We start from the raw sequence: 144,179 nt of genomic DNA on the forward strand, positions 1-144,179 counted from the left end.
TAGAAAACATTTCCATGACATAGACTGACCAGGTGAATCCAGGTGAAAACTATAATCCCTTATTGATGTCACGTGTTAAATCCACTTCACTCAGTGTAGATGAAGGGCAGGAGACAGGTTAAAGAAGGATTTTTAAGAGATATGGATTGTGTATGTGTGCGGGGTGAATGGGCAAGACAAAAGATGCATGTGCCTTTGATCGGGATATGGTAGTAGGTGCCAGGTGCACCGGTTTGAGTGTGTCAAGAACTTCAGCGCTGCTGGGTTTTTCACTCTCAACAGTTTTCCGTCTGTATCAAGAATGGTTCACCACCCAAAGGACATCTAGCCAACTTGACACAACTGTGGGAAGCATTGGAGTCAACATTGGCCAGCATCCCTGTGGAACGCTTTCAACACCTTGTAGAGTCCATGCCACGACGAATGATTCTGAGGGCAAATGTGGGTGCATCAATATTAGGAAGGTGTTCCTAATGTTTTGTACACTCAGTGTAGAATAACCAATATTTTAAACTGGCATAAAATGGTCATCACACTGGATTAATGATCTACTAGTGTCACACATAAAAAATATTAAAAAGTATACCAGCCATTTGTACAGCTATTTTATATATATATTTTACATCAAAAAATGATAAAGATAAAGAATGTGGGACAGATCAACTAAATGTAGTTATTTAACACTAAACATAATTATATAATTTATCTTTAATGAAATACAAAGAAAACATATTAAGCTCAATTAGATATTGCTCTGTGTGTGTGTGTGTGAGTGTGTGTGTGTGTATATTATGTCATGACTGTAAACACGTCTTGCTTTCACAATTGAACATTTGCTAAACAGCACCCTTGTTAGGCTACTACAGCCTCTCGCTACCCGTGATATCAAAGTACATTTTCAAAAGGAGCAAAAATGAAATAAACGATTTGGTATAATTTTGATTATGGAAGATTGAATACCTGTGCTTCAAACTGTTTGATTGGAATGATTTGTAGCTATTGTCTATTGTCTATCTCCTTACAAGAAAATACCTGATGCCGTAAAGTGTTGTGTATTCGCGCACAACAATTCAGGAGGAAGCTAAGCGCAGATAGCTTGACTGCTGCCGCGTTCAAAAAAACTTGGAGCTCGGATTTCAAAACGTGGAAATCTCCGAATTCCATGCGTTCAAGATAACTGGAAACGCGAAAAAAAAACGAGCCCCGAATGGGGAAATTCGGTTTGAATAGTCATCCAACTCGAAATTCCAAGTCGGGAACTCGGGCCTTTCTAGAGCGCAGACTTTCCGACGTTAAGATCACTGACGTCATGACTTGACGTCGGTTTTCTTTCGAGTTCCCACTTGTGTTGAACGCACCATGCGTTTTTCGCGTGTCGGCTCACTTGACCGCAGTGAAATACCCAGTGACGTAGCAGTATATTCAACTTCTTCTTTGCAATGTAATCATCAATCCAAAACAGTTGCAACGAGAGTTTCCCTCCCGTTTCGTTCTGTTTAAGAAAGTTTTTGCCAAATAATCGGCATAATGAATTTAAAAGGTGAGATAAGGATGCTCCTAACTGTTATAGGCCTATTTCTATTTTGCCCTGTTTATCAAAAGTGTTGGAAAAACTTGTCAATAATCAACTGACTGGCTTTCTTGATGTCTATAGTATTCTCTCGGGTATGCAATCTGGTTTCTGCTCAGGTTATGGATGTGTCACTGCAACCAATGATGTCACCATTGCCCTTGATTCTAAGCAATGTCGTGCTGTTATTTTTATTGACTTGGCCAAAGCTTTTGATACGATAGACCATTCCATTCTTGTGGGCCGGCTAAGGAGTATTGGTGTCTCTGAAAGGTCTTTGGCTTGGTTTGCTAACTACCTCTCTTAAATAGTGCAGTGTATAAAGTCAGAAAATCTGCTGTCTCAGCCACTGCCTGTCACTAAGGGAGTACCCCAAGGCTCAATCCTAGGCCCCACGCTCTTCTAAATTTACATCAACAACATTGACTGCTCAGGCAGTAGGCAGCTCTCTCATCCATTTATATGCAGATGATAATCTTAAACTCAGCTGGCACCTCCCTGGATGTTGTGTTAAATGCTCTACAACAAAGCTTTCTTAGTGTCCAACAAGCTCTCTACCCTTAACCTTGATCTGAACACCTCCAAAACAAAGGTCATGTGGTTCGGTAAGAAGAATGCCCCTCTCCCCACAGGTGTTTTTACTACCTCTGAGAGTTTAGAGTTTGAGGTAGTCACCTCATACAAGTACTTGGGTGTATGGCTAGACGGTACACTGTCCTTCTCTCAGCACATATCAAAGCTGCAGGCTAAAGTTAAATCTAGACTTGGTTTCCTCTATCATAATCACTCCTCTTTCACCCCAGCTGCCAAACTAACCCTGATTCAGATGACCATCCTTCCCATGCTAGATTACGGAGACATAATTTATAGATCGGCAGGTAAGGGTGCTCTCGAGCGGCTAGATGTTCTTTACCTTTTGGCCATCAGATTTGCTAACAATGCTCCTTATAGGACACATCCCTGCACTCTATACTCCTCTGTAAAATGGTCATCTCTGTATACCCGTCACAAGACCCACTGGTTGATGCTTATTTATAAAACACCTCTTAGGTCTCACTCCCCCCTATCTGAGATATCTACTGCAGCCCTCATCCTCCACATACAACACTCGTTCTGCCAGTCACATTCTGTTAAAGGTCCCCAAAGCACACACATCCCTGGGTTGCTCCTCTTTTCAGTTCGCTGCAGCTAGCGACTGGAATGAGCTGCAACAAACACTCAAACTGGACAGTTTTATCTCAATCTTTTCATTCAAAGACTCAATCATGGACACTCTTACTGACAGTTGTGACTGCTTTGTGTGATGTATTATTGTCTCTACCTTCATGCCCTTTGTGCTGTTGTCTGTGCCCAATAATGTTTGTACCATGTTTTGTGCTACTACCATGTTGTTGCTACCATGTTGTTATGTTGTGTTTCTACCATGCTGTGTTGTCATGTGTTGCTGCCTTGCTATGTTGTTGTCTTAGGTCTCTCTTTATGTAGTGTTGTGTTGTTTCTTGTCGTGATTGTAACGGTTGTTCTCCTCCTCTTCGTCTGAAGAGGAGGAGTAGGGATTGGACCAAAGCGCAGCGTGATAGTTTGACATAATGATTTATTTAAATGAAAGAACGAAACACAAAAACACTTTAACAAACTACAAAACAAATAAACGATGTAGACAGACCTGACTTGAGAACTTAGAAACTACGAAGAACGCACGAACAGGAACAGACTACATACACRAACGACAAACGGAACAGTCCCGTGTGGTAGACATACAGACACGGAAGACAACCACCCACAAACAAATAGTGAGAACACCCTACCTTAATATGGTTCTCAATCAGAGGAAACGTCAAACACCTGCCTCTAATTGAGAACCACATCAGGCAACACATTAACCCCAACATAGAAACACAAAACATAGACTACCCACCCAGCTCACGTCCTGACCAACTAAACAAAGTTAAACAAAGGAAAAATAAGGTCAGGAACGTGACAGTGATGTGTGTTTTGTCCTATATTTATATTTTATTTATTTAATCCCAGCCCCGTCCCCGCAGGAGGCCTTTTGCCTTTTGGTACGCCGTCATTGTAAATAAGAATTTGTTCTTAACTGACTTGCGCAGTTAAATAAAGCTTGAATAAAAATTAAATACATATATCTATGGTAGCACCTGCCGCCTGGTGACCATTACGTAGTATGGTAAAGCTGGGATGTTAACTAACAACATTTTACATTACATTTTAGTAATTTAGCAGACTCTCTTATCTAGAACGACTTCCAGTAAGTAGTAAGTGCATACATTAGTGACAGAAGAGAGAAAAAATTAATTTTATAATTCATTTCCTGCAATTCTACACATTTTGCCATGGGGCTTAGAGAACTTCTTTTGCAATTTTGGAAACAAATTTCATGCAATTCTACTTATTTTGCAATGGGATGGAGAGAAATGTTTGCCATTTTTTATATACGAGTGAGAGTGACTAACAAAATCAATGGGGGCCCCCGGTTGGTAATTGAAACATGATTACTACACATGTAAATAGATTGATAAAGTGGTCTAGACAGCTAAACATTTTTAGCTGGCCTGGCTAATTGAGAGACTGTCAGTGACTGACATAACAAGAAACTAACTGGTGATGCGCAACCACATTTTGAAATTGCACCTTGTGTACTGTTCTAACTCTCAAAGTTGAGACCCCGACTGAGTTTGAGTTTTTTGGAGGCTAATAGATCTGCGCGCCTACAAAAGGGGGGCCTCGCCAGGCAGCCAGTTGCCCAACAAAGCCTGAGCCACATGACAAAGAAATGTCATTCACTTTCTAGCACTTATATGTTTGCTACTATCTGGTACCAAATTATTTTCTACTTGATGCAATGTAAAATACCTGGTGATTTCAGTACCGTAAAAGAGTGCAACCCGTTTCTCCCTTGTAGTATTCGACCCGGGCATGACTTCCCAAATACAATAAAAACTCAGGTACAATAATACATGAGATGTCCCGTTTCTTGATTTTATTTTAACTGGACACAATTGTTACACAGTATCTTTTCATACATCTTTCGTTATTTTCACATATATCTTTAGATTTAGTTTTTTAAACATCAGAGTAACCAAACTTAACACCTAAAAGCATCTGTAAAACAATACATTTAGTGCAATTTACAGTTCAAACTAAAAACAGCTTTTGTCTGCAAAAATATACATATTTATTCATTTAGCTTTTAACTCCCATTGAAACTTGGTAAAAACGTAAAATACCTTCTATTACAGCAAATCAAATAAAAACACAGAATTGACAAAATAAGTAATCTATAGGCACATTAGCTCAAAATGGTCTAAAAATGCCTAGATGAAGATATTCAATCACTGCACCAGCAGGAGTGGATCACACATCATGTTAAACACGTTGACGCACAGGTAATACCACCAAGGTTCTAGAAGCACTTGAATGAGGCACCACGTGGAGTTTAGGTCTAATGACACCACAGAACGACACTTTGGCCTGAAGGTTCATCGCACAGCAACAGGCACAAATGATGCAGAAGCTGTAAACTTACTACGGTATACACATAAGCGACATTCAACACAAAACAGTACCTTGGGCATTGACGCAATGCTGTTATGGAGTTTTCAGTGCGGCAACATTGAGGAGAAATACAATTTTTATTAAAATAATGGCACTTTTTAGGGCAAACACAAAAATGTTATGATTGATAGCCATCAAACTGTGTGCCGATGCATTTGCCAGCAATCAGTCATCACTTCTTCCATGTCTTTTCAAATCATCCGTTAGTGTGGACATTCTTCAGTCTTATGAGAAGGGTTAAAGGGGCATTCCTATTGGAGCATTATCTTTGGAGTGGATTACTTTTGGTGATGGAGTTATGGTGTGACTAAAGCATTACAGCAATGGTTGTAAAAGACTGTCTATCCCAATGAGCACTGCAGAACAGAGCTGACCATTGACACCAGACAGATACCAAAGATACTTATTGATCTAAAACCAATCCTTGTCTTCACATACTGTATACACAGAAACACTTTATGCCTCTAAATGGAATAAACAATCTCATATTAGAGCTAAACAGCTAAAAACATCACCATGTTTACTCCCGTTTTTCTTTTACACAGGCTGTTGACTATTCATGCATTTCACAACACAATAGCTGTGTCCCCTCAGTCTAAAATGGGTTCATGTCCTTGTCATAAGTCTCTATGGTATATGGTGAGTACCTATTCAATCCTTTCATTTACTAGTGGTCAGGAAGGAGAGGAGACAAGGAAAGGAAGCCATTACGATGATTGGAACATGGCCAATGAGGAACCACAGGTGAAATCACCACAGTGGGTGTGTCTACTGGGCCATGAGGACCGAACTGTCTAGGACCCTATTCATTCAAGCCCAGTTAGCTGTCAATGCACCTTGGAAATACTGTGCTTTCACAAATACTTTCACACTGCATAAAAGGACTGCAGATTCTGACTCAACCACAACACCAGCTTTGATTGAATAGGGCCCGAAGCTGCTAGTGGAGTGAAAGATTCAAACGTTTTGCTACACACTAGCACCAAGTCACAAAAGTGAGTCAACTTAGAATCAATCAAATACTGTTCCGACGACATCACATGTGCTGGAGTGTAAAAAATGAGATCCTCCTTCAAATGAAGGAGTCATTTCATGACTGCATTTCTTGTAAATTCTACATCACCAGGAATGCGGACGAAGTGCTGACAACAAGAGAACAGGTACTCAGGCGTACCATCTCTACTATGAATGAAACATGACCTCCAGGCAAATGACTRGAGAAATCCAACACAAGTCTCTCTMGTTTATAATGCAGATTTAGGATTGGCTGGTGGTCTCCTCCCTGCATTCATTCCATCAGCTACAAAAAATGAGCAGCAACAAAGATATGTAAAACAACGAATGGAGTGTAACATTCATGATTCCATTCAAATCCAATGATACTTATGTTTGGAATACATTTGTGAGGCATTAAGTGAAGGTGAGTACTTATTCTGCAGCGAGGGTGACTGCTACAGAGACAGGTTATAAACAATAGGAGGAACTTGGCTACAGACTTGAGTCTGAATATTAAGATGGGAGTGTGTTTGTCTGTGCGGATGTGCATATTTCTGAGGCTGCTGTCGTAAGTCTCCACTTGGAATATCGATTTTCCTCAAAGTATTACAACTGAATGAAACATGTATGTATTAAATAACATGCAATGTCTCACATGCACTTCCTAGAATTGTTATTGAATGGCCAGTGGGGTTTTAAGCAAATAGTGCGTTTTTTTTCTCACTCTAATATACTACACGTAAGCATTTTGACTTTGGTAAGTTGTTTTACATTAATACTAGTACTTTGTAAAATCAAATACTAAACTATTTGTCAAGTACTAGACTATTTGTCAAGTAGTAAGTGACTATTTGTCAAGTAGTAGAATATTTGCGAAGTACTAGCCTATTTGTCAAGTAGTAGCCTATTTGTCAAGTAGTAACCTATGTCAAGTAGTAACCTATTTGTCAAGTAGTAGATCATTTGTCAAGTAGTAGMCTATTTGACGTTAATCCAGCAAGCAGCTTGATGTCTGAACTTTAAAAAAAGCAACAATTACACTTTATTTTACCGTCTGGTATTTACTTTGATATTACACGGTAACACAATAATTACATGTTGTTTATAAACCCCTCTTGGTTTCTTGGGGACTCATTGTAACCACCTGGTACCAAATGCTATAGTACCAGATAATACCATGGCCAATTGTTACAATGTATTTGTCTCTGATAAATACCAGGCCATACCAACTCTGAAGGACTGCAAAAATAAAACAAACTAACAAATCAGACGAAGCTAATCTGAATGATCTTAACTGGGGCAACTGAACCCAACAGCTGTGAAATTGATAAGCAGTAAGATGAGAATGAGAGGGACTGCTAAATGCTTGTGATATCTCCTCCTTTATCAATGTAACACTCCAGTAGCTGACAGTGCTAGCTACGCAAACCATCTGAGAGCCTATGGGGCACATAGGCCACTGCCACAGCTGTTTAGAGCAGCCAACAGGCCACCATGCTCACATGGTGACACCAAGGAGCAGGTGTTGGGGGGGGGGGGGGGCGTCAGTGTCCCCCATCGCTGGACGAAGGGCTTTCGGATCGCCTCTCTTTCAGGCTGGCAGGCTGCTTCTTCTGTTTGTGTTTGGACTTCCTCAGCATCCGTACCTGAACACAGCATCAAGGACATGATAGCTTAACAGCGCTTGACTTTATAGATAGGTATGGGAGATTTGCATCCCTGGTGAAGGACACCACAGTAAAGTTGTAACTATTTGCCCCATTATAGTAGCAAAAAGCGGTTACCTTTGGGCCTGCTGCAGATATGATGATATTTCCAGGGGCCTGGATCCAGGGCTCTCCATCCACCTGCACAGGGATGGGCTTGGTCACTGTGATACGCACGTAGTTGCCCTGGGCGAGACGGATCCCAGAACGCATGCCGCCCTGCACCTGGCCCTGGACCACACAACACAGATATATCTGTATACAAAACTCATTCGTGGTATCCTGATTTTAACGCTGTACACTGGAGAAAAGGTTCTGAAACACTGGGATCATTTTTAGTGCTGATCTCTCTCTTCTCTGTGGTATCAGGACATACGTGGTACTAAACAGAGTAAGGGCAGTAGGTGATGAACTCACCATGTGCACTACCCCGGTCACCCCCACCACCTCCAGCATGCCATCGTCAATGCGGGGTTTCCCGTAGCGCGAGTCACCCTCTGATCCCCACAGGTCTGCCCCAGAGCCCCAGCTGAACACACACACACACACACGCAGTTGTAAGTACTGACTGTGTTTCAGATCATTATGTACTTTTAGGTTTGAGTGGGTAAGGGGACCGTGTGTGAGGCCATTCCTCTTCATGAGCATGCATCTTGAAGTGAATGTCATGCGTCATGAGTGTCTGACTGTCAGTCGCGTCTAGAGTTTAACCCTGTGTGTTTTTGTGTGTATTTCCTACCTGGGGATGTTTAGGAAGATGAGGCCTTCTATGCTGGGCAGTTCTACTTCTTGTTTGTCCACCTGCAGTTTAAGGTCCTTGTGAAGGTTCCGTGTGTGGCTCAGCTTCTGCAGACCCGCCTTCAGGTACACACCTTTGTTATGGAACCTACATACCACAGGAGGTTGGTGGCACCTTAATTGGGGAGGATGGGCTAGTGGTAATGGCTGGGGCGGAATTAGTGGAACGGTATCAAATACATCAAACATGTTTTCCATGTGTTTGATGCCATTCCATTAGCTCCGTTACAGCCATTATTATGAGCCGTCCTCCCCTCAGCAGCCTCCACTGCTACACACACACAACAAGGATAAGTCGTTTTGGGGATGTTCTCTTTATTGAGACATTTTAAAGCAACTTCTTACTGGAGGTGGTCTCCTACCTGCTGTTGAACTTTCCTGGTTCTTCTTCACGGGCATGGTGGAAGTCCAAACTGAGCTCAGCATCGATGCCCAGCCCAAAATAATTGTTCATCTGCACTATCTGCAACAAGGGAGACCACCAGTAAATTAATGACCACGACGACCAGCGCGCCCATGCATCAACTGAATAGATCTCTTGGCATTATAGTTATGATTCAAATTATAGCTATTGCCATTGTTATATCTGCATTCATCTGATTGTACCTTTGGTGGTTCCAGGAAGGCGTTCTCCTTGCCGTCCTCTGTGACTTCCTGTGCATCCAGCAGGATGGTCCAGCGGTCCATCTGCACCTCCTCCGCCTCGTCTACAGACACAAGGATGTGGTGGGGGTCCTCTCCGCTGTAGCCCGCCCCCCAGCGCAGGATCCGCGCCAGGTCATTACCTGATGGAAGGCATTGGGGGGAATAGTTCAACTACTGATGTCCGCTGATTAAAGCTAACCTACGCACACTACAGTGATCAGAAGAGAAGGGTGTGTCCTCTCACCTGTGCCCAGTGGGACAATACCAATGGGAGGCTCGGGACAGACCAGTTTGTGTCGGATGGCCTCCAGGACCCCCAGGACCCAGCCCACCGTCCCATCTCCCCCACACACCAAAACCCGGAAGCGGGGTACCTCTCTAAACGTGTGCAGTCTGTGGAGGATAGAAAAAAAGAACATAATAAAAGAGATAAGATGTTTATTTCATTGGTTAGAATTATAGCCTAGTAAGCTAGTTAGATATATCTATCTCTTTCATTGGTTTAGAATTATAGCCTAGTAAGCAAGTTAGATATATCTATCTCTTTCATTGGTTAGAATTATAGCCTAGTAAGCTAGTTAGATATATATATACATATCTCTTATATAAATAATAATGTTTCTATTATTTTCTACAACATATATATTTAAAGTCAATCATGTATTCGCTGGTTGGCAAAAAAGAATTGTGTCCGTGTCATGGCTAACAAACATATAGTCGAAAAACTCCTTCCAAAGACCTTGTGGAAAAAACATTGCACAACACAGACCCCCCTTCTACAAACACAACAGCTCTGACATCACACTGCTGAATGAGGCTAACCACCATTTGTCTCACCCAGGCAACGGTCCCCCGTTGGTCATGTCAAACACTTGGTGGGGGTTGAGAAGCTTCCGGAAGCCATAGAGAAGCTCTTGGCCCTTCAGCCCGCCRCTCTTGGGGTTGACAAACACCAGTAGGGGCGAGCCACCTTTGGGCAACGTGTTGTGCTGCAGGGGAGTTACAACAACAGCAATGTCAATGGAGTAAAGCAAGCCGGCTTCTTTAAAAGGTTCAGTTCACGTAAATTACACATTCAACTGGGATCTGGGTTTGTTTACGTCACATTGACGTAGCATTACCATGATCTCTGGTAGGACAAGAGAGGTGAGCTGCTGGTTGCTGACAGACGTGTCTTTGGCTAACATGTAGATCCTCTCAGCCTCAGAGAAGCACGATATCTGCACCACTACTGCACCTACAACTCAGACAGACAAGCAAACCTCAGGATGTGATTTTGCATAACAAGCACTGTAAATAGGACCTCTCATATAGCCCAGACTGGCACACATTCAATGTTGTGATGACATTTAGTGCTTTGGATGTATTGCATCAAACATTCTCCACAAATAAATGGTTTATCATAATGAAGACATCACAAGATAAATGGCTGTGGGCCATACATCAGGCTTGATATAAATGGCCCATTTAGCTCTAGGGAAGTGGCAGCTGCAGTGGGACACTCACAGTCAGTAAGAAAGAGGCTTATGTAACACTGAATGGGGCAGGATCCTGCTGCAGTGGCCTGCGGCAACAGAGGAGCGACTTGAGCAGTGTCAAGCAGGGACACACAGCTCAGAACAGACCGTCTGTTTCAGAGCCAACTAAAGCCTGTGTGTCCTGAATGGGGATGATGTGGAATGAGGGCACAGGGAGGGGGACAGGGAGGGGATTGTGGGGAGAAAAGAGTGGGATGAGATGGAGGGGGTTGGAAAAGGGAAGGTGGTGCTCCACTGGCTGTTTCCATGGCAACATACCCACCTTGGCTCCCGTAAACATGTGTGATGGTGACCAAGTGACCTAAGGAGCAGATTCACATTAGTTAGTTAACAACAGTCCTAATCACACTTCAATCAACTATAGTCCATTTCAAGGGAAATGTTCGGGAGGATTTCTGGGGTAAAGCGGAACAACACTGAATACTGTGGGATTCCTTCCCTTTTAATTCTAGAAAAGGAGCAGCATGGTGATGTGATGTGTGTAGACTCACTCTTGATAGCTAAGTGCTCCTGTAGCAGGTCTGTATATTCCTCCTTGCTCAGTTGTACAGGCAGTCCCTCTAGCAGCAGGTTGACCTGCACAACCTGCTTCCTGCTCTCCACTATGTAGAAACGGGTCTGGTTCATCTGCCTTAGGGAGATCTGTCAGAAACAAAAAGACACAGATAAACACACACGCCTGTTCATAAACACCTACACACACATACAGTGCATTCGGAAAGTAATCAGACCCCTTGACCTTTTCCACATTTTGTTACATTATGCACACCCAATCACCCATAAACAGGTCAGGTTAAAGTTCCTCATACCTTCCTTATCTCCTGCAGTTTGTACAGCAGCAGCTCCTGGCCTGTCAGCCCTTGTCTCTGAACTGAATGTGGAGAGAAAGAACACACCCCGTCAGTGAACTTTGATAAGATACAGTAATGAAGGCATATAAACAGAGTGTGACACTTGCTATGTAAAAACCCATCCTTGATGTATAGGTCTGCCACCTCCCTGTTTCCTGACCTTGCTTACTGCCCATGTAAACCTCCACAAGGCTGAAGCTGGATGGGTCTTCGTCCTGGAGAAAAGAGCATCACCAAACAAGAGTATTGTTGAACGAGGGTTGTCATTAACAGATACGTTTATACAGTCAGAGGAATGGAGTCTCTAGTACAACCATTAATTGCAATTTCCGTGAACAATACTCGTGCCAAGGTATGTGCCAAGCTGCAGTTAAGGTGGACTGTGTGTGTTATGTTGGAGACCTGCTGGTAAGCTGTACCTGTCTTCCCAGTTGAGTGAGGACCTCCTTAATGACAGAATCCACTGTGCTGTTCTTGGAGATGGAGATGGATATGTACGCCACACCAACCCTGTAAACAGAGCCAGGCAGTAGAGATGGGAGATAGAGGTATGGTATAAGGGCAACTTTTACCATGGGAACAACTCATTAGGCATCAGCAAAGGATTTGTTCAAAAAGTAATGCACTTTTAGGGAATAGTCATTTGAGATTTGCCCAATGACTAAGTATTGTCCCCCTGCAGTACTCACTTGAGCCAGCCAGCATAAACCTTGAGGACCTCTGTGTCCTGGGGTTTGGCCCTTAGAAGCCACGTCTCCGGCACATTCTCCTTAAAGATGGCCTTTTCGTCAGGGGTGCCGTTACGGTTGAGGATGTCATTGCTGTGTAGAGCCTGCTGGCCGTTGTCTTGGAGCTCGTAGTCCAGCGAGTCATCTGAGATGTAGAAGGTCCTCAACGCTGACTCCTGCAGACAGGGATTAGATCAGTGATCATCCTCCTGGAGAGACCTACTGGGAGTGCAGGCTTTGAAACACCTGACCTGATTCTAATGACCAGTAGTACTTAAACACTTCGCAGAGACAGTGGTGGAAAAAGTACCCAATTCTCAGTAAAGTAAAGATACCTTAATAGAAAACAACTCAAGTAAAAGTCACCCATTAAAATACTACTTGAGTAAAAGTATAAAAGTATTTGGTATATACTTAAGTATCGAAAGCAAATGTAATTGCTAAAATATACTTAAGTATCAAAAGTAAAAGTATAAATCATTTCAAATTAAGCAAACCAGACAACATAATTTTCCTGTTTTTTAAATTTACGGATAGCCAGGTGCACATTCCAACACTCAGACCTCATTTACAAACGAAGATTTAGTGAGTCCGCCAGTTAAGAGGCCGTGGGGATGACCAGGGATGTTCTCTTGATACAGGCGTGAAAAGTACATTATTTTCATTTGGATTGTAGTGAAGTGGGGGGGCTGGCAGCACTAGCACACTATTTGGGAGACAGAGATACTAATGAATATCCACCAACAAACTTCATTCTAGAGTTGTCTGAATATGTTTTGACGTACAACTATTTCAGGTTTGATGATGAATACTATCTCCAAACGAATGGAACATCGATGGGTTCTACATTTGCTCCGAGCTATGCCAACCTCTATATGGGTCTTTTTGAAGAACGTTTTGTTAATAATGAAAACGAGAATCCATTTTTGAATAAAGTCCTTAAGTGGTATCGATATATTGATGACATTTTTTGTATATGGGTAGGAACTGAAGAAGAACTGTCAGATTTTATGGCACTACTCAATGACATTGACCCCAATCTCAAATTCACTATTGAACGTGACACTAAACGTGTTCATTATCTCGATATGTGGATTGAGAAATCAAATGGAACCTTGTTTACAAGTCTATATAGAAAAGAAACGGACAGAAATACTCTATTACAGGGTGACAGCTTCCACCCTGAGCCATTAAAAAGAGGACTTCCAAGAAGCCAATTTTTTAGACTGCGCCGTATATGCCACTCCACAGATGATTATCTAGAAAAAGCAGCGGAGATGCGCATGAGGTTTCTAAAAAGAGGCTATTCGTCACAATGTGTGGATGAAGCTCATAACTTGGCATTGGAAAAAACACGAGATGAACTGCTACAAAAAAGACCCGCTAAAGCTACAGAACACTCCGTAATGTTCACAACTACATATACTTTGAATTCGCGAAAAGTGGGAGAGGTGGTCAAGAAACACTGGCATATTTTATCATCGGACCCAGCTTTGCCGGCTGAATTTAAATATCCACCACGTATTGTGTATAGGAGAGGTCGCAATTTACGCGATAAATTGGTTCATGCCAACTGCCAGCCACTTAAGAAAATTAGCCAAGCACTTTTACGCCCTCTACCAAATGGTAGCTATAAATGCAGAGGATGCGCACAGTGCAACAATATGATGAAGTGTCAATATTTCTGTCACCCACACACAGGAAAAAGGTTCCAAATAAATGACATTATTACGTGTTCCACCACCCATGTTATTTACATTATTAAATGTCCATGTGGGCTCTGTTATGTCGGTAAAACCACCCGCTCTCTCAAACAGAGAATTAGTGAACATAAAAGTTCAATCAGGAGAAACGACAGGGATTATCCAGTCGCTGTACATTTCAATGACATGAAGCATGACATTTCCAACTTTAGATTTTGTGGCATAGAGAAAGTTAAGATATCAGACAGGGGAGGTGATATTAATAATACTCTGAGTAAAAGAGAATGTTTTTGGATTTTCACCCTCCAGACATTGTTTCCAAAAGGACTTAATGATGAAATGCCTTTGTATGTTATGCTGTGAATTGGAACATGAAATGTGTGTCTCTTGTAGATTATTCTGACGTTTTTCATATGATGTACCCAATGACTAATGAACTTGCTATGTCCTCATTGAGATTATACAGAAGTGTTCAATACGCCTTATTTATACACTTTTGTAATATTTATGAAATGCACATTGTTATATTTGGTAGCACTTATTTATTTTCCTTTGCCTCCAACCCCCTTCGATGTGTAGAACGGATGTGGGTGGAGCCAGGTCTACATAAGGGTGCAACTTTCAAAAAATCCCAAAAGCTCTGACGAAGGCCGTGTGGCCGATACGTAAGCTTATTAAATATCGGTGATACTATCAAGAGCAGTGTGCGGTTTCCTTTTCCTTCATCGGATTGTAGTGAAGTAAAAGTAAATGTTGTCAAAATTATAAATAGTAAAGTACAGATATGAAGAAAAAAAAAGACTTAAGTAAAAATACTTTAAAGTATTACTTAAGTACTTAACACCACTGCTGACCAGCTGAACATCAGGACCTTGAATTAGGTGTGAGCGGAACAGGGCTAAAGGCTGCATACACAGCAGATATCCAGGAAGGAGTGATGGGAGAAAAATAAATGCACTCTAAAAACAATTAATCACTTGATGCCAGAAAAAAAGCGGAAATAATCCAGTGTTAATCCAGTTTTAGGGAATGGGGAGAATCTCACCACCACTTCCTCATTCTTGGTTATCCGAGGAATGGAGACCAAACGGAAGTGGCTGCGCTTGACTGCATCGTCCCCATCAAACACCTTGAGAACCTGCTTCCCTGAAATTTGAAAAAAAAAAACTCTTTAGACAAACGTGGGAAATTCTACATGTATGGACCTGTATAATTAGGATTAGAATAGATTACTAAACATTAGCAAATGCTGAACATTGGGATCGTTAGGACCCGTTAGCTCAGTGTCATGCTCCAAATAGCACACACAGTTAAAGCAACACAAAATACAGTACCAGTCAAACGTTTGGACACACCTACACATTCAATGGTTTTTCTTTATTTGTACTATTTTCTACATTGTAGAATAATAGAGAAGACATTAAATACTATGAAATAATACATATGGAATCATGTAGTAAGCAAAAAAGTGTTATGTTAAACAAATCAGAATAGATTTTAAATTCTTCAAAGTAGCCACCCTTTGCCTTGATGACAGCTTTGCACACTCTTGGCATTCTCTCAACCAGCTTCACCTGGAATGCTTTTACAACAGTTTTGAAGGAGTTCCCACATATGCTGAGCACTTGTTGGCTACTTTTCCTTCGCTCTGCGGTCCAACTCATCCCAAACCATCTCAATTGGGTTGAGGTCGGGTGAATGTGGAGACCAGGTCATCTGATGCAGCACTCCATCACTCTCCTTCTTGGTCAAATTGCCCTTACACAGCGGTTGGAACCAAAAATCTCAAATATGGACTCATCAGACCAAAGGACAGATTTTTACTGGTCTAATGTTCATTGCTCGTGTTTCTTGGCCCAAGCAAGTCTCTTCTTATTATTGGTGTCCTTTAGTAGTGGTTTCTTTGCAGCAATTCAACCATGAAGGTCTGATTCACGCAGTCTCCTCTGAACAGTTGATGTTTAGATGTGTCTGCTATTTGAACTGTGTGAAGCATTTATTTGGGCTGCAATCTGAGGTGCAGTTAACTCTAATGACCTTCTCCTCTGCAGCATAGGTAACTCTGGGTCTTCCTTTCCTGTGGTGGTCCTCATGAGAGTCAGTTTCATCATAGTGCTTGATGGTTTTTGCAACTGCACTTGAAGAAACGTTCAAAGTTCTTGAAATTTTCCAGATTGACTGAATTTCATGTCTTAAAGTAATGATGGAATGTCGTTTCTCTTTGCTTATTTGAGCTGAGCTGTTCTTGCCATAAAATAGACTTGGTCTTTTACCAAATATAGCTATCTTCTGTATACCATCCCTGCCTTGTCATAACACAACTGATTGGCTCAAACGCATTAAGAAATAAAGAAATTCCACAAATTAACTTCTAACAAGGCACACCTGTTAATTGAAATACATTCTAGGTGTATAACCTCATGAAGCTGGTTGAGAGAATGCGAAGAGTGTGCAAAGATGTTATCAAGGCAAAGGGTGGCAACTTCCAAGAATCTAAAATCTATTTAGATTTCTTTAACACTTTTTTGCTTACTATATGTTTCCATATGTGTTATTTCAYAGTTTTGATGTCTTCACTATTATTCTGCAATGTAGAAAATAGTAAAAATATAGAAAAACCATGGAATGAGTACAGTTGAAGTCGGAAGTTTACATACACTTAGGTTGGAGTCATTGAATCTCGTTTTTCAACCACTCCACATATTTCTTGTTAACAAACTATAGTTTTGGCAAGTCGGTTAGGACATCTACTTTGTGCATGACACAAGTCATTTTTCCAACAATTGTTTACAGACAGATTATATGACTGTATCACAATTCCAGTGGGTCAGAAGTACACTAAGTTTACTGTGCCTTTAAACAGCTTGGAAAATTCCAGAAAATTATGTCATGGCTTTAGAAGCTTCTGATAGGCTAATTGACATCATTTGAGTCAATTGGAGGTCTAACTGTGGATGCATTTCAAGGCCTACCTTCAAACTCAGTGCCTCTTTGCTTGACACCATGGGTAAATCAAAAGAAATCAACCAAGACCTCAGAAAACAAATTGGAGACCTCCACAAGTCTGGTTCATCCATAAAAAAGCCAGACTATGGTTTGCAACTGCACATGGGGACAAAGATCGTACTTTTTTGAGAAATGTCCTCTGGTCCGATGAAACAAAAATAGAACAGTTTGGCCATAATGACCATCGTTATGTTTGGAGGAAAAAGGGGGAGGCTTGCAAGCCGAAGAACACCTTCCCAATCGTGAAGCACAGGGGTGGCAGAATCATGTTGTGGGGGTGCTTTGCTGCAGGAGGGACTGGTGCACTTCACAAAATAGATGGCATCATGAGGGAGGAAAATGATGTGTCTATATTGAAGCAACATCTCAAGACAACAGTCAGGAAGTTAAAGCTTGGTCGCAAATGGGTCTTCCAAATGGACAATGACCCCAAGCATACTTCCAAAGTTGTGGCAAAACGGCTTAAGGACAACAAAGTCAAGGTATTGGAGTGGCCATCACAAAGCCCTGACCTCAATCCTATAGAAAATTAGTGGGCAGAACTGAAAAAGCATGTGCGAGCAAGGGGGCCTACAAACCTGACTCAGTTACACCAGCTCTGTTAGGAGGAATGGGCCAAAATTCACCCAACTTATTGTGGGAAGCTTGTGGAAGGCTACCCGAAACATTTGACCCAAGCTAAACAATTTAAAGGCAATGCTACCAAATACTAATTGAGTGTATGTAAACTTCTGACCCACTGGGAATGTGATGAAAGAAATAAAAGCTGAAAGAAATAATTCTCTACACTATTATTCTGACATTTCACATTCTTAAAATAAAGTGGTGATCCTAACTGACCTAAGACAGGGAATTTTTACTAGGATTAAATGTCAGAAATTGTGAAAAACTGAGTTTAAATGTATTTGGCTAAGGTGTATGTAAACTTCCGACTTCAACTGTAGGTGTGTCCAAACTTTTGACTGGTACTGTAACTTCTTACAGAAACGTTAGGGACTCTCTTATATAGTTGAAACATGGGAATAATCGTATAGGTTTTGATGTGACTTCAATGATCACAGGGAAACATCACTGGCCAAATACACGTGACAACTTATCCTGTATCTACCTGAATCCGCTGTGGTTGCCGGCTGGCTCTCCTTTGTAGTTGCTGGAATCTGGGTGTCAACTTCGTCCAAGTTATCTGATGAAGCAAAAGTCGAAGTACAGGTACGTGAAGTCAAACAATGAGGAAATAGAATGAACGTTGCATTTGTTTTCCCACAGTTTACACACGTGTGAAACATGGAATGCCTTTTWAATTTCAAAGTCAAGCACAGTTTATCGTTGCTCATCTTGCTTGACAAATGACTAGTGACATCTTGTCTGACCTAGAACAAGGGACCAACGACAAGTTGACACTTCCTCAAAGGCAGACGTCATTCCTAACAGCCTAGATGCCCAAGTAAGAATGTTTACAAAGGGACTGAAAAGTTGACTGTGTGGTATTGTCAGAGAATGAATTAGGCCTAGGTCTCACATTTTCAGAACGGAAACTCGGCCATTCAGTTACAGTGCCTTTGGAAAGTATTCAGACCCCTTGACTTTTTCCACATTGTTACATTACAGCCTATTCTAAAATGGATTAAATTGTTTTTTTCTCCCCTCATCAATCTACACACACTACCCCATAATGACAAAGCAAACAAAGAAATGTTTGCAAATTTACCTTTTTTTTTTTTAACTGAAATATCACATTTACATAAGTGATCAGACCCTTTACTCAGTAATTTATTGAAGCACTTTTGGCAGAGATTACAGCCTCGATCGAGTCTTGTTGGGTATGACGCTACAAGCTTGGCACACCTGTATTTGGAGATTCTTCTCTGCAGATCCTCTGAAGCTCTGTCAGGTTGGATGGGGATCGTTGCTGCACAGCTATTTTCAGGTCTCTCCAGAAATCGGGTTCAAGTCCGGGCTCTGGCTGGGCCTCTCAAACACATTCAGAGACTTGTTCCAAAGCCACTCCTACGTCATCTTGGCTGTGTTCTTAGGGTCGCTGTCCTGTTGGAAGGTGAACCTTAACCTGCTCAGACTGGGGCTTTCATCAAGGATCTCTCTGCGCTTTGCTACGTTCATCTTTCCCTCGATCCTGACCAGTCTCCCAGTCCCTGCCGCTAAAAAACATCCCCACAGCATGATGCTGCCACCACCATGCTTCACTGTAGGGATGGTGCCAGGTTTCCTCCAGACGTGATGCTTGGCATTCAGGCCAAAGAGTTGAAGCTTGGTTTTATCAGACCAGAGAATCTTGTTTCGCATGGTCTGAGAGTCTTTAGGTGCCAACCGAAAGGTTGCTGGATCGAATCCCCGAGCTGACAAGGTAAGAATCTGTCGTTCTGCCCCTGAGCAAGGCAGTTAACCCACTCTTCCCCGGGCTCCGAAGATGTGGATGTCGATTATGGCAGCCCCCCGCACCTCTCTGATTCAGAGGGGTTGGGTTAAATGCGGAAGAAGCATTCAGTTATACAACTGACTAGGTATCCCTTTTCACATTTATTGATGAGTGGCTTCCGTCTGGCCACTCTACCATAAAGGCCTGATTGGTGGAGTGCTGCAGAGTTGGTTGTCCTTCTGGAAGGTTTTCCCATCTCCACAGAGGAACTCTGGAGCTCAGTCAGAGTGACCATCGGTTTCTTGGTGACCTCCCTGACCAAGGCCCTTCTCCCTCGATTGCTCAGTTCTCCCTCGATTTCTCAGTTTGGCCGGGCAGCAAGGTCTTGGAAGAGTCTTGGTGATTACAAACTTCTTCCATTTAAGAATGATGGAGGCCTATTTGTTCTTGGGGACCTTCAATGCTGCAGAAATGTTTTGGTACCCTTCCCCAGATCTGTACCTCAACACAATCCTGTCTCGGAGTTCTACAGATAACTCCGTCGACCTCATGGCTTGGTTTTTGCTCTGACATGCACTGTCAACTGTGGGACCTTATATAGACAGGTGTGTGCCTTTCCAAATCATGTCCAATCAATTGAATTTACCACAGGTGGACTCCAAGTTGTAGAAACATCTCAAGGATGATCAATGGAAACAGGATTCAATTTCGAGTCTCATAGCAAAGKGTCTGAATACTGATGTAAATAAGGTATCTGTTTTTATTTTTAATGAATTTTCATAACTTTCGAAATACCCGTTTTTGCTTTGTTGTTATTGGGTATTGTGTGTAGATTGATGAGGATTTTTTAATTTATTTAAGCCATTTTAGAACAAGGCTGTAACGTAACAAAATGTGGAAAAAGTCAAGGGGTCTTAATACTTTCCAAATGCACTGTTTATCTTATTACTTTCTTAATTTACTGTGTATATTTACAATGTGTATATTGGTGTGCACACTGTCTATATTCGTTTGAATGGTAATGTCTGAGTGTGAAACAGTTGCTTAGAGGATGTAGCTTTAGGTATGGGGGTGGGGAGGGTTAATGGATGGTGGAGACCAATGTTCCCTCCAAAAAAAAATCAGCACTGAKCAAATTTCAGGTCTGCTGAGCGCAAAGTTGAACATTGTGAAAATTCTGTGCAACTTCCAGCGCGCGTTTACTGTTAACACTGAGGCTGTACCCGCTTTAAGTTACAGTTTTAACAGTGGTCCAGTAGGCTACTGTGGCTATTTGGTCATAATGTAGGCCTACCAGAGTGGCCTACCATCAAAACAGTAGAGAAAATATATTCCACAACATTTTAACATTGAAATAGCTGTTTTATCGTTCAGCCTACAGTAGCAGCCAATGTGTGGTGTTCAATGTAGGCCTACATTCCATGAGACTTTGGCAAAATACATGCAGGGCTTGACAATAACCTGTTTATACACTTGTCCTTCAGATAAGGAGGTGACTGAACATTTTGTTGTGTTGTGTGATGCAAGAAACCACTTTACAAAATAAAATGCATCATTATTCCCATACCATTATTAATCCGACAAATTATGCTACCCTCTACCCATTAGCTCCTTTGCTTATTCAAGCCTGTCTGTCTTAAAAATACAACACTAGCCCTTTAAGACAAACAAAAATCTCTTTACCTGACTCGCTTTCAAAGATGTCTAGAAATGTACACATTTTGTGCTCTTGTAGAACTATGAAATGTCTTGCATAGTTTGTTTTGTTTCGGTATGTTGCATTGAAAGCCGCTAATATTGCGTTGATTCGATCATAATTGCCACAGTAAAGGGAAACGTTGATAGTGTTAGCAGGGAAAACTCTAGAACAGTGGCCACCAAMCTTTTATGAGTCAAAACGCAAGCCGAGAATGACCGCTCAGATTATTATTATTATTATTTTTAAACATGACTTAAAAAACGTAAGCCTATGCAACATTAACCAATTAAAAACAGTACTGTAGCAATGAGGTTTGTGCAGTAAGCCTTAGGCCCAATACATTATCACCACATATCGGCTTTGCCAATGCATTGTTTAAAAATAATTATATGAAACAATTTGAGGTCGGGTGTATGATCACACCGGTAATAGATCAGTTCTTGCATTACTTGTGAAGCACAGCTGAGTGAGCATACATTTAAGTGATCAACTAGGAAGGCCTTGGAGATCGACCGGTCGATTGCGACGACCGGTTGGTGACCACTGCTCTACAAAGTTGAGTGAAGTTCACAGCTTAGAGGGAACATTGGTGGAGACCACCAGCTTACCCAGGTCATTCTGGCAGCTCTCAGAGATGCGGTAGCAGTGCATCTTGCTGAAGTTCCGCGAGCATATTCGGACGCAAGCGGGGTGAAGGAGCATGCTACGTAGACGTCCTAGGCCACACTCTGGAGGCACAATGACATAACAGGCAGCGTGTGTCTGCAAAGGATGAAACAAACGCATTATTAACTATAGTTCTTCTTTAGTGTCGGTACTTTTGTTGTCGTTTTGAGGCTTACCGTCATACCACACCACTCACACCGCATCCCYGCCAGGACGTCCGAGGAGCCACAGGTGCGTCGGCAGACCTCACAGCGTGCACCTGAGGGGATGTTTCCCTCCCGCCAGTGGTGGTGAAGCGTATCCTAGGACAAGAAGAGAGAAAAGGAGAYGGAGAGAGAGGTGGTTCAAAAAGCAATAAGTGAGTTAGTCACCACATCGGAATACACTCATTATCCTGCTGGATTTGCTTTAATGTAGATCTGGCTGGACCAAACATATTTGATATTGCTCAGCACAGCAGTAATTTCTCTCACATCGTTTCAGTGTRCTTGCTCATGGAACTCTTTGGCTCAAGATGATTCCTCCCCTGACAGAGGCAGATTATCAGTGTTAATAACTTCTTATGGCTGCATCCCGCTACCGGGATCGATATGACAACAGCCAGTGAAAGTGCAGGGCGCCAAATTCAAAACAGAAATCTCATAATTAAAATTCCTCAAACATACATGTCTTATATCATTTTAAAAGGTAATCTTGTTGTTAATCCCACCAAAGTGTCCGGTTTCAAATATGCTTTTCAGCGAAAGCACTACAAACGATTATGTTAGGTCACCACCAAACCACAATAAGCACAGCCATTTTTCCAGCGAAATATAGCAGTCACAAAAAGCAGAAATAGAGATAAAATGAATCACTAACCTTTGAGTATCTTAATCAGATAACACTCATAGGACTTCATGTTACACAATACATRCATGTTTTGTTTGATAAAGTTCATATTTATATCAAAATATCTGAGTTTACATTGGCGCGTTACATTCACTAGTTCCAAAAACATCAAGTGATTTTGCATAGCCACATCGTTTCAACGGAAATACTCATCATAAATGTAGATGATAATACAAGTTATACACATGGAATTATAGATATAGCTCTCCTTAATGCAACCGCTTTGTCAGATTTCAAAAAGACTTTACAGAAAAAGCAACCCATGCAATAATCTGAGACGGCGCTCAGAAATATAATAACATTAGCTGCCATTTTGGAGTCAACAGAAACCAGAAAATACATGATAAATGTTTCCTTACCTTTGATGAACTTCATCAGAATGCAGTCCTAGGAATCCCAGGTCCACAATAAATGCTTGATTTGTTCGATAATGTCCGTTATTTATGTCCAATTAGCTACTTTGGTTAGCGCGTTTGGTAAACAATTCCAAAGTCACAAAGCGCGTCCACTATAACGTGACGAAAGTCCAAAAGTTCCGTAACAGTCAGTAGAAACATGTCAAACGATGTACTGAATCAATCTTTAGAATGTTGTTAACATACATCTTGAATAACGTTCCAACCGGAGAATTAGATTGACTTCAGTGAGCGATGGAACGAGCTGCCTTCACGTGAACGCGCATGGTCAAAGCATGGTCAGCTCGTGGCAGTGGTGACTAATTCCTGTCTCCTTCGGCCCGCCTTCACATTAGAGTCATCAGATATAGTTTCTAGACTGTTGACATCTAGTGGAAGCCGTAGGAAGTGAAAACTCATCAATATCTCGCTGTAATTTYAATGAGAGCTTGGTTGAAAATCTGCCACCTCAGAAAAAATCCAAATAGGAAGTGGAACTTCAGGTTTTTGCCTGCCATATGAGTTATGTTATACTCACAGACATAATTCAAATAGTTTTAGAAACTTCAGAGTGTTTTCTATCCAATATTAATAATAATATGCATATATTAGCAACTGGGACTGAGGAGCAGGCAGTTTACTATGGGCACCTCTGTGCACCTTTYATCCAAGCTACTCAATACTGCCSCTGCAGCCATAAGAAGTTAAAGCTACAATCTGTAACTTAAATTTCGCCTCAAAAGTGCTACCCTTGCACTAGTCTTCTGTTTTGCCTCTTTACCTACTGAGAATATTGTACCTTTCCAGCAAACTGTGAACATTCCCAGAACATTCCCTAAGTTTCCCATTAAGTTTTTTCGAACATTAGAATGATAACATTCCCAAATATTTTTGCGAAGAAATGAAATATCCTTGGAATGTTCTTCTAACATTCATTAAAATGTGTATTAACTACCATATAACATTCACCGAAGGTTGTCGTTAGGTTGCCAGGGATTGTATTAACACAATGTTCCGGTGAAAGCAATAGAAAAGGTTCTAAGAAAACATTACAGGAATGTTCTGCTAATGTTGATGGAGATGTTATTAAATACAAGCAAGGAATGTTTTMTAAACATTCTTCAGCAATCATGCCTGGATTCAATTAAATTGGTTCTGAGAAAACATTACTGGGATGTACTGCTAACATTAATGGAGATGTCATCCGATACACCTACCAAACTTTAAAAGCATTTTTAAGCCTCGAATACACTACAAGTTGTCATTTCCTGCAACAGGGTGGTCAAATTAAGATCCTGTATAGGCCTAACAATTAATGATGCGTATTGATAACAAACCGCCCAGCAAACCGGAAACATTCCCAGAACATTAGCTAACATTCCCATTAAGTTGTAGTTAGAGTTTGAGCTAACATACCAGGTTTCCTCCAGACGTGACGCTTTCAGGCCAAAGAGTTCAATCTTGGTTTCATCAGACCAGAGAATATTGTTTCTCATGGTCTGAGAGTCCTTTTGGCCATCTCCAAGTGGGCTGTCTWGTGCCTTTTATAGATGAGTGGCTTCCGTCTGGCCACTACCATAAAAGCTTGATGGGTGGAGTGCTGCAGAGATGGTGGTCCTTCTGAAATGTTCTCCCATCTCCACAGAGGAACTCTGGAGCTCTGTCAGAATGACCATCGGGTTCTTGGTCACCTCCCTGACCAAGGCCCTTCTCCCCCGATTGCTCAGTTTGGCTGGGCGGCCAGCTCTAAGAAGAGTCTTGGTGGTTCCAAACTTCTTCCATTTAAGAATGATGGAGGCCACTGTGTTCTCTGGGAACCTTTAAAGAACTCAGAACGGCTGTTCTGTTAACATTCTTGCAACATCAAAGGATGTTTTGTGCACCCTGATACAAACATTATATGAATGTCAGCACAACTGATCAGTTTTAGTGTTTTGGGAACCTCTCTCTTGTCATATCCCCACAATGTTCCCACAACCTAAAGACAATTTTAAACATACAAATGTATTTTTGGGAACATTCTTGCAACATCAAGCAAATGTTTTTTTAACCTATTAGACACATTGTAATCATCAGCACAACTGGATAGTTGTTTGTGTTTTTGGAACATATATTTTGTGATGGCCCCACAATGTTCCCACCAGACTGCTCCTACAACCTAATAAAACATTCTGGGAACATTTAAAGAATAGACTAAATGTGTTCTGGGAATGTTCTTGCAACGTCAGGCAAATGTTTTATACAAACATTGTATAATCATCAGCACAACTGGACCGTTTTTGCGTTATGAGAACATTTGCCGCAACTTAATAAATGTTCTGGGAACTTTCAAAAGAACCACTTTTGGTTTGCTGGATTAACTTTAAATGAAAAAGGTGTGAACACAATGCACCTTTAAGACAGAAGGTGTGGAATACTTACAAAGTCCTGACTCCCATCCTGATGGCAGAGACGACAGTCACCACAGCTGAATGCAGCACATTCCGAGTGGGCATGCAGCTCACAAACTGAAACCGAAAACAGAGGATATATTACTTTTGTCAAAGTCACTACTATGACTGATGGACCAGCTCCCAGTTAGATTTCCCCCAAGGAAGTTTACAGTGTGAATCTCATTATTCAAAAATGTATGCACTCACTACTGTAAGTTGCTCTGGATAAGAGCGTCTGCTAAATGACTAAAATGTAAAAGTACATTCCCCTACTACTGCAGTTTCGATTTGAGATAACATGTTTCATATGAGGTGACAGTACAGAATGTTACCTTTTATTTTAGGGTCTTTTCATACATATCTGATTTACTGTTTAGAAATGAAAACACTTTATATATCTTTATAGACAAATTCACTTATAGTGTATTAAAGTAATCAAAAGTTGAGTATTTAGTCCCATATTTCTAGCATGCAATGACTACATCAAGCTTGTGACTTTACAAACTCGTTGGATGCATTTGCAGTTTGTTTTGGATGTATTTTGGGTTATGTTTTTCCCCATAGGAACTGAATGGTGAATGATGGCTTGAGTCATTTTCTTTCTAAGTGAGTAGATAAGATGTTTCTGAACACTTCTAAATCAATCCTGATATTGCCATGATTAAGAAAAATCATGAATAATGACGAGTGAGAAAGTTACAGAGGCTACAACAAAGCATGCTAACCTCTCACCATTACCTATGATGGGGGAGATAAMACATTTTTGGGAGGTATATGATCTTCAACTCTCTAACTTTCTCACTCAGGCCTTCCGAGTGGCGCAGTGGTCTGAGGCACTGATTCGTAGTGCTTGAGGTGTCACTACAGCCCCGGGTTTGATCCCAGGCTGTGTTACAGYCGGCCGTGACCGGGAGACCCATGCTGCGGCGCACAATTGGCCCAGCGTCGCTCGGGTTAGGGGAGGGTTTGGCCGGCCGGGATTTCCTCGTCTCATCACGCTCTAGCGACTCCTTGTGGCGGGCCGGGCACCTGCAAGCTGACTCGATCGCCAGGTGGACGGTGTTTCCTCCAACACATTGGTGCGGCTGGCTAAGCAAGCAGTGTGTCAAGAAGCAGTGCGGCTTGGCAGGGTCGTGTTTCGGAGGACGCATGGCTCTCRACCCGTCGCCTGTTGTGGAGTTGCAGYAATGGGACAAGACTGTAACTACCAATTTGATATCACGAGAATGGGTTTTGAGCCCAACCGGTTCAGTTTAGTATTTTTTGTTGCCTGTTTTGCATTTTATTTTTTGCATTCATTGATGACACATATCAGCTTGCAAATAATGTAAAAAATTATTAGAATAGACTTAATAAAGCCGCATACAAACATGGTCTCTTTCTTGAGTAAGGCAGCTCCAAAATGTAGGTGTTTCAGCCCAGCTCAGTGCTTTCTGTGGTGGTGGGGCAGCCAGCGAAAATACAGAGCGTAGGGGTTGGTAATCTTCTCTAGTTGGGGCGTGATTGGCTCAGTGTTCTGTCACTCATGGGGACACTACTTCACCGGAGAACCTACAGGCAGTTCAAGCCCCCTTGGGTGCTGCCATAGATTTACATTAGAAGTCCCTGTCCAAGAARGCTTAAGGCCATTGGCCACAGATTAAATTACGTCAAATCACATTATATCTACCATAGCTTTGATTGATTGATCATGTCAACATCATACTTTCACAATCTTATCTAGCTAGCTAGACAAGCAGTCATCATCATGAATAACGTTGACAATTTATAGGCAAATCCTTTTCAATCCTTGTCATATGAAGAGAAATTATAGATAAATCGTATCGGTGCTCATTGGCCATAAACATTACACAACAAGTCGGAAATCGGAAATTCAACAATGAGTGGTTTGGAAGAAATCAAAGGCTAACTGCAAGCGTTGCAAAACAATCACTATTTTGCTTCCCCTGCCGGCTATTTGGTGGAGAGGATGTGTGGTCCAAGTCTGGGTTTGAGGAGTTAAAACATCTCTCTGAAAGGGTCTCTTTTCCCAGCWTAAAATGATAAACATTCACATTGGTCATGCTGTCAGTCCAGCATGACTTATGTCGCGTTCAAAACAACTGGAAACTTGGAACTGGGAAATCTCATACTTCATTGCTTCACTCTGGGAAAAAAAACAAGCTCTGACTGGGAAAACACATTTTGAACGGTCATCCAACTCTGAATTCCATGTAGGGAACTCGGGCCTCTTTGTAGAGCTCCGACCTGAAAAATCACTGATGTCATGATTCAACCTTGTTTTTTTCCCAGAGTTCTCAGTTGTCTTGAAAGCACCATAAATCCAGAAAATGCCAGACTGTGACAAAGTTTGATGACAAAGTTTGCCCACCAGAAGGACCGCCGCACCACGTTCAAGTGAGCACAGCACAACAACGGTGAGTCCAAAAATGTCTTGTATGCTGCTGCATAAATGATGTAAAATGCCAGGGAGATATGTATACTGTAGATAAGAAAGTAATACTCATGACCAATGATGTTACATGCTGACCAGACCGGACACGTCGCATGCGCGAGCGTCGCAAAATACATTTAGAAATCCATGTTATTCAATTATTGCACCCACACTGCTCACGCGCGTCAGCGATGCCAAGGGCTAAAATAGAACTTTCTATTTCTGACGCAGATCCCATCTCCTCATTGGTTTATAGAAGCAGGTACCCACGTGCCATTTCCTCATTGGTTATACCCACATGGGTGATTGAAAGACGAAATGTCAKCCGGTTTGGGTTGCGTGTAAGTGTATGTTGTGTGGTAAACTGTTAGTAGCCCATGTGCCTAACCCTAATCATTTGGTCCCTTTTCCCCTCATAATTTAGCCTAATGTTGTGATTTGGTGGTGCACCTGTAGCCTATAGCCTGTTTTAGAGAAAAGTCACCATTGAATATTGTAAGAGCTTTCATTGTCTGCTTATATGCCCCCATTATTTATCCTATGTTCTTAGGGTACACAGGGAGCATGCTGTAAGACCGGCCCATGTTCTGAATTCTGTCGCGAAATGTGCTGAACAAATAGTTATATCGACTACTCGCTCATTAATGTCTTAATCGAAATTATGGCTTGACTCTTATCCGGTCATCGTGCCCTTATGCCATAGTTTGTACATCTCAGTTGTTTCATTGCTTATTGTCACACCCTGACCTTAGAGAACCTTTTTATTTCTCTCTTTGGTTAGGTCAGGGTGTGATGTGGGTGGGCATTCTAGTTCTTTGTTGGCCAGGTATGGTTCCCAATCAGAGGCAGCTGTCTATCTTTGTCTCTGATTGGGAATCATACTTAGGCAGCCTTTTTCCCACCTGTGTTTTTGGGTAATTATTTATTTTCTTTGAGTGTTTGTGTGCTCCACGTTTGCGTCATGTTCGGTTTCTGTTTACCTGTTTTTTTGTGAAGGTTTCACTACGATTAAAAAATATGTGGAATTACATGCACACTGCGCTCTTGGAATTACATGCACACTTGGCTCATTTATGACAGGGAGTTTGAAGATAGTGAACGTGACACTTATATAGGTCTATCTCATTCATCATTTTAGGCAATGTTGGAATAATTTCATTGTTTTGCTTACTTTGTGTATTATAATTAGCTCATGTGCTTTTCTTAAGGAGGAGGGGATACTATATAATGTTGTTGGGTCTGTAACCATGTTTGCCAGTGACAGTCTCTTCCCATTCAAATATTGTTTTTTCAACAAAGAGTTCTGTAATATACCCATGTAATTCCAGTTGATTTTGCGAGGGTTGTTTTGTTTGCACAATGTGCTTTGCTGGCATGCATCTAAAAAAAGAAAAGTTGAATTTGCCCCACCAAGATTTACATGCTAGAATCACCACTGGGTAGCATCCACATTCAGGTAAATGTGTTCACAAACATCTATTCTTACTAGCAATAAAAATGACACAATACATTATTCTCCATTCACTTCCTATTGGACCAAACCATGCGAAACACAACCAAACAAGCTGTAAATGCATTCAACCAGTTTATAGCGTTACAAGCTTGATGCAGACATTGTGTGCAAGGTACATGTGACCAAATACTAAACTTTTGACTACCTTAAATACACTACAAGTGAAATGTGTTCAAATACTTATGACATCTTCAAATAGTGGACTAAATATATTAAGTGCTTTAAATTCTAAACTGTAAATCAGATATGTATGAAGGTGACATCCTGTACTGTCGCCTCGTATGAAACATTTKATTTMAAATCCAAAATGCTGGAGTATAGAGCCATATGTAATATTTTAGCATCACTCTCTAAATACATATGGAGGGGAGTGTATATAAAATCTACTTTGGGTGTGTACACTTGTGTTTAATGTCCAATGTAGCCTATGTACACATACGTTGAGGTTTAGCTTCCATATGCAACATCATGACCTGCASACTTCTACTAAGTAAACATGCAACACTTTGGTCATACGTTGCAAGTACATTGTGCCATTAGTCGCATATACACTGGCTGTTGTGAAAGCTCTTGAAAACCAACCTTCACAGCGAATGGCTGTGTTTCCCTCCAGATGTTTTCGACACACACAGCAGAATCTCTTTTTCTGCCCTGCTGGACCAAAGCAATGGGCGACAGGGACCTGGAGTTCACAAATGGACAAAAAAGGAATATGCACACTTCTACGAAGTAAACATGCAACACTTTGGTCATACGTTGCAAGTACATTGTGCCATTGGTCGCATATACACTGTCTGTTGTGAAAGCTCTTGAAACCATGCCAAAGGATTGTCGGACTAGCATGTACTAACCACAATCACAAGCAGCGATAGAGCAGTTTAACTTTGTGCTGTCACTCACCCGCACCAGCGTCGGGGCCATACATGAACACGCAGTCCTCACAGTCTTCAGGCACTTCTCATGGCACATAAAGTTACATACTAGGGGTGGGAGGAGACACCAGAGTCAGTCAACTAGTCAATTCATCCTTGGAGCATCAGTAACAAGGCTATCCAAAGTCCCATTCATTTCTTGTAATGAGATTTTGGTTGAGCAATACATTAGTGTTMCACTGTCTATAAACTACCTTTGTATTGGCTAATGTCTTGTAAATGCATTAGTAATGCCTTCACCCAGTAATGCATTATAATATTTGCTAAGCATTCGTAATAGTCTTTATAGATTGGAAATTCTACGGTAACCAAGTGACACTGAGACTCAGATTTTTTACTTTAAATTGTATGCCAAACAAAAACAAATAATGAATTACTCAATTAAAAAAAACAAAAAAACATTGTGTTTTTGTATAGTGTCATATGAAAATTGTTAAAAGTGTTCCTTGTGTATAGAGTTGTATTCTTTGTTTAACTTTGMAATCATCGTTGTTGTTTTTAAGTGAAAATCTGATTCTCGGTGTCAACCAGATGCACACAGTTGTGGCAGTCATGATGCATTACAATAGACCTACTCTAGAAAGTGCTACTGGAACTGGTTCCTGACAAGGTTACGGCTCGGGTATATATGTTGAAAGGAGCAGTGGTTCGTCACAACCCACTGGGAACACACTGCTTGAGCCAGGCCATAAGCAGCCCCATAGACCTACTGAGATATTATGGGCTTCGGCTAGATGGCACAGTAACAACTGTTCTAATAAGACAAGCTGTCTAACAACAAGAGTGCATGGTCGCATCCACCTTCACGGGGGCGACATACAGTTTATGCTTCACATTTGACACATTAGCAAATAGGCTGTTACAGCATTTAAGAAGGCACATAAGTCTAATCTAGCACCACTGTAGCATTATAAACATTTCTTATGCCATGTCTAGGGTGTTTAGCTTTTTTTGCTCTCGAGCATCCAGTCCCCTGTTGCCATGCCGACCAGTTAAAGTGTATCACGATTTGACTGCAGCTAATTGCGCAACAGAGACTTTGCATTTCCCCTCGTTCGCTCTGCCTGGTAACACTGGGTGCTGTCCATCAGTCTTATGCTATTATGCAGTGCTGCTGTGTTGTCCCCATGCTTCAGTGTAAGGCTAGGCATTGCTTCGTATATGTTTTTACACATGTTCATGGGAGGTACATTTTCAGATGTCAACCATGATGGACATCATGGAGTAAAGGAGAGGGACTTTACTGGATTGACATTCATCGATAGCATCCTAATGCCAGTCTGTGCATGATAATGGCATTAGTCTACTAGCTGCAGTTTAACATTTTTACACACACAAATGTATTGGACACAGCGACAAGGCCTCTTTCACACACACACACACACACACACATACACAATGTTACTACACACATACATACAGCTCTTCCTCTCGCATACGACACGCACATGCCATAATGTACATGGCGACAATATCTAGACAAGTTTAGAACCTATAAGCATTACGTCAACCAAAATGCTTCAGTTTGTGAATTCCCCAACGTCAAGCACATTTTACATTTCAGTTGAACCGTTTCAACTCAACTGCTCTGGTCAAGCGAAGAAACAAAAACAAATGTCACGTCTCGTGTAAACCAACCTACCTTCACAAATGAATCCGATAAGACCCCATATGAAATCACTGCAGTTGTGGCAGAACGTTGGTTTGGTGAGAGTCACTTTCCTAAAACAATGTCCGGGTGCACTGACATGGTACCTTGAGCGAGACCCAGGGGATTGTTGTGCCTTTTTCCTCCCGGACATGGGGCTTGCGCTTGGGCTTTCCATGATAGAATTCTCATTCTTCGTTCGAGTGCTGTTTGCCATCGTATCTGTGCACCACAAGGGTCGTGTATAATGAAAACGTAGCTAGGGTGTTTGAGCGAAAATATGTTTCCGCTGCCAAGCGGCAAAACCAGCGAGCTCCAGCTACGTTATGCCCAACCGCCGTGTCATTACACTTTGGAGCCAGTGGTGCCAGCTGCTGCTGGAGCTATAGCGGTCATGAAGTTAGCTAACAACAATAGACATGGCAGTTAGCTACCAGCATTGCAAAAAATTTAAAACATACGTCTTGAATGATCCAGAAAGATGGTTAATTGACAAAACACTCAGTCTTGTGGCTCGTCACCAGGAAACATGAAAAAGAAGCTTACTAGCTAACTTAACGTTAGCAAAACGGTACATTTGCTCGCAAAAAAAATTAAAGGCAAGCAAGTTTAGAGAAAATCCATCAAAGCAACAAGTGACAATCTAACTAATTAGCGATTTAAATTGCTAACTAAATTGGTTGTTTTTATCCTGCTCCGTTTTTCTTATGCAGCTTTTACACATCAGCTGCTAGCTACTTCCGCCCGCAGTTTTCATAGTTGTGCAGCGGTTTTCATCCGCCCTCACAAGGTTGGCCCTCACAGCGCCCAGACATGATGAGTGAGTGACCAGCATCAGAGAATATTCAACGCAAATGAAGCACAGCACAAACAGAAAAGTCCTTGCTGGGCTCCTGCAGCCATCTCGACCATAACGCGCCAGCGACCCTATTGCTCTAATAACTCATTGTGCAGTTCTCTAGATTATAAAAATGACAATTTTTACAATGCAATAAACTCTTGGCTGTTATTCACTAGCCTACTTGTATTGCCCATAATCTTTTGGCATGCGGCATTTCACCTACCACCGGTCACCAGTATTGTAATGACCTGACTAGATTAAAAAGGAACAATTGTCCAGACAGAGAATTGAGTTTTACGAATTTACGGTTTATTAACCCAACTTTACGGTTTATTAACCCCAATTAACCCTAATGTTTGGCCGTAGCCTACGCCAAATAAATGAAGGATACCCTATAAAACAACCGTGACCTTCTCTTGTGAAGGCCAGCCATAAGAGAGAGAACAATAGCTAAACCTGGTCTTAACGTCCAATGCTCCAACCCCCCACGCCAACCACCAGGATGCCCGGCATCAGAACATTCCAAGCCGTGATTGGCAGATAGCAGGTTGATTGGCATGGCGGACCCCGCAAACACTGGGTAATGGTAAGTACAAAACAACCAACTAATAACATAACACACAGCTGTCAGTGCGGGTTGCTACAGTATTATACTTATCCGTGGTCAAACGAATTGGTGGAAACCTGACAGCTTTAAACCTATCAACTCAAAAGTAAAGTGCTTCATGATAAACCCCAATGGTCCTCTTTCTGCCTTTCTTATTGTCCCTGGCATTCAATTCATCAGTCAACCAACTCTTGGACATAGGCTGGTTATTTGTATTTTGTACCTTAATTTAACTAGGCAGTTTAACAGTTAAGAACAAATTCTTATTTTCAATGACGGCCTAGGAACAGTGGATTAACTGCCTTGTTCAGGGGCAGAACGACAGATTTTACCTTGTCAGCTCGGGGATTCGATCGGAGATTCGACCTTTTGGWKACAAGTCCAACGCTATAACCACTAGGCTACCTGCTGCCACCTAGTGGTATTTAGGTGAAAATACATGTGACAACTCACATTACATGAACACAGTGAAATTTGTCAACCTTGGCCTGAAATTGATGTCACTGGGGATAGCTAAGAGCATGCAGATCAAGAAGTGGAAATCCAGGGCCCAGGTTTAAAACATCTAATGCGGATCAAAATCATCATGTGGTGTTAGATTCTGCTCCTTTAGATGTAGTCCCTMATTTTTGGATGTAGTTTTTAGAGAACTGAATCAAATYTGTTAATGTATAACATATGCTACAACAAATACACTTTTATATGATCCCATGACATTTGGGATAAAAAAAAACATATATTTCTAAAGTGAAGGGGAACACAATTGAATGGGGGCTCAGGATTAAGACTAAGCCGTTCTGCCAGTCACATTCTGTTAAAGGTCKCTCCTCTTTTCAGTTCGTTGCAGCTAGCGACTGGAACGAGCTGCAACAAACACTCAAACTGGACAGTTTTATCTCAATCTATTCATTCAAAGACTCAATCATGGACACTCTTACTGACAGTTGTGGCTGCTTTCTATGATGTATTGTTTGTTGTCTCTACCTTCTTGACCTTTGTGCTGTTGACTTTGCCCAATAATGTTTGTACCATGTCTTTGTGCTGCTACTATATTTATATTGTATTTTTTAAATCCCAGGCCCCCGTCCCCACAGGCATTTTGGTAGGCCGTCATCGTAAATAAGAATTTGTTCTTARCTGACTTGCCCAGCTAAATAAAAAATACAATTTTAATCTGGATTAAATGTTTTGAAAAACTGGGCCCTGGTGACCAGTTTTGAGGAATAAGAACACATTTGTATTCTATTGTAGGCCTACCTGTATTAAACAAAAATAAACACATGTAAAGTGTTGGTCCCATGTTTCATGAGCTGAAATAAAACATCCCAGAAATGTTCTATATWWGCACAAAAAGCTTTTGTGCACAAATGTATTTACATCCCTGTTAGTGAGCATTTCTCCTTTGCAAAGGTAATCCATCCACCTGACAGGTGTGGCATTTCAAGAACCTGATTAAACAGCATGATCATTACACAGGTGCACCTTGTGCTGGGGACAATAAAAGGCCACTCTGAAATGTGCAGTTGTCACACAACACATTGCCACAGATGTCTCATGTTTTGAGGGAGCATGCAATTGGCATGCTGACTGCAGKAATGTCCACCAAAGCTGTTGCCAGAGAATTTGTTTATTTCTCTACCATAAACTGCCTACGTTRTTTTAGAGAATTTGGCAGTACATCCAACTGGCCTCACAACTGCAGACCACGTGTAACCACRCCAGTCCAAGACCTCCACATCTGGCTTCTTCACCTGCGGAATTGTCTGAGACMTGCCACCCGGACAGCTGACGAAACTGAGGTGTATTTCTGTAATAAAGCCATTCTGTGGGGAAAAACACATGGGTGGATCAGGCCCACGCATGACTGCACCCCTGCCCAGTCGTGAAATCCATAGATTAGGGCCTAATTTATTTATTTCCTTATATGAACTGTAATTCAGTAAAATCATTGAAATTGTTGCAGGTTTTTGTCCAGTATACATACAGTTATACCAAACTGAGAAAATAGGTGAGGCATGGACCCAACAGGTCTCGACCAATGATTTATAATGTAAATATAGTGCATTTGGGAAGTATTCAGACCCCTTCCTCCACATAAATGTTACATTACAGCCTTATTCTAAAATGTATTCAAATATTTCCCCCCCTCATCTACACAAAACTCCACAATGACAGAGCAAAACCAGGTTGACATTTTTGCAAATTTTAAAATTAAACATAAATACCTTATTTACGCAAGTATTCAGACCCTTTGCTATAAAACTCAAAATTGATCTCAGGTGCATCCTGTTTCCATTGATCATCCTTGATGTTTCTACAACTTGGGATTCCACCTGTGGTAAATTTGATTGGAAAGGCGCACACACGTCTATATACAGTCCCAGTTGACAGTGCATGTCAGAGCAGAAACCAAGCCATGAGGTCGAAGGAATTKTCCGTAGAGCTCCGAGACAGGATTTTGTCGAGGCACAGATCTGGGGAAGGATACCAAACAATTTCTGTAGCATTTAAGGTGCCCAACACAGTGGCCTCCATCGTTCTTAAATGGAAGAAGTTTGGAGCCACCAAAACTCCACGTAGAGCTGTCTGCCAGGAACAATTTTGCAATCAGGGGAGAAGGGCCTTGGTCAGGGRGGTGACCAAGAACCTGGTGGTCACCAACAGACCTCCAGAGTTMCTCTGTGGAGATGGGAAAACCATCAAGAAGGACAACCATCTCTGCAGCACTCCACCAATCAGGCCTTTATGGTATAGTGGCCAGACMGAACCCACRACAGCCTGTTTGAAGTTTGCCAAAAGGCACCTAAAGGACTCTCAGAACATGAAACAAGATTCTCTGGTCTGACAAAAYCAAGATTGAACTCCTTGGCCTGAATGCCAAGTGTCACATCTGGAGGAAACCTGGCACCCTACAGTGAAGCATGGTGGCAGGATCATGCTGTGGGGATTTTTTTCAGCAGCAGGAACTGGGAGACTASWGTCAAGATCAAGATGAATAGAGCAAAGTACAGAGATATCCTTGAWAACCTGTTTGAGCRCTCAAGACCTCAGATTGGGGACAAAAGGTCACCTTCCAACAGAACCCTAACCACACAAACACAGGAGTGGCTTTGGGACAAGTATCAACGTCCTTGAGTGGCCCAACCAGAGCCCAAGCTCCCCATCCAATCTGACAGAGTATGGGAGAAACTCCACAAACACAGCTGTGCCAAGCATGTAGCGTCATAACCAAGACTCAAGGCAGTAATCATTGCCAAAGGTGCTTCAAAGTACTCAGTCAAGGGTCTGAATACTTACATGTTTCTGAAAGACATCAACATCTCTAAACCTGGTTTTGCTTTGGGGTATTGTGCATTTTTTAAATTCAATTTTAGAACAAGACTGTAAAGCAAGAAGTGAATATAGCCAAGGGGTCTGAATACTTGAGTGCACATACCATTTGACCTCTAATCACCATTTTAAGTGATCAAAGCATGGACTTTTGCTTAACGATATTAATTGAACACTCCTTTTATTTGGAACCATTGYGCCATATTTTGCATTTAACTTATTGCAGTTACATTGAAACAATTATTCTCCATTGAACAAGCTTATTTCACCATCACCTCCCTCACAAAACTAAAATGTTAATGACAGTAAACATTTCCATTAAAATACTACATTTCTTCACTTATATTGTATATATTTGTTTTCTTCTACTACCCAGGTCAGTCAAAAACAAATTCTTAATTACAATGACGGTCTACCTGGGAACAGTGGGTTAACTGCCTTGTTCAGGGGCATAAGGACAGATTTTTACCGTGTCAGCTTGGGGGTTCGATCCAGCAACCTTTTGGTTACTAGCCCAATGYTCTAACCACTAGGCTACCTGCCACCCCCTTTACATTACCCAGGTCTTACTGAATGACAAACAAAATGTAAAAATAGGTTTATCTACTTTTATTGCAAGTGAACAAACAATAAAAAAGGTACAGCTGAAGGTTGCCAGACAGGAAATATGAAGAAACTACTCAGATGTTTYAAAAGGAAAAAACTATTTAAGCCAAATCCTCTTCGCCCTCCTCCTCTTCAAACTCTCCCTCCTCCTCTGCAGTGGCATCTTGGTACTGCTGGTACTCAGACACCAGATCATTCATGTTGCTCTCTGCCTCGGTGAACTCCATCTCATCCATGCCCTCTCCGGTGTACCAATGGAGGAAAGCTTTACGGCGGAACATAGCTGTGAACTGCTCAGAGATGCGCTTGAACAGCTCCTGGATGGCAGTGCTGTTGCCGATGAAGGTGGCGGCCATCTTGAGGCCACGGGGAGGAATGTCACAGACTGCAGTCTTGACGTTGTTTGGGATCCATTCAACGAAGTAGCTGCTGTTCTTGTTCTGTACGTTCAGCATCTGCTCATCCACCTCTTTCATGGACATGCGCCCGCGGAAGACTGCGGCCACGGTGAGATAGCGTCCGTGGCGGGGATCACAGGCTGCCATCATGTTCTTAGAGTCAAACATTTGCTGMGTGAGCTCTGGAACTGTCAGGGCTCTGTACTGCTGGCTTCCYCTGCTAGTGAGAGGTGCAAAGCCGGGCATGAAGAAGTGGAGACGGGGGAAAGGCACCATGTTGACTGCCAGTTTGCGCAGGTCAGCGTTGAGCTGGCCGGGGAAGCGGAGACAGGTGGTGACCCCACTCATGGTGGCAGACACCAGGTGGTTGAGGTCTCCGTAGGTGGGTGTGGTGAGTTTAAGGGTACGGAAGCAGATGTCGTAGAGCGCCTCGTTGTCGATGCAGTAGGTCTCGTCTGTGTTCTCTACCAGCTGGTGGACTGAGAGGGTGGCGTTATAGGGCTCCACCACAGTGTCTGACACTTTAGGGGAGGGCACCACACTGAAAGTGTTCATGATGCGGTCGGGATATTCTTCACGGATCTTGCTGATAAGCAGGGTGCCCATGCCAGAGCCAGTTCCACCTCCCAGGGAGTGGGTGAGCTGGAAGCCCTGGAGGCAGTCACAGCTCTCAGCTTCCTTCCTCACAACATCCAAGACGGAGTCAACTAGCTCTGCACCCTCGGTGTAGTGACCCTTGGCCCAGTTGTTACCAGCACCACTCTGACCTGGAATGGACAAAAGTAGSACGTCAATGCAAAGATAATGAGATGTTATGGAAAAACTGGGCCCTGGTGATTGTGCAAACACTAAAGTCAGGGATGACAAAGCAAATTAAGCAACATGGAAACCCTTTGTTTTACGTAACCAATGCCAACAGTTTGTCTCTAGKGACTGTAGTCAGGTAATTAAGGTGTACTGTAGTAACATGCAACAAATCCAGGCACAGACAACTTCCAAGTTAATTTAGTAAAACTGCCAAGACAGTTTCTTACCGAAGACAAAGTTGTCAGGCCTGAAGATCTGACCAAATGGTCCAGATCTCACAGAGTCCATGGTCCCAGGCTCCAAGTCCACAAGTACTGCACGTGGCACATACTTTCCACCTGAAATGACAACACAAGAGCACTTAAAATAAATTACCATCCTACCATACTTATAATAGTAACTAGGATATCAATTTTGTGTAGCCAGAGTTGGACAAAAGCCAGCTTAAAACACCAAATGTGGATCATGACATCACACAACCTAACTCACCTGAAGCTTCATTGTAGTACACATTAATCCTTTCCAGCTGAAGATCACTGTCCCCATTGTAACTTCCAGTGGGGTCAATGCCATGCTCGTCACTGATCACCTCCCAGAACTAAAGACAAATCATGCATTTTGATGTCTGAAAATGTATTATGTATTGACAATTCAGTTAAGATGTTTACAATCGAATTAAATAAAGCAAACAAGACATTTTTTTATTAAAAAAACAAGAGTAATGGGCTTTGTAGCTTCCTTCAAGTGCTACATCTAAAAACAAAATGGTTTCCAAAGTTGGCACCATTTTACAATCGTCGAATTTTTGCGTTGTCCTTTGTTAAATGGACAAATAAAAAGGGGAAATAGTGCTCGATGTATTAGAACAGACAAATATGCATATGTAAACTAAAACATAAGACTATAAAAGTTGCAGTGAGCGCGAGCAGGTTTTGGCGCACCCGCTGAACAAGACAACCAGCCATATTACAACTGCGCGCGCTGATTCAACGCGGGGCGGCCAACACCCTTGAACTAGACTCATTGCGTCGATCATCTGAAGGTTTGCCCGGTTAAGTTGATGCCTCTTCAAAATTATTGAACTTGTTGGAACAAACGGGAAGGAAAATAATAAATCAAGGGGATGTGATATTTTCCGCCAAACAATAATTGATCCAACCAAGCACAACGGGGCCACATCGTTTTCAATTCAAGACATAACATTTTAAAATAGCCCAAAAGTAATTTTCTCGGCACAATTTGAAATATAATTAAATACAATATAACGTGGTCGTAGATTTTATTTTTAAACTCCTAAACCTAATCAAAAATCATGGATTTAAAAGCCTAAAGTGTACAAACCTTAGCGCCAATTTGATTACCGCACTGCCCAGCTTGTAAATGAACAATCTCCCTCATTTTGTTAGTAGAGTAAACTTAGTCTRGTTTCAAGGAGTTCTTTCTTTGAGCGGCTACAATCGTCAAACTGTTGCTCCAGAGTACATTTGTTTGGTCATGCTCCAAAATCGAGTCAATTTATAGCAATCCTATTGGTCCATTTGGTCSCAGTACCCGCGTTGTAAGCGACGTGATTGGTGGAATTCTGATCAGAAACGCTACGATATCACGTGTTGTAATAGGATGAATATTATAGCACCATAAAGAATGAAGTGGGAATGAAAATACTGGCTACAGTAGCCTACATCTCGGCCTCCAGATTGTAAATCGCATTAGGTTTAGCATATTATTAAAAGTCTAGCATGTCATCTCGACATAAGTTTGTAGCATTCAATTCCTTCAATCTGAATTTTTGCATCACGAAACATATCTCCACTAATAAGGGAGAAATAAGGGAGAAATAATCAATAGCCATATTTATATAATTTCACCTTTGATTTGGTCAATTTTCGTGGAGGCATAACGCAGGGAACGAGTTAAGGTTATTTTACATTTTTGGACTCTTGCTGAAGTCTTTACATGCAATCTTCAAGACAGTCTTCTAATTTATAAAAGTTATAAATCACTTGTCATTGTTCACGTTAAAAGGTTCCACATCATATCAGTTATTTTTTAAAGTCTGCAACATTAACCAAACCATTGTCAGGCTGAAATCTCAGATAGACCTACTTGAATAACACTTTTATTTGTATCATGAAATCCTCCCTTCCCTCTACCTTGATGAGATACAGTACCAGTGAAAAAATTGGACACCTACTCATTCAAGGGTTTTTCTTTATTTTGACTATTGTCTACATAGAACAATAGTGAAGACATCAAAACTATGAAATAACACATAAAAAAATGTTAAACAAAATATATTTTATATTCATGAAATTTGCCACTCTTTGCCTTGACAGCTTTGCACACTCCTGGCATTCTCTCAACCAGCTTCGCCTGGAATGCTTTTCCAACCGTCTTGAAGAGTTCCAACATATGCTGAGCACTTGTTGGCTGCTTTTCCTTCACTTTGCSGTCCAACTCATCGCAAACCATCTCAATTGGGTTGAGGTCAGGTGATCGTGGAGGCCAGGTCATCTGATGCAGCACTCCATCACTCTCCTTCTTGGTCAAATAGCCTTTACACAGCCTGGAGGTGTGTTGGGTCATTGTCCTGTTGAAAAACAAATTATAGTCCCACTAAGTGCAAACCAGATGGGATGGTGTATCTCTGCAGAATGCTGTGGTAGCCATGCTGGTTAAGTGTGCTGAGTGTCACCAGCAAAGCACCCCCACCTCCATTCTTCACGGTGGGAACTACACATGTGGAGATCCTCCGTTCACCTACTCCGAGTCTCACAAAGACACGGCAGTTTGAATTAAAATCTCAAATTTGGACTCATCAGACCAAAGGACAGATTTCCACCGGTCTAATGTCCATTGCTCGTGTTTCTTGGCTCAAACAAATCTTTTCTTCTTATTGGTGTACTTTAGTAGTGGTTTCTTTGCAGCAATTCGACCATGAAAGCCTGATTCACGCAGTCTCCTCTGAACAGTTGATTTTGAGATGTGTCTGTTACTTGAACTGTGTGAAGCATTAATTTGGGCTGCAATTTCTGAGGCTGGTAACTCTAATGACCTTCTCCTCTGCAGCAGAGGTAACTCTGGGTCTTCCTTTCCTGTGGCGGTCCTCATGAGAGGCAGTTTCATCATAGCGCTTGATGGTTTTTGCAACTACACTTYCAAAGTTACTGACATTATCCGCATTGACTGACCTTCATGTCTTAAAGTAATGATGGACTGTCGTTTCTCTTTGCTTATTTGAGCTGTTCTTGCCATAATATAGACTTGGTCTTTTACCAAATAGGGCTATCTTCTGTTTCCCACCCCTACCTTGTCACAACACAATTGATTGGCTCAAATGCATTAAGGAAAGAAATTCCACACATGAACAAGGAACACCTGTTAATTGAAATGCATTCCAGGTGACTACCTCAAGAAGCTGGTTGAGTAGAATGCCAAGAGTGTGCAAAGCTGTTATCAAGGCAAAGGGTGACTACTTTAAATCTCAAATATATTTGGATTTGTTTAACACTTTTTTTGGTTACTACATGGGTCCATATGTGTTATTTCATAGTTTTGACATCTTCACAATTATTCTACAACACAGAAAAAATAAAGAAAATCCCTTGAATGAGTAGGTGTGTCCAAACTACACGACATGATACTGCCGCGGTGCCAGACCCATAACAGAGCAGATGTCTGTCGGTGACGTATTGTGTTAGTGGCCTACTTCCCAAAGAACTGTAGGAGAGCGAATCAGAACAGCTGAAGGGGGTCTCGGGCCTATGATCCTGCTGTATAGACGCTAATGATACACTCCCTGCACCACAAAACCCTGGGCCTCAGGGCAGGAGCAGTAGGACACTCATAGGCCACGCCTACACAAGTATAACTCCTCATTATCTCATATTGTTTCATCTGACTATTAAACATTTGTAAGCAACCCTTTATTTGTAGATGCTCTACAGACTATGAGTAACATTTCAACTATTCACTTTACTCTAATCTTAACCCTTATTCTAAACCTTACCCTAAGCTTTGCAAGCAGCTGCTTAACAGATAGTTTGTTMAAGTTGGGTTTCTGACTTGACAATCCCCAACAGTTATACACATGTATTTACTCTCTCGTAGAATTTGATTTTATGACTTAATCCTGCTTAGCACTAATTGAGTCATGCCAGGGTAAATCCAAAGAGGAGTAGTGTAATTGTGATTCTAGCCAAGACAATCTCTTGCATTTATAAATTATGAACTTTATTAACTTTAGAAGGTTCATACTGCAGAAACAAGTACTGTCGAATTATAATGAACCTAAGAGCTGATGTGGCTTCTCTGAAAGCAGAGCAAGATGGACTTTGTTTCATCATAACCTCTGCCATTATAAAAAATAATGAGATGTTTTATGGTCACTGGGTCTTAATACAAATTGTTATCAAAATAATATTTTTTGCTGGGAGAAAGAATTAAAAATACACATGCATGATTTCCATGCAAGCAAATATAAAATMAAAAAATCCATTGAAGTCTTCAGAAGGTTTTCCTCCGGTATGTGTGGCTCAACARAAACCCTCTGTTCAACTCTCCATACACTCCTGTACAATTATTGTCTGTACAATTATTTGATTTTAACAACCATCATTCCTAACACATTTCCCAGCGATCAGATCTTGTTCAGAGGTTGTCGTCCTGCTCCAGTCCATGCTTCTCTATGTAGCGTCTAGAGGAAAGGAAGGCGGAACAACTAACAGAGTTGACAGGTGGACAACAACGACGAGTGTAAAATGTAGGGCCAAATGTGTCAATTCTATGGGTGGGTGAAATTAAAATCAATCCAAGACTGAATTGCAGCTTTGATCTCACCTTCTTGCAAACTCATACAAGGCCTCCTTCCTCTCTTGTAGGGACATGTGTCGGTCTACTGGCGATTTCCCAAAAGACTTGGCAGCAGGCTATGGGTCAAAAATCAACAAAATCTGACTATACAGCAAGCTCCTGATGAATAGAATAGTGTAGCAAGATGGTACCTCAATTACTTTGCTGGCAAGGTAATATACACTGAATGTACAAAAACATTAGGAACACCTTCCCAATATTGAGTTGCAACCCCTTTTGTCCTCAGAACAGCCTCAATTCATCAGGGCATGGACTCTACTTGGTGTTGAATGCGTTCCACAGGGATGCTGGCCCATGTTGACTCCAATGCTTCCTACAGTTGTGTCAAGTTGGCTGGATGTCCTTTGGGTGGTGGACCATTCTTGATACACACAGGAAACTGTTGAGCGTGAAAAACCCAGGAGTGCTGCAGTTCTTGACACACTCAAACCGGTGCGCCTGGCACCTACTACCATACCCCATTTAAATGCACTTAAACATTTTGTCTTGCCCATTCACCCTCTAAATGGCACACATACACAATCCACATCTCAATTGTCTCAAGGCTTAAAAATCCTTCTTAATCTGTCTCCTCCCTTTCATCTACACCTGTTCAGTCTATGTCATGGAAAGAGCAGGTGTTCCTAATGTTTTGTACACTCAGTGTAGASTACCAGTAGACTTAAGACATCATTTAGATRATTGGCAGACCTTAATGGTGGGAGCAGGTGCAGCTGAAAAGGAGAGGGACCTCCAGGATGGGCCTGGTGCAGATGTGGCTCCGCCTGTGGCCTCCAATGGAAACTCCTCAGTGCTCTCCAGCAGGTTAGTGATAGTGGTGTCCACGCAGTTGGTTTGCACTGTAAAAAGGGTAAGGGAAAAKGTTTGGGAAACGCTGCATGCTACTGTGCCTTTTTCTCCCATTGATCCTAATGCAAACTCCATTGGTAACACTTTACTTGAAACCCAGTGTCATAACATATTACGACAGTAATAACCATGTCATAACAGCTGACAACCTGTCAATATGGTCATAACACTGTCATAAACCATATATTTATACCGGCTGTGACATATATTGCACTATTTTATGGCKTGTTATGACACCTAAATCAGAGTGTAAATACCCACAAAACCAACCAMTAGTTATTTCATATTTTAAACAGGTTGACCTTGTCATAACGTGTTATAGCACTGGTTTCCATTTCAATGAAATGCACATGCGACTTGAATTGGTGCACTGCTCGTCACCATTTCAAATTCTCTGTCACTGCACTGGAAATGCAAAGCGGAAATGAAGGATTGGCGTACCCAGGTCTCTGGTGATGACGCCGAGGGGGATGTCAGGCAGAACCTCCTTCACCTGCTGGGCCATCCTGCTGATCCTGAGCTCCTCCACCCCAGAGCTGCGGACCATGAAGCCCAGAGGACGTGGTCTGGCACCCAAATCTGGACACAGACAGCAGCAAATACACACCATCACTGACGGTCCCAACCACCTCCAAGTGAGCATAACTTGCACCAAGACCATGCTGTAAGAGGGGCTTTGTCAGGGAATGTTTCTCCAGGGCTCTCTTACTTGAGGTTGTGGTGTGCGGTGCAACGTGCCGTTTCCTTTTCACGTGCTCGGCTTTGTCTGCTTTGGTAATCTGTGTTGAGACCACGCCGAGCTCGGTGGCTAGGAGCTGAAAATGGACGGCGCAAAGACCAATCAGAGGACAATCGAATAACCACTCGCTTAAGTGTTCCATATCATTGAGAATTTTGTAATATCACAAGCTCAGAGCCTGGAATTGAGTGCTTTACGGCAGTCAATGTGATAACTTGCAATATGCACCATCCTTCAATAAGATACATACTGGTTTTGTTTGAGACAATGTGGGCATTAGGGAACAGAAGGCGTTGCAGAACAAGTGTGTAAGGTTTTATACCCCTTGGATTTTGTTGGCAAACTCTTGAAGGGATTCTTCATCTTGCCTCGACACAGGGGGGAGCCATCTGTGAAAGTAAACGAAACAGGATCTCTACAAGCTTTGTGAGCAGTGATAAACTTAACTTGCCTCTTGATGTAAACTTGCTTCTACCTCTAATCAAGCTGGTTGAAAAGTTATGACAACAGTCGCTAGTGAAAGTCTACATACCGCTTGCAGTCTTCACATTTTGCTGACTTAAAATTAAATAAGAGAGTTAATTGGATTTCTTTCCTACCGATCTACACAACCTACTCCACATTTTCAAAGTMMAAAAAAAATTATAGAAAATGTTCCTAATTAATAAAAWAWAAWAAWAAWTATTGATTGCGTTCATCTTCACCCGCTCCAGAGTTAATACTTGGTGGAAGCACCTTTGGCAGCCATTACAGCTGTGAATAATTTTKAATCAGATTCTACCAACCTTGCACCACCTTTGGGCAACGTAAAGCCATTGTTTTTGTCAAAATTACTCAAGCTAAGTAAATAAGGTTGGGAATCATTGATGGACAGTAATATTCTAACCTTGTCTCTGACTTTCAAGCAGATTTCAGTCAGGACTGAGAATGGACCATTCAGGATCACTGAACACATATTGGTCTATACCAGGGTTACGTTTTCAGAAGACTACGACAGGGTTTCCTTTAACTTTTTATTTGGCCTTTGTCACTTTCATATTTATTTTGATCCTGACAAACTCCCCAGTCCCTGCCGGTGACAAGCGTACCCATAACATGATGCTGCCAATACTTTAAAATACAGAAGATTGCATTCACCCCACATTAGTGGCCTTTTAAAAAATCCACTCCAAATCATCCATTCTGTTTGCAACACGGCCATTAAGTAATACTGCAATACAACACGGCAAATAAATTGGCCATTTAGGGACTGGGGAGTTTGTCAGGATCAAAATAAATATGAAAAGGAGCATACCCAGGAGCAAAGCAGTTTTGTTTTTCAGTGGGACAATTACACGTTAATGCCAAAGACGCACCAGAATGGCTTCAAGAGATGTTGAGTGTTCCTGAGTCGTCAAGTCTCAGTCCTGACTTAAAATGTGCATGCAAATCAGAGACAAGGTTTGAAAATTGCTTTCTATCAATGACTCCCAACCAAACTGAGCTCGAGACATTTTGACCAAATTTTTCATACCTCTTGACTTATTCCACATTTTGTTGTGTTACAGCCTGAATTCAAAATGGATATATTAATTTTTTTCTCTCAACCATCTACACACAATACCCCATGACAGTGAAAACATATGTTTTTAGAAATGTTAGCACATTTATTGAAAATTAAATACAGGAATTCACACACCTGAGTCAATACATGTTAGAGTCACCTTTGGCAGTGATTACAGCTGTGAGTCTTTCTGGGTAAGTCTCTAAGATCTTTGCACACCTAGATTGTACAATATTGGCACATTATTATTATTTCTGTCAAATTGGTTATTGATCATTGCTGGACAACCATTTTCAGGTCTTGCCATAGCTTTTCAAGGTGATTTAAGTCAAAACTAACCCGGCCACTCAGGAACAGTCACCGTCTTCTTGGTAAGCAACTCCAGTGTAGATTTGGAGTTGTGTTTTAGGTTATTGTCCTGCGGAAAGGTAAATTAATATCCCAGTGTCTGGTGGAAAGCAGACTGAAGTAGGTTTTCATCTAGGATTTAGCCTGTGCTTAGCTCCATTCCGTTTCTTTTTTTAACCTGAAAAACTACCTAGTCCATTACGATTACAAGCATACCCATAACATGATGCATCTACTGTACCATTATGCTTAAATATGGAGAGTGGTACTTTTTTTTTTATTGGATTTTCCCCAAACATAACACTTTGAATTCCGGACAGAAAGTTACTTGCTTTGCCACATTTTAAGGCAAAATTTGTTTAGTGCCTTGTTGCAAAGAGGATGGATGTTTTGGAATATTTTTATTCTGTACAGGCTTCCTTCTTTTCACTCTGTCATTTAGGCTMGTATTGTAGAGTAACTACAATGTTGTTGATCCATCCTCAGTTCTCCTATCAAAGCCAATAAACTCTGTAACTGTTTAGTTACCATCGGCCTTCCTGAGGGGTTTCCTTCGTCTCTGGAAACTGAGTTCGGAAGGACGCCTGTATCTTTGTGGTGACTGGGTGTACAGATCAATAATAATTTGTTCTTAACTGACTTGCTTTTTTTAATTTATTTTTTATACACCATCCGAAGTGTAATTAATAACTTCACAATGGTCAAAGGGATATTCAATGTGTGCTTTTTCATTTTTACCCATCTACCAATACATGCTCTTCTTAGCGAGGCCTCCCTGATCTTTGTGGTCGAATTTGTRTTTGAAATTCACTTCTTGACTGAGGGACCTTACAGATAATTGTATGTGTAGGGTACAGAGATGAGGTACTCATTCAAAAATCATGTTAAACACGTTTATTGCACACAGAATGAGTCCATGCAACTTATGTGACTTGTTATGCAGTTTTACTCATGAACTTATGTAGGCTTGCTATAACAAAGGGGTTGAATTCTTATTGACGCAAGCTAATTTTTTTATACCCATCTACCAATAGGTGCCCTTCTTTGCGAGGCACACCTTGGTGTTTGTGGTTGAATCCGTGTTTGAAATTCACYGTTTGTCTGAGGGACCTTACAGATAATTGTATGTGTGTGGGTACAGAGATGAGGTAGTCATTCAAAAACTGTACTGTATGTTGACCTAAGGGTTGTGCAAAGTTGGTAGAATCTTATTGAATATGATTCACAGCTATAAAGGCTGTCAAAGGTGTTTCCACCAAGTATTAACTCTGGGGGGGTGAAGACATATCCAATTTATTTATTTTTTTCATTTGGGAAATTTGGAGTAGGATGTTTAGATCTGTAGGGGRAAAAAACAATGTAATCCCTTAAGAKTTCATTTTAAGGCAGCAAAATGTGAAGTGTTTAGACTTTCACTAGGAACTGTTCTGCTGACGCTGACTAAACATTAACTCTGAAATGGCAAGAGCGTCACATATCTAGGACAAACCACTGCAAATTCGAAGGGAATTTCCCAATGAGTAATGGAGTGGACTTTAAGGACAAACAAAAGTTGTCAAATATCAATTCTATACTATTACAAGGTCCAACCAGAACCCGGACAATGACAAGTAGTAATAGGTAGTAATTATTTAGTACCTTACATGGTACACTGTACACGGGACGAAAAAGGTCCACAACAGTTCTGTCAGCCAGAAGGAGTCTGGCGTGCTCTGGAGAAAGAGGAACAAACTACATTAGCGCTTTCATTACAGGAAATCCTCTGCATGTGTCTGACAGAAATATGTTAAGACTGACAGTGACAAATCAAGTGCACAAAAACATATTTAGTCTACCAGCGGTGTGCAAAACAATTTTACAGGTCTTCCTATGGACTGTTGGACGAAATGATGGCTTGATCAACTCTAATATATGAGTGGTGTCTCRGAAATAATGTCACAGTTTCTTAGAAYTTCTATAAAAATGTCATGTTTAGTGTGGAACTTGCTCCTCCCATTTAAATGCACACCCACTCATCTACCATATATTACGAGTCTACTCAACAAGACTGAATAAACAACAGTTGTCGTCCCTTGAAAGCCCAACTCTTTAAACAAAAACTTTCACCAAATGTATATTGCTAAATATGCCACATTTCTTTTAAAATATGACAAAGAGGCAGTTTAGTTTTGATCGTATTACCAGAGCTAGAAATGGTCTCTTCACTTGCAAGGCCACAGGCTGAATGGAATCAGTCAAGGAGAAAGGCCAGGAGCTGAGGGAGAGAAAACAGGTTGATTTGCTCAGTAGCTCTTAGCACCAGTAATACACGGGCAGTACAGGGGTAGCCTATAGCAGTGTTGGCATTCTGCTCAGGACAGATTCTCCTCTAACCACCTGCTAATAAATCACTAACCATTTAAGTTGCTAATAGCAATAGTTCTCTGTCCTACTGGTGAAAACTATAAAAATGTATTTATATATATATATATATAATATATATACACACATATTTTTTTAACATTCAGCATCACTATGTCAAGGGAAATTTAGTATTCTTTGTAACAAAGATATCTACAAATATTTCAAGATGTTGTTTGCCTGGAAATAATCTGAATTAATGTAAACAACATAACAGTTTAAAAAAGTTATTCTCTTGGCACAACTTACCCCTGGTGTGGGGTAAGCTGAGCATAGGGACAGGGTATGTTGAGCCACCTTGGGGTAAGTGGGTGATTGTGTCCTGTGACAATGGGTGATGGTGCTGGTTGGTCAAAGTTGAATTCATGGAATGGGGGTGTGGTATATTGTATGCCTACATTCAAATGTATGCCTACATTCAGATATAGAGCTCTCTGTTCAATATCACTTATCCTTCCAGTTCTTGACCAGTTGTCTGGGACAGGTATGTTGTTTCGATGTGCCAATTTGTAGGCTAGTTCTTTGCATTTGAAGCTACTAAGACCATGAAACTGATCCGCAAGATTCTTGATATGTTTAGCAAGCTCAGACTCCATGTCATCAGATAAGACCTTGTGTTCCTGTGCTACTCTGTCATAGCCTCTCTTTCACACAGGTACATGTTTGTTTTCTTTTTTGTCAATGCATCCCTTTACTGTCAATTCAGTCTATTTGTTCATCCTTTGCTACTGCTTGAATGGACTTCTTCCCTTCTCTCACTTCCTTGGCTGCACTCTCAAGAACCTCAAGGGGGGCTAGACTCCTGCTTGTTTTACATTTGTATACACGGGGCATGATGATGTCTGCTCTGTAACAATAAAAATACAATATCTTGAGTTCATATGCATGACACATTGCAAAAATATTATGCATATAACTGACAAAATGTAATCATCATTTTTATGGGGTATGGTAGCCATTGGCTCACCGTACCCCAAGGCAAAAATGTTGACTATATTAGCCCACAAAAAGGTACAAGGATGTTCTTTCATGCTAGGTTTAGGACCTCATATTGTAGCTTATAGAGACCCTATGCCTTGATGATGACTCCCAGTTACATTACATAACACAGAAAAGTAATTGGACGAAGRCGTCTTCTGCACGGGGGATTTTTGTTAAGAGCTCCGGCGCTTGGTCTGAACATTAACACGCATTGCTTGTGGTACGGTTTAAGAAGCATAAGGACCATATCTTTCATATAAGCTAGAACTAATTTTCTAAAAACAAAAAGGTACAAACTGATACACACCTTTTTTACGGTTAGTGTTCCCGCAAGGCCATATGTCCATGTTACAGTGCTTGTTTACGGAAAACAGAGGAGACCACCTGTGTTAATTAGCGTGCTCCAAAAGCCTGTGTGTAAGCATAACTCTGGAAGTGTAGTGGAAGTGTAGTTGTCTGATGGAGGAACCCATAGCTGTATGGAGCAGGTCAAAACTACTACAGTTTATCTACAAAGGGTCATATGTTTAGAAAGCCGTATCGCAAGCAATGATTATTGACATTTCTAAACGYTAAAACACAGCGTGGGGATTGTAGTTTACATGAGCCAGTCGTGGGCGAAGCTAACCTCTGAGAACTGTAGGGAGAAGGCAGAATGCAGAATGCCGCCTAGAGTTTGAATGCTAGTAGAGACCCCAACTGATGTATAAATCAATCTTAAAACGATCTACTTTGCTTTAGATTAGGGGTGCATATCTGTCAATTTTGCTGCCGACTATCCGACCCTCATTAACCGGCCAAATAACAGTAAATAAAAATTCCTAAAAACAGTAAAATTGCGTAACCAACAGAAATTATTATGTATGCATACAAGAAGTTAACATGTTTCATTAAGAGCGCACCGAATGCGAGTGGTTCCATGTGACAGAGATTCAAATCTTGGCCACAAATTTAGAAAGAAGGGGAATCTAATAGCAACAACTGGGATGAGTTGCTAATATGACTAGGACTGTTTTTTTGATTCCGGAGAATGAAGGAAAGTTGATATGAAAACCAACAGGAGAGAAATGCTGGTTAATGGCATGAGGAATTCTATTAAATAATTGCCACCACGTTTCTACGGTTGGATTTTCACTAGGCTAATTTGAAGCAACGTAAAATATACCTCATTTACAGTAAAGTAAAACGTTCAGTAAAACGTTTTAAACAATTGTACTGCCTCAAGCTCACAATAACCTGTACTGCCTCAAGCTCACAATACAAAGTGGTGGGTGACACGCTGATAGCGTGCCTACTGTTGACTATAGCCTTTGCACTCGAATGGCAAATGGGAGACGTGCTTTAATTACGAGTTGAGATTGAGAAATAAAAATAGCTCTTTAAATCGTGACCATCAAAACAGTTAACATGCGATTGCATTTAGAATAGTTATTTGTTGCACAATGACCGGGCTTCCAAAAGCACGTTTCACTCCAGTAAGCCTACAGGCTTTATGAGGAGCTACTCTCGTGCTGTCTGACAGATGGTAGGCTATTCCGCTCTTCAAACTAGGCTCTGTACACGTGTGATAAATAACATACATGACGACTAACGAAAACACACACACGCCAATTTAATTCCACCAATGAAAATACACACGCCGATTTAATTCCACTAAATAATGCAAATGAACCTATAGACCGATAAGCATGACCGGTCAAATGTATTTTCTGCGGCTAACCAATTAACACAGTGTTTCCCAAACTTGATCTTTGGGACCCCATGGGGTTCATGTTTAGTTGTTTGTGCTAACACTACACAGCTGAATCACATCAAAGCTTGATGATTAGTTGATTATTTGAATCAGCTGTGTAGTGTTAGGGCAAAAGCCAAAATGTGCACCGCTTGGGGTCCAGAGGACCGGGTTTGGAAAACCCTGAATTAACGGTTAACAGTTAACATCAATCACTTAAACACAAGCATCATGAAACCTATAACTTAAATTAATTGGACTTTATGAAAATGTGTTTTTTGGACCAAACTTGCTTACGACTTTCCCCATGTGGCTTCTTCCTTCACAGACTCAATGAAATGATGACCTCGTCCTAAATATTTTGGTCACATTATTCATTTTGTGTATGGTTTCCTAGAAGCAAAGGGTGGCTCAACTAACCCTTAGGCTCAACTTACCCCACTCTCCCCTATACAAAGAGAGCAGATATAATCAAATACAAAAAAACTTTGTCTTATGCATAGGATAAACCCCATAGAAAGCACTGATATGCACACGATGCTTTAAGCAGCATGTGGGGCAGTGATACTCTTGGTTTGAAGAAACCAACTTCAAAAACAAATAGTGACAGACAGAACTCAATACTCTTGAGGACAGGAAAAATGCAGTGTATTGTGGCTCACCTGAACTTGAGCAGGCCAGAGCGCCCATTGGTTGTGTCCTCCTCAGGGAAGAGGAGCAGGGGCAGAGTTCCTGGAGAGGAGCAGTATCTCCTGAGGGACTCCATCTCATCCTGGCCCGATACGGCACCCAGCTCCATGAAACCTCTGGCCCAACACACGAAGCCAGCAGAGTCCTCCAGCATGGGCTGAGCAGAGGAGCAGACAGGTCACATGACATGGTCAAAATAAATAAACACTGGTTGATGGCCAACGGTTGAGTCAATGCAGCTGCATCTCTAGACAAAGAGATCTTTGTTCAGTTGGGCAAGCACAACTCCAGGAGCTCAAAATGCAACACTATAAATAGCTTCACTTCATCAACCAAAATACTCACTGTATTGCACGAGGTCAGAAGATTGACAATGTTGTGGTCAAACTGGGTCACGTGATTGCAAATGTACAGTTTTGTGCTTTTGTCTCTTAAACGTGGGCTGTTCTGTCTCACGTGCATACCAAGGACTGAGGACATTACTCTCACAATGAATCTGGAACAGGAAGAAAGCTTTGAGTTAGATTCTGTAAGCACGAACCAGGAGAATATGTTTTGAAACTGAGAAATACTACATGAACTCTAGCGCGGCAGGTAGCCTAGTGGTTAGAGCATTGGACCAGTAACTGAAAGGTTGCTGGATCGAATCCCCGAGCTGACATCTGTCGTTCTGCCCCTGAATAAGGCAGTTAACCCACTGTTCCCTGGTAGGCCATCATTGTAAATAAGATTGTTTCTTAACTGACTTGCCTAGTTAAATAAAAGTTGCATTTTAAAAAACTATTCCAAATCTGCCAAGACTTCCCACAATTGGCTCCTCCAAATTTGCACTCTTCTTCCCATATTGGGAGAAGTCAATTGTTGCAGTCTAGTCAGAGTTTGGTTTTATTATAAGCAGGAAGTCAGCCCAAGGTGTATGATGACGTTATATTGCTGAGTCAACGTACAACTGCTAGTCAATAATGCAAAACTACCCTTACCTTCTAGCAAGACTGTCTGGGAGTGCACAGCTCACCAAAAACACATGTGCACCTACGAAGATTCGTAGTAACATCAAACACAGGCCAACTGGAGAGTAAAGCAATACCAGCAACAGGACCAGTCCATCGTTTGGCAACCTGTTTAAGACACAGATTTTCAGTGTGGTCATGGTCAGGCAGAATATTCCGAGTCCAACCGGACAGATTAAAAATGAGAAAGAATATAAAACAGCTAACGTCAATTGGCTAAACGTGTTAAGAATAACAGCTGAATCATGTTGCTTAGATGGCTACTAGCTAGCAAACTAATGTTACTTATTGATACTAATCAAGATACCAGCTAACTAGTTAGCTAACGTCGTTCATAACAATACTGATATATTTTGGGGTAATTTTGCTACCTAACAAGCTAAATGGAAGGCAATAAGACTGTGACCTAGCTAGCTACTAGCCAGAGCCGATTATGATCAGCCAAGACTATGGAACATGTTTGCTATGGGAGTACTGATAAGCTAATTTAGCTAGCTGCTAGTTAGCTAACGTTACATACTTGTCCTGACAACAACACATCTTGTTCTTACCGCTGGAAGTCAAACATCTGTTCTATTCCTTGAGTTTCCATTATTTCACCTTATCTGTCGGTTGAGTAAGTTATTTACACGGGTTACGTTCCTGCATACTAGCTAGCTAATCAAACGTAAACACTAATTCCAAACGATAAAAAGGTAAAACTGGCAACAGCTCTTTAGCTCATGTTGTAGCTGGCTAACGTGTCCAGTTAGTCTACCTTGGGCGCCATGTTGAACGCTAGAAAGAGCAGAAGAGTGACGTTTTTCCACCACTTCCGGTTCCTTCTTTTTCGTTAACGTTTGACACTCCAAAAATGGTCACCACAAGCTGGAACGAGCTAAGGAAAACAGTCACCATATTCAACTTGCTCCTGCATCATTATTTTCATGTTTTGTGATATCTCTGGGGAGAAATGGGTGGTACACCATCTCCAGTGGTGTAAAGTACTTAAGTAAAAATACTTTAAAGTACTACTTAAGTAGTTTTTTGGGGTATCTGTACTTTACTATTTATATTTTTGACAACTTTTACTTTTACTTCACTACATTCATAAAGAAAATTATGTACTTTTTACTCCATAAATTTTCCCTGACACCCAAAAAGTACTTATTACATGTTGAATGCTTAACAGGACAGGAAAATGGTCCAATTCACCCACCCACTTATTAGGAGAACATCCCTGGGCATCCCTACTACCTCTGATCTGGCGGACTCACTAAACACACCTGCTTCATTTGTAATGATGTCTGAGTGTTGGAGTGTGCCCCTGGCTATCTGTAAATAAAAAAAACTAGATAATGATGCGGTATGGTTTGCTTTATATAAAGAATTTAAAATTATTAGATTTTACTTTTGATACTTAAGTATATTTTAGCAATTACATTTACTTTTGATACTTAAGTGTATTTAAAACCAAATACTTTTAGTCTTACTCAAGTAGTATTTTACTGGGTGACTCACTTTTACTTGAGTCATTTTCTATTAAGGTATCTTAACTTTTACTCAAGTATGACAATTGGGTACTTTTTCCACCACTGACCATCTCCGAGGGTGCTACAACGTCATGCACAACAGTGCAGTTAGCTACCTAGCTATTCCCAATTTCTGGAAGCTAGCTATTCCCAATTTCTGGAAGCTAGCTAGCTAGCCTACTTTCTATTTGCATGTCTTGACCGGATGGCTTGTTTTTCTGCCTCTTCTGTTGCTAACTATGTATTTCCTTTGTAATGACCTTTACAAAGGAAACATTTGCAGGCACAAGGTGTTCTGAACCTTAGGTTCTGCATGCAAAAACACTCTGCTGGGACAGTGACCCTGCCAATCATACCATTCTGCCTACCCCAGCTTGATCTCCAAAGTCTCCAAAACAGAGTTTACCACTGGCAGCACATGGGAAACTGTGAGGATCCAGGTAATGGCAGCTATGAGGAGGATGCACAATGTCAAAGATTGTCTATTATATTGACAAGATATTAAAGCAGGGATGGGCAACTGGGCATTTGGCCCCCTTTTGTAGGACAGCGGACCAAAAAATAAAAGTGTGTTATTTTTTTAGGGACTCAGTTGAGTATCAACTTACTATTGAGAGTTAGAATAATAGAATATACAAGGTGTAATTTCGAAATTTGGTTGCGCATCAGCAGTCACTCAATTAGCCCATGTTAGTGGTACGCAGACCCACGAGCCACTGCGGCCCCTCATGATGAGTTTCGTTTTTTGTGGCCACATCAAAGTTTCCCATCCCTGTATTAGAGTGACCGCTCTAACAATGGAAGTACATGTCCTCAAAGATGGAAGGCAGGTGGGAGGAGGCAAAATCAGGAGGGACCATTCTAGCCAAAGAGAGGGCATATGTATGCCAGCCATATATATATATATATATATATAGATAGATAGATAGATAGATAGATAGATAGATAGATAGATAGATAGATAGATAGATAGATAGATAGATAGATAGATAGATAGATAGATAGATAGATAGATAGATAGATAGATAGATAGATAGATAGATAGATAGATAGAGAGGACTCATCTTTGTATCTGTACAATTATAGTGTCTGTCACAGCATGGGCAGAGCCATTGAGGCTGTCTCCATTTTAAAGTAGTACATTTTCTTCTTCATTGGCTGATTGCTCCCAATTCATAAGAATCCCCACCCAGTTGACTACTTTAAAATGGTGGAAGCCCTTGATGACAATGTCCATGTTGAAACGTCTTATTGGATATCCATGATGAGATCTCTATGACAACAGGCAAAACTCCAATATCAAGTCATTTTCAGGTAAGTTGCCAAAATGCCACGTGCGTCTGCTTATGTCTGTGCATTTGTAACAACCTAACCATTACAAAACTTCTATTCAATCAAATAAGCCTCACGTAGCAAATTAGAAAGCTTTTTTTTGTTTGACCAAATTCGACAGTCTCTCATTAGCTAGGTAGCTAGGTAACAGTGTCTAGGTTTCCATCCACTTGGTGACAGATTTTCATGCAAATATTCAAAAATCTGCATAAAAACAATATATTCTCCCACCAGAGGGGTTTGCATGAAACTGACATTCATTGCGGAAAAAGGCTTTGCTTGGTGACGTCGTGTACATAACAATAATTGTTGCGGTTAAATTCCCATGTAGCAAATAAAAATAGAAGTTTAATGGGTTTCCATTGCATTTTCAACTCTACTGATGTTTTTTTTTCAGTATACAGTGCAGTTGTAGCTTACATGATGAAATTATTATGGACAAAAGAGCAAGATTTTTAGTTGTTTTTGTGATCAAGTTATAATTTTTTTTTTKGACAAACAAACAAAACACAAACCAAGAGACATTTACCCCCCCCTCCCCCTCATATGCACAAAAAGCTTATTTCTCTCAAATTGTGTGCAATTGTGTTTACATCCCTGTTAGTGAGCATTTCTTCTTTGCCAAGATAATCCATCCATCTGACAGGCTGTGGCATATCAACATGCTGATTAAACAGCATGATTATTACACAGGTGCACCTTGCGCTTGAGACAATAAAAGGCCACTCTAAAGTGTGCAGTTTAGTCACACAAATGTGCCAGGAGTACCCTGGGGGCAGAGCATACAGACAGGGGTTGAGTTTATGTTCATCTGGAAAAGTTGTTGAGGAGTCGCATAACTCATGTGGGCAAAATTGTAGTGAGTCATTTGGGTTCCTGATGAGAATATGATGTTGGACCAGACAGTACTCCAGTTAATATCTACTGCTGGTATATCTTTGTTCCATTTTTAATAGATTGGTAATATGTTGGTTTGAGTAGGAATAGGAATATATACCAGTCGAAAACAGCATGTTCGAGACAAGGTAGAGCGTCCGGTGAACAGGACGCGCTACCTTGTCCCGAACCTGCTGTTTTCGACTCTCTCTCTCTCTCTCTCTCTACCGAAACCTGCTGTCTCTAACTCTGAATGATCGGCTATGAAAAGCCAACTGAACATTTACTCCTGAGGTGCTGACCGTTGCACCCTCTACAGCCACTGTGATTATTATTATTTGACCCTGCTGGTCATCTATGAACGTTTGAACATCTTGGTCATGTACTGTTAAAATCTCCACCCGGCACAGCCAGAAGAGGACTGGCCWCCCCTCAGAGCCTGGTTACTCTTTAGGTTTCTTCCTAGGTTCCTGCCTTTCTAGGGAGTTTTTCCTAGCCACCGTGCTTCTACATCTGCATTGCTTGCTGTTTGGGGTTTTAGGCTGTGTTTCTGTATAGCACTTTGTGACATCGGCTGATGTAAAAATGGCTTTATAAATACATCTGATTGATATATATAATTTGGAGATTGCCCTTACCCTTGCCATTATTATTTTGTGGATGAGATGATCAGATCTCCAACGTACTCCATAAGCACTTAGAGCAGAACGAAGCTGCAAATAAAATAAAAATGAAAACCAGGCAGATGGTATTGCTTTTTCATGTCTTGGAACGCATGCAGGTTTCAACTGTCCACAATGTCAGAGAGAGTATGAATTCCCCCCCCCACTCCAAGCTGAAAAACATATAGGCTGGCCACCCAAAATGATACTGTCATTATTAAACAATGGCATATTTTTTTATTGAACCTTTATTTAACTAGGCAAGTCAGTTAAAAACAAATTCTTATTTACAATGACGCCTACCAAAAGGCCTCCTGCKGAGGCAGGGGCTGSGATTAAAAATACATTAAATAAATAATATGGGGGTGATTAATAATATATTTGCAATTGTTCCCCATTGAACGCCATACTGTAAGCATTTGCGTGATGATAGGGTCAAAGGTGAGTTTAGCTTTTTTGATTGAGATGTTGAAATATACCAGATCTTGGAGCCTGTACGGGTTTGCTATATTCTCCTCCAGGGGGCGCCAGCCCACTGGGTCTAAACCAYACACGTATTGGGCGCAGAATAAATATACGTTTTATTTGTCAAACGGCAGCCAAGCGTCGATCATAATGTCACCAGAATAAGACACTCGATATTTATTGAAAAGATGCATCAAGCTCATCACTGGTCACCATCCTGTGAAGTTCATCACAACATATTTAATCTGTAGCCTAATAAACTGCGTGCTTTCCTGAGCTCYTGGAAGGACAGCACAACATATCATTGGTAACTCAAGTTTACGTCGATATTATTGTTATTATATAAATAGTTGTGCATAAAGGCTTTCCACCGCCATTTCTCGCATACGTAATTTTACCGACAAAAAATATCCCACCTTGTCTAGAATACTTTTTTTGTCTACATTTGGAAAGTTTACTGACAAATTCGCTGTTTCTATCCGGATTGTCGTGACATTTTGTTTCCGACATATTACTTTACTCTCAGATTTTGAGCGGAGTAATCAAATCAAATTATGTTGGTCACATACACATGGTTAGCAGATGTTAATGCGAGTGTAGTGAAATGCTTGTGCTTCTGGTTCAAACAGTGCAGAAATATCTAACAAGTAATCTAACAATTCCCCAACGACTACCTAATACACACAAATCTAAATGGGGTGAATGAGAATATGTACATTTAAATATATGGATAAGCGATGAATATGGATAAGCGATGACCGAGCGGCATATGAAAGGTGCAACTAGATATCATATGCATATACTGTATTATATACTATGAGTAATGTAAGATATGTAAACATTATTAAAGTGGCATTGTTTAAAGTGACTAGTGATCCATTTGTTATAGTGGCCAGTGATTGGGTCTCTATGTAGGCAGCAGCCTCTGAGTTAAGTGATTGCTGTTTAGCAGTCTGATGGCCTTGAGATAGAAGCTATTCTTCAGTCTCTCGGTCAAGGCTTTGATATGCCTGTACTGACCTGCCTTTTGGATGGTAGCGGTGTGAACAGACAGACAGTGGCTCCAGTGTTTGTTGTCTTTGATGATATTTTTTGCCTTCCTGTGACATCGGGTGCTWWAGGTGTTATGGAGGGCAGGTAGTTTGCCCCCGGTGATGCGTTGTGCAGACCGCACCMCCCCCACCCTTACGGTAGAGGGCAGAGCAGTTGCCATACCAGGCTATGATACAGCCTGACAGGATGCTCTCTCAACAGGATGTGGATCTGTAGAGGTTAGTCAGGGTTTTGGGTGACAAGCCAAATTTCTTCAGCCTCCTGCTGTTGCGCCTTCACCACACTGTCTGTGGGTGGACCATTTAAGTTTGTCGTTGATGTGTACGCTGAGGAACTTAAAACKTTCCACTTTTTCCACTGCTGTCCCTTCGATGTAGATAGGGGGGTGCTCCCTTTGCTGTTTCCTGAAGTCCACGATCATCTCCTATGTTTTGTTGACGTTGGGTGAGAGGTTATTTTTMTGACACCACACTCCGAGTGCCCTCACCTCCTCCTTGTAGGCTGTCTCGTCGTTGTTGGTAATCAAGCCCACTACTGTTGTTGTGTCGTCTGCAAACTTGATGATTGAGTTGGAGGCGTGCATGGCCATGCAGTCGTGGGTGAACAGGGAGTACAGGAGGGGGCTGAGCACGCACCCTTGTGGGGCCCCAGTGTTGAGGGTCAGCGAGGTGGAGATGTTGTTTCCTACCTTCACCACCTGCTGGCAGCATGTCAGAAAGTCCTGGACCCAATTGCACAGGGTGGGGTTGAGACCCAGGGCCTCCAGCTTGATGATGAGCTTGGAGGGTACTATGGTGTTGAATACTGAGCTGTAGTTAGTCAACAGCATTCTTACATAGGTATTCCTCTTATCCAGATGGGATAGGGCAGTGTGATGGCGATTGCATCATCTGTGGACCTGTTAGGGCGGTATGCAAACTGAAGTGGGTCTAGGGTGGCCAGTAAGGTGGAGGTGATATGATCCTTGACTAGTCTCTCAAAGCACTTCATGATGACAGAAGTGAGTGCTAGGGGCGGTAGTCATTTACAGTTGAAGTCGGAAGTTTACACACACTTAGGTTGGAGTCATTAAAATTCATTTTTTCAACCACTCCACAAATTTCCTGTTAACAAACTATAGTTTTGGCAAGTCTTTTAGGACATATACTTTGTGCATGACACAAGTAATTTTTCCAACAATTGTTTACAGACAGATTATTTCACTGAGTTGACTGTGCCTTTAAACAGCTTGGAAAATTTCCCAGAAAATTATGTCATGGCTTTAGAAGCTTCTGATAGGCTAATTGACATAATTTGAGTCAATTGGAGGGGTATCTGTGGATGCATTTCAAGGCCTACCTTCAAACTCAGTGCCTCTTTGCTTGACATCATGGGAAAATCAAAAGAAATCAGCCAAGACCTCAGAAAACAAATTGTAGACCTCCACAAGTCTGGTTCATCCTTGGGAGCAATTTCCAAACGCCTGATGGTACCACGTTCATCTGTACAAACAATAGTATGCAAGTATTAACACCATGGGACCACGCAGCTGTCATACCACTCAGGAAGGAGACGCGTTCTGTCTCCTAGAGATGAACGTACTTCGGTGCGAAAAGTGCAAATCAATCCCAGAACAACAGCGAATGACCTTGTGAAGATGCTGGAAGAAACCGGTACAACAGTATCTATATCCACAGTAAAACGAGTCCTATATCGACATATCCTGATAGGCCGCTCAGCAAGGAAGAAGCCACTGCTCCAAAACCGCCATAAAAAAGCCAGACTACGGTTTGCAACTGCACATGGAGACAAAGATCGTACTTTTTGGAGAAATGTCCTCTGGTCTGAAGAAACAAAAATAGAACTGTTTGGCCATCATGTTGTGGGGGTTCTTTGCTGCAAGAGGGACTGGTGCACTTCACAAAATAGATGGCATCATGAGGGAGGAAAATTATGCGGATATATTGAAGCAACATCTCAGACATCAGTCAGGAAGTTAAAGCTTGGTTGCAAACGGGCAATGACCACAAGCATACTTCCAAAATTGTGGCAAAATGGCTTAAGGACAAAGTCAAGGTATTGGAGTGGCCATCACAAAGCCTTGACCTCAATCCTATAGAACATTTGTGGGCAGAACTGAAAAAGCGTGTGTGAGCAAGGAGGCCTACAAACCTAACTCAGTTACATCAGCTCTGTCAGGAGGAATGGGCCAAAATTCACCCAACTTATTGTGGGAAGCTGGTGAAAGGCTACCCGAAACGTTTGACCCAAGTTAATCAAATGAAATGCAATGCTACCAATTACTAATTGAGTGTATGTAAGAATGAACGAAATACAAGCTGAAATAAATCTTTCTTCTATTATTCTGACATTTCACATTCTTAAAATAAAGTGGTGATCCTAACTGACCTAAGACAGGGAATTTTTACTAGGATTAAATGTCAGGAATTGTGAAAAACAGAGTTTAAATGTATTTGGCTAAGGTGTATCTAAACTTCAGACTTCAACTGTRGTTYAGTTACCTTTGCCTTCTTGGGTACAGGAACAATGGTGGCCATCTTGACGCATGTGGGGACAGCAGACTGGGATAGGGAGCGATTGAATATATCTGTAAACACACCAGCCAGTAAAACCTCTTACTACCGTTCTGACAATGTCCAATATGTATGGGTGGTTCCATTTTGGTGTTAAGCTCTTTTTGACCACACCCCTTTTGATTTCAACAAACTTTCCATACTCTTTCTTATCTTATATATAATATGTATGTTGTGTCTTAACCGATGGCGGTCACAAGACAAACACCTCAGATGTAAAATAGGGTCTAAGTTACAAGATATGCGGAAAATGAAAACAAATCTGAGTTTGACCTTAAAGGTTAAATTACAAGTTTTATTWAAAAAAAAATTCAATTCAACTCAACCGTTTTATCTTTTCCAGTGATGCAGACATGGATTTCTCGTTGTATGGTGTTGTATGCAAAATGGGTCAACTTTGGGCACCTTTATCTCCTGAATGTGTTGGGATTCAGGTTCAAAAAGTCACTTTCTGACCACTTCCACTTGAAAGTTTTGTTCAAATGAAAAGGGGTGCGATTTAAAAAAGTGATTAAAATCAAATGGAACAACCCATATGCATAGTCTTAATCATCTACTGATCTCTAGCTTCATTGACKTTTTGGATTGAAATCTAACAATTTGCTGTAATTGTTCTGCTTTTCTCTATGCAACAGGCTCCTCTGCTGTCAAAGAGAGAGAGGAGGATCTCAAGCAGTGACAAGCTGGTGAATGTCTTATAGGACCTACTAGAATCCCATGGTGAGAGATGGACTGAGGATCTGAGAGACGATATGCATCACAGTTGCCAGCGCCACGGAGACTTGGTGCTCTTAGGGGGAAAACACGTTTTCTCAGCCAGTATGGAAGAAAACAGCTATAGTATAGCATACAAACTGTTATCATCTGTAGATTATATTGATACAGGCCTCATTTTATGTTCTGTGTCGGTTTAGTGTGTGTGTTTAGTCCAATGCATCTGTTACAGGTCCAGATTTGTGGCCAGCAGTGGCCCAAGCACTGGGTGCAGTACATTTGGCAAAGATAGCTTGAATCTCCAAGGATGGATTCAGAACTCCTGTAGTGACCATGCTAGTTGGAGAGGACAGCTGGGTGACACATGTAGACAACAATATCAGGTAATGACTCCTTTAACCCTTTCAATGACATTACTACCAGTATTCTTTAAAAAAATGGTACCAGAAGTGTTACTTTGTAGTCTCAAGGGAATAGTTGCATGTTACGTACTCCTTGTCCAATTGTTTTGTCATGTTTTACAACTATCTTTGAGGGATGAGTTTGATGTGACCAGGTGTGCATGTTCTCTGCTGGCAACATCACAGAGAAGCTCAGGGTCGCCTCATTCAACTGCAGTGGGGAGACTGTGGTGGATTTATATGCAGGTAAGAAAATACATCTTGCATCTGTGTATATTGTCCATGAACTACAGAAAAGATTCATAATCTATGCATAATTTCGCACAATAGGATTATATTGTTATTCTTTATTAGGTATTGGCTACTTCACTATCCCATTCTTGGTGCATGCGGGGGCCAGCCATGTTCATGCCTGTGAGTGGAACCCAGATGCCGTGGAAGCCCTGCAGAGAAACTTGGGAATTAAATGGAGTGTGGCATCACTGCACCGACCACAACAGAGACAACCGGCAAGTAAGGAACAACATCTTTATACTGGAGATCAGAAATCAACCAGTTTATGTGATCTGAGAATAATCGTTTTGGGTGTTTTTCCAGCTCCCATTGTGTAACCTGGCTGACCGGGTGAATTTGGGTCTTATACCCAGCTCTGCGGATGGCTGGCCTGTTGCCTGTCGACTACTGAGGAAAAGGACCGGTGGCATGTTGCATATTCACCAGAATGTTACCGCACCACATCATATTACAGACTGTGACACTTCCTCTGTTCCTGTCATGGAGAGAGTGGACATTTCTGGAGGASACCAAGAAGAGGTGTCTCCTAAGGGGAGTGACAGAGAAGTTTGGGGTGCCTGGAAGGACACAGCCATCCACATTGCCTCTCTACTGCAGGACATCACTGGGGGACCATGTAGGACTGGCGTCCAGCACATTGAGCATGTCAAGTCATACGCACCTCACATTCACCATATAGTACTATTCTTAGAATGCAGGCCACTGAGGGGACAAAAGACAGGACTGTAGCATGACTCTTATTTGTGTAGTCGTACCAGTGGCGGACTGGGACCAAAAATCTCCCCTTTCTAACACACTGGCCCATTTTTTTCCCCCCTTGAGGCCCCCATTATTAGCAAGATAATGAGAATTTTGCGCTAAAAACCCAAATTAGACAGGCCCACTAGGCTAAAAATGGACCAGTCCATCTGGTGTACTCTGCCATTTGTGGCTATTAATAAATTGTTGCACACTAATTTTAAATGAATCATAATTGAGTTTTTTTTTAAAGAAAAACATGGTTTATAGGTTTATACAATGTGAAAATGAAACTGTTGTTTACCAGTTGTTGTACAACTGATTTTACAAATGTTTATACATGCAATGACTGTGGCTGCTTGTGTGATGTATTGTTGTCTTTACCTTATTGCACTTTGTGCTGTTGTCTGTGCCCAGTAATGTTTGTTCCATGTTTTGTGCTGCTGCCATGTTGTGTTGCTACCATGTTGTTGTCATGTTGTGTTGCTACCATGCTGTGTTGTCATGTGTTGCTGCCATGCTATGTTGTTGTCTTAGGTCTCTCTTTAAGTAGTGTTGTGTTGTCACTCTTGTCATGATGTGTGTTTTGTCCTATATTTACATTTCTTACATTTTGTTTTATCCCAGCCCCATCCCCGCAGGAGGCCTTTTGCCTTTTGGTAGGCCGTCATTGTAAATACAAAATGTGTTCTTAACTGACTTGCCTAGTTAAATAAAAATAACTGACTTGCTTGTATGATGCCCCCCCTGAACACATTTGTAAAATGTCTTTATAAATATTGTAACCATAGGATTAAATATTTGCATAAAATAAGGGCTGCTAAGCCTAATGTATAATCACACACACAAAAATGCTTTTTTTCTTTAATGGCTAACTATTGAAATTCTCTTGATTTCCCGACGCCAAACGTTTTGAATTGGTTGCGGTTAAAGTGAACGTATATAAAGACTCCCACATCACTGTAGTAGGCTGCTACAGACCGCCCTCGGCTTTGGGAGACGCACTTAACTCTSTTTCTGATGTCCTGCACAAGTTAAATGACTCTGAATTCATTCTTTTAGATTTGAACTGGGACATGCTTACATCTGTATCAGACTCTTTTAAAGATCGGTGTGACTCTCTGAATCTCGCTCATTTAATTAATGTGCCTACAAGACCGAATCCCAGAGCACCTAACAAATCAACGCTATTGGACATTATTCTAACGAATACCTCTCACATACACATGGACTGGGATATTCTGTAATGATGTCAGTGATCACTGTGCAATTGCTTGTGTTAAAAATACAAAAATGACCAAAGCCAAACCACGTTATATTTCTAAAATAAATTTTAGACAGTTTGATGAGCAAGCGTTCTTACATGATCTGTACCATAATATTGACAGAGTAAGTCTGATCTATTTTTATATGAAATTTGTGTYGATTTGTGATAAGCATGCCCCTGTGAAGAAATATAGATTCAGTGGAAGGGACAATCTCTGGTTTTCAGATAACTTGGCAGAATTAATTAGAAAGAGAAATGTCTCTGGGCTCAAGCTAGACATACAAATGCTCCTGTTGACTGGGCCTCCTTCAGAGCGCTAAGAAACAAATGCACAGGATTGATCAGGAAGTCCAAATCAGATTACTATTTAAATGCAGTCACAGAGAACSTAAACAAACCTACCAAGTTCTGGAAGCTAATCAAATCAGTGTCAGGTTCTAATGTATCCTCTGGCCTTCCTGACCATTTAATGATGGATTCTAATGAAGTGAAGGATAAAGACCATATTGTAGGGGTTTTTAACAAGCACTTCATATCTGCTGGTTCAGTTTTTGATAATGGTGGGGCCCAGGCCTCTAATGTAAGCTCTGTTACAGTAAACTATTAAATAGGCCCTTATGTGAACCATTTTAACTTTGAGCCTGTTTCTTATACTGAGGTCTATAAAGCACTAAAGGAAATAGACACTAAAAAGTCTGCCGGTCCAGATAATCTGGATCCCTACCTCTTAAAGATACCAGCTGGTATTTTTACTGAGCCTGTGGCTCATATTTTCAACTTGAGTCTCTTGACCARTTACATACACAGCCTTTGGAAATCAGCGTATGTTCTCCCACTGCTAAAGGGTGGAGATCCCTCAGATGCTAATAACTATCGTCCAATCTCTAAACTCCCTATCCTGKYCAAAGTCTATGACTCCCTAGTGAACTCAGTTAAAACACTTCTTATTTGAAAAGAACATACTGAGCAGGGTTCAGTCTGGCTTTAGATCAGTGGCACATCACCACAACTGCAGCTATAGCAGTGGCAAATGACATCATTAATGCACTTGATAAAAAGCAACATTGTGCTGCTCTGTTTGTGGATTTACCAAAGGCCTTTGATTCAGTTGACCATTAATTGTTGCTAGCTAGACTCAGAAACATTGGTCTCAGTGAAGGGGCAGTAAATTGTTTTAGGAACTATCTTTCTGACAGAACACAATGTGTATATACTGACAATCACAAGTCTAGCTTTCTAGAGATTAATGGAGGTGTGCCCCAGGGTTCCATTTTAGCTCCTGTGTTGTTCTCAATTTGTATTAATGATTTGGGAAATGGGATGCAACCAGCAAAGTTACATCTATATGCAGATGATAGTTATATATTCATGTGCTCCTTGTCTGGTTCAGGCTGTTGAAGAGCTCCAGACTGCTTTTCAGTCACTATCGTCTCAAACTGGTCTTGAATGTACAAAAAACTAAATTAATGACCTTTACCAGAGCTAGAACTCTGCCAGAGAACGTTAGCATTGTCACATCTGGTGGCTTATCCATTGAAAAAGTATCATCCTACAGAAACCTAGGTATTTGGTTGGATGACAAGTTGTCCTTTAATGTTCATGTGGATATTCTTGTCACAAAGCTTAAATTGAAATTGGGTTTTTATTTTCGTAATAAGGCTTGCTTCCCGCTTATGGCTAGAAAGAAGCTTGTTCAGGCCACTTTTCTCGCTGCAATTGATTATGGTGACTTGTTGTATATGCATGCAACCTCCTCCGTCTTACAGAGACTGGACTCTGTTCATCATGCATCCTTGCGCTTTATTACAAATGCCAAGTCACTCACCCCCCATTGCACATTGTACCAAATGGTAGGTTGGACCTCACTTTACATGCGCATAAAGATACATTTGTATGTGTTTATCTACAAAGCCCTTTTGGGTAAACTCCCTCTTTACCTCTGTAGTCTGGTCTCCTTCACCACCAGCAGTTACCATACCTGGTCTGCTAGGTGGTTGCTACTTCTAAAGTCCCCAGGACATTCACAGTATTAAGCAAGACTAACTCCCCGTCTCTCCTTCCTGCATTCTGAAACTTGACTTTCAGTGTTGGTGGTTAGAAATCTAAAATCCCGGAAGATATGGAACGGTTAATTAACTAATTAAGCAAGACTGCCTTCTCTTCATGTACACCAGACCATGGAATAGTCTACAATCCATGCTTCATCTAGATATGTTAGTGCCACTGAATGAACTTAAAATGTTGATGGGAGACTCTGTTACAGAGGAGTGTAAATGTTTTTTTTAGTCTGGATCATGTTGTTGTATTGTATTGTTGTATGTTTTAATTATGTAATGTATTGATTGTTGCTGCCTTCAAGGTCTCCCTTGAAAAAGAGACTCTGGGTCTCAATGGGCTTTTCCTGGTTAAATAAAGGTTAAATAAAAAAAATGTAAATGCATTTTTGCTGCTCATTATTTCCATAATCTAATATTACTCGACATAATTCATTATTTACAAAATTATTTGAACGGGGTTTGATTATTTACTTGTGGAAACTATTGGTAATAATGAATTGGCACTGCTTCTGCCGTTCTCAGAGAATTAGGGAAGTAGAGCAGAGGAAATGCACCTGTTGCGGAAAAATTCTGTACCTCTGCCGCACCACCGCTGTCACAACCGTTCCATATCTTCCGGGATTTTAGATTTCTAACCACCAACACTGAAAGTCAAGTTTCAGAATGCAGGAAGGAGAGACGGGGAGTTAGACTGGGAAGGAGTCAAGACGACACATTGCAGCAAAGGGTAGAGAGGTACGTTGAGTTTGTCGTGATTCATTCTGATCTATAACATGCATTCAAACTGTTATATTTAATTACAGTTGAAATGAAAGTTATTTTACGCACAACAGTTAATTGCTGAAGACGTCTTCCTGATACGGGAAACCTCTCTTTGGAATTCTTTACTATACTCCATTCATCGACATTGCGCAGAAACTATATGCCACTTGTTTTGCCCGCTATCAGTCTGCTCTAAAACGCGCCTATTCTATTCTCTCTTTTTTTTTTACGTCCTCCCTTCCTGGATTGTGGAAATAAAGTGGTGAGTTGATTCGGATCACAGTCGGAGTAAAGTTTACGTTTTTCTTCAAGGTAATTAAACAATCTGGACTGTTGCTAAAATACCTTTTATCTAACATGAACTATATGTGCGTTCACTCATTCAGATGGATTTCTTCTGTCGGGTTGTCTTCAGATCATGTGTGATGATAAACAACTCTGCTTTTTTCCAAACTGGATGTGTTGCCAACATTAAATCCATCCATTAGATTGTTTAAGCTACATTTTGTTTTGTTGTAGCCTATAGCACTACTTTATTTTTAGATATATTTACAAGCCGAGCCAAATAACCATTTGCCCAATAAGGTGACGACAGATTTTGTTATCCATTCCATATTGAGTAACTGTCCAGGAAATTGCACATACTATATTATTCTCATGGATTGTTCAATTGGAATTATCATTATTTTGTATAGCCTATAAACACAAAATGCCGCGGAAAAGCACTTTTAGTGGAGGTTTTCCTACAACCACATAATTCCTACTAACGTTGCTATTCATACAATTTCCTTGACATTAACAGCCTTCTTCTGAACTGAGCTGCCTACAGGTATTGTACACTACTCAAGCGTGAGTCGATTAGCCTCAAGCGTTCAAACAATGACGAAGTTTCCTCCCCCACGAGTGACATAGCATAGCACAACAACCCTGTGCTAGTGACCTTTTGAATGCAAATGATTGAAATCAAGTGTGTTTTTCCTGTTTCTTCAACTCATTCTCAACATTATTCAACGTCTTCTGAGGCGCTGGACTCAACTGGAGCTTGAAGCTCATGACTGGAACATGGCCGATGACAGGCTTGATGTCAGGATTAAACAAATGGTTTAACCAGTGCTTTCCACCCGCCGTTCTGTGTCCTTAGAGGGTGGGACCCTGCGATAATGCTGCGCTCGTGTTGTTTTTTCCTTTCCTGTTCCCATTCCTCCAAGCAACCTTTCACCCGGACAGAGAGGTTCCCTATGGGGTTTAAAAACACAAGGATCCTATTAGTCCTACTTTATCATTCCCAATACTGTATATGTGTGTGCCAGTGTCTGTCAAAATAAGATTAGCTGGAGACTATTTTCCCATGTCCTTTCCTATTTTACCATGCTGAAATTAAAAACGTTATCTTTATGTAAARMWWRYWRAYATATGTTTGTGTCAGTAAACAATAAACAAGCCAATAACACAATAAACAAGTCAATGACACAGTAGAAAAAAGAAAGTCTATATACAGTGTGTGCAAAAGGCATGAGGAGGTAGGCAATAMATAGGCCATAGGAGCAAATAATTACAATTTAGCAGATTAACACTGGAGTGATAAATGAGCAGATGATGATGTACTAGGTGGTGTCAGAAGAAGGCCCCAAAAATTGTCAGAGACTCCGGATACCGGTACCGGGTCAAAACCGGTACCGGGTCAATGTGCGGGGGTACAGGTTAGTCGAGGTAATTTGTACATGGAGGTAGGGGTGAAGTGACTATGCATAGATAAATAGCAGCAGCAGCAGCAGCGTACAAAACAAATAATCCTGTGGCCGTTTGATTAATTGTTCAGCAGTCTTATGTTTTGGGGGTAGAAGCTGTTAAGGAGCCTTTTGGTCCTTGACTTGGCGCTCCAGTACCGGTTGCTGTGCGGTATCAGAGAAAACAATCTGACAATTTTTGGGGCCTTCTTCTGACACCRCCTAGTMCAYCATCATCATCTGCTCAGTTATCACTCCAGTGTTAATCTGCTAAATTGTAATATAGTAACTTCATCCCTACCTCCATGTACAAATGACCTCGACTAACCTGTACCCCCGCACATTGACACGGTACCGGTATCCCCTTTTATATAGCCTCTTTCTTGTTACTTTTTATAATGTTTCACTTTAGTTTATTTGGTACATATTTTCTTAACTTTTTCTTGAACTGCACTGTTGGTTAAGGGCTTGTAAGTAAGAATTTCACGGYAAGGTCTGCACTTGTTGTATTCTGTGCATGTGATAAAGTTTGATTTGAGATACACYATATAGCGGTAACTCACCTAGCTGTTCTAGCTTCGCCCTCGCGGGTGCTAGCAAGCATGTAAGGTAGGGTTACGTATCAGCAACCATTGTCAGCCAATCTAGTGGGAATGTCCTGCCTGTTGTTTTAAGTTCTGCGTGTAAACAACTATTTTCCCATTTTTTTCAGGCAACCAAAAAATACTGTTGACTTGGCCAATGAGAAAGTGCCTTTCAGACTTTAAAGTCAATTTCTGTGTAGGGTATCAAATAGTGATTAATCAGTTGCAAAAAAACGGTTTTATATGGTCTATGATGAYGAGAGTTTTTCTAATCGGGTCACATAGTTTTAACTCCTGGGAAAATGTATTTCCCTGTAGGGAGGATGAACTGCTGCTCTTTAATTACTTGTTACTTTTATTTCTTCTTATTCGTATGTTTTTAAACTGCGTTGTTGGTTAGGGGCTCGTAAGTAAGCATTTCACTCTAAGGTCTACACTTGTATTCGGCGCATGGGACTAATAAAATTTGATTTGATTTGAAAACCATGTCAAACCGTAGCAACTTTGTATTTGTTCATATGTATTCTATTTTAAAACTAGACTAACAGGGGAGACACAGAGACAGCTGTGATTGGACAATAGAACTAACAGGGCAGTGCTTGCTATATGCAGGGTTGCATCATGTAGGCCCAGCGATGGGAATGGGCGGTGCCCAATTCTTTTACAAATTATAACCCTGTGTAAGCCTATAATTAAAAAGTTACACAGGCTAGACTGTGTTAATGCACATGTCATCACTATTTGATTAATTCCAGTGACATTTTTGGATTAAAAAGGTCTAGGTAGCTTAGCCAACAGAAGTTTTGAATATTAAAATGTTCTCTTAACAGAAATAAATTGGCTTAGGCTATACCGCTTTGTTTCCCTGGCCAGATGGGACCGGGCACATAGGCCTCCAGCTGATCAGACTGATGCAGCATATCAGATCGCTTATGTTTAGGTGTAGGCTCTTACTGTAGAGAGTGTTTGCTTGTGTCTGTCTGTCAGGAGTGAGTTATTTTCCMGTTTGCTAAACGGAAGGAAAGTGCTCTGCTTTCTGTAGACATGCGCCAAGCCTGACCTTTGATTACTTTGAATCTGATTAGTCAAGACACACACACACACATATCCAAGATGTCATAGCAGTCTGACGTCTTTTGTCTTCGTCTTGTCGTGTCTCGTGTATATATCTTTATGTATCTTTTTTCTTCGCATATATTTTTCTTAACTTCAACATACTCTCCTGCAACCTGCCTCACCCAATATGCTCTGAACCTCTTCACCTGGATCATCGCAGCTAGCTATCCAATTGGCTTCTCCTGGCTAACGCCCCTGTCCCGAAGCAAGCACCAATTAGCCTGGAGCTAGCCTATGCTAGGCCGATCTCCCGGCTAGCTGAAGAGGACTATCAGCCACTCATTGGCCTACAATACCTATTTTGCCAATTGGCCTGGACCCCTTTTATTGCCGATCCGAAGCCAATCCATCACGACTGGACTACCGACGTAATCTGCCCGAGTTTTTTTTTTCAAGTGGCTCCTTCGTTGTGAAGTCCCCTGAATGCACATCTGCTAGCCTCTTAGCCGTGACCCGCTAGCTRACTAGAGCATACCGGACTGTTAGCTGAAGTAGTCCATCAGTCAATTTCTGAGGGCTACTATACCTATTTTGCCAATTGGCCTGGACCCTTTTACTACACGGACCCCTGCTGATCCATCACGACTGGTCTGCCGACGTAACCGCATGAGAGGGCTACAACAACAGACTTCTTCCATCGCGACGTCCCTCTAAGGCCCTTCTGCTAGCCCTGGCCCGCTAGCTGTCTGAATCGCCGTGTCTCTAATCCGTCCAGCTACTCATTGGAACCTATGATCACTCGGCTATGCATGCCTCCCTAATGCCAATATGCCTTGTCCATTGCTGTTTTGGTTAGTGATTATTGTCTTATTTCACTGTAGAGCCTCCAGCCCTGCTCAATATGCCTCAGCTAACCCTTTTGTCCCACCTCCCACACATGCGGTGACCTCACCTGGTTTAATTGATGTCTCTAGAGACAATACCTCTCTCATCGTCACTCAATGCCTAGGTTTACCTCAACTGTATTCATATCCTACCATACCTTTGTCTGTACATTGTGCTTTGAAGCTATTCTACCRCGCCCAGAAACCTGCTCTTTTTACTCTGTCCCGAACATATTAGACGACCAGTTCTTATAGTCCTTAGCCRTACCCTTATCCTACTCCTCCTCTGGTGATGTAGAGGTTCATCCAGGCCCTGCAGTGCCTAGCTCCACTCCCATTCCCCAGGCCCTCTCATTTGTTGACTTCTGTAACCGTAAAAACCTTGGTTTCATGCATGTTAACATTAGAAGCCTCCTCCCTAAGTTTGTTTTATTCACTGCTTTAGCACACTGCCAACCCGGATGTCCTAGCTGTGTCTGAATAATGGCTTAGGAAGGCCACCAAAAACCCTGACATTTTTGTCCCTAACTATAACATTTTCCGACAAGATAGAACTGCCAAAGGGGGCGSAGTTAGCCTGCAGAGTTCTGTCTTACTATCCAGGTCTGTGCCCAAACAATTTGAGCTTCTACTTTTAAAAATCCACCTTTCCAGAAACAAGTTTCTCACCGTTKCCGCTTGCTATAGACCACCTTCTGCCCCCAGCTGTGCCCTGGACACCATATGTGAATTGATTGCCCCCATCTATCTTCAGAGCTCATGCTGCTAGGTGACCTACACTGGGGCATGCTTAACACCCCGACCATCCTACAATCTAAACTTGATACCCTCAATCTCACACAAATTATCAATGAACCTACCAGGAATAACCCCAAATCCGTAAACACRGRCACCCTCATAGATATCATCCTAACCAACCTGCCCTCCAAATACACCTCTGCTGTCTTCAACCAGGATCTCAGCGATCACTGCCTCATTGCTTGCTTCTGTAATGGGTCTGCGGTCAAACGACCACCCCTCATCACTGTCAAACGCTCCCTAAAACACTTCAGCGATCAGGCATTTCTAAACGACCTGGCCCAGGTATCCTGGAAGGATATTGACMTCATTCCATCAGTAGAAGATGCCTGGTTATTCTTTAAAAGTGCCTTCCTCACCATCTTAAATAAGCATGCCCAATTCAAAAAATGTTGAACCAGGAACAGATATAGCCCATGGTTCACTCCAGACCTGATTGCCCTTGACCAGCACAAAAACATCCTGTGACGTACGGCATTAGCATCAWATAGCCCCCGCGATATGCAACTTTTCAGGGAAGTTAGGAACCAATATACACAGGCAGTTAGGAAAGCTAAGGCTAGCTTTTTCAAACAGAAATGTGCATCCTGTAGCACAAACTCAAAAAAGTTCTGGGACACTGTAAAGTCCATGGAGAATAAGAGCACCTCCTCCCAGCTGCCCACTGCACTGAGGCTAGGAAACACTGTCACCACCGATAAATCCACGATAATTGAGAATTTCAAAAAGCATTTTTCTACAGCTGGCCATGCTTTCTACCTGGCCACCCCTACCCTGGTCAACMGCCCTGCACCCCCCACAGCAACTTGCCCAAGCCTCCCCCATTTCTCCTTCACCCAAATCCAGATAGCTGATGTTCTGAAAGAGCTRCAAAATCTGGACCCCTACAAATCAGCAGGAATAGACAWWCTGGACCCTCTCCTTCTACAAKTATCMRCCGMAATTGTTGCAACCCCTATTACTAGCCTGTTCAACCTCTCTTTTTCGTATCGTCTGAGATCCCCAAAGATTGGAAAGCTGCCGCGGTCATCCGCCTCTTCAAAGGGGGAGACACCCTAGACCCAAACTGCTACAGACCTATATCTATCCTACCCTGCCTTTCTAAGGTCTTCGAAAGCCAAGTTAACAAACAGATCACTGACCATTTCGAATCCCACCGTACCTTCTCCGCTATGCAATCTGGTTTCCGAACTGGTCATGGGTGCACCTCAGCCACACTCAAGGTCCTAAACGATATCATAACCGCCATCGATAAGAGACAATACTGTGCAGCTGTATTCATCGACCTGGACCGACWCTGTCAATCACCACATTCTTATCGGCAGACTCAACAGCCTTGGTTTCTCAAATGACTGCCTCACCTGGTTCACCAACTACTTCTCAGACAGAGTTCAGTGTGTCAAATCGGGGGGCCTGTTTTCCTCACCTCTGGCATTCTCTATGAAAGCCACAGGGTTCAATTCTCGGGCTGACTCTTCTCTGAATAACATCAATGATGTCGCTCTTGCTGCTGGTCAGTCTCTCTGATCCACCTGTACATGCAGACGACACCATTCTGTACTTTCTGGCCCTTCTTTGGACACTGTGTTAACTAAACTCCAGATGAGCTTCAATGCCATACACTCTCCTTCCGTGGCCTCCAACTGCTCTTAATTGCAAGTAAAACTAAATGCATGCTCTTCAAACCGATCGCTGCCGCACCTGCCCGCCCGTCCAGCATCACTACTCTGGACGGTTCTGACTTAGAATAGTTGACAACTACAAATACCTAGTGTCCAGTTTAGACTGTAAACTCTCCTTCCAGACTCACATTAAGCATCGCCAATCCAAAATTAAATCTAGACTCAGCCTCTATTTCTCAACAAAGTATCCTTCGCTCATGCTGCCCAAACATACCCTCGTAAAAACTGACCATCCTACCGAGATCCTTGACTTCGGCGATGTCATTTACAAAATAGCCCCCAACACTCTACTCAGACTGCATCCAATTTGCTATCACAGTGCCATCCGTTTGTCACCAAAGCCACATATACTACCTACCACTGCGACCTGTATGCTCTCGTTGGCTGGCTCTCGCTTCATATTCGTCGCCAACCCACTGGCTCCAGCGTCATCTATAAGTCTTTGCTAGGTAAAGCACCACCTTATCTCAGCTCACTGGTCACCCATAACACCACCCACCCGTAGCACGCGCTCCAGCAAGGTATATTTCACTGGTCACCCCTAAAGCCAACATCTCCTTTGGCCGCCTTTCCTTCCAGTTCTCTGCTGCCAATGACCGGAACGATTGCAAAAGTCACTGAAGCTGGAGACCCCATATCTCCCTCACGATTCACTAACTTTAAGCACCAGCTGTCAGAGCAGCTCACGATCACTGCACCTGTACATAGCCCATCTGTAAACAGCCCATCCAACTACCTCATCCCCATACTATTATTTAATTTAATTTTCGCTCCTTTGCACCCCAGTATCTACTTGCACATTCATCTTCTGCACATTTATCACTCCAGTGTTTAATTGCTAAATTGTAATTATTTCGCCACTATGGCCTTTTTATTGCCTTACCTCCCTTATCTTACCTCATTTGCACACACTGTATATACTTTTTTTTCTCTATTGTGTTATTGACTGTATGTTTGTTTATTCCATGTGTAACTCTGTGTTGTTTGTCGCACTGCTTTGAACTATCTTGGCCAGGTCGCAGTTRTAAATGAGATCTTGTTCTCAACTAGCYTACCTTGTTAAATAAAGGTGACATAAATCAAATAAAAAACACACACACACAAACTGCAGCACTCTGATAAGAAGCACATAGTCCCTGTTCAACACTTTTGCTTACATTTTTTATTACACCAAATAAAAAGTGCTGTGGTAAATGCCTGCTCGCAACCTGTCTCCGTCCTCTCCCCTCACAGCAAGCMCTCATCTCATGGGCWCTTTACCTGTTCCCCGGCCTCTCCCCTCACAGCAAGCTCTCCTCTCATGGGTTTACCTGTTCCCCGGCCTCTCCCCTCACAGCAAGCTCTCCGCTCATGGGTTTACCTGTTCCCCGGCCTCTCCCCTCACAGCAAGCTCTCCGCTCATGGGTTTATCTGTTCCCCGGCCTCTCCCCTCACAGCAAGCTCTCCGCTCATGGGTTCTCTACCTGTCTCCGTCCTCTCCCCTCACAGCAAGCCCTCCACTGTTTGAACACACTCTCTCTCCTGCAGGGGTCCACTGTCATGATGTGCTCTGTCTGAGTAGCCTGCACCTTATGTGAGGTCGTGGCTTATGTACTGAAAGTGGCTCCTCCATCAAATGGACTTTAGCTGGGGATAAAGAGGCCTCTGTCAGTTTTACTCCATCTTCAGTGCTGCTGATGTTTGGTATTAGATGGGACTTACACTGGTTTTCGCTGTGATCAAATCCCATTTTATTGGTCACATACATGTGATTAGCAGATGTTATTGCGGGTGTAGCGAAATGCTTGTGCCTCTAGCTCCGAAAGTGCAGTAATATATAACAAATTACACAATATATAMCCAATACACACATCTAAGTAGGAATGAAGTAAGACTATATACAGTTGAATTCKGAAGTTTACATACACTTAGGTTGGAGTCATTAAAACTCAGTTTTCAAACACTCCACAAATGTCTTGTTAACAAACTATAGTTTTGGCAAGTCGGTTAGAACATCTACTTTGTGCATGACACAAGTAATTTTTCCAACAATTGTTTACAGACAGATTATTTCACTTATAATTCACTGTATCACAATTCCAGTGCGTCAAAAGTTTACATACTTTAAACAGCTTGGAATATTCCAGAAAATGGTGTCATGGCTTTAGAAGCTTCTGATAGGCTAATTGACATCATTTGAGTCAATTGGAGGTGTATCTGTGGATGTATTTCAAGGCCTACCTTCAAACTTAGTGCCTCTTTGCTTCACATCATGGGAAAATCTAAAGAAATCAGCCAAGACCTCAGAAAAAAATGGTAGACCTCCACAAGTCTGGTTCATCCTTGGGAGCAATTTCCAAATGCCTGAAGGTACCACGTTCATCTGTACAAACAATAGTACGCAAGTATAAAAAAAGTGTCAAAAGTGCAAATCAATCCCAGAACAACAGCAAAGGATCTTGTGAAGATTCTGGAGGAAACAGGTACAACAGTATCTATATCCACAGTAAAACGAGTCCTATATCGACATAACCGGATAGGCCACTCAGCAAGGAAGAAGCCACTGCTCCCAAACCGCCATAAAAAAGCCAGACTACGGTTTGCAACTGCACATGGAGACAAAGATCGTACTTTTTTGAGATATGTGAATAATATGTGAATATGTTGAAGTAACATCTCAAGACATCAGTCAGGAAGTTAAAGCTTGGTCGCAAATGGGTCTTCCAAACGGACAATGACCCCAAGCATACTTCCAAAGTTGTGGCAAAATGGCTTAAGGACAACAAAGTCAAGGTATTAGAATGGCCATCACAAAGCCCCGACCTCAGTCCTATAGGTGTTCGGTGAAGGGGGCCTACAAACCTGACTCAGTTACACCAGCTCGGTCAGGAGCAATGGGCAAAAATTCACCCTACTTATTGTGGGAAGCTTGTGGAAGGCTACCTGAAATGTTTGACCCAAGTTAAACAATTTAAAGKCAATGCTACCAAATACTAATTGAGTGTATGTAAACTTCTGACCCACTGGGAATGTGATGAAAGAAATACAAGCTGAAATAAATAATTCTCTCTACTATTATTCTGACATTTAACATTCTTCAAATAAAGTGGTGATCATAACTGACTTAAGACAGGGAAAATTTACAAGGATTAAATGTCAGGAATTGTGAAAAACAGAGTTTACCTTAGCCAAATACATTTAAACTTCTGACTTCAACTGTACATATGGACGAGCGATGTCAGAGCGGAACGGACTAAGATACCGTAGAATAGTATAGAAATGAACAGTATATACATATGAGATGAGTAATGTAAGATATGTAAGCATTAAGTGAATGAGATACTGTAGTATAGAAAACAGTATATACACATGATATAGTCACATGAGATGAGTAATACCAGATATGTAAACATTGTTAAGTGACTAAGATACTGTAGAATAATATAGAATTCTACGCTATCTAGTATGACATCATGAGAGTGATTTTTTAAATGGTAGCTACAGTGCTTGGTAATGCAGGAGAAAAGCATTTTCAAGCAGAAAGGACAACTTTTATAGAGATAAAAATCATATGTTCCCATTTCATGCCTTCTGGACTCAGCCCTGGTCTGCTCTTTGGCTAGCAGGAGCCTGTCTGGTCTAGGCTGACTATCCCTGAGGAGGTTAGTCTGGGACGGAGGTGCCATGCCACAGGCTGCAGACATGATCAACATGGCCTTCCTGACCGACTCGGAGCGGGAGCTGATCCTGGAGGTGTTGCGGCGGGACGAGGAGCTGAGGCAGGCCGAGGAACAGCGTGTCCGGTGAGAACTCTCCTTCCCGGCTGCATCTCAATAGTCCTAAAGTGGCTTCCTCCTCACCTTGTCTCTTTTCTGCACAGATCTGAAGAAAAAAAACAGGACAGGTGAAAGCAATACAGTGGATGCTGGTGGGAATTTAGCTTTCACCTCATCGGCTCAGTATTTCACATTAGTGCAGATGAAGGAGGAAGTCACTTTTAGACTTTTAACATCCAGTTAGGCAAAGATTTCAACACAGACACCAACAGGCGAGGGTCTAACCAACGTCTTCCTTCCCTGTGTTTCAGCAAGCTGAAGACAGAGCTGCTGGACATAAAGAGGAAGGGGGCCAAGCGCAGCAGTGGGAGGTACAGTGAGCGCAGCTGCGGTCGCTGCCAGGAACCACTGGGTCGACTGTCTGCCAGCTCCAGCCAATGTAGGGCATGTAAACACCAAGTGTGCCGCAACTGCCGCGCAGTGCGCCCCAATGGATCCTGGGTGTGCAGTGTGTGTGCCAAAGAGGCGTAAGAGTCCCATTTCTCTGTACTGTATGTTACCCCACCCTGTCCTTTAGCATGACCAGGATCCCTGTGTTTGCTGTATCTATATGCAAAGCGTGATATCATATGTTTTAAAGCATCTCGCTGTAGAACGCCGCTCGAGGAGAGRACAAGGATTTAAGCGGGTTTACATGATGTGGATCCGCTATGCATATCTGTTGCATTCTAAACTGGTGTCGAATTTTGTATAATTTTGTCTATTTTGACAACAGTGCAGAGTTTTTGCAATGTCAGCATTTTACTCTTCGTGTTTGGTCCATATATTTGATCCATGATGTGTTAACGTGGTGGTAACAACGTGTGGTGTGACTTTCTCCAGTGATCTAAAGAAGTGCACTGGAGACTGGTTTTATGACCAGCGAGTCAACCGCTTCTCCACCACCCCTGGACACGACATAGTGAGAGCTTCCCTCAAAAAGAGGTCCCCATGTGAGTCCAGGAAACTGATGTGGRCATTGTTCTGTTCAGTTGGAAACTTAAAAACTCTCACTTCTGGTGCAGAATGAAATGTCAATGTTGTGACAGCATAGGAATTTGTCCTAATTCCTCTACTCAGTTTCAATATTGATATGTGGGAAGCTCCATTACTGCATAGCTTTTGTTMATGTACTTTTTGAATTGCACTTCCTACAAATGCCATCAAAAGTAATTTATTCCCTGTCTGAATGAATGAAGCCACTGACAGCATGCTACCAGTTGTCTGTCATGCTAAAGCTCTGTGTTCTGTTTTAGTGAGGAAGAGGGAGACCATTGGAGAGCAACTGTTGAAGAGTACAGAGTTGAAACCCGGCCAGCCGACCATTCCTGTTCCCCGACCCAGACTGATTGACCTAGCGGCCTCCAACAAGTAGTGAGTCCTCTTTATATCTGGGGGGACAACACAGGCTTCACGATCATTAGAGTGTGACGCAGTTACTTTAATATGTGGATGGAGTTTCAACTCAGTAGAACTTTGACACTCATTGTCATTTTCACAGTCCGACAGACAAAGTTTCAGAAGAACCAGTGGCAGTTGAGAAGAAGCAACAGCACCAGCGCAGTGACACTAAATCTGCAGAGAAAGCCAGCCTGAACACTGTCAGGACAGAGACGAAGACCTTTGGGATGTAAGTCTACATCCCAAAAAATAGGCCTATGGCATTAGCGCTACATGCTAACGAGACTTCTATTGGGATGGCTCCTCATTATGAATGGYGTTTATGATCCAGGAAGAAGAGCACGGGTCGGTCCAGTCCAGCAGGTTCCAGTGTGTCCAGTATTCCAGTCAAAGTAGAAAGCACAGGTATCCACAGCTCCAACTTAGACACGGTGAGTATACACATCTATCAGGTGTTGGGATTAGTTACATTTCAGCACAGTCAAATTGGGAAATAAAAAGTCCACTTGGTAAAAAATGGAATTGACCCTAACCCTGTCATCCTCATGTCTCCAGCCAATACATATTATACTGTCACACCTGACTGTAACCCCTGTCTCTTTCCATAGTCCTCCGTAGTGAATCGTCGTAGTGTAAGTCCCTGCACAGGGTCTGTCTTATTGGAAGACGACGGGCTGTTCAAGAAGAGCGTCAGACAAGGTCAGAAACCCTCCGGTGAGACTCTTGTGTGTCGGTCGTCTCAGTAGTTCTGATTCCCAAGCTATAATTAAATAATGTTCTTTTTAAGGGCTTCAGGCCTGCTTGAGTAAATGAAGGCATGCTCATTTAATGTCTTCATGGGTTTCAATCAGAATTCACATCTGTGCTGGACCTGCGTAAGGAAGTATCGGAGGGCTCTATGGGTGACAGAAGCAAGTCTGTGCCTGGCCTCAATGTGCCGGTGAGCAGAAGCCCACTTCCTCATAATACACTGGTTCACTATACTATAAAATACTTCTTAGTATTGATGAGAAATGCAGTTGCGTTGTCTTTTGCATGAGTTCAAATTTGCTTGTTGTCATTGCAGGATGACGAGGAGGATGATGAGGACATTGATAACTTGGTGAGCATCCATAGAAAGACAGTGGGCTCAAGTACCTCAAATCTTCGCGGCTCCAAGGTAAATCCATGTGATTCTCACTTATCTTATTTTCATAGGTTCTAGTTAGGGTGTGTGATGCCAGTTTTAGTCCCTGAAGATATTTTTAGAAACAGAATTGATAAGTCAACCACACAACTTTTTTTGAGACAATTCAGGATATCCTGGTTCGTGTGTGAGCTGCTGCCTAATTAAGTTACCATGGCAACAAAGGCTCAAGCTCAAAATTGCTTCAGGGCAGGAAAATTTGACTGTGACCTGACTTTCATTTTCACAGTTTCGTTCTCGTTTGTGCGCCTTTCCAGGAACAAGTTTGTTTCTTGATTGGATACGCTACGTTTACCTTTCTCGTCCAGGTTGTAGAATTGTATCCAATATCAATGCAGTTGAACTAACTACTAACAGCTACTTGGTGAATTGTGTATGTGTCCACCACAGAGTACACTGGGGAGTCTGATGAGTATTTACAGTGAGGCAGGAGATTATGACTGCGTGGAGGTGAGCGGAGACATCGTGTTCTCTCTCAGCTACGATGACACCACCCATAGCCTGGCCGTCCTCGTCAAGGAGTGCCACTCGCTGGCCCACGGGGACGCCACACGCCAGCGTTCCAACCCGTGAGTGTCCTCTCGGGACAAGGGTCTAATAGTTGTCTCAGTAGGAATTGATGGGTGCATCTCAATAGTGTAAAGACGCTTCCTTTTGTTTCCTCTCCTTCATATCCCCCTCATCTGAAAACACAGGATGGATAAAAGTAATGGTTGACGCCTATCTGGAATTGTATTTCAACTAAGCTGTTTTACAATATTCGGATGCATTATATCATGTCATTGCCAACAGTGAGGGTACACCCCCACTCCTTAAAGTGAGACAAACACCCTTCCATGGGTTTCCTGTCTTCTTTTCATGATGACAGTAGATGAGCAGCGCTGTAGAAAATGATTCCCAGTAATCCTGTTGTTTACTCTAAACACACACTTCAGTGCTATTACTGTATGACATAACGTAGATCATCTTAGATAAGACCCTGTCCTGTTTACAACATTTTTGATGTACCCAGAGGTCATTTATCAGAGTTCCAAAGGGAAGGTTTTACATTTATTTCAACAGAATACAATTTTTAATTTCTATTCTGGAAATGTAGGCACACATTTTTTGTAGTCAAAATAGTTTATCGGTATTGCAGGTAGGGCTATGATGATACCAGCCCTAATTGCAGGACTATTAATATTAATTTGAACTCTTTAAAGGGGCAGTGCACATAACGTGACTTTACAGTTGTTTTGATGATACACTGTGAGGGCGAAAATAACACAGACATTTTGAAAATGATGATAGTGCCCTTTTTGTGTAAGAGCTATTTGAAAATAATGTCTGGAATTTCAGCCTTTTCAGGTAGGATGAAACTTTTGGCCCATATCATGACATCACAATGTGATTGATTATAATAGACCAATGGCTGTTCATCTGGGTAAGGGGGTGGGCTCTAGACATCATATCAGCCAATCAGGGCTTTGCATGTAAATGTATTCAAATTTGTTTCCTCACGTTCACATGATCAGAGTGAGAATTTCAAGGGCCGAAGGAGGCTCAGGGAAATAAATGATAAAACATATATCTTGGAGTTATTTTCATTAAATAAACGTGCACACAGTGATTTGACATGGTGATGATTTAAAAAACACAATTACCAAGATTGTATGGGGGCTTTAACTTGTTGAAAAATATTATTCTCATGTTTTGTCTTGCAGGTATGTCAAGTGCTATCTTCTCCCTGACAAGTCTCGCACGGGTAAAAAGAAAACCAGCATCAAACGAAACACAGTGGACCCCACCTACAATGAGACCCTAAAGGTGATGGACTCTCTGGAACTGCAGTCGAATTAGATGGACACTGATGAACCTGGACTGTGGACAAATCCCTTATTACTTGTCTGGCTCAATGGCTGGTCATTAAGTCGATAATTCCTCCACTTTCACTAGGCAGTAAGATTGATGTTGACATTCAAGATAAAGAGTTTATTGCTTTTAGTAAACGGCAAACAAATATTGATTTTGTTTCTGCCCTTTTTTAATTCACTGAGTATACAGAACAGGGAACTCGGATGTGACGGCCAGAGAGGGTGGAAGGAGAAACTCTAAAGATGTCGATCAGTGAGGGAAGGGTTTGATGTTGACATTGTCCTGCCACTCCCTCACACTTTTTCCCTTCTTCTCCTCCAGTTCTCCATCAGTCGCTCCCAGGTGCTCACTCGTTCCCTCCAGCTCTCTGTCTGGCACCATGACCGCTTGGGCCGTAATGCCTTCCTGGGAGAGGTAGAGGTGCCTCTGGACTGCAGGGACCTCGATGGCCAACACGAGGAGTGTGTGGTGCTCATGGGAAAAGTAAGCCTGAGTAGTCGCCATCATCACTAGGGCTCAGAGTTGTTCCTGATCATGTTTCATGGTTGGAACAAACTCCAGGCCCTACACATCAATCATTTAAATGTATTTCTAATCTACAGTATACATTATTAACCTGTAGTCTAGTGGTTTTACCTCAGCTGTTCTTCTCTTCATAGGCATCACCACTGCAGTCCTCTGCCTTCTCTCAGTACAAAGGAGAACTGGTGATTTCCCTGAAGTACATCTCGACTAAGAAACCACCCACCGAGAAGACTAAAGGTAGGACTGCCAGTGTCGACAGAACAGAGGAACAGAAAAGCTGTCGGCACTGTCTGTGTTTCAAATCCTTACCAGTGGCTGTCTGACACCATTATCCCCCCTAGGCAAGACTCTTTCTCTAGGCAACAAGTCAAAGACGGAGGAGGGAGGGGAATTGCACGTCTTGATCAAAGAGGCCAAGAACCTGACGGCAATGAAAGCAGGGGACACGTCGGATTCCTTTGTGAAAGGGTTAGCTTTTGGCATGATTTCACATTCACTCGGAGATGATGAATTTCTTCTGTTTCATCATTCTCACTCAGGAGATGGTGCAACTCCCACTCATTTGAATAAGAATACACACTTTATTGATTACTAGAATTAAAAACATTGTTCAGCCACCTAGCCTTCATCAAAATGTAATAGTTTTCACTCATTATGCTTTAACCCTAGATACTTGTTGCCATCGAAGTCCAAGTCCACTAAGAGGAAGACTCTGGTGGTGAAGAAGACTCTGAACCCTCACTACGACCACACATTTGTGTACAAAGACCTGACCCTGGACCAGCTGAGTAAGACGTGTCTGGAGCTGACCGTGTGGGACCGGGAGGCCATCTCCAGTAATGACTTCCTGGGTGGTGTTCGACTCAGCACAGGCACAGGTAATGACACAACACCTTATTGATTTATGGAGGGGAAGTGTTATGGCAGGGAAGTATCCATCGGCAGTATTCCTCTTCCGTTTTTAAATGTTTGATTCAACATTTATCATTCCGTTGCAGGTCATCTATTTTGCTGATGTTTAAGTTGGTAGTAAAGAAAAGCTACCTCAGAGGTCAAACATCTAAAAGGGAAAGGGGGATACCTAGTCAATTGTACAACTGAATGCATTCAACTGAAATGTGTTTCTGCATTTACCCAACCCCTCTGAATCAGAGAGGTGCGGGGGGCTGCCTTAATTGACATCCACGTTATCGGCGCCCGGGAAACAGTGGGTTAACTGCCTTGCTCAGGGGCAGAACGACAGATTTTTACCTTGTCAGCTCGGGGATTTGATTCAGCAGGTTACTGGCACAACTCCTCTGGTGATAGGCAGTCGGCCCATTGTTAAAATCGCTTCAAAAACAGTGAAATCCCAAATCTCACACTATGCTTAGGGCTCCTGTACTGTGTGGACAGGTCAGACCTACTTTAGTTCACTGCATTTCTGTTGCCCTACTTTTCAGCCACACTGAAGGTTGGCAAGGAGGAAGTGGAGGCGGACTCAACAGGGGAGGAGGTGTCTCTGTGGCAGAAGATGATGCAATACCCTGACTCGTGGGCAGAGGGCTCTCTTCCATTACGCTCCTCTATGGGCAAGAACAAGAGCAAGTGAGGACTCCACCTCATAACCTGGGAGAAGAGCAATTGACAAAGGGCAATCCCTCAACTTTTTATCACCATTATTATCTGTAACCAAAAGACTATCACAGCTGTGTCTAACCGCAAGCACCAAAATAAGTGCTTTTGAAAGCATATATAGTAAATTCATCTGAGGTCTTCAGGTATTTGCTAGCAGAGGTATCATTTCATATGTTTGAATGCAGGTTGTGTGTTTAATCATGCAAATGCTTTTTAAAATCATAAACAGCACTAACCAAAGAGTTGATCAAATTCAACAACTCATGTTTAATTGACAATTTTTTCACATATTTCTTCATGCTAAATTCCATCCATGATCAGCAAACCATTCATTATAAACTAGGGTGCTTCATGGGGGTTTTCAGTTTCAGGCTGAATCTCTGTTGCACTCGAAGGCACTGAAAAATTGTGTCCATTTTTGGTCCATATCACATCTTGTGTGGTGCTTCATGGCAATCAAATGAAAATACTGTACCTGTGATAGGGATGTCAAGCATGTGGTACATTGAAATATGTATGTAAATATGATCAGTTGCACTAAAAATGACCAACTTTATTTCTCAACCTCTATCCTCTTATTTATAGTCTTGAAAGTAAATGTCATTATCTTTCATACTGTAACTTGAGTCAAGTTTGCTTTTACTATGGCTCACAGGAGGTTGGTGGCACCTTAATTGGGGAGGACAGGATCGTGGTAATGACTGGAGCGGAATAAGTGGAATGGTATCAAACGCCATTCCACTCTCTCCGTTTCATCTGTTATTATGAGCCGTCCTCCCCTCAGCAGCCTCCCCTGCTATGGCTGTATCAAATATTTTATTCATTCACCTAATAAATATGTGAAATGCCTAAACCTGTAATCATCCACGTTTGTTACAGTGCAGTATGGGTAGTGAAGTAAAAAAAGATGCGTACATACGTTTCTATACTTTTAGACGTGTAAAAACAGGCTATCTCTATCTCTAAATCTATCAGATCATTATCTATCAGCCAGTGGAAACATTTCACTAACAGAGCTGTTACCTGCGTGTTTCCTTGTTTCTCTCTCTATTCTGGGCCACCCCGGTGTACATGATTGTATCTCTACATAGCAAAGCTTTTTCCTCTGCGCTATCTACACAAGTGTCTGACCTCCCCAAACCACTGTCTTAGTCACAGTAGTCTCTGTGCAACTCCAGCCGACGTCGTTCTTCTTCATCCAACAGGTTATCGTCGATGTATGAGAAGAGCTCATCGGATGTGGTGGGAGTGATGAATCTCTCGTGGTCCAAACCATCCTTGTCCAACAGCACCATGTTGAAGTAGGATCTGGAGATCCTGAAAGCCTGCCTGTACAACATACAGCACCAGAACCATTTAGTGTCAAGTCAGTGATGGTGTACTTGAAGATGGAGTGCAGCCAACATGATTATGCGAGATCCCCTTACCTCAGACCCTCGATGACCTCAGTGTCCAGGTGACGTCCCTTGATGCGGCCCACTTCTCGAGGGGGGGAACCTAGCAGCTCAATCACCGTCACTTGTCGTAGGTCCAGACCACAATCTGCCTTCTAGGCAGGAAAACACCCCAAGCATGGTCACAATCATAAAAACAAGCTGCTTATATTTCATTTGTATTAAATCCCGTAGTAGCTAGCAGTGGCGCTCTCTTGTGGAAGCCTTACCTTCCACATAGTCCTTCGTTCCCAAGTAAAAGTAAGTTGAATGCAACATTTCCCTGACTAGCAGATAATTCCCTAACCATCCAGCTGTCATTCTGGGCGCGTATGACATTGCAAACGACTTTAAAGGTGAGTCGAGACCAACAGATCTATAGATCACCTTGCCTCCTAAATAACTACTCAATATAGATCAGTCGGTCCATTTACTAATGACACATTACGGTTCTGGCGCTGTTGAATACAGTCTCTTGACTCACCTGCACCATAAGGTTCTGGAGCTTGTAGTCTCCATGGGCTACGTTAGGTGCCGACACGATCAGAAGCCTCCTCTTGTCATAGAACTGGTCCAGGAGGGCAGATGCTGTGTTCACATCTGTTTTAAACTCCATTGCTACATGTGCGCGCACACAATAAAAAAACAGTGTATTGTTGGTGTAATCACTTTACATGTATGAGTTAAATTGCGAACACAACAAACCAGGTCTTTCAGAAGGTCATTCTCTGTCATTGGCTCTCAATACTAACTGACACACTCGGCGGGGGCCTCAGTCCAGCTGCGGTCGAACTGGCAGACTCGGCGGGAGGTCCCCCGCCTCTCGTGGCCCCCGTCACAGTGGTACTCGCACACCGCCCCGTAGTTGTTCCCGTCAGAGTCACAGGTGAGGTAACCATGGAGAGGGGTCTTGAGGACTGGACACCTCCTGACTGGGGAGAGCGAGAGCAAAGCCTGTATTCACAAACCAATTGCTGATCTATGTTCAGTTATGTTGTTTAGATAATAATAAATAAGATCATATGAACAGGGGGGACCTGATCCTAGATCAGCACTCCTACTCTGAGATGCTAGGTGAATACGGGCCCAAAGCAGCCATCTTCGAACAGTACACACTAACAGTACTGATATGATGACTCTTGGATGTCTATAAAGGGTTTATAGAAATTCTCCATAAGGGAAATATGGTTGTTGTTTGTCACTGAAGGAATTAGATTTATACTCTGTAAAAAGAAAAATCCAGTACTTAGTTGCGTGGTGAAATGTATCAGTTGAACGTTGAATGTTTGTTTGTATAATGTGTTTGTCCTGTAAGTATGGGTTTTGCTCTTGTCCAATGTCAGGTCATTGTGTCTGACATTGACAGTGATGTCTTACCCTCAACCCGAACAATGAACTTGCAAGCAGCCCTGTTCCTGGCTTGGTCGTGTGCTGTGTACCGGATAATGTTTATCCCCTCTTTAAAGTTGCTATCTGGCCGCTGGCCTATCAGCGTTACACTGCAAACAGACACAAAAAAACACACGTTTCACCTCCAGATAAAGCAAAGGGGAAGAAGAGGAGAGGGGAAAATGCAGTAAAAAAGGACTGACATACTCTAATGTTTTATCAGCAGTATCCGTGGCAACCGGCGGGTCCCAGGACACTCTGGTGGTTAGTTTCCCAGGCTCTGTGACCTTCACCCGGGACAGGGGACACTTTATTTTGGGAGGATCATGATCTGAAACAACATCAGTTTGGTAAACTAGTGAAGAACAATAATACATACTTTTTTTTGTTAAATGTTAACATCTGTTGGTCTTGGTCAACTGAATCAATTCCTCTTGAGGGAAGGGAACTTTGAAGTTTAGAAATATGTCTTGGTCTTGAGTCAAAGACAAAAGAAGGAAATGAAACATGTGGAAAGAGAGGCACTAGATGAGTATCTATCTGTGTTGTGTTTGTGTTGTGGGAGACATGCCCATGGGGAGCTGCCCAGGCCTATGAAAGAAACAAACAAACATATGCTTGCAATCATTAAGCACTGGGGAGTTTTTCAGGATAAAAAAGAAATGGAATAGAGCTAAGCAAAGGCAAAATCCAAGAGGAAAACCTGGTTCAGTCTGCTTTCCAACAAACACTGGGAGATGAATTCACCTTTCATCAGGACAATAACCTAAAACACCAAGGCCAAATCTACACTAGTGTTACTTACCAAGAAGACAGTGAATGCTGCCGAGTTACARTTTTGACTTTAATATGCTTGAAAATATATGGAAAGACTTAAATGGTTGTCTAGCAATGATCCACAACCAATTTGACAGAGCTTGAAGAATTTTGAAAATAATATTGTACAATCCAGGTGTGCAAAGCTCTTAGAGACTTAGCCAGAAAGACTCACAGCTGTAATCGCTGCCAAAGCTGATTCTAACATGTATTGACTCGGGTGTGAATGCTTATGTAAATTAGATATTTCTGTATTTTATTTTCAATAGATTTTCAAACATTTCTAAAGATGTGTTTTCACTCTGTCATTATGAGGTACTGTGTGTATATTGGTGAGAAAAAAATAGATAATCTATTTTGAATTCAGGCTGCAACACAACAAAATATGGAATAAGTCAAGGGGTGTGAATACTTTCTGGAGGCACTGTGTAGGCTGTACCTTCACAGATGGGCTCTGCCCCACTCCAGGACCCCCCAACCAGACAGGTGCGAGAGTGGTCCCCCTCGATCCGGTACCCCGGCTCACAGATGTAATCACACCTGGAGTCCACCATGTATCCCTGGGTGCAGTGGTACGTGCCGTGCCAGATCAGGTGCAGCGCGTTGCAACGAACCTCTGTGGAGTCAACACACCATAGTCAAAAAGAGATACAAATTACTCCTATGGAGGTTTTTCTAAAGAAAACTTAGGTCCTTTTTCATTAACAATAGATAACATGTATCTGTCTGTACTTACGGCGGCAGTGACTGGTCCCAGACCAACGGCGGTTGGGCATGCACTGCACAGAGGTTCTGCCCAGCAGCTTGTAGCCGCGGTCACAGGTCATCTCGCAGAGGGTGCCCAGGGTGCTGCGGTAGTTCCCTCCACGGGGGGAGTGGCAGGTCACATCCCCATTGGCCAGGCTCAAAAAGTGACACCATCTTGGATCTGCATCGAAACAACACTGTTTAATCACACACTGGAACACAGCGCCAAGACCAGTGTGCTATAGACCCAATTGACATCAAGTGATACTGATTTCAAAACAGTGATGTGGGGTACATAGATTTCCAATTCAGTGTAAGTGTCCACTTACATTATGACAAGCTTATTCCTAATGTTAGTGTTGTGACTGTGTGGTTCTCCTAACTTACTCCTGTAGTCCAGTCGGGGAGTGTAGTACTCCTCCTCTGGAACAACCTCATTGTAGCTGCTGTGCAGTGTGGTTTCAGAGCCTGAAACCAATGACAGACTTATTAGCTCTGATCAGTCATAGCAACAAGGCATACAACAAAATAAAACCATTTGTTAGCCACTAATGTAGTTATGGACTATACTTATGGCTATACTCGGCCTTGTCTCAGGATGGTAAGTTGGTTGAAGATATCCTTCTAGTGGTGTGGGGGCTGTGCTTTGGCAAAGTGTGTGGGGTTATATCCTGCCTGTTTGGCCCTGTCCGGGGGTATCATCGGATGGGGCCACAGTGTCTCCTGACCCCTCCTGTCACAGCTTCCAGTATTTATGCTGCAGTAGTTTATGTGTGGGGGGCTAGGGTCAGTCTGTTATATCTAGAGTATTTCTCCTGTCTTATCCGGTGTCCTGTGTGAATTTAAGTATGCTCTTTCTAATTCTCTCTTTCTCTCTCTTGGAGGACCTGAGCCCGAGGACCATGCTCCAGGACTACCTGGCCTGATGACTCCTTGCTGTCCCCAGTCCACCTGGCCGTGCTGCTGCTCAAGTTTCAACTGTTCTGCCTGCGGCTATGGAACCCTGACCTGTTCGCCGGAYGTGCTACCTGTCCCAGACCTGCTGTTTTCAACTCTCTAGAGACAGCAGGAGCGGTAGAGATACTCTCAATGATCGGCTATAAAAAGCCAACTGACATTTACTCCTGAGGTGCTGACCTGTTGCACCCTCGACAACTACTGCGATTATTATTATTTGACCATGCTGGTCATTTATGAACATTTGAACATCTTGGCCATGTTCTGTTATAATCTCCACCCGGCACAGCCAGAAGAGGACAGGCCACCCGTCATAGCCTGGTTCCTCTCTAGGTTTCTTCTTAGGTTTTGGCCTTTCTAGGGAGTTTTTCCTAGCCACCGTGCTTCTACACCTGCATTCCTTGCTGTTTGGGGTTTTAGGCTGGGTTTCTGTACAGCACTTTGAGATATCAGCGGATGTAAGGGCTATATAAATAAATTTGATTTGATGGACGATATGTACTGTTCTTTCCCACTCATAAACCTACTTTTGTATTTATTATGCTTATTTGTGATGAATATCAAATGATTTTGACGTAGAACATGAAGAGTGGAATATAGGTTACGCAGAGAAAGTATTTTGGCATGCTAATGGTTTTTCCACAAAGTCTCAGTTCCGCACAACCTGGTTTCTGGTCCCTTCCTGAGCCAGCTTCCTATTTAACACCTGGATTTCCAATAAGGGAAAAAACTCTCCAGGGGTTTGGATCCAAAACCGAAGTCCAGTCAAACCAGTATGTCTCTGACAAAAGACTGACTTTCTAGTTGGCTGACGTTTCATTTATCGCAACGTAAAAGTGTTTTAGCATCACATGGAAGTAAAAGGTAATAGTAAAGAGTGTAGGGAAATGACTTAACTGGGCACACATTGCTGAATGTGCACTGAAATCATGACATGAAGCTGGCAAGCAGAAGTCCCCTACTCCATTTTGAATGTAATTACTAGTTAGTACTGGGTCTAAAGCTGTTAACATCTCTTTTTGCCTACTTAGCGCTACACTGTATCTTTAAACCTCGGAGCTGAATCTAACTTTCCATACAGTAGGTCTCCCTTAACACCCTCATTCTTTCCCCTCACTTGTGGTCTAGCCTATTTCACGAACATAATCCCTTGAAGGATATTTATAAGAGACTCTACTGTTTAGAAAGAGGGCTGCCAGATTTGAGTTTTTTTTGAGCTGAGTATTATCCCTGAGTATTTGAAACAACAAATTGGTTCAGATATTAGAATAGCTTGCCCAGCCTACAGGGGTAGATAATGAGTCATTATTTTTTATTTAGACCAATGAAAATTCAATTCATGGTGACACATCTCAATAAAGTTTCTAATGTTAGTAATTTGGGCACTTGCAATAAACTGCTAAACTTCCACTGGAAGAAGTTACAATGATTGATGTTACAACACTTTTCATCAAATGCCTTGTTTCTAGTCTGACTCTGAATAACATAAAAACATGCCAGTAGATTTCTATCACTCGAGTCTCTCTCATGTTAGCAAATCCAAGTGAGGATAATCTTTAATTTACTGTCTATAAACAGACTCTTCGGTATTCAAGATAGTTTACATTTCAGCAGCAGTTGTACAATAACATTTAAACATCAACTTTATAGTTAAACATGCTCCAACCATTCTCCAATCAACAATCATTCTGCAGTGATTGAAATCCTTTGCAACATGTCTCATCATGGTAGACATTAGTAGTCAAACACTTCTTCACCCTAACAGCCTATTTTCCATTAAAGCACTAATGCAGGCTGCTGCTGTGGCCGCCTGATGACGGTGAGGTTGTAAAAAGGCAGACTGACACAACGTGCATCACAGTGAGACCAGCCTGGCACACGTCCAACAGCTCCCAGTGAGACGGTTACTTTACCAGGAAGACATGCAATGACCACTGCAGGGAGAACATCCAGCTAGGAGAAATGAGTCATATTGGAGGGGGTGGATTTCACAAGCCCACTATTCACTGCAGTCCAACTGTACTTCAATTGATATATTCTCATGCTGAGGTTTAGAAAGGCCATTCCCAATTAGCAACCGTTGTATTTCAGTTGGAGAAGTGGTAAATGACGAGAATGTGTGATAATAGCAATGGTGAGACATAGCCAGAATCAATCCATTAGCCGACTAGATTTTCGCTTTGTTATCAACTGGCAGTAGGTATGAGTTTGGGTGGATCTGAGGTGACTCAAATCACTGTCTTGTAGGGGTTAAATTAGGGCCTTGACACAGCTGGTCCATGCATACTCAGTCATTTGTCTGTGATTGGAGTTGTAATTACAGGGGTCTGAAAGGGGGTGACATACCCAACATCAGATAACAAACACAGGTAACTATAGTGAGGACTTCTATTCACCTACAAAACGTATATATTCATGACAAAATGCATAGATGGCATATTTGGGCTTCTTTGCTCTCTCCTTCTTAACTGAAAAAGAATGTTACAAGAGTGGATGAGTTTCTTTTCAGGAAATACCCCATGCTCTCTTTGTATTCTGTCAGTTCCCTCTAAAGATGCCACTACAGCTGCATTCTATTTACTGCCCTATAACTGTGGTGATGGAGGTATGTCCTCACTCCCCATTGCATGGACTGTATCATGGACCATAGATGAGACTGACAAGGAAAACATTTTTCTCTGTCCTGACATTAATGATTTTATAGTAGTTTACAAAAGTATTGTTTGAGAGTGTCCAAATCATAACTGATTATGCAACATCAGGTATAGAATAACATGTGCATGCATGTTGTACATCAAGGCTAATGTAAAGTTTAAACTGTGAGTAAAGAAACATATTAATAATCTAAGTCAAAGTGCAGTATATCTAAATCTTACCTTCATCGTGTCCCAGCAGCTCTCTAATAAAGGTCAGCGTGAAGAGGAAAAGGATGTGGAATCGTGACATACCAACACGGTCTTGAAGCGCAAATATTCAGATTAAAAGTGGTTCCACTGGGCATCTACTGTAGCCAAGGTGGAGACCATTGACTAACATACAGCGCAGAAAATTTGAAGGCAACAATGAAACCGTCAATTAATTTAATAGTTTTTTTGTTTACTGACAATATCATTAGCGTTGTTTTTGTTATATCTCTCTAAATCAAGAATAATCCCACCAACGCTCCAGACAACCCAGCCTTGCGACAATTTTTACTGACAAAATCCTCCTCGTTTATCACATTTACTGTTCGAGAAGTTACCGCTAGGAGGCGTTGTTGGACTACTTATAAGGGCTACCATAAAGGACTATGATACAGTCCTAACCCACCAGTGGTTAAATAATTATATTAATGGTTGCACTAAAATCGATAGGAATTCGCAATGGATTTCCTGTTTTCTGAGTACACCAATGAGAGATGTTCAAATCCACATACTGAAATAAATGATATTTTCAACAATCAAAATGCAGCATCCTTTTTGCAGCTGTAGGATATTGAAACTGTCAATCATGTTGCTGACCGCACACTAGCCCAAACGACGTAAAAATAATAATAGCGCGATCTGCCGACTGGTTGGGCTAACTGCGCACGCAAGAGTGGCAAATAAATTATACATTAAAGCGCCAATCAGCGATTGAAACAGCGTTCAACCAGTTCGCAGCAAGTCGGACTTGCTAGTTCCGGACATGCTATTTCCGGCAAAAGTCACAATAAATACATGTCTATTAAAAAGCCACAGGCTGCTGATGCCGATAGCCCACTAGTGTCTGCCTTGGTTTTACGAGATAAATACTTGAGTTTTCACCCTGATGACTGTACGCATTTTTAGTCTATTTAAAGGGGCAATCTGCAGTTGCTTCATCCGTTTTTGGACTTCTGAATTAATGACATTTGCCCATTTGATTCTTGAAGAATATAACGTATAAATACCCAATGAGCTTAGTTCAACTGTCGCACCCAATCAGAACCCAAAATATAAGCTTGTTTCACTCCAATGTTTGTAAACAAATGAATGTAAACAAAAACCATATCACCTCAAAACTATAATTTTGATATCATGGATGGTCAGTCCTTGCATCCATAGTTATATCTATGAATTTGAGAGTGGTTGCATTTCTCCAGCCCCATCCCTCAGCTTTTTACCGAAACGGTAAGAAGAACGCTTTGTTATTGCTGCACGTGTATAGCGGCATTACTCTTGTATCTTGTAGAGTTTGTATTTGTCATGTGTATACTGTCTCATCCGATTAGCCACAACTGACGTTTCCTCTGTGAAAAATTWAGTTATTATATTCTGTCCTATTATATTATTTTGGAACATCATAAATACAAGCGAATATAAAACTTCCCATAAATCCTAGGAAATTAACGTTTTCCTCACAGGAAAGTGAATCTGGATCAGTGACGACACTTCCCTTCTCCTTGGATTCTGTGATTTGTCGACAAAAGTTTTCCAGCAAGACGTTGTGGAAGTGTTTYTTTTCTCTCACTTTGGAACAACGATACGTTTTGATTGCCAATTTCTGCGAAATAGCCATAATGTCTCCCCCATCAAGAAGGCTTCAAACTAAGCCAGTGATTACATGTCTCAAAACCTTTCTTATTTCTTACAGTCTCATATTTTGGGTAAGTGTTGACTTGTAAATAACTGACGCAAGCGAGTTACGGTAACAATGTGCTAAGTTAGCGGCGATGCCAACATATCCAATTGGAATTTACAAACGAATAACGTAAGGCTTTGGCTGAAACGTAAGGACTCGAGTTATTGAAAATAAAACACAATTTCCCCGTGATAGTTAGAAAACACTGTTGGAAAATAATCACTTATTGTTGGATATAGCGAATTCTTGAGCTACTTTACATTGTTTATGCGCCAATGCTGTCTGTGAAAGTTGTGCGTTTCTCCAACCGCGACAACGTTGCAAAGCCACGTTACATTGTTTCTTTTTTGTTTTGAGCGTTGCAGCCCGCGAGTATAGGCTCGCGAGTGGCGCAGTGGGCTAAGCCACTGCATCTCAGTGCTAGAGGCGTCACTACAGACCCTGGTTCGATCACGGGCTGTATCACAACCTGCCATGATCGGGAGTCCTATAGGGCGGCGCACAATTGGCCCAGCGTCGTTAGGGTTTGCCCGGGTAGGCCGTTATTGAAAAATAAGAATTTGTTCTTAACTGACTTGCCAGCTTAAATAAAGGTAAAATAAAAAAATAAACGTTTAAAGGTTTGATTGCGGGGATCGTGGTGACATTCATAGACAAATTGTCTGATGTTGGGAACGACTATTCGAAGTTAGGCCTGGTTGTTGATTGAGATACAACCTCCGACTCTCTTACTAAATAACTATTATGATCTCAAACATATTTTTTTGCAGTACTTTTAGGTAAACATATTTGTATTTTTAGCAGATTGTCGTCAAAGATAAATAATAAAAAAGATCATTAGCCAGCTCACATTTTCTAACAGCTTTCTTGACAAATGTTCTGTAAATATAATCTGTCAATGGTGTTTCTTCACAGTTTATATTATTCTATCTACGCCATTAATCAAACGTGGCTTTTATAGGTTCAAAGTTCATGACAACACAGCTGTCATTTATTGCTATATGGAGGGTGATTTGTATAATTCATGGTCCGATGGACTGATGACTGCAGTCTATGAGTATATGACTGGTAAAAGTAAGGGATATTATACAAAGGAAGATGCTGAGCTCACTGATGTGAGACCATGGGCTATTATTGGTTGTGTCAGTGAGTGTGGCTGGGTTAAATCAAATCAAATTTTATTGGTCACATACACATGGTTAGCAGATGTGTAGCGAAATGTTTATGCTTCTAATATCTAACAAGTAATATCTAACAATTCCTCAACAAAACCTAATACACACAATCTAGTAAAGGAATGGGATGAGAATATATAAGTATTAAAATATATGGATGAGCAGTGACAGAGCAGCTAAGATGCAATAGATGGTGACGGATACAGTATATACATATGAGATGAGTAATGTGAGATATGTAAACATTATTAAAGTGGCTAGTGTTCCATTTATTAAAGTGGCCAGTGATATCAAGTCTGTAGGTAGGCAGCTGTCTGTCTGTGCTAGTGGTGACTGTTTAACAGTCTGATGGCCTTGAGATAGAAGCTGTTTTTCAATCTTTCTGTCCCAGCTTTGATGGACCTGTACTGACCTCACCTTCTGGATGGAAGTGGGGTGAACGGGTAGTGGTTCGGGTGGTTTTTGTCCTTGATTATATTTTTTGCCTTGCTGTGACATCGTGTGTTGTAGGTGTCCTGGAGGGCAGGTAGTTTACCCCCGGTGATGCGTTGTGCAGACACACCACCCTCTGGAGAGCCTTACGGTTGTGGGCGGTGCAGTTGCCGTACCAGGCGGTGATACAGCCCAACAGGATGCTCTCAATTGTGCACCTGTAAAAGTTAGTGAGGGTTTTCGGTGATAAGCCAAGAAAAATTCTGCCTCCTGTTGCGCCTTCACCACACTATCAGTGTGCGTGGACCATTTCAGTTTGTCGGTGACATGTACACAGAGGAACTTAAAACGTTCCACTTTCTCCACTACTGTCCCGTCGATGTGGATAAGGGGATGCTCCCTTTGCTGTTTCCTGTAGTCCACAATCATCTCTTTTTGTTTTGCTGACATTGAGTGAGAGGTTATTTTCCTGACACCACACTCCGAGGGCCCTCACCTCCTCCCTGTAGGCTGTCTCGTCGTTGTTGGTAATCAAGCCTACCACTGTAGTATCTGCAAACTTGATGATTGAGTTGGAGGCATGCATGGCCACACAGTCATGGGTGAACAGGGAGTACAGGAGAGGGCTGAGAAGGCACCCTTGTGAGGCCCCAGTGTTGAGGGTCAGCGGAGTGGAGATGTTGTTTCCTAACTTCACCACCTGGGGCGGCCCGTCAGGAAGTCCTGGACCCAGTTTCACAGGGCGGGGTCGAGACCCAGGGTCTTAAGCTTAATAATTCGTTTGGAGGGTACTATGGTGTTGAATGCTGAGCTGTAGTCAATGAACAGCATTCTTACGTAGGTATTCCTCTTGTCCAGATGGGTTAGGGCAGTGTGGTGGCGATTGCATCGTCTGTAAATTGCAGGTGGTCTAGGGTGGGTGACGGGTAAGGTGGAGGTGATATGATCCTTTACTAGTCTCTCAAAGCACTTCATGATGACAGAGATGAGTGCTACGGGGCGATAGTCATTTAGTTCAACCTTAGCTTTCTTGGGAACAGTAACAATGGTGGCCATCTTGAAGCATGTGGGGACCGCAGACTGGGATAGGGATCGATTGCATATCAATCCCTTTTGATATACCATGTAAGTGTGTACTGGCCCCTGACATCACACTGAGCTGAATATAATTGTTAGGTGTTCAAGGTGTATAATAAAGAGGTTTGTTTTTTCCCGCTTTAAATCTTGAGTTTGTGTCAGAACTAGGTCAAACCTCTGAAACATCCCCTAGGTACATTACCTGAGATTGGAGCTGACTGTCTGTGCTTTCTCCCAGTTTACAGGGGTTATCCTTCTGGCTGTTGGAGTATGGGGGAAGGTGAGCCTGGAAGCTTATTTCCAGCTGGCCTCTGAGAAGAGCACCAACGCACCATATGTCCTCATCGGGACTGGAGCCATCATCATCATTTTTGGCCTGTTTGGTTGCTTCGCTACATGCCGCGGTAGCCCATGGATGCTGAAGCTGGTCAGTTGCACTGTGATGTGTTACATTTTGTATTTGCACATTCTCTTCAAATGTTTGTCTTTGTTGTATGTTAATTGATGAGTTGTTTCTCTCCCCTCAGTATGCCATGTTCCTGGTGCTGGTGTTCATAGCTGAGTTTGTGGCCGGCATCTCTGGCTTCTTATTCAGACATGAGGTGAGAGATTAGTTCMAAAGTAGTGTTCCCACATCTAACAATTTACCAGGTGCTGGGTACAAAAACGGTTATATATAAGGAATGGACATATCTGTGCACTGAGGGATGTTCCCATATAGTTTACTGCARCGTCTGGAAGACGTTCTGGTCGAAACGTTGCGGTGAACTATAGATGAGCATACACCAATGTGCAGGTACTTCTGAGGTGACTTACAATATACTTGACATTACTATAGGGTTCAGTTGGCCACAAATCAAACCCAGTTAATGTTTGGTTTCTTGCAGATAAAGGCTGTATTAGGTGATGCCTATAAAGACGCTGTGACGAACTACAATACCACTGACCCCAAAAGCTCTGTGGTTGACAACATCCAGAAGACTGTAAGTGGTATTATGTTATTCAATGTGAAGCCTAACTGTGTTTGGTTCCTTTGCAAACAACACAAAACATGCTGTTTAGAGAAATGGCAGCTGAATTTGATCAAAGACCCTGTAGAAGTGTTGCTATAAACAACTTCTACAGTACAGATGGTCACGCTTCACCATCTGGTTTCAGAGCTGCATAGAGCTTGTTGGTATACGATTGTATTAGGTTATGAGCCTCCTCCACCATTATTGAATAACTCATTGATGTACAATAGAACCACCTTTTAACATGATCTGATTTAGTATGATAGTTTAGTATGATTTAGTATCCCTGCACATTGTAAATATGGCATGGGCATTGGCACTGACCCTGAAACTGACACTTTTTTTTATATAGCTACTGAGCCTGTATATAGCTTCTGACCCTGGAACTGAGCCTGTATATAGCTACTGAGCCTGTATATAGCTTCCTGACGCCTGAGAGCTGACCTGTATATAGCTACTGACCCTGGAACTGAGCCTGTATATAGCTTCTGAGCCTGTGTATAGCTTCTGACCCTGGAACTGAGCCTGTATATAGCTACTGACCCTGGAACTGAGCCTGTATTAAGCTACCAAGCCTGAATATAGCTACCGACCGAGCCTGTATATAGCTACCGACCGAGCCTGTATATAGCTTCTGACCCTGGAAATGAGCCTGTATATAGCTACTGAGCCTGTATATAGCTACTGAGCCTGGAACTGAGCCTGTATATAGCCGCTGAGCCTGTATATAGCCGCTGGCCTGTATATAGCCGCTGGCCTGTATATAGCCACTGAGCCTGTATGTAGCTACTGAGCCTGTATGTAGCCACTGAGCCTGTATGTAGCTACTGAGCCTGGAACTGAGCCTGTATATAGCCGCTGGGCCTGTATATTAGCCACTGAGCCTGTATGTAGTACTGAGCCGGTATGTAGCTCTGAGCTGTATGTAGCTACTGAGCCTGTATGTAGCTACTGAGGCCTGTATGTAGCTACTGAGCCTGTATGTAGCTACTGAGCCTGTATATAGCTACTGAGCCTGGAACTGAGCCTGTATATAGCCGATGGAATGAGCCTGTATATAGCCGATGGGCCTGTATGTAGCCACTGAGCCTGTATGTAGCTACTGAGCCTGGAACTGAGCCTGTATGTAGCTACTGAGCCTGGAACTGAGCCTGTATGTAGCTACTGAGCCTGGAACTGAGCCTGTATATAGCCGATGGGCCTGTATGTAGCCACTGTAGCCACTGAGCCTGTATGTAGCCACTGAGCCTGCATGTAGCTACTGAGCCTGTATGTAGCTTGCTTAATTTCTCATGTTCTTATCTCGTGTGTTTCTGTTCTACTTGACTTTAAAAAAAACAAAAAAACATGTATAGTACTACCAATATTGATTACTGAATTGTTGGGAAAGAGCAAGCAAAGTCATTTCACTGTACTTGTGCACGTGACATTGAAACTTGCTTTGTCCACATGGCTAAGTCAACCATAGAATTAGGAATTGGAAGTTAACATTGTTATTTCCTCTTGATAATAAGTAAATGTGTGTTTTGTGCAGTTGCATTGCTGTGGAGTGCATAGTTACGAGGACTGGAACACAACAAAGTACTTCAAAGACCAAGGCATCCCTGACAGCTGTTGCAAAGAGAACAATGTCTGCGCTGTCGAGAACCTCAAGGACCTTGACAAGGCTCACGACTTTGTGTATAACACGGTGAGAGCACTGCCGCATATCATTATCAATCATATCATACAGAATTATGTCAGAGCTGTGGTTCATAGTTTACCAGTCTTTTAGACTAAGTATTGCCAGTCCAGTATGCGTAATGAACAGCTATAACCTTGAGAAACCATGTTTAAAACGTTTTAATTTTCCTTCTGCTTAACATGTTTTAGGGCTGCTTCATAAAGGTGACCACTTTGATGGAGTCTAACCTGGGAATCATTGCCGGAATATCTTTTGGAATTGCGTTCTTCCAGGTACATCCATTGAAGAGCCTTTATTTGATATTGGCCTGTAGGCATAATAATCTCTAGGGGGAAAAATATACAATGTTATTACCAGTAACATGGATCTTGAAATGTTGTGAGATCATCAAGAAAATGATAGATTTCACTTTTTTTCCTTATACATGAAGTGAGTGCATGTCAATTTTGTCTTCACATCCTAATTGAAACTGTTTAACTTTCTGCCTAGCTCATTGGGGTGTTCTTGGCCTGCTGCTTGTCTCGATACATCACCAACAACCAGTACGAGATGGTCTAGCAGTGTCCTTCCACAGGTAGTACCCTACATGGACTAGTACTGTGGGCTCCCATGCCTCATATTGTTATTGAAGTCATGTCTTTAGAGTGCCCAAAATGTAAATGTTATTGTCATATAGTACACTATACTGGAACCCCTGTACTTGGTTTGGTCACTTAAGTTGCTGTGTACCAGCTTCTTGATTCTCCCTCTACGGACGAGAGCATTTTCATGTAAGGAAATGCCTACTTCTGCACATCAGATGTAGTATTCATTACCTAGGAAGGTGATCATGTTGAAATGTAGTACAGTGTATCAGTAATATGCTCAACAGTTGAGTAAGACCAGTGGCTGAAATCCCCAACCTGATGTAACATTGATTATTGTCACATCAGGTTAATTACATATTTTTTAAACAACAACTGCATTGTTGGTTAAAAGGGCTTGTAAAGTTGTATTTGGCACATGTGACAATTATATTATATTATTGATGCACCAATCAAACTCATGGGAATGTTAATGACTACAACCCTTCTAACATGTCACTTGTCTTTTTATTGACATTTCTTTTGCAGGTCACTAACGGGCAGGTCATGACGCACACTGACTCAAAGGGAACGTGTGTAGTTTTAATCCTTGGTCTATGTGTAATGGTTCTGTCATTTCAGAATACACTCTCGCTGACACTCACTTTTCGATGGCAACCAGACTGAAGGGAAAAAGTTATTGGAAACCATAAGGGATCTATGTCTGCAGTTCTCCATCGTTTTGATTAAGCTTTGTCTTGCTAAGACTAGTGGAATACAGTTTATTGTGCTTGAATGTTTATTTGGGATTCACATACTTTATAAATGTAATTTTCATTCATTGTCTGTTTTAATGTTATTATACATGACATATGTATTGCAATTTATTTGGTGAGCTTAGCAAAAATATTAATGTTTATGTCCATATTCATTTCATTCTCCATCATAAATGCTGCCGTCATATTCTAGTTATATGGCATCATGTGGTTAAAGGGATCTTACTGTAGTCTGCTATTTTCATGTTCAGCATTACAGTGACTGTAGTAGTGACTGATTAGGCCATCTGTAACACCACAGTAACTTCCATCTCTTCTGTGGAGACGGGGAGAAAAGTATTGGAAGTTGTGTAGTAGCCTTTGCGGGTAGAGGGATGGATTGCATGCTGTGGACACTTAGTTAATAGAGAAGAGAACAATTATACACCACCATGATTCTCGTGGGAACATAAAGGTGTTTTATAAGCCTTTCATGTGATTTACTGGAACTTTTGTGTGCAAGTCTTGTGTTCACGGTTTCAAAAAATATGCATTTCCTCAGATGAAAATAATTGTCAGTGTTAATGGTTGTTGATTTGTGGAAACTACATGTAAAATACTTGAAAAGAAAATAAAGGTACCTAAACTCTTTAATGCAACCGCTGTCAGATTAAAAAAAAAAAAAAAAAAAAAAACTTTACGGAAAAAGTACACCATGCAATAAACTGAGTATGGCGCTCAGACACAAAAACAAGCCATACAGGTACCCGCCATGTTGTGGAGTCAACAGAAGTCAGAAATGGCATTATAAATATTCACTTATTTTTGATCATCAGAATGCACTCCCAGGAATCCCAGTTCCACAATAAATGTTTGTTTTGTTCGATAAAGTCCATCATTTATGTCCAAAAACCTCATTTTTCTTCGCGCGTTTAGTTCCAAAATCCAAATTCATGACGCGCAGGCCAGACAAAGTAAAAAAATTCCATTACAGTTCGTAGAAACATGTCAAGCGATGTATAGAATCAATGTAGGATGTTTTTTCACAAATCTTCAGTAATGTTTCAACCGGAGAATTCCTTTGTAGAGATGCAATGGAATTCAGCTAACTCTCATGGGGGTGCGCCTGAGTGAGCTCATGGCACTCTGCCAGACCCGACTCAATCAGCTCTTATTCCCTCATCCTTCACAGTAGAAGCATCAAACAAGGTTCTAAAGACTGACATCTAGTGGAATATGACCCCATAGACACTGTATATTGGATAGGCAAACCTACAAAACCTCAGATTTCCCACTTCCGGGTTGGACTTTTTCTCAGGTTTTTGCCTGGCATATGAGTTCTGTTATACTCACAGACATCATTCAAACAGTTTTAGAAACTTCAAAGTGTTTGCTATCCAATACACTAATAATATGCATATCTTAGCTTCTGGGCCTGAGTAGCAGGCAGTTTAATCTGGGCACCTTATTCATCCAAGCTACTCAATACTGCCCCCAGCCATAAGAAGTTAAACAACTGGGTCGCATTCGAATGAGACTGTTTTTCTAGGCCTACCTTGTGTTTTTTTTATTGAAGGAAAAGGTGTGAACTGAATATACCTAGGGTGTTTTCACTAGGAACGGAACGATATGGGTAGAGGCCTACCTGACCTCGTCAAATAGAAAGTAGTTTGCGTTGCAAAATGGTTTCCAGTGACTATCCCATATGGACACAGTTACTGCATGAGCCGTGTGACATACTGTTGGAATGGCGAGGATTTAAACTACAGTTGCCCTCAGTGCAGAAATACATTCACCCCAAGGTCTGCACTGAAGAAAAATGTTAAGATGGTGGGGCTATGGAGAAACTAATGACCAGTCTCCCAAGTTTCTTCTCAAGTCGACTGTTATGCTAGACCTGGACGACGACGAGTGGGATTTCTGCCTTGGTAAGAAACAAAAAGTTGTCAAGTCCTGCCTAATTTGAGTCGCCTCGTTTCGTGACACTCATCTCAAGCATCAACATCAAGTTCCCGCCTTGATGAAGCATAGGCCTACCATGTTCGACACCGGTGAAATTAAGAACATTTGCCCTCATTACAATTAAGTGCTTGAAATGTATGTCATTGTGATCACTGCATCTGTTTTGTGCTCCTTGAATCAACACCACGGACATATGGTTGTTTCAGCAGCAGCAGAGGGCTGAGCAACAGRTAAGGGTAGAACCGATTTGAGAAATGCTAAATCTTTATATCATGACTTTTGTGCTAGTCATCCCTGTTATCTTGTTTTTTGTTTTCAAAATATATGGATACCATAAAATGCGATATGCTGACTTCGTTTTTATCATGCAGAAAACGTTGAGGGAGATACAGAATACATGCCAGCAGAGGGCACAGGAAAGCAAGAGAATGAAGTAAAATAACTGAGACCTGCCTTCGAGTGTCTCAAGGTGAGTATTCTGACCTGGGCCTGTATTCACAATTGTGTCTCAGAGTAGGAGTGCTGATATAGGACCAGGCTCCCCCTATTCATATACTCTATAGACTAAATCTGATTGATTGCTATTTTGTTTTTGTAACCACTGGTCCTCTAGCTCATTTGGTAGAGCATGGTGCTTGCAATGGCAGGATAGTAGGTTCGATTTCTAGGACCACCCATACTTAAAATGTATGCAAGCATGACTAAGTCGCTTGCTCAATAACATATACAACGGATCTTTGTTATAAGGCGTGCAGTTATAGTTGACTCTTCTTCTTCACAGTCACAGATGTCCTAGTTGTTCAGTTCCCAAGACCAGAGAGGAGTTCTGGACATAATACATGTTTTGGCACACACACCCAGTCTCCCTCAGATATACTTTGTGCAATATTACACACCCGTGAACTAACACACCTATAGGCCACAAGCTCTCCTTATCCCTTAACTTAAACATTCTGAGTTAATGCCTAACCTTAAACATTCTGAGTTCATTCCTAATCTTAAAAAGTCAGAGTTAATGCCCAAACTTAACTTTAAACACTTTGAAATTTGACGTTTGGAACAACTTCTAAATTTGACCTTTGAGAAACATGGATGAACGTCTAATTCTGACGTGAGACTGTGAGAACTGGTAGGGCTCAATGTTGGCCTTCAAGAGGTGAATTAAATTGACTTATTAGCTGATATGTTGTATTAGATGATATGTTGTATATATTTTGTCAATATGAATATAATTCGAATGCCAAGACATTATCTTTCTCCCCGAACAGATTTCATCCAGCTGACAGTGGATGCCAACACAGCAATTAGGCATCTCATTCTGTCTGGGGACAAAAAGGAAGTGTCATTCGGCTCATATGGTTCACCTAAGCCTTCCACAGCTTTTCGTCTCCTAAAGCTCAGTGCAGAGAGGGTCTCCAATGACGTTATTACTGGGAGGCTAACTGGGAAGGCAGCCATGTTTCTGTGGCTGTGTCGTACAAAGGCATTAGTAGGGTGTCTTGAAGGTTGGACTACTCTAGGTCCAGCTACGAGTTCTACAGGTATAGCTTTGGTTACACTTTCATGCACAAAAAAAAAAAATATAAAAAGTATTTCTTATTTCGCTTTATTTAACCAGGTAGGTCAGTTGAGGACAAGTTCTCATTTACAACTGCGACCTGGCCAAGATAAAGCAAAGCAGTGCGACACAAACAACAACGCGGAGTTACACATTTCAAGGACCTTAGAAAGGCAGGGTAGGATAGATATAGGTCTGTAACAGTTTGGGTCTAGGGTGTCTTCCCCTTTGAAGAGGGGGATGACCGCGACAGCTTTCCAATCTTTGGGGATCTCAGACGATACGAAAGAGAGGTTGAACAGGCTAGTAATAGGGGTTGCAACAATTGCGGTGGATAATTTTAGAAAGAGAGGGTCCAGATTGTCTAGCCCAGCTGATTTGTAGGGGTCCAGATTTTGCAGCTCTTTCAGAACATCAGCTATCTGGATTTGGATGAAGGAGAAATGAGGGAGGCTTGGGCAAGTTGCTATGGGGAGTGCAGAGCTGTTGACCGGGGTAGGGGTGACCAGGTGGAAAGCATGGCCAGCCGTAGAAAAATGCTTTTTGAAATCCTCAATTATCGTGGATTTATCGGTGGAATAACCAGGCATTCTCTACTGACGGAATGAGGTCAATATCCTTCCAGGATACCCGGGCCAGGTCGATTAGAAAGGCCTGCTCGCTGAAGTGTTTTAGGGAGCGTTGACAGTGATGAGGGGTGGTCGTTTGACATCAGACCCATTACGGACGCAGGCAATGAGGCAGTGATCGCTGAGATCCTGGTTGAAGACAGCAGAGGTGTATTTAGAGGGCAGGTTGGTCAGGATGATATCTATGAAGGTGCCTGTGTTTACGGATTTGGGGTTGTACCTGGTAGGTTCCATGATAATTTGGGTGAGATTGAGGGCATCTAGCTTAGATTGTAGGACTGCCGGGGTGTTAAGCATATCCTAGTTTAGGTCACCTAACAGAACGAACTCTGAAGATAGATGAGGGGCAATTAATTCACATATGGTGTCCAGGGTGCAGCTGGGGGCTGAGGGGGGTCTGTAACAAGCGGCAACAGTGAGAGACTTGTTTCTGGAAAGGTGGATTTTTAAAAGTAGAAGCTCGAACTGTTTGGGCACAGACCTGGATAGTATGACAGAACTCTGCAGGCTGTCTCTGCAGTAGATTGCAACTCCACCCCCTTTGGCAGTTCTATCTTGGCAGTTCTATCAGTTCTAAATGTTGTAGTTGGGGATGTAAATTTAGGATCTTTTGGTGGCCTTCCTAAGTCAGGATTCAGACACGGCTAGTACATCAGGGTTGGTTGGAGTGTGCTAAAGCAGTGAAAATAAATTATTTAGGGCTTCTGATGTTAACATGCATGAAACCAAGGATTTTACGGTTACATAAGTCAACTGAAGGTTGACTTCAGTTCTAGCACAAAAATTCCTGGCCCCAGCCCCTCCCAATCACGAAAATAAAGGCAAATCGGACTGTATCTTCATCACAAGGCTGGGACTCCATGACCCTTCTCCACAAAGTCCAAACTACACTGGATTTAGTGTCATCTGAAACAACTTTTAAAGCTAGAATTCTTAATTGAAACAAACAACTCTGTTTTTTATTTAGCTGAGGGATGGGGCTGGAGAAATGTAACCACTCTCAAATTCATAGACAGAGTTATGGAAGCAAGGACTGGCCATCCATGGTAGCAAAATTATTGTTTTAACCATGTTTTAAAAACAGGAAGAATAAGATTGACAAGCATCAGTTTGGTAAAAGAAAAACGTATTTACCCTGTCATGTGTATATTGATTCATTATTATTGGGTGTTGTTTACATTGTCTACAAACTTTGGAGTAAAACATGCTTATATTTGGGCTTTTGATGGGGTACGAAAGCTCATAATGTCAAGGGTCAGGAGAAGACCCAGATGCGGACAGTTTTGTAGTAACAAAAGTTTATTTCAAAAACGGGGGCAGGCAAATGACAGGTCAAAGATTTTACTGAGTTACAGTTCATATCAGGAAAAAAGTAAATTTAGATAAATAAATTAGGCCCTAATCTATGGATTTTACATGGCTGGGAATACAGATATACATCTGTTGGTCACAGACACCTTAAAAAAGAAGTAGGGGCGTGTATCAGAAAACCAGTCAGTATCTGGTGTAACCACCATTTGCCTCATGCAGCTCGACACATCTCCTTTGCATAGAGTTGATCAGGCTGTTGATTGTGGCCTGTGGAAGGATGTCCCACTCCTCTTCAAAGGCTGTGCGAAGTTGCTGGATATTGGAGGGAACTGGAACAGAGATTCCCAAATGTGCTCAATGGGTGACATCTGGTGAGTATTCAGGCCATGGAAGAACTGGGACATTTTCAGCTTCCAGGAATTATGTACAGATCCTTGCGACATGGAGCCATTCATTATCATGCTGAAACATGGTGACGGATGAATGCACGACAATGGGCCTCAGGATCTTGTTACGGTATATCTGTACATTCAAATTGCTATTGATAAATTGCAATTGTGTTCGTTGTCCTTAGCTTATACCTGCCAATACTATATCCCCACCGCCACCATTGGGCACACTGTTCACAACGTTGACATCAGCAAACCGCTCTTCCACACGATGCCATACATGTGGTCTGGTTGGACATACTGTCAAATTCTCTAAAAATGATGTTGGATGCAGCTTATGGTAGAGAAATTAACATTCAATTCTCTGGCAACAGCTCTGGTGGACATTCCTGCAGTCAGCATGCCAATTGCACGCTCCCTCAAAACATTGTGTTACAAAACTGTACATTTTAGAGTGATGTTTTATTGTCCCCAGCACAAGGTGCACCTGTGCAATGAACATGCTGTTTAATCAGCTTCTTGATATGCCACACCTGTCAGGTGGAATGATTATCTTGGCAAAGGAGAAATGCTCACTAACAAGGATGTAAACAAATATGTGCACAAAATATGAGAGAAATAAGCTTTTTGTGCGTATGGAACATTTCTGGGATCTTTTATTTCAGGTCATGAAACATGGCACCAACACTTTACATGTTGCATTTATGTTTTTGTTCAGTCTATGTATTGGTATTTCTGTCTCAGCCATGTGAACTCATGTCCTGTTTATGTTTGTGTTCCCTACCCATCTTTTTTGCACACTTGTGTGTATATGGTGTGTAGATCTGAAATGGTCAGTAGTAAAAAAAAAAACAGTACACTTAGTCAGTACACTCAGAATAGAACGTTTTTACACTTAGAATATAACGTTTTTCTAATGCAAAGGGAACTGAAAGCATGCATAGTTAATGAACAGATTTGTAATCTCTTCGTTGTGAGTCTTGTGTCAGGTTAACTTCTAATTAATATGCAATCAGTTCCCTTAAAGAGGGCTGATTGTGAACACACTGTCTGCTTAGGTTCCCTCTTTCACTTCTGTTTTGATTGTATCCCCCAAGCTACAGTACAGTATAAGTACATGGTTTGAGGGAGGCTTATTCAAATCAAATCAAATGTATTTATATAGCCCTTCGTACATCAGCTGATATCTCAAAGTGCTGTACAGAAACCCAGCCTAAAACCTCAAACAGCAAGCAATGCAGGTGTAGAAGCACCTGCATTGCTTGCTGTTTGTAGTTGTTATTCAGAGCAACTACAATATCTTGGTGATTTATGAGATGGTTTTGCAGCATATTTAATCTAATGGGCCTTTCCATATGTATTCAATCTCTTTCTGACCGCATCCCTTTTGATTTGAACAAAACCTTCCATACATGTTTTCCCATAGTAGAAGTGGTCAGAAAGGGACTTTTTGGACCTGAATGCCAAAACATTCAGGAGATAGAGGTGCTCAAAGTTGACCCATTTTGCATACCCTCCCTACCATGAGACATGTCTTCATCTGTCACGCCCTGACCATAGAGAGCTGTTTATTCTCTATGTTGGTTAGGTCGGGGTGTGATTAAGAGTGGGTTATCTAGGGGAATTATATGTCTGTTGGCCTGGTATGGTTCCCAATCAGAGGCAGCTGTTTATCGTTGTCTCTGATTGGGGATCATATTTAGGTAGCCATTTCCCCATTGTGCTTTGTGGGATCTTGTCTAGGTATAGTTGCCTGTGAGCACTACTCTGAGCGGCACGTTTCGTTTGTTCGCTTTATTGTTTTTGTTCTTTAAGTTTCTCTTCCAAATAAAAGGATGGAAACATACCACGCTGCATCTTGGTCCACTCCTTATAACGATCGTGACATCATCACTGAAAAAGATAAACAGTTAGGTTTCAAATGATACCAAACTCTTCAAACAGGGTTGTCAAATTACTTTTTCATTCTTTAAAAAAACAAACTAATAATGTATTTTTGACCAGACAGCATCAGATAGATGGGCTACATGTACAGAGACAGATGGGCACTGTTTTGCTCACTTGGATGCTTTCTCCGGTGAGATACTTCCGTTTAGTTTATTAATTCGACCATTTAAAAAAACAAGCACACATAAAACTTGAAACGCCATACATGCACATTAGTAAAATCATTGAGGATAACAAAATACATTCTGGGACTTATTTCCATTGTGGTCCTCAGCATTTTGCGAATTGAAGGAAAATTCTGAAACACAGAGACGAAAGATTATTATAATAACTTTTGTATTGGTCAAATTTTGGGGGGAATCCTGGCTTCCCTTGGCATCCACGAATACACATCACTGCTACCTCTTAGAAAGCCATTCTGGTTGCATAAAGATTTCTGTAATTGTCCTGCTGAAAAATACAACACTATCCCAGGAGTAAGTATTCAGAAGACTGAGGTTTTCTTACATTTTTTATCTGGGCTTTGCTCCTTTAATATTTATTTTGATTCTGACAAGCATACCCATACCAATACCTATTCCTAATATTGCTTGAAAATCAGAGACCAGGTTTGAATATTGCTGTCCATCAATGACTCCCAACTAAATTGAATGAGCTTGAGCATTTTTGACAAAAACAATGGATAAATGTTGCCCTAAAAATCTTATTCAAAAAGATTCACAGCTGTAATGGCTGCCAAAGGTGTTTCCACCAAGAATTAACTCTGAGGTGTGAAGACACGCAATCAAGACATATTTTTATTTAGATGGCCTCATCTTAGAAGCATAGAAGGCCTCATCTTCCTAAACATCTCCAGGTAGGAAATACACACAAAAACACACAGGGTTAAACCCTACACGCGGCTGACAGTCAGACACTCATGACGCATGACATTCACTTCAAGATGCATGCTCATGAAGAGGAATGGCCTCACACACGGTCCCCTTACTCACACAAACCTAAAAGTACATAATGATMTGAAACACAGTCAGTAYTTACAACTGCGTGTGTGTGTGTGTGTTCAGCTGGGGCTCTGGGGCAGACCTGTGGGGATCAGAGGGTGACTCGCGCTACGGGAAACMCCGCATTGACGATGGCATGCTGGAGGTGGTGGGGGTGACCGGGGTAGTGCACATGGTGAGTTCATCACCTACTGCCCTTACTCTGTTTAGTACCACGTATGTCCTGATACCACAGACAAGAGAGAGATCAGCACTAAAAATGATCCCAGTGTTTCAGAACCTTTCCTTTTTCTAAGTTCAGACATTAATCTGCTTGAAAGTCACTTGTGTCAAATACTGGATTAACATGTAAAATAGTCTAGTACTTGGTTTTACAAAGTGCTAATGTAAACAAACAAATCAAAATGCTTACATGTAGATTCGAGAGAAAAAAACTCACTATTTGCCTAAAACCCCACAATGGCCATTCAATAACAATTCTATGAAGGGAATGTGAGACATTACATGTCATATAATATGTAAATCTTTCATTCAATTGTTTGAGGAGGATAGATATTCCAAGTGGAGACTTACGACAGTAGCCTCAGAAATATGCACATTCGCACAGACAAACACACTCCCATCTTAATTTTCAGTTAGTGCATACTCAAGTCTGTAGCCAAGTTCCTTCTATTGTTAATAACCTGTCTCTGTAGCAGTCACCCTCGCTGCAGAATAGGTACTCACCTTCACTTAATGCCTCACAAATGTATTCCAAACATAAGTATCATTGGATTTGAATGGAATCGTGAATGTTGCACTCCATTCGTTGTTTTACATATCTTTGTTGCTGCTCATTTTTTGTAGCTGATGGAATGAATGCAGGGAGGAGACCACCAGCCAATCCTAAATCTGCATTATAAACTAGAGAGACTTGTGTTGGATTTCTCYAGTCATTTGCCTGGAGGTCATGTTTCATTCATAGTAGAGATGGTACGCCTGAGTACCTGTTCTCTTGTTGTCAGCACTTCGTCCGCATTCCTGGTGATGTAGAATTTACAAGAAATGCAGTCATGAAATGACTCCTTCATTTGAAGGAGGATCTCATTTTTTACACTCCAGCACATGTGATGTCGTCGGAACAGTATTTGATTGATTCTAAGTTGACTCACTTTTGTGACTTGGTGCTAGTGTGTAGCAAAACGTTTGAATCTTTCACTCCACTAGCAGCTTCGGGCCCTATTCAATCAAAACTGGTGTTGTGGTTGAGTCAGAATCTGCAGTCCTTTTATGCAGTGTGAAAGTATTTGTGAAAGCACAGTATTTCCAAGGTGGATTGACAGCTAACTGGGCTTGAATGAATAGGGTCCTAGACAGTAGGGTCCCCATTAGACACACAAACTGTGGTGATTTCACCTGTGGTTCCTCATTGGCTGTGTTCCAATCATCGTAATGGCTTCCTTTCCTTGTCTCCTCTCCTTCCTGAACACTAGTAAATGAAAGGATTGGATAGGTACTCACCATATACCATAGAGACTTATGACAAGGACATTAACCCATTTTATACTGAGGGGACACAGCTATTGTGTTGTGAAATGCATGTATAGTCAACAGCCTGTGTAAAAGAAAAATTGGAGTAAACATGGTGATGTTTTTAGCTGTTTAGCTCTAATATGAGATTGTTTATTCCATTTAGAGGCATAAAGTGTTTCTGTGTATACAGTATGTGAAGACAAGGATTGGTTTTAGATCAATAAGTATCTTTGGTATTTCTTTGGTGTCAATAGTCAGCTCTGGTCTGCAGTGCTCATTGGAACAATTAGTGTGATGCTTTAGTCACAAGAGAATACAGTAGACGGCATGTGTCAAAAAGTGATTGATGAGGTATTTTATGGGTCACGTGTAAAGGTGATTGATGAGGTATTTTATGGGTCATGTGTTTATGCCCATATATGTACCTCCTGTTCTCACGGTATGGAGTGAGTGTTTATGTAACCTGATAGTGCAGCTGTTCCTTTGAAGTAAAGCCTGTGTTTACATTAAAGCTGTCAAGGTGATTGATGGGTAGTGACCTCGTTGAACTGTGGAATGTGTTTGAAGCAAGGTTTTTTTTCTAATCAATTCAGCAGCGAGGGGGCTATATGTACATAAGGAAAGCCATAAACAGTTGTTTTTCGAGGATGTCATGACCTCTGTCTATCCCCCATGTGATGGTGTGTGTGTGTGTGTGTGGTGTGTGTGTGTGTGTGGTGATGTGAGTGTGTGTCTCTGCAGGGGTGTTTGAAACAATGTTTTTTTCTTAACAATTCAACAATAGGAGGGCATATATACATAACGATACCCAAACAACAGGTGATTTTTCCTAGGGTGGGAATCAACAAAAATAGGTTTATACCCCTTACACCCCAAGGAGAGCTGCTCTCCAGGGGGTGGCTKTCGCAGTCAATCATGCAATCCTCTTTTTGAATGGGTAATTGTACTCTTTAAGTTGGGCCCTTTACTTATTACTTAAACAGATTCATTTTTACCCCCTAATAATTAATGCAGGGGGTTAAATCAGGTGTTTCTTGGTGGTCTTAAACAAATCTACTGTGAAACAAAAGCGTACACTTTACACACATGATTATTGAGTTAAAAAAAGACACCAGTAACATGTCAGATATTTGTTTAAATGTATTCATTTTTGAGTTTGCAACCCAATATGCCACTTTAAATACATCACAGAAGACTGAAATGTAACAAAATGCCTATTGAGCTGTACACTGAGATTCTCAGTTGGTCAATATTCCTCCTTGAGTGATTCCCCAACATCTTGTCAACATGTCCCCCAAAAATGGAACAGATATCTCATACCAATCCATCTTTATAGACATTTGTCCTTAACAAGGCCTAGGAGGCCCCTATAGTGTCCAGAAATCTCTCCAGAATGTCAAATATTTTAAGCATCTTTATTTCCATGCATATAACTTGTCAACAAGTATTTTTATGACCAAATTCACATTCTTTAGTGTAGACATTAATTTTTTTATAATTTTTTCATGACTGTTTGTACTGACTGTAGTAGATCCCTGAATGGTCAGAAATCTCTTCAAATAGAAGTATGTTTGTAGCACAACATATCTTACAGGGCGGCCCTCTTTCACTCTCTCATCATGTCACAAGCTGACAGGCTCCCAGAGACAGGGCCATAAAAGGCCGCAGCTCACTCAACTGTCCCTTCCCTCTCCAACAGCCATCAGCCCAGAACAGCATGAAGACAGAACAGCTAAAAGATCATCTGGGAATCCTTCCTTCCTCATGGAGCTTTTTGAAGGTGAGTTGAATATTCAATGTGATGTTTGTATATAGATATATATTATTTAAGAATGATATGTCTTAATTGTTTTCATTGACATGTATGTTTTTCAAAATGAAGGCTATTTATCCATTGAACCATTGTTTTTATTCATACTGTTTGTAAACAATAGCTTCTGCCCTCTTAGGGTCTAGTTGACCCTCTTATTATATCAAACCTCTCAGACTAGAAAGTATCATTAGAAAGTATGATTAGAAAGTATGATATGATTAGAAAGTATGATATGATTAGAAAGTATGATTAGAAAGTATGATTAGAAAGTATGATTAGAACAGTCAAAACTGTTCGCTGCTCTGGCACCCCAATGGTGGAACAAACTCCCTCACGACGCCAGGTCAGCGGAGTCAATCACCACCTTCCGGAGACACCTGAAACCCCACCTCTTTAAGGAATACCTAGGATAGGATAAAGTAATCCTTCTAACCCCCCCCCCCTTAAAAAGTTTGATGCACTATTGTAAAGTGGTTGTTCCACTGGATATCATAAGGTGAATGCACCAATTTGTAAGTCACTCTGGATAAGAGCGTCTGCTAAATGACTTAAATGTAAATGTAATTAGAAAGTATGATATGATTAGAAAGTATGATTAGAAAGTATGATTAGAAAGTATGATTAGAAAGTATGATATGATTAGAAAGTATGATTAGAAAGTATGATATGATTAGAAAGTATATGATTAGAAAGTATGATTAGAAAGTATGATTAGAAAGTATGATATGATTAGAAAGTATGATTAGAAAGTATGATTAGAAAGTATGATTAGAAAGTATGATATGATTAGAAAGTATGATTAGAAAGTATGATATGATTAGAAAGTATGATATGATTAGAAAGTACGATTAGAAAGTATGATTAGAAGTATGATATGATTAGAAAGTATGATATGATTAGAAAGTATGATTAGAAACTACGATTAGAAAGTATGATTAGAAACTACGATTAGAAAGTATGATTAGAAACCATGGCCAACTATGTTCAAACTGTGATTAGAAACAATAATTAGAAACTATGACAAACTATGATCAAACTATGATAATAAACTATGAACAACTATGAAGACATGTCTGTGTGTGTGAGTGATGATCTATTATTTAATTGTGTAATATTACTCTCTCTCTCTCAATGTATACCATTTCACTCAATGTATACCAAAGTAACAAATATTTAACAAAGTTTCAACATTTTGTATTGCAACAGTTCTGAAAGACAATGACATACAATTTTTAGGCAATTATTAATATAATGTGTTACATAGTGTGCATATGTGATAACTTTATGTAATATATTCTCTCTCTCTTTCTCTCTTTCTCTCTCTCTCAGGCTGTGAAAAAGACAAAAGACATGACATTGACTCCTGAGTGTTGAACTTTTGCCCACTCTACAGTCGCCCTGGTTATTATATGACCCTGAGGGTCATCTACGAACGTTGGAACATCTTGAATAACAATAAGGGGCACATGTACTCTTAAATGTCCACTCAGCACAACCCTCAGAGCATGGTTCCTCTATAATGTTGTTCCTAGGTTTATGACTTCTAGGGAGTGTTTCCTAGATGCTGTGCTTCGGCATGTGCATTGATAGGTCATAGCTTTTATAGACTGGGTTTCTGTAAAACACTTTGTGACAACTACTGATGCAAAAAGGGGTTTTAAGAAATACATTTGGTTGATGACAGATATGTATTATTATAAAAAATAATAGAACATTATTATTATCATAATCTTTATTATTATTATGTTACAGGTGAGACATACCCAGAAATGTCAACGTCTTGTCAAGTGCTCAAATCTGTACAGCAGCCCCAATATAATCACGTACAGTAGCTCCAACTTACAAGAATGTGTTTACCGGGCAGTGATGAAAACATTTTAAATGAGCTCTAATTCAAACATACAAGGATATATATTTGATACAATTACCCATTCAAAACTGTTGTTACAAAATCACTTCTCATTGTGTACATTTCAAGGTTTCACAAACATAAAACAACTATCTAATTAATGTTTCTCGGACTAACACACTGTTGAGTTTCCTATTTACTAAAGAACAATCATTAAGACAAAACACAAAAATATGTCATATAAACTGTATACATGTCTTTCTATACTGAAAACAGGTACATTCTGAAAGATTATGATGTTGTTGATGTGATAACACATTTTTTTATTCACGTCTCAATAAATAATTAAAAAGAATCGAATCCACAATTACATAATATGCAATGAACTACTGACTTTTTCATTTGTAAATCATTATTATAACCCAAATGAAACCTTCAGGTTTAATATAGCCCTGGGGTGARTGAAAAAAGTTGTATATGTATTAGGTTGTTAAGATCTTAGATTACATGTAAAAAACAACTCAATGCTGAACTAAATCAAAATATGTATTTGTATTATAACCTCTGAAGAACGTGTCTACAACTCAAAAGTATTATTAAGAATGTGTAAGAAATTGAAATACATAATATATGTACCCCATCTCAATTTTAACAAGAGACATGTTCTGAACTTTGAAACCAAATTGTAAACTCTTTACACATACTTATGCTACTTTCACATAACAAAATACAATGTCAGTGTCAGTGTATGCATCCTTCGATGCTGTGGGGAATGTGTAATATATTGTACATGTTCCCCCCTATAGATATTCCTTAACATCCTAGATACTAGTACATTAGTAGTACATAACAGTGTAATAGTGTAGTACTACAGTACGGACATGTCTTCTGGATATGTGTAGTACTGTATATTAAACATCAGTGACTCTTTGATTCACCAAAGGTTCTTGTTCTCTACAGTTTAACATAAACAATATTTCACTCCACTCTAAAAATATACTTTTGGATTATAAACATGTAAATAAAAAATAGAAAAGGACTCTACTCAAGGGGGAATATTGACCAACTGAGCATCTCAGTGTAGAGCTCAATAAACACAATAGGCATTTTGTTACATTTCAGTTTTCTGTGATGTATTTAAAGTGGCATATTGGGTTGCAAACTCAAAAATGAATACATTTAAACTATATCTGACATGTTAATGGTGTCTTTTTTTAAGTCAATAACCATGTGTGTAAAGTGTAGGCTTTTGTTTCACTATAGATTTGTTTAAGACCACCAAGAAACACCTGATTTAGCCCACTGAATTAATTATTAGGGGGTAAAAATTAATCTGTTTAAGTCATAAGTAAAGGGCCCAACTTAAAGAGTACAATTACCCATTCAAAAAGAGGATGGCATGATTGACTGTGACAGCCACCCCCTGGAGAGCAGCTCTCCTTGGGTTGTAAGGGGTATAAACCTTTTTTTGTTGATTCCCACCCTAGGAAAAATCCCCTGTTGTTTGGGTATCGTTATATATAGATATATATATATATATATATATATCCCCTCCTATTGTTGAATTGTTTAGAAAAAAACATTGTTTGAAACACCCCTGCAGAGACACAGACAGACAGACACACACACACACACACACACACACACACACACACACACACACACACACACACACACACACACACACACACACACACACACACACACACACACACACACACACACACACACACACACACGGGGGATAGACAGAGGTCATGACATCCTCGGGAAAAAACAACTGTTTATGGCTTTCCTTATGTACATATAGCCCCCTACTGCTGAATTGATTAGAAAAAAACATTGCTTCAAACACATTCCACAGTTCAACGAGGTCACTACCCATCAATCACCTTGACAGCTTTAATGTAAACACAGGCTTTACTTCAAATGAACAGCTGCACTATCAGGTTACATAAACACTCACTCGATACCGTGAGAACTTCCGGACAGAAGGTACATATATGGGCATAAACACGTGACCCATAAAATACCTCATCAATCACTTTTTTGACACATGCCGTCTACTGTATTCTCTCTGTCACACCATAACTCCATCACCAAAAGCAATCCACTCCAAAGATAATACTCCAATAGGAATGCCCCTTTCACCCCTCTCATAAGACGGAAGAATGTCCACACCAAGGGATGATTTGAAAAGACATGGAAGAAGTGATGACTGATTGCTGGCAAATGTTTGGTCTACGCCAAACCCAGATTCGTCTGTCGGACTGCCAAATGGTGAAGCATGATTCATCACTCCAGAGAACGCATTTTTACTGCACCAAAGTCCAATGGCAGCAAGCTTTAGATCACTCCAGCTGACGCGTGGCAATACACATGGTGATCTTAGGCTTGTGTGCCGCTGCTCGGCCATGGAAACCTATTTTACGAAGCTCCCGACTAACAGTTATTGTACTGACTTTGCTTCCAGAGGCAGTTTGGAACTCGGTAGTGAGTGTTGCAACCGAGGACAGATTACTTTTAAGCGCTACGTGCTTCAGCACTCAGCTGTCCTGTTCTGTGAATTTTTGTGGCCTACCACTTTGCGACTTTTGTTTCCACTTCACAATAACAGCACTTACAGTTGACCGGGGCATCTCTACCAAGACAGATATTGCAAACTGATTTGTTGGAAAGGTGCCACGTTGAAAGTCACTGAGCTCTTTAGTAAGGCAATTGTACTGCCAATGTTTGTCTATGGAGATTGCATCACTGTGTGCTCTATTTTAGGTTCCCACTTTCACTTCTGTTTTGACTGAACAGTATATAGTAAGTGCATGGTTTGCGGGAGGCGGATTCAGAGAAACTGTTGTCAGACAAACTGAATGTATCTTCGAATCCAGGCCAGGATCAAGGTAACTGACAATATTTTCATATTTTTTTTACTTCTTTTATTGACCTAGTGAAACATGAAAATCTATACAAGGTGATGGGGACACATGAATATCTATACAAGGTGATGGGGATTTATGTGATGGTTTTGCAGCATATTTAATCTAATGGGCCGTTCCATATGAATTCAATCCCTTACTTTTTGGACCTGAATGCCAAAATACTCAGGAGATAAAGGTGCTCAAAGTTGACCCATTTTGCAGACCCCACACCACCATGAGACATGTCTTCATCACTGAAAAAGATAAACAGTTGAGTTTGATATAACTTGAAAGCTTTCAAACAGGGTTGTCAAACTATTTTTGAATTCTAGATTGTTTTTAATGTTGTTTTTATTTTTGGACATAAATGATCTTAAAACGTGCAAACTCAGATTTGTGTATTTTTCAGATATGTTGTAGCTTAGACCCTATTTTACATCATCTGAGGTGTTTTTGTTGGGCCCATCATTGGTTGAGACACAGCATGCTATTGAATACAGGGTGGCTGTCATTTCAATAATAGAAATAGAATGGACCTATCCCTTCAGACCACTGCAATTTAGCTGGTATACCATTGACATTTAAATTGCATTGAAATTTCAACTTCCAATTACCACCAGAAAGATGGCTGCCGGTACACCCACCGTTGAATATCAACTTCAATGGGAATCTCTATTACAGTGCCTAGAGAAAGTCAGCTGCTTAAAAATACCCAATAAATATTAAATTGTTTTCCTACAGATATACACAACCTACTTCACATTTCCAAAGTGAAAGAAAAATTATAGAAAAATGTCAAAATTAATAAAAATGCAGTCTTGAATGCATATGTCTTCACACCCCAGAGTTCAAACTAGGTGGAAACACCTTTGAATCAAATCAAATCAAATGCTATTTGTCACATGCGCCGAATACAACAGGTGTAGACCTTATAGTGAAATGCTTACTTACAAGCCCTTAACCAACAATGCTTTAAGAAGTTTAAAGAAAAAAAAGTGTTTAAGTAAAAAATAGAAAATAAAAGCAACAAATAATTAAAGAGCAGCAGTAAATAACAATAGCGAGGCTATACACAGGGGGTACCGGTACAGAGTCAATGTATGGAAATCAGAGTTCACGTACTCAAATCTGAGTAATGGCTTTGGCAGCCATTAGAGCTGTGAATTATTTTTGAATACATTTAACCAACTTTGCTAAACTCTTTAGGGCAACATATATCCATTGTTTATGTCAAAATTACTTGAGCTCCGTAAATTTGGTTAGGAGTCAATGATGGACAGCATTATTCAAACTTTGTCAGGACTGAAACTATAGACCACTCAGGAACACTTACGACCTCTCAGTAGCTGTGGGTAAAATCACCAGGGAAAGCCATATTACAACCTATGTGTTGTGATAATTACGTTGTTTGCTCTATAACCTGTTAGTACATATGCCTTGCGACCGTGATATATAGTCCTAAAGGCCAAGACAATAAGAAGACACAGTGGCCGAATAAATTTACCCACACCTTTGTTTCATGACAAAACCAGAGAGCAACCTCTGTCCATGGAAGTCCACAAAGCATATTACATGTAACAAACAGTTACATGACCTACACACGGTCAACCAAGTTAATGTTTCCAACATTTATTAACTACTAAACAACTATTGATTTACAACCACAGAGAGTCTCAAAGAAAACAGGAGCTGCCTCCACTATTCCAGCATCATTTCAACTTCAACATTTCAACATCAATCAAATCACCTCTGCTTAGTCTAATACAGTGACAACTAAAAGATACCAAAAACAATTTGGTTCAATCAATGTAAGCTAAATATGATTTGGCTGTCCATGGTTCTGATTTCTGTGTGTGTGTGTGTGTTCTGATTTCTGTGTGTGTGTGTGTGTGTGGGGGTTCTGATTTCTGTGTGTGTGTGTGTGTGGGTTCTGATTTCTGTGTGTGTGCTTTCATGCAAGCAGAAAAAACATGTTGACTCACCCTACTTGTAGAGAAACGCCAATGCCATAGACCATTGAAGAAATGGTCTATGACTCCGTCATACGGCTTTTAGTTTTGGTTGTCTTTTTTTTGGGGTGCACCAGGACTATTCACAGCTGAGCTCACCCAGTTAAGCTCAACGTTGATTGGCTATTATTTTACACTTTTTTAGCAAGGGAGGCCAAATGCTCGCTGGCTTCCCTTGCATTCAATGCTACAGGCGGCAACAATGTCATATTATTTTTGACCAGACAGCACCAGATAGATGGGCTACACGTACAGAGACAGAGGGGCGCGGTTTTGCTATCCCCGGATGCTTTCTTCGGTGAGATACATTCAGCCTCTTGCGAATTGAAAGACAATTCTGAATCACAGATAAACAAAATATTATTTAAAGTATATATACAGTATGTTGTTCTATTTTTGGGGAAAGCCTGGCTTCTTTTGGCATCCATGAATACATGCAACTGCTGCTTCTTAGAAAGCCATTCTGGTATGTCTTTGGCATTAAAATGTGTGTAATTGTCCTGCTTAAAAATAAAACTCTATCCCAGGGGTAAGTATTCAGAAGACTGAGGCAAGGTTTTCCTTAACTTTTTATCTGGGCTTTTCTCCTTTCATCTTTCTTTTGATCTTGACAAACTCCCCAGTCCCTGCTGGTGACGAGCATACCCATTTCTGAGTGGTCCAAACTCAGTCTTGACGCAAATTTGCTTGAAAATCAGAGACAAGGTTTGAATATTGCTGTCCATCAATGACTCCTAACCAAATTGAATGAGCTTGAGCAATTTTTACAAAAACAATGGATAAATGTTGCCCTAAGAATCTTATTCAAAATTATTCACAGCTGTAATGGCTGCCAAGGGTGTTTCCACCAAGTATTAACTCTGGGGTTGTAACGATTCTCCWCTTCGTCTGAGGAGGAGTAGGAAAAGTCGGACCAATGTGCAGCGTGGTAAGTGTCCATAATTAGATTTTTAATAAATCAACTGAACACGGAACAAAATAACAAAAACACGAACAAACAACCGAAACAGTTCCGACTGGGATTGCACAATAAAGTCAGGGACTTATTTCCATTTTGGTCCATATTTTTTGGCATAAATACATATACAATTGCATAGATATAGAAACATTACAGAGATACAGACAATAAAAGGTTTTACTGTTCACTTTTTACATTCTTTTAAAAAGCGCCGGTATATAAAAATGTGTTCTTATCAGATAGACTAATTTAAAACAGTGAATATTAGAGTATCTGCTGTGGTATTATGCTGGTGGACATCTCTGACAAATAAAAAATAGTTGGATAGGTACCTGGGTCTGAGTACGTGATAATTTTGTCGATCAGATCACGTTGAATTAATACTACTCTTTTTTTGACACAGATAACCAGCCTAGCTGCTTAAAATGCTCGACCTCCAAATGAGTATGAGGGAGGAGTTTAAGGACAATGCTTACAAGCTTGTTTTGGCGGGTTTGTAGTTTATTCTTTAGATGTTTAGTGCTGCTGGTGAACCATGATGTGCACGCATAATCAAAGTGACACTGGACTAGCGCACTTGCCAGAGTCTTTAGTGTGTCTATAGGTAGGTTTCCATCCGATTGGCGACAGATTATTTTTATGTGAATATTTTAAAATCTGCATAAAAAAAATGCGCAATTTCCCATCAGAGTTCTGTTTCTATCTAATTGACTTGTTCAGGATAAAGTACGTGCGTAAATATGTAGTGCACATAAAAATCACCTTTGAGGTTAAATTCCCATGTAAGGAATAAATAATACAAGTTAAATGGGTTTCCATCACATTTTCCACTAGGCCTACTGATTGTTGTCACAAAAAATGTTGCAAAGGTACAGCCCATGTGCCCACTCTGGTACTGGAACGTGCACTTTAGCCAACAGCTTGCAGATACAGTACAGTACAGTGCGGGTATAGCCTACTTTATGATGAGATTATTATGCACAAACGTGCGAGATTGTTCTTACTTGTCAAACGGCAGCCAAGCATCGATCATCACGTCACCAGAATATGACCCTTGATATTTATTGAAAGGAGCATCAAGCTCATCACCGTGCGTTTTCACCACCCTGTGAAGTTAACTATAATTTATTTCATCTGTAGCCTAATAAACTGCATGCTTTCCTGAGTCGTAGTGGAAGGACCATTCCAAGTTTAGTTCGATATGATGGCTGTTATATCAATATTTGTGCATAAAATAATTTCCACCACCATTTCACGCATAATTAATTTTACAGAGACAAAAAGATCGCACCCTGTCTAGCGTATTTTGTAATGTCGACATTTTGGTCTACGTTTTTTATCCGACATGTACTTTACTCGCATAAAAAGGTTGGATGGAAACCTGGTTAATGTCAAGCCATATTGAGGATGGTTATTACAAAAGCAACAGCTACTCTTCCTGGGGTCCACACAAAACATGAAACATGACATAATACAGAACATTAATAGACAAGAACAGCTCAAGGACAGAACTACATTAATAAAAATATAAACAAAAAAGGCACACATAGCCTATACAGCAATACATGCACACAAACTATCTAGGTCAAATTGGGGAGAGGAGTTGTGCCATGTGGTGTTGCTTTATCTGTTTTTTGAAACCAGGTTTGCTGAAAATTTGAGCAATATGAGATGGAACGGAGTTCCATGCAATAATGGCTCAATATAATACTGTGGCTTTCTTGAATTTGTTCTGGATTTGGGGACTGTGAAAAGACCCCTGGTGGCATGTCTGGTGGGGTAAGTGTGTGTGTCAGAGCTGTGTGTAAATTGATTATGCAAACAATTTGGGATTTCAACATATGAATGTTTCTTATAAAAAGAAGAAGTGATGCAGTCAGTTTCTCCTCAACTCTTAGCCAAGAGAGACTGGCATGCATAGTATTTATATTAGCCCTCTGATTACAATGAAGATCAAGACGTGTCGCTCTGTTCTGGGCCAGCTGCAGCTTTACTAGGTCTTTCCTTGCAGCACTCGACCACACGACAGGACAATAATCAAGATAAGACAAAACTAGAGCCTGCAGGACTTGCTTTTTGGAATGTGGTGTCAAAAAAGCAGAGCATCTCTTTATTACGGACAGACCTCTCCCCATATTTACAACCATTGAATTTATATGTTTTGACCATGACAGTTTACAATCTAAGGTAACGTCAAGTAATTTAGTCACACCATTCATTACCAGATTCAGCTGAAGTTTAGAACTAAGGGAATGATTTGTACCAAATACAATGCTCTTAGTTTTAGAGATGTCCAAGACCAGTTTATTACTGGCCACCCATTCCAAAACAGACTGCAATGCTTTGTTAAGGGTTTCAGTGACTTCATTAGCTGTGTTTGCTGATGCGTATATGGTTGAATCATCAGCATACATGGACACCCATGTTTTGTTTAATGCCCGTGGCAGGTCATTGGTAAAAATATAAAAGAGTAGAGGGGCTAGAGAGCTGCCCTGCAGTACACCACACGTTGCATGTTTGACATTAGAGAAGCTTCTATTAAAGAAAACCTTTTGAGTTCTGTTAGATACAGTTGAAGTCGGAAGTTTACATACACTTAGGTTGGAGCCATTAAAACTCGTTTTTCAACCACTCCACAAATTTCTTGTTAACAAACTATAGTTTTGGCAAGTCGGTTAGGATATCTACCTTGTGTATGGCACAAGTAATTTTTCTAACAATTGTTTACATACAGTTTATTTCACTTATAATTCACTGTATCACAATTCCAGTGGGTCAGAAGTTTACATACACTAAGTTGACTGTGCCTTTAAACAGCTAGGAAAATTCCAGAAAATGATGTCATGGCTTTAGAAGCTTCTGATTGGCTAATTGACATAATTTGAGTCAATTGGAGGTGTACCTGTGGATGTATTTCAAGGCCTACCTTCAAACTCAGTGCCTCTTTGCTTGACATTATGGGAAAATCAAAAAAAATCAGCCAAGACCGCAGAAAAAAATTGTAGACCTCCACAAGTCTGGTTCATCCTTGAGAGCAATTTCCAAATGCCTGAAGGTACCACGTTCATCTGTACAAACAATCGTATGCAAGTATAAACACCATGGGACCACGCAGCCGCCATACCGCTCAGGAAGGAGACACTTTGTCTCCTAGAGATGAACGTACTTTGGTGCAAAAAGTGCGAATCAATCCCAGAACAACAGCAAAGGACCTTGTGAAGATGCTGGAGGAAACAGGTACAAAAGTATCTATATCCACAGTAAAACGAGTCCTATATCGACTTAACCTGAAAGGCCGCTCAGCAAGGAAGAAGCCACTGCTCCAAAACCGCCATAAAAAAGCCAGACTACGGTTTGCAACACATGGGGGCAAAGATTGTACTTTTTGGAGATATGTCCTCTGGTCTGATGAAACAAAAATAGAACTGTTTGGCCATAATGACCATCGTTATGTTTGGAGGAAAAAGGGAGATGCTTGCAAGCCGAAGAACACCATCCCAACCGTGAAGCACAGGGGTGGCAGCATCATGTTGTGGGGGTGCTTTGCTGCAGGAGGGACTGGTGCACTTCACAAAATAGATGGCATCACATGGAAGGAACATTTTGTGGATATATTGAAGCAACATCTCAAGACATCAGTCAGGAAGTTAAAGCTTGGTCGCAAATGGGTCTTCCAAATGAATAATGACCCCAAGCATACTTCCAAAGTTGTGACAAAATGGCTTAAGGACAACAAAGTCAAGGTACTGGAGTGGCCATCACAAAGCCCTGACCTCAATCCTATAGAACATTTGTGGGAGCAAGGAGGCCTACAAACCTGACTCGGTTACACCAGCTCTGTCAGGAGGATTGGTCAAAAATGTACTTACCGTAAATTTTATTGTGGGAAGCTTGCTACCCGAAACGTTTGACCCAAGTTAAACAATTCAAAGGCAATGCTACCAAATGCTAATTGAGTGTATGTGTCACGATCGTCGTCAGGGTGGAAATGACCGGACCAAGATGCAGCGTGGTGAGCGTACAATTCTTTTTATTATGAATGTCGCCAACAAAAACAAGAAACAACAAAAATGAACGTGAAGCTGACTAGGGCTATACAGGCCACTAACACAGACAACTACCCACACTTAAGGTGGAAAAACAGGCTGCCTAAGTATGATTCCCAATCAGAGACAACGATAGACAGCTGTCCCTGACTGAGAACCATACCCGGCCAAAACATAGAAACATAGAAACAGAAAACATAGAAATAAAGAAACTAGAATGCCCATCCTAGTCACACCCTGGCCTAACCAAAATAGAGAATAAAAGCCTCTCTGTGGGCAGGGCGTGACAGTATGTAAACTTCTGACCCACTGGGAATGTGATGAAAGAAATAAAAGCTGAGATAAATCTATTATTCTGACATTTCACTTTCTTAAAATAAAGTGGTGATCCGAACTGATCTAAGACAGGGAATTTTTACTTGGATTAAATGTCAGGAATTTTGAAAAACTGAGTTTAATTAAGGGTATTTGGCTAAGGTGTATGTAAACTTCCGACGTCAACTGTAGATAGCTCTGAATCCACAATATGGCAGAGGTTGAAAAGTCATAACACTTACGTTTTTTCAACAACAGGTTATGGCCAATAATATCAAAGGCTGCCGTGAAATCTAACAGTACAGCTCCCACAATCTTCTTATTATCAATTTCTTTCAAACAATCATCAATCACTTGTGTCAGCGCAGTACATGTTGAGTACCCTTCTCTATAAGCATGCTGAAAGTCTGTTGTTAATTTGTTTACAGAGAAATAGCATTGTATTTGGTCAAACACATTCTTTTCCAACAGTTTGCTAAGAGCTGGCAGCAAGCTTATAGTTCTGCTGTTAGAACTAGTATAGGCCGCTTTACCACTTTTGGGTAGTGGAATTACTTTAGCTTCCCTCAAGGCTTTCCGAGGTTTGTCATTATTGATCGTTAACAATAATTTTTACACCTCTCCCACACTAACTTTACAAAATTCAAACTTGCAATTCTTTTCTTTCATTATTTGTTTTTTTTATGCATGAATACGATGGCTCACTGTTCGTTGTTTGCATTTCCTGCCTAAGTTTGCCCACTTTGCCAATTAAGTAATCATTAAAATAATTGGCAACATCAAATGGTTTTGTGATGAATAAGTCATGTGATTCGATGAAAGATGGAGTTGAATTTCTCTTCCTTTTTTTCTCCAATATTTTTTAATCCCTTTTTCTCCCCAATTTTGTTGTATTCAATTGGTAGTTACAGTCTTGTCCCATCGCTGCAACTCCCGTACGGACTCGGGAGAGGCGAAGATTGAGAGCCGTGTGTCCTTCTAAACACGACCCAGCCAAGCCGCACTACTTCTTGACACAATACCTGCTTAACCCGGAAGCCAGCCGCACCAATGTGTCGGAGGAAACACCGTGTCAGCGTGCATGAGCTGGCTGGGACAGAGGCTGGACAGGATCTCTAGTGGCACAGTTAGCACATAATACAGTTTCTTCTTTTTTGTTGTTGAGTTTAGTCAGCCARACTTATTAGCCACTCATTTAGCCCCATCTCTTTCAACCATACAGTTTTTCAATTCCTCATCAATCCATGGAGCCTTAACAGTTCTAACAGTCAGTTTCTTAACAGGTGCATGTTTATCAATAATTGGAAGAAGTAATTTCATAAATTCATCAAGTGCAGCATCTGGATGCTCCTTATTAATCACATCAGACCCACACGTTTTTTTAACATCATCCACATAACAGTCACAGCAAAATATTTTGTATGATCACTTATACACTATTTTAGGCCCAGCTTTTGGAACTTTGGCTTTCCTGGATATAGCCACAATATTGTGATCACTGCATCCAATAGGTACTAATACAGCTTTAGAACAAAGTTCTACAGTATTAGTAAACATGTGATCCGATACATGTGGATGATCTTGTTCCTGYAGTGTTTGTAAACATCCTGGTAGGTTGATTAATAACCTGGTTAGTGAGAAGCTTTCTCTTGAACGGGCAGCTTGATGAAACCCAGTCAATATTAAGGTCCCCAGGAAAGTACACCTCTCTGTTTACATAACTACGTAAGTCGTTTTTTGGGGTATCTGCACTTTCCTATTTATAATTTTTACAACTTTTACTTTTACTTCACTACAGTCCTAATGAAAATAATGTACTTTTTACTCCATACATTTTCGACACCCAAAAGTACTCATTACATTTTGAATGCTTAGCAGGACAGGAAAATTGTCAAATTCACGTACTTATCAAGAGAACATCCMYGGTCATCCATACTGCTTCTGATCTGGCGGACTCACTTAACACACATGCTTCATTTTAAAATGATATCTGGGTGTTGGAATGTGCCCCTGGCTATCCATAAWTTTTAAAAACAAGAAACCGGTGYCTTCTGGTTTGCTTAAAATAAGGAATTTGAAATTATGATCTCGATAATAATTTTCTTTTGATACAAAGTATATATTAGCAATTACATTTACTTTTGATACTTAAGTATATTTAAAACCAAATAGTTTTACTCAAGTAGAATTTTACTGGGTGACTTTCACTTTCACTTGAGTAATTTTCTATTAAGGTATCTTTACTTTTTTTCTTAACTGGGTACTTTTTCCACCACTGTGAATAAATTGTAGATGTATATCACAAGATTCCATAGGTCGTTAGGTCGTTTGGCAACCCGTGACTCTACTTACATCCGTAACCCAAACTTTTTGTTGAACTTCATCAGTTGACTTTGCAACCATAACTGAAGACAAAAAAAGGTGGTGTATGTGACTGGACTGGACTTTGAGGTGTTATTCACACTTCAGAGACAATGTGTTATTTCCTGTTTTGGAGGATTTCCCACATAAACCAAACGTGAAACCAACGTTCTAAGGGATGTCTGTGGGCTACAGTGAAAATGATTGCTTTGAGTTTAACAAATTGTGATCCCACTGCCTACACTCTTTAAAAAAAAGTGCTATCTAGAACCTAAAAGGGTTCTTCAGGCTGTCCCCATAGGAAAACAATTTTAAGAGCCCTTTTGGTTCCTGGTAAAACCTAAAAGGATTCTCCTATGGGGACAGCGGAAGAACCCTTTTTTGAACCCTTTTTGTTGTATTCGACCTGTATGTTTCACTATCAAATGTTTTGGCAGGAGTTGTAATGGCGGGACAAGGATTTCAAGGTGCACTGAGGGTCATGCTCCTTGTGTGTCTCCTTGGACTAACAAAAGAGTTTGGTAAGAAGTGCTGTTTTCACAATACAATGCAAGTTTAAAAGTGGGTTTAATTTAGTGTAGTTGTTTTGTATTCCACATTTTAAAGACTGTGTAAAATATTAACAATAATTAACTTCTTTCCRTAGAACTTGAGGACAAAGACTGGGATGAGTTGAGGTYTGATGTGGCTGCGCTGCACAGATTGAAAGGATTACCTGATCAAATGACACGTAGGACCACAGGAGCAGACACCAGGTGAGTTAATTTAGYCTTGATGTCTCTGTCAAACCTCTCTTAGCCATTGTTGAATGAGATGTTCAATATTGTTTATCTCTGTTTAGAGAGATAATAATGCACGGGACCAGGACAAAGAGATTCAGCAATTACAGGTAACATATCCACTCAGAGAAGTGACAAAATGTATTATTGCCCAGTACAGACTTGAAAGAGGAATTACATAACAGCAAATGATTTAGGTAGTACTCATCTATTGTATTTCCTCAGGGCATATGTGGAGAAAAAGCCCATGGCTTTATTTGATGGTCTTAGGGGATGTGACAATTTTACAACATGCGTCATTCAAATGGACCAGGTAAGAAAGTGTCTGTTAAGCTGCATGTATGAATAGTTATTTATGAGCTATAATTGTAATTCTAGTACAGACATGTACAGTAGCATATCTTTATTCATATTTATTCCAGTCATTTAATTGAAATGTGTTAACTGGAATTGGTAGGTTATTAATAATATATAGGCTAGTCAATATAGCATTACCCCACCGCAAATCATAGCAGCACCGACATAGCAGCACTCCACCGGTAAATCATTAGATCTGATTAATGCAATTCAATCTTTGATGACTGTAACCATAGAAAAAATATGTAATAATATATGCAGCAATGAACGGGGTTCACAGGGTGAAAGAAAGGACTCAAGATCAGAATTCTATCATGTAGGAACTATCTTCCTTTTGGTGCAATCATGAGTGTAAATACAAAATCTGGACATKTTACCGTGGAATCAGCGTCAGCGTCAGGTCTTGAGTCAGCAGCTTACAACGCAAAATCTAAGATTTTTTATAACTAACCCAGGATAGACCAGAGCCTGTCGTTTCATAGTGGGCAGACCAAACAAGGACGTGGGCAGAGCCAAGCACAAGCTAGTGAGATCCTATTGGCTTGTTCTAGCATTTATTTGCATATTTCCGTTTGGGAACACCTACTCTGTGAAGTGCACGTGTGCAATAGCTCAATTCGCCCTTACCYAAAGTCTACAAAATGCAGTCCACTCCATTTGCTACAGATTCTAGTTTTGGTAACAGAAAACTGTATGGATATCAAATGTTTAATCATTGAGATTTTCAGAATGTTGGCCAAAATCCATCTCGCTCCATCTTCTCCCACTGCTGGCCACTGGGCTTCCTCTCATCACCATATTTGGTAGTGAGTGGAAACACCAATAGGATGCTTCACATTACATCTGGTGAAATATCTGGCTCATTGTTCTATCTGTGACAATATTCTATAAATGGCTAGTTATAGGAAAACATTTGATTTAATCCATTTTAGAACAAGGCTGTAATGTAACAAAAAGTGGAAATAGCCAAGGGGTCTGAATACTTTACGAATGCACTGTATACACTGAACAAAAATATAAATGCAACATGCAATAATATAATTTATAATAATRATATAATAATATAATAATGAAGATTTTACTGAGTTCAAATCAAATCAAATTGTATTTGTCACATGTGCCGAATACAACAGGTGTAGACCTTACTGTGAAATGCTTAACCCTTAACCAACAAGCCCTTAACCAACAATGCAGTTTTAAGAAAAATAAGAGTGAAGAAAATATTTACTAAATAAACAAAAGTATAAAAAAGTAACACAATAAAATAACAATAACGAGGCTATATACAGGGTGTACCAGTACCGAGTCAATGTGTGGGGGTACAGGTTAGTCGAGGGAATTGAGGTAATATGTACATGTAGGTAGGGGTAAAGTGACTATCAATAGATAATAAACAGCGAGTAGCAGTAGCGTAAAAAAAGGGTGAATGCAAATGTGTCYGGGWAGCCATTTGATTAGCTGTTCAGCTGTTGGCTTGGGGGTGGAAGCTGTTAAGGAGCCTTTTGGACCTATACTTGGCACTCCAGCACCGCATGGGTGGCAATTGTTAGGCCCTTCCTCTGATATTGCCTGGTATAGATGTCCTGGATGACAGGAATCTTGGCCCCAGTGATGTACTGGTTCGTACTCACTGCCCTCTGTAGCGCCTTGCGGTCGGATGCAAGGCAGTTGCCATACCAGGCTGTGATGCAACCAGTCAGGATGMTCTCAATGGTGCAGCAGTAGCACTTTTGAGGATCTGAGGACCCATGCCAAATCKTTTCCGTCTCCTGAGGGGGAATAGGTGTTGTCTTGCCCTCTTCACAACTTTCTTGGTGTGTTTGGACCATGATAGTTTGTTGGTGTGTCACGACTTCCTCCGAAGTCGGTCCCTCTCCTTGTTCRGGCGACGTTCGGCGGTCGACGTCACCAGTCTTCTAGCCATCGCCGATCCACCTTTCATTTTCCATTTGTTTTGTCTTGTCTTCCATCACACCTGGTTTCAATCCCATCAATTACATGTTGTGTATTTACCCTCTGTTCCCCACATGTCCTTGTCCGGTATTGTTGATTGTAAGAGTTTGATCACTGTGAGGTATAGTTACCCGCTACCGCTCATAGCCACAGTGATTGAGTCAATGCACGGGGCGCGCTTCTTCACCAAACTAGATCTCAGGAGCGCTTACAACCTGGTTCGTATCCGGGAGGAAGACGAGTAGAAGACGGCTTTCAGTACCACCTCAGGGCACTATGAATACCTCGTCATGCTGTACAGGTTGATGAATGTGCCATCAGTCTTCCAAGCCTTTGTAGACGAGATTTTCAGGGACCTGCAYGGGCAGGGTGTAGTGGTGTATATTAATGACATTTTGATATRCTCCGCTGCACGCGCCGAGCATGTGTCCCTGGTGCACAGGGTGCTTGGTTGCCTGTTGGAGCATGACCTGTACATCAAGGCTGAGAAATGCCTGTTCTTCCAGCAGTCCGTCTCCTTCCTAGGGTATCGCATTTCCACCTCAGGGGTGGAGATGGATAGTGACCGCATTTCAGCCGTGCATAATTGGCCGACTCCCACCCCGGGGAAGGAGGTGCAGCGATTCTTAGGGTTTGCCAACTACTACCGGAGGTTTATCCGGAGTTTTGGTCAGGTAGCGGCTCCCATTACGTCACTGCTGAAGGGGGGCCCGGTGCGCTTGCAGTGGACAGCTGAGGCAGACAGGGCWTTCAGTCACCTGAGGGCTTTGTTTACCTCGGCTCCCGTGCTGGCCCATCCGGATCCCTCTTTGGCGTTCATAGTGGAGGTGGCCGCATCCGAGGCTGGGATAGGAGCTGTGCTCTCTCAGCGCTCGGGTACGCCACCGAAGCTCCACCCTTGTGTCTTCTTCTCGAAGAAGCTCAGCCCGGCGGAGCGAAACTATGACGTGGGGGACCGGGAGTTGTTGGCTCTCGTCAAGGCCCTGAAGGCGTGGAGACATTGGCTTGAGGGGGCTAGACACCCTTTTCTCATCTGGACTGACCACCGTAATCTGGAGTACATCCGGGCGGCGGGGAAACTGAACCMTCGCCAGGCAAGGTGGGCCWTGTTTTTCACCCGTTTTGTGTTTACCCTTTCCTACAGACCAGGCTCCCAGAATGTGAAGGCAGACGCATTGTCTCGGCTGTATGACACAGAGGAGCGGCCCATGGATCCCACTCCCATACTCCCCGCCTCCTGCCTGGTGGCGCCGGTAGTGTGGGAGCTGGACACGGACATTGAGCAGGCRTTACATGCAGAGCCCGCTCCCGTCCAGTGTCCCGCTAGGCGTCTGTATGTCCCGTCTGCTGTTCGTGACCGGTTGATCTATTGAGCCCACACGTCACCCTCCTCTGGTCATCCTGGGATCGGTCGGACAGTGCGCTGTTTGAGCGGGAGGTACTGGTGGCCTACCTTGGCTAAGGACGTGAGGGATTATGTTTCCTCCTGTTCGGTGTGCGCCCAGTGTAAGGCTCCTAGGCACCTGCCCAGAGGTAAGCTACACCACTTACCCGTTCCACAACGGCCTTGGTCACACCTGACGATGGATTTTCTGACCGATCTTCCACTCTCACAGCGTAACACCGTGATCCTGGTCGTTGTGGATCGTTTCTCAAAGTCCTGTCGTCTCCTCCCTCTGCCCGGTCTCCCTACGGCCCTACAGACTGCAGAGGCCTTGTTTACGCACGTCTTCTGGCACTACGGGGTGCCTGAGGATATAGTGTCTGATCGGGGTCCCCAGTTCACGTYTAGGGYCTGGAAGGCGTTCATGGAACGTCTGGGGGTCTCGATCAGCCTTACTTCAGGGTTTTACCCCGAGAGTAATGGGCAGGTGGAGAGAGTAAACCAGGATGTGGGCAGGTTTCTGTGGTCCTATTGCTACGACCGGCCGGGGGAGTGGTCGGCRTTCGTGCCATGGGCTGAGATGGCACAGAACTTGCTTCGCCACTCCTCCACTAACCTCTCTCCCTTCCTGTGTGTACTGGGGTACCAGCCRGGTTCTGGCGCCTTGGCATCAGAGTCAGACCGAGGTTCCTGCGGTGGACAACTGGTTCAGGCGCGAGGAGGAGACATGGGAGGCTGTCCATGTTCACCTTCAGCAGGCTGTGATRRCCAAAAGGAGAACGCAGATCRCCACCGCAGTGAGGTCTGGCTCTCGACCCGAAACCTGCACCTCCGCCTGCCCTGCCGGAAGCTGGGTCCGCGGTTTGTGGGGCCATTTAAAGTCCTGAGGAGAGTGAAYGAGGTTTGTTATAGGTTACAACTTCCACCCGATTACCGTATTAACCCCTCGTTCCTTGTGTCTCTCCTCAGGCCGGAGGTGGCTGGTCCGCTCCAGGAGTCTGAGGTGCGGGAGGTTCCTCCACCCCCTCTGGACATCGGGGGCGAGGGGCCTTCAGTATCTCGTGGAGTGGGAGGGGTACGGTCCGGAGGAGAGGTGCTGGGTTCCAGTCGAGGACGTGTTGGACCCTTCAATGCTGCAGGAGTTCCACCGTCTTCGTCCGGATCGCCCTGCGCCTCGCCCTCCGGGTCRTCTCCGAGCTCGGGGTCGCTGCGCTGCTTGAGCCGCGCGTCAAGGGGGGATACTGTCATGACTTCCTCCGAAGTGTTGAAGATCAGCATARCAGATGTGTTTTTGCCTACCGTTTATTTATTTTTACTTTTTCACCTTTTTCTCCCCAATTTCGTGATATCCAAATGGTAGGTACAGTCTTGTCCCATCTCTGCAACTCCCCTACGGACTAGGGAGAGGCGAAGGTCGATAGCCAAGCATCCTCCGAAACACGACCCCGCCAAGCCGCACTTCTTCTTGACACACTGCTCACTTAACCCGGAAGCCAGYCGCACTAATGGGTCAGAGGAAACACCGTCCAGCTGGTGAGTGAAGTCAGCTTGCAGGAGCCAGGCCCGCCACAAGTAGTCACTAGAGYGCGAAAATCCCCGCCGGCCAAACTCTCCCCCAACCCGGACGACGCTGGGCAAATTGTGCGCTGCCTCATGGGTCTCCTGGTCACGGCTGGCTATGACACAACCTGGGATCGAACSCGGGTCTGTAGGTGTTGCCTACCCTTACCACCTGGGGCCGGCCTGTCAGGAAGTCCAGTATCCAGTTGCAGAGGGAGGTGTTTAGTCCCAGGGTCCTTAGCTTACAGTTCATAGAAGGAAGTCAGTCATTTGAAATAAATAAATGAAGTCCTAATCTATGGATTTCACATGACTGTGCAGGGGAGCAGCCATGGGTGAGCCTGGGAGGACATAGGCCCTCCCATTGGGGAGCCAGGCCCAACCAATATGAATGAGTTTTCCCCCCCAAAAGGGCTTTATTACACACAGAAATACACCCAACTTATTTGCCATTCCTTTTGTCTCATCCCTTTCAACCATAACATTTTTCAATTCCTCATCAATCCACGAAGATTTAACAGTTTTTACAGTCATTTTCTTAATGGGTGCATGCTTATTAGTAACTGGAATAAGCAATTTCATGAATGTTTCAAGTGCAGCGTCTGGTTGTTCCTCAATACACACCACGAGCCAACAAATATTATTTACATCAACAACATAGGAATCACTAAAACATTTATTGYAGGAACTCTTACACACTATATTAGGCCCAGTCATTGGAACTTTGGTTTTTCTAGAGAGGGTTACTATATTGTGATCATTACATCCGATGGATCTGGATACTGCTTTTAGGCAAATTTCTGCAGCATTAGTAAGGATGTGTTAAATACATGTGATCAATACCCTGGTAGGTTGACTGATAACCTGAACCAGGTTGCAGGCACTGGTTACAGTTTGAAGCTTTTTCTTGAGTGGGCAGCTTGATGAAAGCCAGTCAATATTTAAATCATCCAGAAAATATACCTCTCTGTTGATATCACATACATTATCAATCATTTCACACATGTTCTCTAGATAGTGACTAGTAGCACTTGGTGGTCTATAGCAGCTTCCCACAAGAATAGGCTTTAGGTGAGGTAGGTGAACCTGTAGCCATATTATTTCAATAGTATTTAACATGAGATCCTCTCTAAGCTTTACAGGAATGTGGTACTGAATATAAACAGCAACACCTCCACCATTGGCATTTCTGTTTTTTTCTGTAGATGTTATAACAATGCATTGCTACCACTGTATCATCAAAGGTATTATCTATGTGAGTTTCAGAGATAATCAGAATATGAATGTCATCTGTTAATAGCAAGTTATTAATTTCATGAACCATGTTTCTTAAGATACAAATGTTAACGTGGCCTTTTTTTAGCACCTTTCTGGAATGCTTGATTGTTTTCATTACTTTACTTGGAAGCTTAGCAGAAGTAGAAATGCTMATGTTATTTATGTTARTGCAGGGTGAGCTGCACACCGTGAATTTCCTGCTAGTGCACACCTTCTCATTGCTAACAGTATAACTCTGGTTCATAGGCACATGATACCTGTATACAATAGCTGTAGGATCAGCAGAAGCATTCACGGCAGTTAGAGGGACATAAATGAGGTTACTTACATTTTGTCTACCAAGGCCCCTGGTTTAATGTACATTTGCTGAAGCATTATGACAACTCAGCGACACAATGGTAGGGATTAACTGAGCTGGGATTGGGTCATTGATATGTCATTGTCTCAACACAGCCATATAATGCTGTGAAAGGATCCAGGAACCATAATTATTCGGGTGGATCCCATCCTCCTTATAAAACGTGTTTTGTTTCCAAAAGGTGTAGAAATTGTCAACAATAATCACTTAGCCAGTTGTGAAGAAAAATAATCCCACTAAAGCRTTCAATGCCACGATTCAGAGAGGGCACAGGGCCAGATATGATGGGTCTTTTATTAGTGTTTCAACAGAGCTGCCCTTCATAATGCCATTAAAACCCACATGGACTACGATAGAATCGATTTCCATGTCCTGGCGTAGGACATAAACAATGACAACAATGACAAAATACAAGAACATGATAATATAGTGCCTTTGGAAAGTATTCAGACCCCTTGACTTTTTCTACATTTTGTTATGTTACAGCTAATTCTAAAATGGATTAAATAATTACAAATCCTCAGCAATCTACACACAATACCCTATAATGACAAAGCAAAAACAGGTTATTATACATTTATGCAAATCAAATCAAAAAACTGAAATAACGTATTTACATACGTATTCAGACCCTTTGCTATGAGACTTGAAATTGAGCTCAGTTGCATCCTGTTTACATTGATCATCCTTGAGATGTTTCKACAACTTGATTGGAGTCCACCTGTGGTAAATTCAATTGATTGGACATGATTTGAAAAGGCACACACCTGTCTATACAAGGTCCCACAGTTGACAGTGCATGTCAGAGCAAAAACCAAGCCATGAGGTCARAGGAATTGTCCGTAGAGCTCTGAGACAGGATTGTGTCAAGGCGCAGATCTGGGGAAGGGTACCAAAAAATGTCTGCAGCATTGAATGTCCCCAAGAACACAGTGGCCTCCATTATTCTTAAATGGAAGAATTTTGGAACCACCAAGACTCTTTCTAGAGCTGACCACATACAACACAGAGTTTACATATGGAATAAACAAACATACAATCAATAATACAGTAGAATACATATATACAGCATGTGCAAATGAAGTAGGATGAGAGAGGTAGGCAATAAATAGGCCATGGTGGCGAAGTAATTACAATATAGAAATTAAACACTGGAATGGTAGGGTGTGCAGAAGATGAATGTGCAAGTAGAGATACTGGGGTGCAAGGGAGCAAGATAAATAAAATAAATACAGTATGGGATGAGGTAGATTGCATGGTGTCACGCCCTGACCTTAGTTTTCTATATTTATGTATTATTTTGGTCAGGTCAGGTGTGGACGAGGGGGGTATGCTTGTTTGTTATGTCTAGGGTTTTTGTATATCTAGGGGTGTTTGTTAGTCTAGGTTTATTATAGGTCTATGGTGGCCTGAATTGGTTCCCAATCAGAGACAGCTGTTTATCGTTGTCTCTGATTGGGGATCCTATTTAGGTTGCCATTTTCCATTTGGGTTTTGTGGGTTATTGTCTATGTGTAGTTGCCTGTTTCAGCACTCGCTGTTCATAGCTTCACATTCGTTTTGTTAGTTTGTTTAGTGTTCTTTCTTTATTTAAAGGAAGATGTATTCATATCATGCTGCGCCTTGGTCTCATCATTACGACGAACTGACAGATGGGCTATTTACAGATGAGCTATGTACAGGTGCAGTGGGATTCTGTGAGCTGCTCTGACAGCTCGTGCTTAAAGCTAGTGAGGGAGGTAAGAGCCTCCAGCTTCAGAGATTTTTGCAGTTCGTTCCAGTCATTGGCAGCAGAGAACTGGAAGGAGAGGCGGCCGAAGGAAGAATTGGCTTTGGGGGTGACCAGWGAGATATACCTGCTGGAGCCCGTGCTACGGGTGGGTGCTGCTATGGTGACCAGTGAGCTGAGATAAGGCGGGGCTTTACCTAGCAGAGACTTGTAGATGACCTGGAGCCAGTGGGTTTGGCGAMGAGTATGAAGCGAGGACCAGCCAAAGAGAGCATATAGGTCGCAGTGGTGGGTAGCATGAGAAACCAGATTCTCTGRTCTGATGAAACCAAGACTGAACTCTTTGAACTCATTTTAGAATAAGGCTGTAACTTAACAAAATGTTGAAAAAGTCAAGGGGTCTGAATACTTTCCGGAGGCACTGTAGATAGGAGACAGCAAATTAGATCTGCAAGGCTAGATGTTGATGGTGTAGATAGCATGAATCTGTAACAACAATTCTGTATTAGCAGTGAGCTAATGCGACCATTACATTTAGAGCATGCTAGCTAACTCATTTGTTCAGCAATAACATTCAAAATACATCACAAAAACCCGCAAATCTAACAGGAAAATACCAACTGAGATGCAAAAATACCATCTGAGACATTCGCAGACCAGGCGCCCTCAGCATGCTCCAYCTGCAGCTGGATGCTTCTGAAAAATATAACACAATTACACAATTGTGGACCAACTTACTTATAGTCTTTCTTGAACTGCATTGCTGGTTAAGGGCTTGTAAGTAAGCATTTCACGGTAAGGTCTACACCTGATTTGATTTGACTTAACACACTTAACCCAAAAATGTATCCATGTTTTCATCATCATTATAAAGCCCTAGTTAGTTTGTAACTTTGGTAAAGTCATTTCTGAAGTTTTGTAACGGTCGTTCTCCTCCTCTTCGTCTGAAGAGGAGGAGTAGGGATTGGACCAAAGCGCAGCGTGAAGTGTTGACATAAYGATATTTATTTAACAAGACGAAAASTAAACACACTTGAGAATTTACAAAATAATAAMMGAAGTCAACAGACCTGAACAAACGAACTTACAGAACACGAAGAACGCACGAACAGGAACAGACTACATATACGAACGACACCGAACAGTCCCGTGTGGTGCGAACAAAGAGGATGACGCTGTCCTGTTTACACAAAGGCCCTTCTCTTGGCACACCTTGCTGACGAGTCCACTCTTCCTTGTCCATTATAGAGAAGTTTGTTGCTGTAGGTGTAAGACATTTCAGAAGCAGACAGCAGCAAATCTTGGATCTTTTGTCCATCAATTCTTCCAGGAACCTTCAAAATCCTGAGGGAAAAAAACAATAAAAAACAGATTGAATCCGGGATTCGAAGATTTAACCCACTCAATCATAAAAGCAAGAACAAACAGGACTGACCTCCATGAGATATAAAATGTGTGTTTCAACCATGTTTTGAAACTACAGTGGGTGTCATGATTGACACTTGATAGGTAGCCTAGGCGTGAGTTGGGCCAGTAACCAAAAGGTTGCTGGTTTGAATCGAGCCAAGTAGGTGAAAAATCTGTGCCGAGCAGAGGCCTTAACCTCAATCTGTAAGTTGCTCTGGAAAAGAGTGTCTACTAAATATAAAATGTATAAAGATGAGCAATAATATACATGTACTAAAAACTGATCTATATTTTACTGTCAAAAGTAATAATTGTTTTTCTCAAAAAGGTAGCACAAAATGATTGCCCACGAAAGATTTTTATGAATAAAGTAGTAAAGTAGTATTTGGTGCCATATTCCTAGCACGCAAGACTACATCAAGCTTGTGAAACTTGTTGGATGCATTTGATATTCTTGGTTTTTCAGATTATTTTGTGCTCAATAGAAATTAATGTAAGTAATTATTGGTGTCATTTTGGAGTCACTTTTATTGTAAATAAGAAGTGAATATGTTTCTGAACACTTCTAATCATTATGATGCACCAGATTACGGATCATCCTGAATGAATCATACATGCTAACCTCCCTGTTATTGGTAATGGTGAGAGGTTAGCATGTCATGGGGGTATGACTTCAACCCTCTGTAACGTTTCATTCATCATTGTTCATGATTCAATCAGGTATCAGTTTTTCTCATCTTTATTCAAGGTTGTCAATAATTCTCAGACACTATTGGTTTACAATTGCATTTGTACAAACATGGAGAACAGCCAGGCTGACAAAGATTATATTTTGGGTTGTTGGGCACGACAGTGAACTAAAAATATATTTATTTTTTTAACACTTTTTTGGTTACTACAGTATCCCACGTGTGTTATTCATAGTTTTGATGTCATAGGGGGCTCGTTCAGCTAGTTGTATCTTGTCTCTTGATACTATGTCTTGTTTTGTGGTGGTTTGGCGTATTTCATGTCTATACTAATATAAAAATGTGTTAGCTAGCTAATCAACAATTGTAACGATGTATTTAAAGAGACTTCAAGTAATCATTGTGCAAATGTAATTTTTCAGTCAACATTTACAGACTAAATATAGTTTACACAACTGACACACATCCTGAGCTGTTGAACTGTTCACCTCTATACCACGTGGTTATTATTGACCCTTCTGGTCATCTGTGAACATTTGAACTTCTTGAAGAACAATCTGACCTAAATGGCATGTATTTTTTGGGGTGAGGGCCCCTGAAGTGGGTGCAAAAAGATGAGAACAATCTCTCCCACTTACTTACTGCTTTGACTATTAAAGATGTTTCTTTGAAAAAAATATTTTAATAGGAATAGTTTCAACATATCAAAAGGAGAGTTCTGTTCACGTATCAGGGTTGACCTTAAAATGAGGGACAGACGTAAATTAATCAGTAATCACGTGAAAAAAATAATAAACTTGTCACGTTCCTGACCTTATTCCTTTTTAACTTTGAGTTGTCAGTCGACGGTATTGGGTGGGTAGTCTATGTTTTGTGTTTCTAGTTGGGGTTAATGTGTTGCCTGATATGGTTCTCAATTAGAGCAGGTGTTTGACGTTTCCTCTGATGAGAACCATAATAAGGTAGGTGCTGTTCCTTTTCTTTGTTGTGGGTTGTTTTCCTGTCTGTGTTGTTCGCACCACACGGGACTGTCATGTGTCGTCCTGAACGATATACGTTTTGTTCTGCGATTGGTTCTGTTCTGTAAGTTCGTTTGTTCAGTCTTGATTCGTTCATAATTGTTAAATTCTCAGTGTGTTTAGTTTGTCACGTCTAAAGGTGTCCTAAATAAATACTATGCAAACTTCGCGCGCTTGGTCCAATCCCTACTCTCCCTACTTCAAGTACGAAGGAGGAGAAGACCGTTACAGCAACACCCACCACAAGGATCAAGCGCGTGACGAGGAACCAGCAAGCACGGCTAAAAAACCAGGACTCGTGGATTGGGAGGAATACATGGACGGAAAAGACCTGGCTAGACAGGGGAATATGCCGCGCCGTGAGGAATGGAGGCAGCCGAAAGCCCAAATCGGTATGGTAGGAGACGGCCAGCACGGAGGCGGTCACTGAAGCCGATCCTGAAAGAAACCCCAAAAAATGGATATCAAGACTGGGGGGGGCTAAGGGAGCTTACGTGGCAGGGGCAGTAGGAGACCATGCGCCTCACTATCGCCATGCTACCGATGGAGAGCGGGAGTGTACCCGGGCAGACCGTGTTACATGCAAGTCAGAGCCAATGTCTCTGTACGTGTTGCAAGCCCGGTGCGGTACTACCAGCCCTCGATATCGGCCGGCTGATTTGAGAATTGAGCCCATAGTATGGAAGCGGCCCAACAGCGATCGGCCTATCAAGTGGTCTTTGCGGACTCAAACAGCCACCGGTAGCATTACTGCATGTGTCCCGTCGACATACCCGGTGCGGTCATTCCACATATCCGCCACAAGCCTCGCTTTGGTCATTGCGCCGTGGACTCACAAGTTACATCCTAGTAAGGTTTGACACGGAGTGACTCATAAGGAGCAGTAGCCGCACGGACGTGAGTAAATGTACATGTCGCCACTCGCGCAAAACAAGTCCAGTACTCACCATGAACACTCGACCCAAAGCTTCCCAGTGCGCACACAAGTCCATTCCGTTCTCTCCTCAGGTAACAACTCGGGCTCTGTCCCAGCGCGGTACCCACTGGCCACGGCACCTCGTAACATACGCCAAGCCTCCTGTTTAGCATCATGCAGGTCATTGATAGGCACCGGTTCCTCTCTCCCCCGCATCGCCGTAGGGCGTGTCCCAGCCCGGTACACAGTACGCACCAACCACCAGGCCTAAAGGCGCTTCGAGATAGTGTGCCCTGTCCTGCTCCCGCACTACCTGAAGTCGTTCCTTAGCCGGTACTCCAGTTACGGCACACGCCCAGGCTATCAGTGCGCCTCACCGCAGAGGTTTCGTTGCCACGCACAGGCAGAGCGCCTCTCGTCCGAACGGCAGAGCTGCCCGTCTGACTGTCCAGAGCGCGCTGTCCAGAGGCGAGCCTCTGCTGTCTGCCGAGCCGTCAGACTGCCGTCTGTCGAGCCGTCAGAGCTGCCCGTCTGTCCGAGCCGTCAGAGCTGCCGTCTCTGTCCGAGCCGTCAGAGCTGCCCGTTCTGTCCCGAGCCGCCAGAGCTGCCCGCTTGTCCCGACCGTCAGAGCTGCCCGTCTGTCCCGAGCCGTCAGCTGCCGTCCGTGTCCCAGCCGTCAGAGCTGCCAGTCTGCCGACCCGCAGCCAGCATGAGCAGCAGAGCCGCAGCAGCACGAGCAGCCAGAGCGCAGCCGCCATGACAGCCAGAGCCGCCAGCCACATGCAGCAGACGCCAGCCTGGCAGCAGACCAGTAGCTCACGCTTCTGACCCATCAGCCATGAATCAAGACTCAGAGCCGCCACCCATGTCCATGCACCACAGTCTTATCAGAAGGCCTGTCAGTTTCAGCTATGGAGTCAAACCAGATGGGGTGATTATTTCGCACGCAAGCCATGATCAGATGGCCCAGCTACCTCTAGCTCATGCCTTACCTCTCAATCTCATTGAACCATTCAATGACACATAACTGAATGTATTGATTTCTATTGTGTTAATTGACTGTACGTTGTTATTTTATGTTAACTCTGTGTGCTTGTGTGCACTGCGGCTTTATCTTGCCATGTTTCGAGTTGATGTGAACGTTTCGGAAACTGGCTACCGCGTTAAATAAAGGTGAAAGAAAAATAAAATAAATTGGAGATGTTGGTTAGAGCGGCCCTGCCTAATAAAAACACCTCACAAAATGTAGTTTGTCTATTCAAAGAAGCATTGCCTGATGTTGAGCATGCGTCGAACAAAAATAGATTCAAGAAATAAGATTTAAGAATTGTTGACTTGCATAAACTGGAAAGGATTAACAAAAGTATCTCTAAAGCCATGATGTCCATACAGTCCATGGTAAGACAAATTGTTTAAATGGAGAAAGTTTAGCACTGTTGTTATTCCCTGGGATGGCGTACCTGCAAGATGATCATAAAGCACAGCGCAGAATGCTCAAAGTTAAGATGAAATCATAGGTCAACAAGACTACGAAATTGCTGGAAACATGCAACATCTTGTCGACCTGAAGTCAAACGATAGTAAAAATCAAGAAGAATGGGTGTCATGGGGAGGACACAGAACGGAAGAGCCACTGGTCACCAAAAATATTGCTGCCCGTCGAAAGACAACGCCCCCCCCGAAAGGGAGGAGAATCTGCAAGGGAAAAGGAAGAGGGAGAAGCCGCAGCAGTGAGCAGCAGAGGCACAGCCAGAGCGCAGCCATGCACCGAGTCAGCAAGGCAGAGCAGCCAGAGCCGTACAGGCCACCATGAGCAGCCAGAGCCGTCACCCCATGAGCAGCAGAGCCGTCAGCCAGCCATGAGCAGCAGACCGTCAGCCAGCCATGAG

General features: G+C 41.7%; 8 protein-coding genes and 1 long non-coding RNA gene across 14 annotated transcripts in view; 5 read left to right on the forward strand and 4 right to left on the reverse strand.

Annotated features, from left to right (window-relative positions):
• Positions 1 to 4,549: 4,549 nt before the first annotated feature.
• LOC111967410 (diacylglycerol kinase theta) lies at positions 4,550 to 32,920 on the reverse strand. The gene is made up of 23 exons (XM_023992393.2): positions 32,093 to 32,920; positions 30,419 to 30,498; positions 30,101 to 30,200; positions 25,561 to 25,646; positions 22,033 to 22,158; positions 21,799 to 21,952; positions 18,226 to 18,300; positions 15,157 to 15,257; positions 12,370 to 12,584; positions 12,100 to 12,190; positions 11,841 to 11,895; positions 11,639 to 11,700; positions 11,321 to 11,471; positions 11,092 to 11,130; positions 10,413 to 10,528; positions 10,129 to 10,280; positions 9,536 to 9,684; positions 9,253 to 9,431; positions 9,009 to 9,109; positions 8,588 to 8,734; positions 8,266 to 8,377; positions 7,927 to 8,079; positions 4,550 to 7,788 (listed from the first exon to the last, which is right to left on the reverse strand). The coding sequence occupies exons 1-23, from the start codon at positions 32,313 to 32,315 to the stop codon at positions 7,687 to 7,689; spliced, it is 2,769 nt and encodes a 922-aa protein (XP_023848161.1). The 5' UTR covers positions 32,316 to 32,920; the 3' UTR covers positions 4,550 to 7,686.
• Positions 32,921 to 37,470: 4,550 nt separating this feature from the next.
• On the reverse strand, positions 37,471 to 40,178 carry LOC111967411 (tubulin beta-4B chain). Its single transcript, XM_023992395.2, has 4 exons — positions 40,029 to 40,178; positions 39,177 to 39,285; positions 38,915 to 39,025; positions 37,471 to 38,647 (listed from the first exon to the last, which is right to left on the reverse strand). Exons 1-4 carry the CDS (start codon positions 40,083 to 40,085, stop codon positions 37,584 to 37,586), a joined length of 1,341 nt encoding a protein of 446 aa, XP_023848163.1. The 5' UTR covers positions 40,086 to 40,178; the 3' UTR covers positions 37,471 to 37,583.
• A 2,720-nt stretch (positions 40,179 to 42,898) lies between these two features.
• Positions 42,899 to 54,650, reverse strand: LOC111967412 (lipid droplet-regulating VLDL assembly factor AUP1). Its single transcript, XM_023992396.2, has 12 exons — positions 54,403 to 54,650; positions 53,822 to 53,959; positions 53,187 to 53,337; positions 52,814 to 52,998; positions 49,220 to 49,292; positions 48,677 to 48,750; positions 45,470 to 45,536; positions 45,118 to 45,223; positions 44,850 to 44,987; positions 44,250 to 44,398; positions 43,527 to 43,615; positions 42,899 to 43,383 (listed from the first exon to the last, which is right to left on the reverse strand). Exons 1-12 carry the CDS (start codon positions 54,441 to 54,443, stop codon positions 43,338 to 43,340), a joined length of 1,257 nt encoding a protein of 418 aa, XP_023848164.1. The 5' UTR covers positions 54,444 to 54,650; the 3' UTR covers positions 42,899 to 43,337.
• Positions 54,651 to 63,144: 8,494 nt separating this feature from the next.
• LOC111967158 (tRNA wybutosine-synthesizing protein 2 homolog) lies at positions 63,145 to 65,206 on the forward strand. Its single transcript, XM_023992021.2, is given in 7 exon segments — positions 63,145 to 63,163; positions 63,270 to 63,420; positions 63,573 to 63,594; positions 63,597 to 63,684; positions 63,793 to 63,896; positions 63,898 to 63,951; positions 64,036 to 65,206. Coding segments are annotated over 7 exon segments (864 nt in total). The 3' UTR covers positions 64,462 to 65,206.
• A 3,144-nt stretch (positions 65,207 to 68,350) lies between these two features.
• On the forward strand, positions 68,351 to 85,980 carry sytl4 (synaptotagmin-like 4). Of its 4 annotated transcripts, none has more exons than XM_023992399.2 (18): positions 68,445 to 68,529; positions 68,817 to 68,868; positions 78,890 to 79,069; positions 79,354 to 79,569; positions 79,925 to 80,034; positions 80,338 to 80,455; positions 80,583 to 80,711; positions 80,814 to 80,913; positions 81,091 to 81,196; positions 81,334 to 81,422; positions 81,549 to 81,641; positions 82,059 to 82,237; positions 83,372 to 83,474; positions 83,844 to 84,005; positions 84,182 to 84,284; positions 84,389 to 84,515; positions 84,717 to 84,925; positions 85,490 to 85,980. In XM_023992399.2, the coding sequence occupies exons 3-18, from the start codon at positions 78,951 to 78,953 to the stop codon at positions 85,636 to 85,638; spliced, it is 2,112 nt and encodes a 703-aa protein (XP_023848167.1). In that variant the 5' UTR covers positions 68,445 to 68,529; positions 68,817 to 68,868; positions 78,890 to 78,950; the 3' UTR covers positions 85,639 to 85,980. The 4 variants fall into 4 exon arrangements, with proteins under 4 accessions (XP_023848165.1, XP_023848169.1, XP_023848167.1 ...); XM_023992398.2 differs by having other exon boundaries at positions 78,893 to 79,069; XM_023992397.2 differs by lacking the exon at positions 68,817 to 68,868 and having other exon boundaries at positions 68,351 to 68,529; positions 78,893 to 79,069.
• Positions 85,981 to 86,144: 164 nt separating this feature from the next.
• srpx2 (sushi-repeat containing protein X-linked 2) lies at positions 86,145 to 94,207 on the reverse strand. Of its 2 annotated transcripts, none has more exons than XM_023992403.2 (10): positions 93,883 to 94,207; positions 90,437 to 90,517; positions 90,039 to 90,230; positions 89,742 to 89,918; positions 88,694 to 88,817; positions 88,475 to 88,596; positions 87,850 to 88,029; positions 87,582 to 87,715; positions 87,092 to 87,210; positions 86,145 to 86,993 (listed from the first exon to the last, which is right to left on the reverse strand). In XM_023992403.2, exons 1-10 carry the CDS (start codon positions 93,950 to 93,952, stop codon positions 86,813 to 86,815), a joined length of 1,380 nt encoding a protein of 459 aa, XP_023848171.1. In that variant the 5' UTR covers positions 93,953 to 94,207; the 3' UTR covers positions 86,145 to 86,812. The 2 variants fall into 2 exon arrangements, with proteins under 2 accessions (XP_023848171.1, XP_023848170.1); XM_023992402.2 differs by having other exon boundaries at positions 87,092 to 87,213.
• Positions 94,208 to 95,359: 1,152 nt separating this feature from the next.
• Positions 95,360 to 102,778, forward strand: LOC111967416 (tetraspanin-7). Of its 2 annotated transcripts, none has more exons than XM_023992404.2 (8): positions 95,360 to 95,612; positions 98,510 to 98,698; positions 98,799 to 98,873; positions 99,159 to 99,254; positions 100,819 to 100,974; positions 101,157 to 101,240; positions 101,458 to 101,542; positions 102,081 to 102,373. In XM_023992404.2, exons 1-7 carry the CDS (start codon positions 95,526 to 95,528, stop codon positions 101,524 to 101,526), a joined length of 756 nt encoding a protein of 251 aa, XP_023848172.1. In that variant the 5' UTR covers positions 95,360 to 95,525; the 3' UTR covers positions 101,527 to 101,542; positions 102,081 to 102,373. The 2 variants fall into 2 exon arrangements, with proteins under 2 accessions (XP_023848172.1, XP_023848174.1); XM_023992406.2 differs by having other exon boundaries at positions 95,361 to 95,612; positions 102,174 to 102,778.
• An 11,357-nt stretch (positions 102,779 to 114,135) lies between these two features.
• Positions 114,136 to 116,125, forward strand: LOC139028078 (uncharacterized). Its single transcript, XR_011480252.1, has 2 exons — positions 114,136 to 114,375; positions 115,738 to 116,125. It is a non-coding gene; the product is annotated as an uncharacterized lncRNA (long non-coding RNA).
• Positions 116,126 to 119,004: 2,879 nt separating this feature from the next.
• Positions 119,005 to 144,179, forward strand: part of LOC111967159 (uncharacterized) — a 32,827-nt gene continuing 7,652 nt past the window's right edge. Inside the window, exons 1-5 of the mRNA XM_023992022.2 lie at positions 119,005 to 119,154; positions 129,299 to 129,382; positions 129,508 to 129,616; positions 129,703 to 129,750; positions 129,866 to 129,953. Of these exons, the coding sequence (XP_023847790.1) occupies positions 129,307 to 129,382; positions 129,508 to 129,616; positions 129,703 to 129,750; positions 129,866 to 129,953 (321 nt within the window). The 5' untranslated portion in view covers positions 119,005 to 119,154; positions 129,299 to 129,306. The remainder of the gene's footprint in view (positions 119,155 to 129,298; positions 129,383 to 129,507; positions 129,617 to 129,702; positions 129,751 to 129,865; positions 129,954 to 144,179) is intronic.

This window comes from Salvelinus sp. IW2-2015, linkage group LG8, assembly GCF_002910315.2.
Source record: "Salvelinus sp. IW2-2015 linkage group LG8, ASM291031v2, whole genome shotgun sequence".
NCBI lineage: Eukaryota > Metazoa > Chordata > Actinopteri > Salmoniformes > Salmonidae > Salvelinus > Salvelinus sp. IW2-2015.

Excerpts from the sequence above, each read along its gene's own strand:
- sytl4 (XM_023992397.2), top strand. The coding sequence starts at position 78,951 with ATGCCACAGGCTGCAGACATGATCAACATGGCCTTCCTGACCGACTCG. Across the intron at positions 79,070-79,353 it reads GCCGAGGAACAGCGTGTCCG|CAAGCTGAAGACAGAGCTGC; the intron begins GTGAGAACTCTC and ends CCTGTGTTTCAG. Across the intron at positions 82,238-83,371 it reads ACACGCCAGCGTTCCAACCC|GTATGTCAAGTGCTATCTTC; the intron begins GTGAGTGTCCTC and ends TTTGTCTTGCAG.
- LOC111967416 (XM_023992404.2), top strand. The coding sequence starts at position 95,526 with ATGTCTCCCCCATCAAGAAGGCTTCAAACTAAGCCAGTGATTACATGT. Across the intron at positions 99,255-100,818 it reads TTGACAACATCCAGAAGACT|TTGCATTGCTGTGGAGTGCA; the intron begins GTAAGTGGTATT and ends TGTTTTGTGCAG. Across the intron at positions 101,241-101,457 it reads TTGGAATTGCGTTCTTCCAG|CTCATTGGGGTGTTCTTGGC; the intron begins GTACATCCATTG and ends CTTTCTGCCTAG.
- LOC111967412 (XM_023992396.2), bottom strand. The coding sequence starts at position 54,443 with ATGGAAACTCAAGGAATAGAACAGATGTTTGACTTCCAGCG. Across the intron at positions 49,293-52,813 it reads TCTGGCCTGCTCAAGTTCAG|CTCCTGGCCTTTCTCCTTGA; the intron begins GTGAGCCACAAT and ends TCTCTCCCTCAG. Across the intron at positions 44,988-45,117 it reads ACCGCACACCACAACCTCAA|ATTTGGGTGCCAGACCACGT; the intron begins GTAAGAGAGCCC and ends GTCTGTGTCCAG.
- srpx2 (XM_023992402.2), bottom strand. The coding sequence starts at position 93,952 with ATGTCACGATTCCACATCCTTTTCCTCTTCACGCTGACCTTTATTAGA. Across the intron at positions 90,518-93,882 it reads GCTGCTGGGACACGATGAAG|GCTCTGAAACCACACTGCAC; the intron begins GTAAGATTTAGA and ends CATTGGTTTCAG. Across the intron at positions 87,716-87,849 it reads GGCCCCCGCCGAGTGTGTCA|CAATGGAGTTTAAAACAGAT; the intron begins GTTAGTATTGAG and ends GCGCACATGTAG.